General features: G+C 51.7%; 1 protein-coding gene, 1 non-coding gene and 1 pseudogene across 3 annotated transcripts; 1 reads left to right on the top strand and 2 right to left on the bottom strand.

Moving 5' to 3' along the window:
* Positions 1-43,663: 43,663 nt before the first annotated feature.
* Positions 43,664-122,934, bottom strand: WNT7A (Wnt family member 7A). Of its 2 annotated transcripts, none has more exons than XM_047850584.1 (4): positions 122,408-122,934; positions 101,359-101,585; positions 82,559-82,830; positions 43,664-46,079 (listed from the first exon to the last, which is right to left on the bottom strand). In XM_047850584.1, exons 2-4 carry the CDS (start codon positions 101,453-101,455, stop codon positions 45,600-45,602), a joined length of 849 nt encoding a protein of 282 aa, XP_047706540.1. In that variant the 5' UTR covers positions 101,456-101,585; positions 122,408-122,934; the 3' UTR covers positions 43,664-45,599. The 2 variants fall into 2 exon arrangements, with proteins under 2 accessions (XP_047706540.1, XP_047706539.1); XM_047850583.1 differs by lacking the exon at positions 122,408-122,934 and adding an exon at positions 106,633-106,909.
* Positions 118,582-118,685, bottom strand: LOC125161363 (U6 spliceosomal RNA). The gene has a single exon (XR_007150576.1). It is a non-coding gene; the product is annotated as a U6 spliceosomal RNA (small nuclear RNA).
* A 16,743-nt stretch (positions 122,935-139,677) lies between the features above and the next one.
* On the top strand, positions 139,678-140,200 carry LOC125160685 (actin-related protein 2/3 complex subunit 3-like; annotated as a pseudogene).
* Positions 140,201-142,601: the final 2,401 nt, after the last annotated feature.

The following is a 142,601-nucleotide window of genomic DNA, read 5'->3' as shown; positions in this document are numbered from 1 at the left end:
TGTGTCCTCAGTGACATCACTGAACCCGTGAACAAGCACAGCGTCCTTACCTTAGAACTTCTTGTTCAGGCAACACTAATATTTAAGGTAAAATTTCCCGGGGTGCCTGGGTGGCTCAGTCGACGAAGCGTCCGACTTTGGCTCAGTTCATGATCTCGAGGTCGAGTTGGAGCCCCGCGTTGGGCTCTCTGCTGTCAACGCGGAGCCTGCTTCAGATCCTCTGTCTCCCTCTCCCTCTGCCCCTCCCCTTCTTGTTCTCTCTCTCTCTGTCTCAAAAAGTAAATAAACTTAAAACAAAACTTCCTATTGCTTCCTGTTGGTTGTGTTGCTCATTCTCGGTGTGCCGAGCTATGACGTCCCCCAGGCCTCAAGCAGCTAGAGCAAGCTGAGTGGCTGCAGCTCCCCGGCTTATCGCCTCTGACCTCCAGCAGTGCCTTCTGTTTCCCACAGTAGCTGGCCCATTGCCGTCCTCTCTCTCGATACCATGGAGGGATGGGGTGGAAGTTGACAAGTGCTGCCTGAGGCCCCGAGAGCTGCATGTCTCACTACTGGCAACTGTACCCATCTTCTGTTCCAGTCATTTGGAACTCTTCACTGTTCCCCAGACTCCCCAGACCCTACCTAGCACCATGCTTTTGCATTTGCTGTTCTCTCTGCTCAAATGCTCATCTCTTTCTGGTAAACTCCTACTCACCCCTCAAAGCCCAGTTAGAGATCAAATGTTGCTTCCTTTATGAAAGTTCTCCAAGCCCCGGTGGCTCCACCATGTTTCCTTGTGTTTCCTTGTGCTCTGCTGCTCGCCCCCAATGGCTGATGGTCTCTCCTGCTAGGGACTGGGCCTTCCACAAGTCCAGGAAATGGGTTTTAATTTAGATGTGTGGTCCCCATTTCTAAAGCAAGGATTTGGAGGGCTCAGACCAGGGGCTAATGATTTTCATTGGTTAGCTAAATGAGTAAGGTGAGTGAGTGAGTGAGTGAACGAATGAGTGAATTTTCTCGGCTGCCAGGCTGCGGGCAGAGGCCAGACTGGCCTCTCCTCTGGGCAGGACGCAGTGGTTGTTCGGTGTTCGAAGGTGACTCTCCTCGAAGGTAGACCAGGTGGCCCTGCTGCTCACAGGGCAGGTGGAGGCCTGCCTGCTCCTGGCCCTCCTGCTTCCCCTAATCTCTGCTTCTCTTCCTCCATCTTGGGCAGGCAGCCTCCCAGGGGCCAGTCCCGCCCTCTTTCTGCCCCAGGCCTCTGCCAGCTGAGTTATCCTCTCTGCCATCTCCAGGACTCCCTGATCAGCAGCAACCCCCCCCCCCCTTTCTTCAGGTGTGCTTGGGGGCTGGGGTGGTACGCTGGAAAGTGAGACAGGTGACAGTCCTTGCTGCTCTGGGGAAAATTAATTAGCCTGGGTTTGCAAATCACTTTGAAGATTTAAAAAAAGAAAGAGAAAGAAAGACATGCACTAGTCCCTTATCGAGACGATTATTACCTTGAGGCTTACCTCTCCCCTTTGCTAGGGCAGGGTATGGCCCCATTCCACTCCATACCTGTTTTTCTAGAAAATCCAACTTCTGAAACCCAGGAGGTTTGGTGCACGGTGCAAGGAAAGAGCGCTTGGGCCCTTTCTAGGCAGGGCCCCCACTGCTGAAAACCAGTTCCCACTTGCTGCTGGGATCTGGGGCCTCCGATGCGGGTTAGGATGCTGAGCCCGGTGACCCCGGGCTGGGACCTAACCTCTCAGAGCCTCCGTGCTTCAGCAAAATGAGGATAGCGATGTTCCCCTCAGGAACCAGCAGACAACAGCTACCCGATAAACAGAGTTCCTGACTGTCTTGGGACACAGCAGACAGAGTCCACACAGCCCCCAGGTAGAGGCTGGGCCTGTTGTCTGGGCTTGGTTTCCCAGGGACCACCCAGCCAGCCTGCCCGCTACGGGGCAGACTCCAGCTCAGAACCGCAGAAACAGCTGACAGCTGCCAGGATGCCGGCTTCCTCCCCACAGTCAGAAAGGCCTCGCGGGGCCATGCAGGGCCAGAGGCAGGCAACGTAGTGGACCCTTGGCGTCACACCCCCAGACCGGAGTCGTCTCCTTGAGATGCCCTAGGATGTCCCCCACCCCCCCCGCCCTCTCCTGAAGTGGAAACTGAGGCTCAGAGAGGTCAGTCTCTGGTAAATGGACTCCGCACTGGGCTTCCTGGCTCTGCACCCCAGCTGGGCTGGGGGAGGGGGTGGCCGACAGGCAGGCAGGTGAGGTTTGGCAGAGGGAAGGTCTGGGAGCTTTTACGGGGCTTCAAAAGTTTGGCATGGTTCAGCTTGAGGTGGGCGACGCTTCCTTCTTGGGGACCCCTCCCCCTCTCAGGTCCTGGCATACCTGCCAGGCAACAGGTGGGCCTCAGAACCGGCTCATTTATGGCTCCAGGTGAGTGATCGTAGGGCCCCCCACTGAGGAGTTGGGGGAGGGGTCGTCGGGCTCCAGATGAAAGGCCAGAGGTGCCCCCCTCGTCTCTATCCCTCTCCAGCTGGGTCCCCTGTGCCTTGGGAGACGGACTACAAGTGCCCGGGAGGTGCCAGGCCTGCCAAGAGCCCCATAGGGGCCCCTGGAGAGAATGGTGGTTATTGGTGGGCTTGGTCTAGAGCTGGTGCCTCACCTCTGAGCCTTTTTCCTCTTCTATAAAATGGGGATAAGAATGCCCCCCTCAGGGGCGCCTGGGTGGCTCAGTCGGTTGGGTGTCCGGCTTCGGCTCAGGTCGTGATCTCGTAGTTTGTGAGTTCGAGCCCCGCGTTGGGCTCCGTGCTGACAGCTCAGAGCCTGGAGCCTGCTTTGGATTCTGTGTCTCCCCGTCTCTCTGTCCCTCCCCTGCTCATGCTCTGTCTCTCTCTGTCTCTCAATAATAAATAAACGTTAAAATATTAAAAAAAAAAAAAAGAATGCCCCCCCCCCAACAAGTATGCTGAGGGGAATAAATGAGATAGAGAAGTAGCTGAAGCAGGGGGCTCACAGGTGTTGGTTCACAGCAGCCGCGGGGCCACCTCGTGCAAGGCACAGGGGGTCAAGGGAGGCAGCGAGCTCGGGGACGCCATCTCCTGAGGGCGACGGGAGGTGTCTACCTGCTGACAGACTCCTAGCCAGTCTTTGCCCTTGAGGAACTTTGAGAGCAAGCTGGGAGGTTGAAACAGCGATGATGATGATGGGGATGATGATGGGGATGGCAGCAATGACTAGCATCTATTGTGCACTTACTGTCTGCCAGCCCCGGTTCTAAATGCTCTACACATTTTATCTCATCGAATGCCCTCCACCACACCATTCCCGGAGGTTGGTATTTTGTGGCCATTCTCAATTTTGGGAAGAGGAGCGGAAGCACAGAGGGGTCGGGGCATGACTGAGGACACAATGCACAGCCAGGAAGTGGCGACCAATGACCTGAACCCAGGCTGTCGAGCTGTAAAGCCAACGCTTTTGACCATGGAATCGTGCTGACTTTGTGAGAATGCTGAGGATCTTTATACTGTGAAGAAGTCTAGAATCAATGTCAGAAAGGAGAAGGAGAGACGAATCTGGAAGATGCCCCGTTGGTCTTCTGAAGCTACAGCCGTCTTCTGCTCACACACCGTCTGTGGCTCCCCAGTGCCTGCAGGAGTAACGTAGGGCCCTGGGTCCCCTAACCCCTGTGTCCTCCTCACCCTCCACCACCCGCGTCACCTGCTGGCCACTCCTTGGCCAGCTTTATCTTCTTGAACACCTTTCTCCCCCCACCCCCCACCATCCCACTCTCTGCCCTGCCCTTTCTCCCTCTGCTCAAGTCCAGCTCCAGGCCTCCAGCTCCCATGCTGCCCTGGCCCTGGATTGGAGGGAACAATCATCCGTGTCCTGCCCCAGGCTGGAGAGTTCCTGGGCCTGCCAGCCAGACACAGTTGCTCCAGAAAGTTCTAAGAAGTGCTGGGCTATATATAATACCGTGACTGTTGCCACATTTTTGTTTTTTTCTTTTTAACCCCCTGAGTATGTGTTGTAGAAAGTCTGAAGACAGAAAAGCAGGAGGCAAAAATACTGTTAGAATCCTGCACCGTCCCCAAGAGCTGGCCGCTGTTAATGCCTATGGGTCCTGCCAGCAGACTTTTCTCTTCGTGCATTATTGCAAAGCATTTATTTAAACTTCTGCAGGCAAGGGGAAGCGCCCCCTTTTCCTTTCCTAGTTCAGGCTCTGTTCCCCGGGGGGTCAGTAAGTTCCCCTGCATGTAGCCTGGATCCCTCTCACGGGGTTCACCGTAGGTCAAGCCATCCAAAGCGGTGGACCCCTAAGAGGCTGCCATCTTGGGTTGCAGAGGTGGGTGAGAAAAAGGGTCTTCACTGGAATCTGGTCAGAGGGGTCAGAGGTTCTGGGCACCCCATTAAACAAGGACTGGGGGGTCGCTAAGTAGCCCTGGCAACCCAGAAGTCCAGCTCCTTGGGGGGCAGGTGCCTCTGTCTGTCTTGTCCCCTCGTGTCTCTCCACGACCCACAGCAGTGCCTGGCCCAGAGCAGACGCTCAAGTTTGTGGAATGAATGCGGGAGAAAGTGCAGGTGGGGAACTGAGTGAGAAGGCCTTGTGCAGCCTCCAAGGCTTGAACATCAGAGGCTGGGCTGTCCCCAAGGGGTCAGGGGGAGGGAAAAGCCCTGGGGCCAAGATAGGGTGGAAGGCTTCCTGGCAGGGTCAGGAGGCCCCGCCCAGCCACCCGCCCACCACTGGGGGCACAGGAAGTGGAGGCTGCCATGTCAGAACCCTGAGGGCAGCCTTGCTTTAGAGCCATTTATCACCTGTAGCAATTCTAGGAATGTGGAGATAGAGGGGGCCAAAGAGGGAGGTACCTTGGGGGTGGGGGGCCTTCTCCCTGCCTTTCTCCAGGAAGCAGAGAACCCAGACCCTTGGCATCTGGGAAGGCGTGAGTCTCTCCTGAAAACTCACCCGCACAGAGCATTGGATAACGTTGGCTTTTAGGGAGCGCCCAGTGCCTGCCGGGCAGTGTGGTGACCCTCACAGCAGTAGGTGCTGTCCCAAGGTCACCCCACTGGGGACAGACAGAGCCAGGATTCATACCCTTCAGTCTGGGGCTAGAGTTAGCACACTGATGTAGAGTGCTCCTGTCAGCACCCAAGCCAGCCCGGGCTCTGCTGTCTGCCCAGCACCCTGCGTGGCTCCTACCTACTCGGAGGAAAAGCCAAAGTCCTCACGGTGGCCGTAGTGTCAGCTGAGCCAGTGCCTCTCTTGCCTGTCTCCTTCCACCCCCACCTCTGGCTCACTCTGCTCCAGCTGCAGGCTCATGTTCGCCTCAGGGCCTTTGCACTTGCCGTCCCCACAGCCTGGGATACTCTCCCTCTATTTAGAGTCTTGGCTCACTCCCTGGCCTCCAGGTCCCTGCTCAGAAATCACCTCCTCCAAGAAGCCTTTCCTGACCACCCTTGTATGGCCCATACCCTCTAGACCACTCTGGCTAGTACGGCAGCCACCAGCCACATGTGGCTCCTGGACACTCGACATGTCGCAAATCAAAATTGAGATGTGCTGTGAGTGTTGAATATGCACCAGATGTCCAATAGCTAGTATTTAAAAAAATATAAAATACCTCATTAATAATTTTTTGTATTGATTACATGTTTCCAAGATAAAATACTGGATAGATCGATTGGATCTATTGGATTAGATGAAATATGTTATTTATTGATTTTACCTGTTTCTTTTTACTTTTTTTCAAAGCGATGAGGAGAAAATATAGAATTACGTGGGTGGCCCCTTCACCCCAGTCTCTTTCTTCCCCCACTCACCCCATCTGCCCTGCTGCAGATTCGTTTGTCTCTGTGTGCATCACCTGGGTCTCCCCAGCAGGACAGGCACACCTGGGTCCCACCGGTGTTCCCAGCACACACAGCAGCAGCTGTCGAGTGAGCGAAGTGCCTGCCCTGTGTCCACCATTGCGCTAGGCTTTGTTCCTGAGCGTCTGAACTTGGACTAGGGGTGGGGAGTCGGGGGAGGAGTGTTGGGGTCCCCAGTGGTGGGGGAAAAGCATTACAGGATGAGTGAGGTTTGGATTCGGGTCGAAACACTGCCTCTGACTCACTTTGTCCCTCTATGTTTTACTGCCTGTCCTATAAGGATCTCACTCTCTGCTCAGAGGGTCTGACGGGTTCTTGGAGGTTGTTCTGTGAGCTCCAGCAGGTGGGAGAGGCTGGGGAAGCTGACCCACACCTGAGCTGGACAATGTCATTGAATGAACGCTGCTTTAGAGGGGGACCACCATGTTCACCATGGCCCTAAGGAGGCGGTGAAAACAGAGAAGCCGGGACTGGCTTGGGCAGGAGGTCCCAGTGCCTCCTGGGGAGGAGGCAGGGGCCAGAGGGCCCTGGGGATCACAGGCGGATGTGGCACGGTCTGTGTCCTTGATAGGGATCTCAGAGAATTCCAATGAAGTGAGGCAAAATGGCAGAGCTGGTCAGAGAGGGGCATGGGATTCCAGAGGCCAGGGTGGCCCCTGCCTGGGTTGATGGGGGAAGGATTCCCAGAGGAAGTGCCCTGTTCCCTGGGAGGGGAAGCCTGTGCAAGGGCGCAGAGGGGTGTGGGGCGGGCAGGGAGGTGGTGAAGCTGGGGTGATGAGCCCTAGCTGGTAGTGGGAGCTGGGCCAGGGGACTGGCAGAGCCCGCCGGCCCTGGGGGCTCTGTGGCCAGAGGACCTTGGGCATCCCTGCTGGAAGGATGCTGAGAAGTCTGTAAGCAGCCACCAGTCATGCCCAGTAACCCGGAGGCTGGTCCAGTTCACCTCCCTCACGAGGTCCCCACTCCTTCCAGGCAGCTTGTGGCTGATAAACCGTCTCCTCAGGCAGAGCTGACTTTGCCCCTCCTGTAACCATGCCTCCACCCCAGGTCTGGGCTCCATCCGCAAGGATAGAAATTCTCCTGCTCTGACTGTCCTAGAGTGCCCTGCAGAGCCTGGGGACGGTGACAGGGTCCCGGATGGAGGCGGCTCCTCTCCAGACAGTTCCACCCGAATCCTTTGTGTCTCCTCACAGCCCCATCTCCAGCCTGTCTCTATGCTGGGAGAGGCACGGGGAGGGTGAACCCCTGCCCTGCAGGGCCAGAGGGAGTGTGTATGCCCCTGATTCGTCTGCGACCTTGTGCATGTGACCCCTCTCTCAGCCTCAGTTTCCTCCTCCTCTGGAACCTGAGAATGGGTCACAGAGCTTGCCTCGCAGGGTAATGGTGAGGCCTGGCCCCGGTGGTGACTCATGGGGTTCCCCTCTTTCCCGGGGAGCCAGGTTCTGAGGCTGAGCTGCTAGGTGGGTAGACAGGCAGGCAGGCCTGGCCTGTGGCCGGGGGGGTGGTAGTGGGGGGGCGTCAGGGGTGGCTGGCTCTGGAATTATCACACCCCCAACGGGGGTGCGGAGTCGGGGGGGGGGGGCAGGCAGGGAGGTAAAAGGGGGCAGCTGAGGAGCTAGGAGTGATTTAACACCTGCACATAATTATCAAATGATCCGCCTTCTGGGAATTATTTTTATCTTAATCTTTTATTTGGTTCCAAATAAAATGAGAGAGGGACCTGCAAAGCCTAGGGAAAGGGCAACAGGGAGCTGCCGGGGTCCCCGGAGGTTACCGCCCCTCAGTGTTGTCCAGTCAGGGCACTTGGCACTGGGGCTTGCCTTGGCCATCGCGAGAGGATGTCCAGTGGCTCTGGGGCCTGCAGCTCACCTGGGGAAGGTGGGAGCCCTGTACTGCTGGGAGAATGTGTGTGTGTGTGTGTGTGTGTGTGTGTGTGTCTATATGTGTGTGTGTCTAAGTGTGTGTGAGAAGGAGAGACACACACAGTGGGGGTGACACAGTATGGGAAGGACTGGGTATGTGATGGAACCTAGGTTGGGGATATATCTGAGCAAGGTATGTGTCTGTGCGTATCTGAGCGTGTGTGCACAGGTGTGCACGTATCTGAGCGTGTGTGCGCAGTGTGCACGTATCTGAGCGTGTCTCAGAGAAACATAGGGGTGCTGAGGGTCTCTTGGGGTGCTGACAGCAGGATCATGGATGGGACATTCACAATGCAGATTCCTGGGCCCCATCCCTGGCAGACCCCATCCAGAGCCCTGGGGGGACAAAGTTCGCGAATCTTCATTTTTGGCAATCCTGATTTTTAACTTCCTAATAGAAGTGACCCAACAACTCATCTGGATCCTAAATTTTGAACCGCCTCATTTTAGCCCTGCAGAATCTTTGGTGGTTTGGGAACTTTACAGCAGTCAGATTCTTTGGGCTGTTTAATATCTTTAGAAGTCTGGAATATTCTGATCTTAGGGGGAAGGGAGAATGTTTAGAATTGTTACAACTTCTAGGTGTTTTCATTGTTAAGGAACCATTCAAAGCCTAGAATGTTCAGATGCCTTAGAGTAGGGCTTTGCACATGTCAAATACTCCTATACCTCTTGAAAACTTTTGCTCTCCCATCAAGCCTATTATATTTTTTTCTTTTGTATTCAGTCAGGTACCATTTCTCTTCTTTTTTTTTTTTTCCTTTTAAACTTATTTTGGAATAAGTTTAGACTTATAAAGAGAGTACAAAGATTTCCCGTGTAGCCTTCACCCAGCTTCCCCTGATACTGACCATTTTGAGCCATGAGTGCAATTGTTCAAACCAAGACATGAACACGGATAAAAATGCCACTAACCATTCTGAGGACCTTACGTGAATTTTGCTATTTTCACACCAGTGCCCCTTTTCTGATCCTGAATCCGATCGAGAGTCCCATATGGCCCGTAGGGGTGATGTCTCCTTCCTCTCCACCAATCTGGGACAGCTCCAGTCGTCCTGTCTCATTTATGTTTTGTCTTAACGCTTGGACACGATGCTGACCAGTTATTTTGTCAAATGGCCTTCAGTTTGGGATCTGTCTGGTGTTTGCTTTCTCGTGATTAGAGGGAGGTTGTGCATTTTGGGCCAGAGGGCCACAGAAGTGCTTCTCAGGGCATCATATCAGGGGATTCCACGGGGTGTCTTCCTACCATCTGCGTCCGCTGTCGTTTGTGTTTTTTTATTTTTTAATGTTTATTTATTCTTAAGAGAGGGAGACACACACAGAGTGTAAGTGGGGGAGGGGCAGAGAGCGAGAGGGAGACACAGAATCCGAAGCAGCTCCAGGCTCCCAGCTGTCAGCCCAGAGCCCGACACGGGGCTTAGAGTCACGAACCGTGAGATCATGACCTGAGCCGAAGTCAGGTGCTCAACCAACTGAGCCACCCAGGTGCCCCCATTTGTGTTTTTATCTAAACTGATCCCTCCCTTTTTAAAGTACTACCTGCTTTTATCCAACCACCAGAAACAATATCCCCCAGTTATGATGGGCTTGATGCTATACGTATTGAAATGGAAAATCACCTAAACTCATCTCAATGGCCTCCAGGGCTTTGTGTACCGCTTTAGATTGTGCAGGATCTTTGAAACTGTGCAACTGATCTTTGATTCGGTTTATTTTATTATTATCATCAAGGGAGTCATCAGAACCATCAGAACTCTTCGCCTGTCAAACCCCTGTCCCTTCGGTGTCCTGCAGAGGGATTTGCCACACTTCACGTGATATATAAACCTCCATATAGGAAAAGCAGAGAAGGGGCCCCTGGGTGGCTCAGTCAATTAAGCGTTTGACTCTTGATTTCGGCTTGGGTCATGATGTCACCATTTGTGAGTTCGAGCCCTTCATCGGGCTCTGCACAGACAGTGTGGCGCCTACTTGAGATTCTCTCTCTCTTTGTCTCTCTGCCCTCCTCTGCTCACACATGCATGCTTGCTCTTTCTCTGTCAAAAATAAATAAGCTAAAAAAAAAAAGGAAAGCAGAGAAGTCTGGGAAGTTATGGAGTCTGGCTCCCAAAAGTACAGCACAAAACGGGAGCCACCATGTCATCTCAGGCCACTGCACCTGCCCCTGCCATGTCCCAGCCACAGCCACTGCGGTCCCCATCCTGTAGGAATACCACTCCCTGGAGACTCTTCACCGCACCAGACGGGGAAGGGATCCCGGGAAACACCGTTCCCAGACTCTGTGGCCTGCCAAGCCCAGCAACGGGCAGCCCAACGCAGCCATGTTATGTCCAGTCGACATTCCACGGACGCAGCTTAACTGTATTAACTTTTGCATGAGATCATGACAACACTGTGTTTCTACCTAACCGGGTGCAACTGCCCTCCGACCCACTGAAGGCACGCTCTGCCTGTCCCCCAGGGAGGACGCAACATCTCTTATGTCGCCTGGTGTCTTCCAGCTGAGCCACATGCCTTTTCCATGTCTGTGACTCGCATGTGATGTTTGTGATGTTACCACCATCGGTGCACCTTATGGCTTGATGGGGCGGAGGTGGGAGAGGAGGAAGAGAAAAATAATGGGTTAATATATATGAGTATATTCGTATGGAAGCAGAGGAAAATACGCATAAATTCTAGTCTTCATTTCTCCAGTTAGTCACGTGGCAGTAGGTACATTAACAATTCCTTCTTCCCCTCCCAGTCTCATTTCCCCTTGGCCCTCCCCTGAGCTGCCTGGCCTGGTGGCTGCCTTCCCGGGGGGGCTGTGCCATTGGTGGTCCCACCTATACGGGCTGCTGTAGTTTTCTGTTCACCACAGGACACGGTGTACCCAGGGGTGTGGCCAGAGAACCCCTGATCTCTAGGGGCCTGCTGTCAACACCCCAGGAAGCCCTCCGAAACCTCTGCTTTAGGGATCCCGAGCTGCCGTCCCACCCGGCCCAAGGGCAGGGACCAGCCCGACCTGGAAGGGGTCGTGCGGGGGGCAGAAGATGGGGCGTTTTCTGGGGAGCGCTGACTGCAGCCCAGCAGACTCCGCCTGTACAAGGTTGGAACCCAGCTGCTCCAGGGGCTTGAGGAGGTGGGCTGGGCCTCATCCTCCCTCTGAACCCTGCCCGTGTGCCACCCAGGAAACTGGGCCGATTCCGGACCTGGAGTGTGTGGGGAGGGCTGCCTGGCGGGGCCCACAGGAGGTGCTGTGTCTTGGGGATGAAGAAGGCATGTGCCGTGGGGTCGGGAAGGAGCCAGGGCGCGAGCACAGGCTGCAGGCAGCACAGGGGCCCGGGCGTGCAGCAACAGGCCGTGGTGGAGACACAAAGCGCCCATTCACTGTCTCCCAGGGCAGTGGCGACTCTCAGGGGAATCCCTCAGCAGCCTGGGGGTTTGGGGAAGCCAGTTCCCGGGAGACAGCTTTGTGCCCATGCAGCATGACATCTCGGGTGGGGTGAGACTCCTTGAACCTCCCCTCCAAGGCTCTCACGCACAGAGCCTGCAGCCTAAGCCCCCTCCCCAAACTAGTGTCAGGCACTGCTCTCAACACTTTGCCTGTATTTAGTCACTGAATCTTCATAAGACCCTATGAGGTGGGAACTATTAGACACGGGGAAACTGAGGCCCAGAGAAGCCAGGATGCAAATCCGTGAAGTCAGGCTCTAAAATCCACAAGTCTGACCAACTTTCTGTGCTGCCTCTGTAAATGTGGATCTCATGGAGAAGTGAACGGTGGACCAATGGCCCAAACTCCAGTCCTGGGCTGGAATTCGCTCCCCCACAGCCCTCGTAGGCTTCCCTCTACTCCAGCTTACATTCCCCGCCACCACTGACACACACACCTTAGGCAGCCCATTCAGTCCCTACGTAGCTCTAACACTGAGGATGTGCTTTCTTGCAGGGAGCTAGAGTCTGACTCCCTGTGACTTCCCGTAAAATTCTGGCTCCTCCCCGGCTGGGGTCTCCAGCCCACATCCTCCTCTTTTCTGAACATACTCTGGATATTCCTGCTTCACCTTCAGGGTAGGACTCATTCCTTCCAGGGAGACTCTGAATAGTGCAGAACAGAATTGAATAATCACCTCCCTTGTGCTGGGTATAGACCTTAGTTGATATGACCTGAGGTAGGCACTTCCTTCTTTACAGGCACTGTCCCACTGATGATTTCAATTAGTTCTCAAGGAGGCCTTAAAATACTTTTCACTTGATATAGTTATGACTTCCAAGTTTGGAGAATTTTATTTTCGCCTCTTTTAAGCCCCATCATGCTCAAGGGCATTAGAAGGGCGTCTCTGGGGGGCCTGACTCTAAGGTCCTCACCATAGCAATAACCAACACCAACACCTGCTTTTCTGACTGGTATCTCATTAACACCCTGCAACCACTACATTGGGGGAAAAATAAGGCTCAGAGACATGGAGGGACTCCCCAAGGTCACATGGTCAGAGAGGGGCAGAGCTAATGGTAAATCTAACTCACGCTTTTTTAAAAAAAGTTTTAAAATGTTTATCTATTTTTGAGAGAGAGAGAGAGAGAGAGAGAGAGAGAATATGAGCAGGGGAGGGGCAGAGAGAGAGGGAGACAGAGTCCAAAGCAGGCTCCAGGCTCTGAGCTGTCAGCACAGAGCCCGATGCGGGGCTCAAACTCACTAACCATGAGATCATGATGTAAGCCTGAGTCAGGCGCTTAACAGACTGAGCCACTTGGACGCCCCTAACTCATGCTTTGTGACTATTTACTATGTGCCAGGCATTGGGCCAGTCTCTTTTAGAGCAGCCCTCTAAGGGAGACGCTGTTTTACCCCCTTTGCACAGGTGAGGAAACCCGGGCAAACAGTTTCTTAGTAAATCTGCATAAGCTGCACAGCCGGTGTGTGGCTAAGCTGGGGTTTAAACCCGAGCAGGCTGTTTGAGTTCATGCTCTTCACCCCAAAACTGCTGTGCCTCCTGAGGCCATAAGGCACAAGTTTTGGCTCCATTAATGGTGCTGGGCCAGGCTGGTCCCCTCTAAGACTTTCTTTTCTCGTTGTGATTTGGGGATAGCAGCATCTTCCCCGTGGGGCATGGGACAGCATCCACACAGTGCCGGGGTGACCTCTCAGCACAGAGCCGAGCACTCAGGGAAGGAGAGTTTGCGATGAAAGAAAAGAAAAGAAATGTTTAAAAAGCCTTTCTCGAGTTAGACTGCCTCTCAGGGTCCTTCCGGTTTATCCATAAATTCCTTCGACCAATGCTTTTCCAAACGCCTGCCCAAGTCTCCCAGGGCCTACGAGTCCCTGTGATCTGGAAACTGTGACTTCTCCCACCTCATCCCCTGGACTCAGGCCACACAGTCTGCCTGGCCGCTTCCTGGCCTTACCTGGCACACTTGTGCCCCAGGGTATTTGCACCGGCTGTTCTCTGTCCTGGAAAGCACTTCCCCCGGATGTCCCTTTGGCTCACCGCCTCATTTCCGAAGACTTTCATTTCTCAGGGAGACCTTCTCTGCCTACCATCTCCAAGATTTCAACACCCTCTTCCGGGCAGCGTGTTGCACCTGCCATCCTTAGTTTCCTTATTTCTCTTTAACCTTTATTGTGCTCTGAGACATCACAGATATTACTCATTTTTGTGGTTATTGTTATATGACTATCGGTTCCACCAGAATGGGGGTTTTTGTCTGATACATTCAGCACCTAGTGAGTGCCTTGCATGTGGAAGTTTCTCAATAAACGTGCATGGGATGAGGCACGCTATGTGCTTAGACTGGATGTGTGAGAAGCCATCTCTGTCCTCAAAGACCTTGTGGGTGACAGCAGATGCCCACACTGGTGACCCCCGTGTGGGAGGTGGCAGAACCTCTGGTTGAAGCCAGCCCAGGGCCCTGGAAAAGCCAAAGCGGGTCGTGGGCCCTAGGCTGGCAGGAGAAGGGCAGAGGAATTGGGGGAGGGGCGGAACTTAGAAATTTGACATTAATACCTCAGGACCTAATTCATAAAAACATCTAATTACAGGGTGCCAGTGTTTAATTGTCATTTAGGTAATGACTGCAACTGCATACAAATTATAGGGTGATCAACTCAAACGTGCTTACAGCTGCTGTAAATGCCATTTAATCTAACATGGAGCTCCCCAGCCAGAGTCTCCGGGGCTCAGGCAAAGGCAGGGTGCTGGGGACCTCCTCCATTCGGCTTGACGTGCCACAATGAGGTGAATCGCGTGAAGCTGGGCTACGAACGCCAGCTGGCATGAATCTCTGCCCGCCCTCCTACCCCGCCCAAGAACGGCGGCTTCCTCGTAAGCCCCGGTTTAAACTGCAGCAAAAGGGGAATTTAGGTTATTGACTCGGGAAAGCTTTGGGGGGTGGAAGGGGACGGTCAGCCTCCTGGTTGGCTGGGGGCAGGTGGGGAGCCCAGAGACAGGGCCATGGCTGGTTTGGCTTTCCCTCTACCAGTAGGGTTGGACCGAACTAGAGGTTGGAAACTGGTGCCCCCTGCTATGTTTTGTCTGGGCTGCACAGTGCTCTGGAAGGATGCATCCGAGAGCCTCAGACGGGGCATATACTCTCACATAACCATACTCCCCACCGCTCCCTATCACCTCCCTTGAAGCCCACTTTCTTTCACCTTCCCTTGCACCCTTACCGCCTGGGTGCTGTTGGCACTGAGCTGCCTGCCCCTTCCCAGAAGGGGTGTCCACGGGTGAGAGCAACACAGGCTTTGGAGCCGGACACCCAATGGTTGAAATCTGCCCTCTGTCCCTTGCCAGCTGAGTGGCCTTGGGCAAAGAAAAGGGTCTGAGCCTCTCCGCGTGCCAGAGAGACTATGCACATGTGCAGTATGCCTGGCTTGCAGGGTTGGGTCGACAGATTCTCCAGCTGCAGGGGGCAGCGAAGTGTACCGGTTAAGAGGGTGGGCTTTGGTGCCTACCGCCCAGCTTCCCGGCTCAGGCCCGGTACCTGTGATCTTCCCGAACTTGCATACATTACTTGACCACTTAGAGTCCGTGTTTCTCCATCTGCGAAATGGGGATAATTGTCACGAGTGCCACCTACGTCAGAGAGTTTATGCCACGAGTTCACTGATGTGCTGAGAATAACGCCTGGCACACAGCAGTAGGCACTCACGAAATGTTAGCCACGCGTGCGTGCTGAGGAACTGCGGATAGGGTGGAGGACAATATAGCCCCAGTTCCTGCACACCCCCACACGCGGGGGTACACGCACACACACATGCGTATACATGCACGCACGTGTGTGTGCACGTGTGTGTGCGTGTGCAGGAACTGGGGCTATATTGTCCTCTACTCTGTGCACACACACATGCCCTCCTCTTTCTCCTCTCCGTCTCCCTTGGGAACTCTCCCCTGCTGATCCGTCTGGGGAACTCTTACTCATCCTTCAAAACCCAGCTGGCGATATCTGTTGGGCGCTAGCTGCCCTTGTGGCATCCAGCTTAGGAGGCCCCTGGCTCGTCTCTGTCTCTGAGCGGGGGTGTTTGGGGGTGTTTTGGTGGCTGGCGTCATAACCACACTGGGCACGGCACTCAGAACAGCTTGCCAAGTGTTGGTTGAACTGACCCTGTTGGATCGGCAGGCAAGGAGGACCCTCAGAGAACTTCTATGCCAGGGCGGGTGCCTTTTAAAGAACCTGTTGGAAAAGGAAATACGTGTCATAAGGAAAACTATATACAACAGTAAAAAAAAAAGTACACGGGGCGAAAGTAAACCTTTCCTTCTCAACATCCTGAATTTTCTCGAGGTAGCCAATGTTAATAGTTTCTTGTGCTGCACTGCAGACTGTTTTCTGCCTCCACACACAGTATATATTTTCTCTCCAAATGGACCCCATGGTCTGCATCTCTTTCTTTCACTTGCCAGTGCTTCTTGAACATCCTTCTCTTTCAAATTTCACGGACCTTCCCCATTCATGGTACTGGCACCTGGTGTTCCAAGGTGTGACTGCCTCATGATTTATTTAGCTGGTCCCCATTTAGAGGCACTGGGGCTGTTCCTTTTTGTTTTTGTTTTTAATTTTTTAATGTTTATTTATTATTGAGAGACAGAGAGAGAGCACGAGCAGGGGAGAGGCAGAGAGACGGGGAGACACAGAATCCGAAGCAGGCTCCAGGCTCTGAGCCGTCAGCACAGAGCCCGACGCGGGGCTCAAACTCACAAACCGCGAGATCATGACCTGAGCCGAAGTCGGACGCTCAACCGACAGAGCCACCCAGGCGCCCCATCACTGGGGCTGTTTCTAACTTTTCTCCAGCCCACGCCAGCTCCACAAGCCTCTTTGTCATATACACCTTGGCATTTGCATTCTGCGAGTGGTGACGCGTTCGGGGGTGACGAGTTCTCCGACTAGGCCAGACCCCCACCCCTGGACCTTTTGGTTGCTTTCGGTCCTTTGGCATTTCACTCACCCTTTGGGTGCTGAGTACCCATTCTAGACTGCTTTAGAGATAGCCTTATCCCAGTGACGTCCTGCCACGGTTCAGGAGCTGCAAGGTTTTGATGGGAACCAGCACTGAGAGTGAGAGCACAGACGGACAGGCACATCCCTCTGGCCATTCCCCCACCCCTCATCACCACCAACCAACTGTGGCATTTCTGCTTTGCCCAGTTTTAGGTGGATTTTTTTTATCGTGGATGTGGAGTTTCTCAGCTACAAAACCATGTCCAAAGGCATTTATTTAGTCAGGGACCCCCGTCGCCCTCCATGTTTTAGATCCAAGGAAACTGAGGCCTGGGGAGAGGTGCTTTGTGGGTGTGAGGCCCTGCCTTGGCTGGGGCAGGGAGCAGCCGACACCCGCCTTCCCCAGGGGCCCCCGTCAGGGGCCTTCAGCCCTGTCCCTTGGCCTAATCCCGTTTTCTGCCCAGCTGAACAGTGGACAAGGCTTATTTTCACCCCATTTTAATGCAAAGGAGGCTGCCAGGCCTGGCTTGTTCTGAGTGTGGTGACAGTGGCCGTGAATGGGGACCCCAGTAACGGGGACAAAAATGTGACAGGGCCCTCCATCACGGCATTGTCCGACAATCGGGACATTATGGTTGCTCCTGGAACCCTCTCCGGGAAGGGGCAGGGGCCCCCGCCTAGTATGCTAAGCAGACAGAGGCCAGGCCCGCCTTGGGCCACCCGGCCTTGGCCTGGTCAGTAATTCCATTGTGTCAGGCGCTTGGACCTGAGCAATCGAGAGCATCCCCCAGCTGCCTTCTTCCCTCTACCTCCTGCCACCGAGGCCTGGACATCTGGGATGTGGGTGGAGGGGCTCCTAGACCCCGCCTTGGGGAGGCCGCTGGTCCCGCTGCCCTGCTGAGTGACCCCAGGACAGGCGCTTCCCTCTCTGGGCCTCAGCGGGTAACAATAGCAGCGACAATGACAATAGCCACACAACTGTGGACATTGCTGAGTGTTTTCTGGAAGCACCTGACACGCATTCTCTCCATGAATTCTCACAGTCACCTTGGGGTGGAGATTTTAGCACCCCTGGCGTGCAGTGGAGACACCCCCGGAGAAGGAACCTGGCCTGGAGGGCCGCGGCCTGCTTTGGCGGGTGGCCTTCAAGGCTGTGGAATGCCAGCGTGGCACGGTAGAAATACAGTGCAAGCCGCGTGTGTTACAATCTCAGACTTTCCGGTGGCCACGTTAAAAAATATAAAAAGAGGGGCGCCTGGGTGGCTCTGTTGGTTGGGTGTCCGACTTCGGCTCAGGTCATGATCTCACGGTTTGTGAGTTCGAGCCCCGTGTCGGCCTCTGGGCTGACAGCTCCAAGCCTAGAGCCTGCTTCTCATTCTGCGTCTCCCTCTCTTTCTGTCCTTCCCCTGCTCATGCTCTCTCTCTCTCTCTCTCTGTCAAAAATAAATAAACATTAAACATTTTTTTAATTAAAAAATATAAAAAGAAACAAGTGAAATGAATTTTAACAATATAATTTATGTAACTCTACCCAAAGTATTATCATTTCAGCATGTAATCTACATTTAAAATACTATTAAGAAGACATTTTACATTACTTTCCTTCTAAATAAGCCTTTGAAGTCGGGTGAATAGTGGACACTCACAGCACACCTCAGTCCAGACTTGGATTGAGCATTTCAAGTGCTCAGGGGCCACACGTGGCTGGTGGCCGTCGTGCTGGACAGCACAGCTCTAAAGGGGACCAGCCGATGCGCTCATACTCAGCCTGGGCTGCTCACCTGCTCTGAGACCTCAGGCAGAGGAATCTGTTTCCCCCACTGAAGCTCCCATGACAGCCCAGATGATGCAGAGAAACAAAGTGATCCTGGATCAGGGGCCTTGGATCATTCGGCAACCCTCCCCAAGGGTCTTTCTCCCAGACCCTGGCTGGGGCTGCCCCTCCTCTCAGCCACAGCAGAGCCCACGCAGCTTCTGTACATCACCTCTCTGGAGTGCTGGGGTGGAGGCTGCGGGGTATGGTAGGTGGGAGGTGAGCTGAGTCAGGGGGGAGTCCTAAGCCTGGTTTCCTTTGCCAAACCTCCACATGCTGAGCCCATTTTGCAGACATGGAGACAAAGGCCCACTTATGCAAAAACCTGGGGAAGCAGTGGCTGAGCTGCATGTTCACCTGCCTCTTGCAGGAGTTTAGCTAGGAGAGTCCTCCCCTCGCCAACTTCTTCAAAGATCTAGGAGACTCCTTCACTGACAGACGAAAATGCCGCTCCCCAGGGTGAAAGCCGTGGACAGGCAGCTGGGAAGAGCCTGTGGTCAGGAACTGGGGCTGCGTGAACTTAGCTCCCGCTGGCCCTGGGTGATGAGCAACTCGAGGTCAAGTGCTTGTCCTCTCCACTCGGTTTGCACACGGCCAAGTCCAGGGTGTCTCTCTGCCTCAAGGACAAGGAAGGTGGCCATGTGCAAGCTGTTCCAGGTCCGAGGTGGAAGGGCACAGGGAGTGGGCATGGACGCAGCTTCTTTCTCTCTCCCTACACCACTCTCCCCAGACCCCATTGATCAGAGGAGGCTCCTATCCTCAGAACCGCAGGCCCACCAGCTCTGCCAACCCCCGGCTCCTTTCCATTTATGACTGGACAACTTCCAGGGCCGGAGTTGGGACAGGCAGTAATGGACCACAGAGTGAGTGATGGAGCCCTGGGAGCAGACTGGGAGGAAATGGGGGCTGGGGTGGCAGAGGACAGGGCCGTCGGGCCTCTGTGCAGCTAAGGGATGGTGTGTTCCTGTCCCCCACTTCCCCCTGGCTCCTCCCCCACTTCCTATCCTCCTCTGAGCCTCCCTCCAGCCCTCCCTAGTTGGCACGGCAGCTCCATTTTCCAGAATTGGAGACTGAGGCTGGGGGAGGAGAAGGGGTTTGTCCAAAGTGACACAATAAGCGAACTCCAGAGTCCCAGGACCTTCTTCTCCTGGTCCAGAGGTGTGTGGGGCCCCTCCCGGCATCCTGTGCTGTGAGTCCTCCCATCTTTAGGGTCCAGCCTTGAGGCCCCCAAGTCTGCTTTCTCCCTGGCCTTGGGTTGCATCTGCCTGATTTAGGATGCTGGTTATTTCCCACCTTACGTGATATGTGACTTTGGCCAAGTCACTTCTCACTGAATCTCAATTTCCTCATCCATAAAAACGGGGAGGGGGATTTTTGCACCTGCTCACAGAGCAGTTGGAAATAATGCGAGAATAATTGTTAGGGCCTTGGCCCTTCAAGACATGCTTGTCTGAGCCTTGACACTGGGGCCTCCTATATCCTGGAGCCCAGATTCAGACTAGGGGTCCTGATGAGCCCTGGGCTAGCCCAGAGAAGGATGAACCTGTGTCCTCCCCCAACCTCCAGAGCCTCTGGGGCCCAGACCACAGAGTTGCCTCTGACTACAGAATTTTTGTGGGCTCTACTGTGCCTGAAGGGAGGAAAGGCCACTCCAGCCACAGTATGGGGGAGAGGCTCTTGGTGGGGGTACACAATGCTCCAGTGGTCCCAAGAGAGGCCCTGACAGAGAGCGCCAAGTCGGATCTCCAGGAATTATTTTGTTCCTCTTCATCACCAGGCTGTGAAGGGAGCCTCAGAGGGGAGGGGGGAAACTGATCCCAGGAGGGGCAGAGTGGCCTGCCCGGGGTCACAGGGTGGGTGAGCAGCTCAGGCAGAGTGTGGGCGCATCCCCCCGTCCTGATGCTTCTGGCCTCGCACCTGCCCGCAGCACACAGTGAGGGTGTGGGAACCACACACGCATTCTCAGAGCATTTACTGAGCATTTGCTGTGTACTGAGCACCAGGTTTTGGGGTAGACCCAGCAAAACAGTCTCAGTCCAGAGACACCCAGCCCAGTGGGGACCTCATCGACCAGGTGGAAAAGGCCAGAGGAAAGCTGCATCAGTGATAGAGGAATTGAACACCATGCAGGGGTAGAAAATCACTGAGCTTGGCAGGGGGCGGGGGGCGGGGGAGGGGCACCCGGAGGGGCTTAAGGAGACCCCTCTGAAGGGAGCCTAGAGCTGACTCAGGACAGCATAGTTGGGAGAAGGGCGTCCTGGGCAGGGAAAGCAGCAAGTGCCATGATCCCAAAGTGGTAAGAAGCTTTTGGGAACCTGTGTGGCTACGGTGCAGGGGTGAGGGGAAGGGCAGGAGCGGCTCTGGAGACTCAGTTGAGGCCAAGGTAAGGAGCCGGACTTCCTTCCCGCTGGGGCGGGGAGCCCTGGGCTGTTCTAGACAAGGTAGCCACATCTCTGATTGGTTGCTGGAAAGAGAAGCCAGGAGACTCTCTAGGAGGCTCTTGCAGCCACCTGGATGAGAGCTGATGGTGACAGGTCCGGGGGGACATTGGATGAGCAGGAGAGCAGTAGATGGACACCATGGCTGTTAAGGAGTGGGAGACGGTAGGCTCAAGGATCAGACATGGGAGGTGGTGAAGATGGAAGACAAGTGAGGAATGATGCTGAAGTTTGTGGTCTGAGCAGGAAGATCCAGGGGGAGAATCAGGAGTTCCACGTTGGGCTCATGGAGTTGCCCGTGAGACCTTCAGATGGACAGGACACAGGCAGTGGGATGCCTGATCTCACTAAGGTCGATATTTCATACCAGTGGATGAGGTCACCTGGAGACAGACACAGAGAAGGTAAGGAGGATGGGCCTACGGCCAACTTGAGCTTAGGTCCCATTAAGGAAGGTCTATACCTAGAAAGAAGGAGGTGACATTTGTGCTTTATGCTGTTCAGACTCTTCCTGGATCCTGTGCCTGGGACTGGTTGGGAGGAACCAACCAGGATCAGGAGGAGTCTGTAGACACCATTTGATAAGTGGGGCTGAGGACATTCTGCTCTCCATCTTGAGCCACTGCAGGCTGCCCCAGGCAGGGGGAGGAGGTGGGGCTATGGCTCCAGTGGCCAGAACCCAGAGAGGCAGGCTCCAGTGTGGCGTGAGGGAGAGTTTCCTCCCAGCTGGCCTCCACAGGCATGGGGCAGGCTGGCTAACAAGGAGGGGGTTCTGTGTTCGGGAAGCTATGTGAGTTAGGAATGGACAGCCTCTCATGGAGGGCGATGCAGATGGTCTCTGGTACCGGGTGGGGGCTGGACTCCAGGATCGACAGGGCCCCTCCTGCTCAGAGATGCGGCTTCCGACAGGGAACAATGTTCCCAGGGAGCAGCAGGAACCGCTGCTGATTACAAATTGCTCTGTGATTTTTCTCCTGTTACCAGGGCGACAGCAGGCTGAGCATCTTAAGCAGCGGCAGGATGCAGCCGGCTCTTTTAAAGCCGTACGTGGGTTCCCTTCAGGGTTCACTTTCTTTCTTCGCTGCCTCATCCTCTGCTTTCCCTTGCCCTCCTGTCTTCTTCACACTGTTCTCTCCCTCCCTCCCTGCCACCCACCCCGTACTTGGCATTAGGGAGCATACCTGTTCCTTATTCACCTTCTCAGTACTGGGCCTCCTCCTTCTAACTCATGGCAAAAGCTTCTTGCCCACAGCGTCTCTGCGCCCTGGTTTCGCCATGTGCAGAACAGGAAGGACACGAGCCTGGATGACCCTACCCGTCCCCACATATGCACATATGCACGTATCCAGCTCACCCTTGGATAGACAGTGCTGGTACTGCCTCCGGCAGGAAGTCTCTCGATTTCCCCAGCCTGAAGCGCATTTGCACGCATTCGGCAGCCTGCGCCTTCCAGGGCGGCAGCGGCCGTCAGTGACTACTGAGCCCTTGAAATGTGGCCGGCGCCGTGCAATGAAATATTTGAGATATATTGGCTTAAATAACATTAAAATTAATCACGTCAGCTTATTTTCACTTTTGAGAAAGATTTAAATGACCTCCGTGCCTCGCAGTATATTTCTGTTGGGGACGACGACGTGCAGCAAACATGTGTGAATGCAGAGCAGCACTGACGATCGCAGCCGCTGTGGACGGAGCTCGGTGACTCATTTCATCCCGACAAAACCCCCATGCCGTTCTGTTAGTATTCCTGTTTGGTGGGGAGAAACAAGAGGCTTGGGGAAGGGAGCCCCTTGTGTGAGGGCACACTGCTGGGGCGGTTGTGGAGACCCCAGGCTCCATCAGAGGCTCTAGAAAATCGAGCCGACGGTCGTGGTGTTTAAGGCAGAGACCAGGAGATGTCACGGCCGGGTGGGGCGGGTGGTTCCGCTTCTCATGGCTGGCATTCAGGTCGGTAGCAATGGCCAGGTGCCGTCCAATAGGGTGTCAGGTCGTGGTAAGCCCTGACGGGCTCATCACCAAGCCTTTACCCCCTTCTCAGTGCATCGTCCTGAAACTCCGGCGTCACCGCTTCATCCAGGTGGATCCGACACTCAGGTGCCACGGGCTGCACAGAGGTCACCCGGCCCCACACATGCACAGCCCCGGGGCAGCTTGTACAACTCACTTGGTGAGTGTGTTTGGTCCAAAGTTTCTGCAGCCATAGGACTGTAGAGGAGGGAGGGAGCAGAAGAGCCACAGCCCACCCCAGGCTGAGGCTGCCGCCCAGACTCAGTCTAAACGGCTCCCAAGATCTTGTTCTGAAGCACCCTGACTGCCCCAGTAGGCCGGCTCTTCTTCTTACCCTACCCCACACACCCCTTGCCCTTCTCTACTGTGATCGGCACCCGGAGGCTGACCTCTGAGGACCCCCTCATCCAGGCTCTGTTGCCCTTCTGTTTCTCCATCTTTCTCTGTCCAGGGTCACCGTGGCTGCCTTCCTCTGCTGTAGTTGTAGCTCCCGCACAAGGCCCCCTCCCGTGGCTCCAGCCCTTTTCTGGGGACCGCCCCCTGCCCTGGTCCTAAGCCCAGGGTGGTGATGGCACTCCACCGTGCCCAGCCCTGGCTGCTGCTCTGGCCTCCAGGGCCCCCTGAGTTCTGCTCACATCCCTGTAAGTAATGCCTCCATCCGGCGCTCTTCAGGCACCTGCTGAGGGGACATCTGTGTCCTGCCTGCACCTGCACGAATCTACCTGTGGCTCACTCATGGCCGGAGCTCGGCCAGACGCTAACTCTGGCTCCCAGTGATATGTAGCTATGGCAGTCCCTGCTCAGTGTCCCTGGCCCTGCAGCCACCCCCTTATACCCAGTTTGCTCCACTCTCTGCTTCCTCTCACGGTTGGCAGCTCCTGTGGGTCTCGGCCTCCTCGCTGGGTCCTGGCCTCACTCAAGGCCTACAGCTCATTATCGCTCAGTGACAGGGTCCCTGACCCAGCTCAGGGGCTTCTGGAGATAGGGCTCTGTGTCCAGTTCTTTCCCCATCTCCTTTATCCCAGGGCCTGGCACTCAGGAGACCCCAGTGCGTGTTGTTCAATGACTGAGTGAATGAAGTCATACAGAATATCCACAGTCTGGAAACAAAGATGGACACATGTATGTGTTATGTGTGTGTGTGAGACACATATATGTATAGGCACGCGTACACACACACGCATGTATCTAGTGCACATATACATTTTTGCAAGTGCATGCATATGCATGCATATGTGTGCATATATACACAAACACACACGTGTGATACATATATGTACAGGCACACACAACCTCACATACATGTACCTAGTGCATGTACACATATATGCATGAGTATGTACATGCACAAAACATACACACATATCCACATTCACATGCATACACACACATATACATATGTATGTGTGTGTGTATATATATATACACATATATATATAAAATGTTGTCAAGGACATCTTCAATTTGTAAAATGATTTAAAAATGCCATGTAAGTGTCAGACTCCCTGGCAACTCCATGCCCTCCAGATGCCAGCTGGACACCTGGAGGATAGGACACTCACAACAGCCTCCACAGCTTATCTGGTTCACTCTGTCCAGCAGAGCATCTAGCATATGAGGAAACGTTCAGTAAATCGATGGACAAGCGCTTGCTTGGCAGAGGCACGATATCCTTGGGACTCGGTGTCATTTCTGGGGCCGGTGCCAGGCCTGAGTGCTGGGCCTGGTCCCCAGGCAGCGTGGCGAGCTAGTGGACCGTGGGAAGTGTGTGCGTGGGCAGGTGCGTGCACTGTATGGGAGCCCAGGCTCTGGCATTCACCAGCTTTGTGGAGACGCAGGCTGGCTCTTCTGCATAAGCCCCTCCAGACCCATGCTCGGCCCTGCTCTGTGCCCCATGGGCTGCCTCTGGGGCCGCGTCCGTGGCCTCCCAGCCCGTTGGCTTCACCTGGCCTGATAGGGGGTCAGAGGCTAAGTGGGGTTCCCTGGACTCTCCTTCAGGGCGGCAGGTGGCTGTGGCTGCATCCCCCAATGACTGTGGCTCCTGTGGGTGGCCACTCCTCCAGCCGCAGCTGCCCGCAGCAGGTCCCAGGAGGGGCTGTTCTGTGCCCCAGGCCTCAGGAAGGAGCAGCCCCCCATCCGGCAGCCCCTGTGTGCCTCACTGTCCCTTGCTGGTTTCTGTCACGCTGCCCGCGCCTCTGTAACCAGCCCCTTCGTTAATTATTTGACTGTGCTCCCTGTTCCCTGCTAGGACCCTGCGTCGTCGTTTTCCAGGCAGGTCACTTCTTAGAGTTGAGTCTTGGCTTCTGTAAAACGGGAGTAGCCAGCATGCAGGGTGGTCGAACAGGTTACGTGAGAGAATCCCCCCGGGCAGCATGGCCAGCTCATTGCTATTGCACAGGAAATGGCTGTTACTTGAGCATGCTATAAGGGCAGGGGAGGGGAGCAAGGTAGAGTAGCACGGATTCTGCAGTCGGGTAGACGGTCTGGGTTCAAATCCCAGCTCTACCACATCACAGCTGTGTGACCTTGTGCAAATTCCTCAGCCTCTCTGTGCCTCCCCTGTAAAACGGGGCAGTAGTTAACCGTAACGTCGATCACATATTAACTCTGAATGCCCCAAACGGCAAGCGCTGTGACTGCCACTACCTAGCAGCCACAGAATCCCCACGTGTGCTGGCTAGAAGTTAAATGTTAGTGGTGGGAGCCCAGCGGGCACCTCTAGCGTTTACACCGGGGTAACTGGCAAACGCTACAGATGGGAGTCTCCTCCGATCCTGGCACGCAGTTCAATTTTGCCACATTCTCCTGGACTTCTTCCATGTTGACAGTTGGACCGATGTGGTCCAGCAGCCCTGGACAGCGTGTTCGCGTCCTCTCCTTACTGAGTGAGCAGTCTCGTATAACGGGGGCTCTGTGGCCCCTTCTTCACACCTGGCGCCCACCCCTGTGGCCTCACGGTCCCCACCCTTTCACTCTGGGTGGATCACTCCATCCTGCCTGCCGTAGGCATGCCGGGGCAGGGGTGTGGGGCGGGGGGAGCCTCCAGCCAGGCCGGCAGCTCCACGGGCCCCTCCCAGGGCCGGCGCGCCCCCCTCACCTGTCCTGGCTGTGTAACTGGAGCCCCAACCAGTGGAGCTGGTCCCGGCGGCCAGATCGCACAGGTATCGGCTGACCGCCTGTGTCCCGTTTTCCTTCACTCGGGGCGCAGGTAACAATGGCCGACAGTCCTCACAGGGGGCCCGGCCCCCCCCAGGGAGAGGCCCCGCTGTGCTATCGGGCCACACGATCTCCCCCCTTAAAAGGCCTGCCCTCCCTGCTGACATATCGCACAAACGGGGCCTTCACTCCCTGCCAGCGACCGTCTGCTGCCCTGGGAGTGTGGGCCGGAACCCGGGCCCCCGTGCCAGCCAGGCCCGCGCGGCTCACCCTCTCCCTCCATGTGAACCTGCCTCTCAATACACCTGACCATTCTTCTCCCCTCAGCCTGAATTACACCCCGTGAAAGCCCTTTGTTCCTCCGCCCTGGTCGAAACTGGGTCTGGCACGGTGAGGGGCTGTCCCGTTTCTGCCAGTGTAGCCATCTGCCCGTGGGCAGCCCCGCAGGCCCCCGACCGGCTCTCGGTGGGACCTCCAGGCTCGGGGAGCAGACTGGGGACGGTGGCCAGGGTGAGGGGGTCCCGCTTTTGTCTTGGGTAGCCCCGATATTGCCTCTTTCCTGCCTCAAAATGCTGGCCTCCTTTGCTCTCGAGGGTTCTCCGCGGGAGCACGCGGAGGCCTGGGCCAGTGGTCTCGTTCGGCCCTGCCTTCCTGGGTGAATCAGGGAAGCCCCGGGCCCTCGCTAAGCCCTCTCTTCCTTACCTGCAGGGTAAGGTCTCATGATGAGACCCACCTCCCTGTGCTGTTGCAAGGACTGTGTGTTCACAGCACGTAGTGGGTCTTTGGAACTGCTGGTGCTGGTGGCAGCTGACCTGTGAGAGCTCAGCAGGGTGGGGGGACGGGGAGAAGGGCCGCGCTCAGCTGCAGCCATCGGGGTGGGACCTTCACGATGGACCCCATGGAGAGGGGTGGGCAGGGTAGGCCGCAGAAGCCCAGTTTCAGGCCAGGCCTTGGGGTTCGTGAGAGAGAATTCAGCCTAAGTGAAGTCGCACTGGCCCGTCTTTGAAGGACTCAGTAGCCACGAGTGGCCACTGCACGCTGGGCCCAACACTCTCTGGGATGGTGCTACTGTAAAGCCTGGCGGGTGACTTCATTCCACGCACGCCTGCTGGGCACCTGCTGGGCACCAGGACCGGCCTGGGCCAGCCATAAACCTGCCGGTCTTGGGAGGCCTCTGGGCTTCCTCGGCTTGCCCTTCCCACACGTGCTCATTGGGTGCGTGCTGCCTGCTGGCGGGAGGGGCACCCAAGCTCTGCCCTGGGCCAGCTCGCAGCAGGCAGCGTGGGGCGAAGGCTTGGGTGCATATCACACCCAAACCCGGGTGTGAAAGGTCCCCTGACAGCTGTGCCAAAGGCCCTGGTGGTGGAGAAGTCCCCCCTGCTAGCGTGAGGGATGCTTCTGTTTCTCCACCTGGCAACGTGCCAGATGGTCTGAGCATGAACTGCCAGGTCTTTAAGTTCTGAGTTAAGCATCCATGACTTCCACTGCTAAGGTTTTGATAAGATGTGCTTTCATACGTCCAGGAATGGGGAGCTCATTACCTCAACTTTAGCAAGACTCAGCCTAACCTCGTTGTGACAGGTGGGATAATGGGCCCCCAGATATGTTCACATCCTAATCCCTGGAACCTGTCAGTATGTTACCTATATGGCAAAAAGGACTTTGAACTTGTGAGTGAATGAGGGATCTGGAGATGGGGAGATTATTCTGGATTATCCAGAAGAACCTAATGTAATCGTAATGGTCTTTCTTATATGAGTGAGGAGGCAGTGGTGGGTGGGGGGGGGGGGGAGGTGTGATAACAGAAGCAGAGATTGGGGTGATGTGGAATGAGGTGCTCCGAAGGCAGAGGGAGGGTCCGTGACCCAAGAAACACAGGTGGCCGTAGACACTGAAAAGTCAAGGAAAGGAATTGACCTCTCAGAGTTTCCAGAAAGAACGAGCCCTTGCCCACACCTCGACGTTAGCCCAGTGAAGCTCCTTTCAGATTTCTGACCTCCAGAACTGTTAGGAGAACGAATCTGTGTTGTGTTAAGCCACCAAGTTTGTGGTGATTTGTTACAGCAGCCACAGGAAACGAATAGACTGGCAGAGTGGTTAACAGCACGAGGTTTGGCGTTGGACTGAAATTGGTTTGAATCCCAGCTACTACCTTTCCTAAATGGTGGTGCCTCAGTTTACCTTAGCTGAAACGTGGGGCTCATAACCACACCCACCCAATAGTGTCACGAAGGGTCATCGTTCAGAAAAGTGCTGTGTGTTGGCATCACGATCATTACCTCGTGAAAGGCAGTATGTGGTTTGCTGAGAGTGTAGTGACCGGGCCCAGACCATCTGGACTGTAGAATGACTCCGTCCTGCCTCAGTTTGTTTATCTGTAAAATTGCAGTAGTAAGGGGGCTGTTCTGAAGATTGGTGCCTGCCTCCTGGGAAGCATGTAATCAACACTAATTATTATTCTTGATTTTATGGTATCCCCAGCCCCACTGCCCCATCCTGGGGACCGCCCTCCAGGCACGGGCCCCCAACAGCCAGGCCCCGGGGGCCAGAGCCGAGGATGTGGTCAGGTAGGCTGCATGGCAGTGCCCTGCCAACGGGACAGGCAGCCTGGGCCTGCGACTGGCCTGACCAGGCCTGGCTCTCTGTTGGTCCACGTTCTCTGTCCCCCGCGCCCCTCAAGCTGTCCAAACACGGGCCGGGCGCCCGAGGAGGACTCCCAAGGAACAGCCCTGGGAAAGGTTGGCCGTCCGCAGCATGCGGCTGGAGGAAGCGGCCCTTGTTTGCTTTCCTGCAGCTCCAGGAGCTTCCTTCCCTCTGCGTGTTTGCTTTGCTTTCCAGCAGCTGCCTGCTGTGGAGGGCTGGCCGCCCAGTGGACCCAGGTCCTAGAGTCCCGGACACTTCCAGACCCAGAGAAGCAGCTCGGAACAATAGCTCAGTCCCTGGCCTCAGCTCCCAGAATCCTCTCTCGGACTCCCTGCCCTAGAAACTAATTCAAGAGCAACCAAAGCCAGCACATGCTGAGCGCCCAGTGTGTGCCAGGCCCACATGTACCCATGTGTATCAGGTGCTCCTTGAACCCTCCCTGAGGCACCAGGGGCCTGTGCCTTGCTGTCCCCATCTACCGGCTGGGAAACCCAGGCGTGGAGCCGGTGGGCAGTGTGCCCAAGTCCTCCACACTCATGAGTTGGATTGGGTCTCCAGGAGCCCCGCTCCAAAGCCACACACCCCGTGCACTCCTGGGAGCTTTATCAAAGAATCAGAAGCTCAGAATCACAAGATGGGAGCATTTTAAAACAGAGTCATAGCATCCAGGAACCGGATGATGGAAATTCTCAACAGTAGTACAGGATCTTTTAAGAAAATCAGAGATCCTTATTCTCAGGCTCATTACATCTCATTGTCAGGAGACCCTAAACGTCTTACGCCCCTCCTCCTGCTCAGTCCCTCCTAGGATGCATCTTCTTGCACCGCCCCCCCCCCAGTGTGGGGTTCTCTTGCCCCCCCAGCCCACCCATCCTCCCACCGGCTTCCATCCCCTCCTCTCCCTCCTACTTGCCTGCATCAATTAGCACCCCTGCCTCTGAACATCTGGTGACAAACAGTGGCACTGATTACAAGGGCCTTGCGTTTCTTGTGTGGATTTCACAGGGGCGTCCCCGGGGAGGATGGGGGAGTTGCATCCTCAAGCTGGGTGTCGGTGGGAGGCTGCTCTGGCGACCCCAGCAGGCCCCTAGGAGAGGGAGATTGTGGTCATGAAGGAACCTCATACAATTCTCGGCCAGGAGCAGCCCCAGGACCTTTGTTTGGAAATCACATCTGCTAGTGGGAACGAATCGGGGTTGTCCAGGGCAACCCAGAACTTGATGGAGAAGCCTCCTCTGCAGCACCCCGGTGGGTGGTTGTTTCAAGTCCCTTGAATTCCTCCAGCAAAGGAAAGCTCATTAGCTCACGGGTTTTCCAGGGTTTCTGCAAGGTCATCCTGTGGGATGATCAGCCCTCGTTTTGGGGGAATCCCTTAAAATGTAAAAGCTGCCACTGTTTGACCCAGAATCCCACCTTCTAGGAGACAAGGAGACTTTGAGGCAAGACTCACACCGGTGCCGAAAGATACATGTTCAAGAATCTTTGTTACCATGTTGTTGATGACGTGGAAAAACCAATGGAATCCATGTCAATGTCCTTCAACAGGGAGTTGAGGAAATAAATTTGGGTGCTTTCATGCCGTTAAAAAAAAGAATAAGGCGGATCTACTCCTGTGGAATGTGAAGGTGGAGAAAATACCTTGAGGAACAGGCATGTTCCACAAGGGGACATATAAGTCCACATTTGTATTCACACAAAGTGTGGCCTGGCTCCCTCTGGGTAGCAGGATTTTGGAACACATTTTCACCTTTTACTATAGACACCTCTATATGTATATATTTAAAAAAATTTTTTTAACGTGTATTCATTTTTGAGAGAGACAGAGCGTGAACAGGGAGGGGCAGAGAGAGAGGGAGACACAGAATCCAAAGCAGGCTCCAGGCTCCGAGCTGTCAGCACAGAGCCTGACGTGGGGCTTGAACTTACAGACCGCGAGATCATGACCTGAGCCGAAGTCGGACGCTTAACGGACTGAGCCACCCAGGCGCCCCTGACACTTCTGTATATTTTTAAACCAGGGAGCGTGCATTACTTTCTGTTATTAAAAGATATAAAGGAAGATGTTCCTTAGCCTGAGGCAGTCTGCCTGGCGAGAGCACCAAGGGGAAGGGCTGGCTCACTGACTCCCATCTATCCGGTCGTTTGCTGCGACTGTGGGCCAGGCACTTGCCTCTAACTACCGACGTGGACACGGCTCCAGTCCTGCTGTCCTACTTGGTAATTACAGCTGGTCTGCTAGTGAAACCTGGGTATCTCGGTGGCTTAATGCCATCAAGGTGACTCCTTTGGTGTCAGAAGTCTGGAGTAGGCCAGTGGTGGGAGGCCGCACAGCAGGAGGCAGTCCCAGGCTCCTGCCACCTTATGGCTCCTTTGTCAAGGAGGCTGTGAGGGGAGAGAGGGTGGCAAAGCCCACCTGCTTCTTTCCCATCAGGGTCTGGGTATGATGCATATCCACTGCTGCTCCCGGATCACTGCGGGAGAAGCGGTCCTACCGAGCCATCTCCTAGAGGGCTGGGCCCCCTGGAAGTGGCTCTGCTCCTGCACAAATGCTCTGGGCCTCCCTGCCTTCACTACCAGCCTCCTTTCTTGTGCAGATGAAGCGCCTTGATGTAGAAGCAGGCAGTGGGGCTCAGAAGAGAAATTAAGTGGGCTCACCTGAATTAGAGCTGAGCTAATGCTTAATCTGCCCCAGGTGGATCTGGGGTTAAAGCTGCCCCAGGGACCGTGTCTGAGTGGTGCTGGGGAAGGCACATGGGGTCCGTTTGGGGGCTCCTGCCAGGGGCTGCTCTGTGCATTCATCAGCTTCCTTGCCTCTCAACACCGCCAAACAAAAACCTTCTGGGCAACTGCCGAGAAGGAACACAAAGCTGGGCTGGGGGTTACGGGGAAACAGGTAACAGGCGCTGGTGTTTTAGGCAGGGCCGTCAGGGGTGGCCTCCGTGAGGAGGTGACTTCTGAACAAGGACCTGACTGTGGGGAAGGAGCCGTGTGGTGTCCCTGAGGTTGGGGATGAACGTGGCTGTCCAGACCCGGCCAGGAAGTCCTGGCCTAAGCTAGTGAGCAAGCAAGGACATCAGGAGACGTAGGTGCAGGCGGGGGCCAGACCGTGTGGACCCTTGGGTTGGCCATGGTGTTTGAATCTTACTCCAGCTGTGCTGGGAAACTAATGGATGAATGCATGGCGTGGGTGAGTAACAGAGGTAAGAATGTGGCACAGAGAGGCCCTGTGCGGGGAGCTGAAGGAGTCCTGGGAGCCCATGGACGTGTGGCCAGTGCAGCCTTCCTAAGGACAAGATGCCTGGGGAGCAGGAGAGGTTGACCGGGTAGCAAGCTTACCAAAGCTTTCCCAGGTACTGGGCCAAAGGTGTAAGCAAGCCATTTACAGAAGAGAAGACAGAAAAGGCCAAGTAGCCCATGAGGAGATGAGCAAACTCATGAGGAGTAAGCAGAGAGGCACAAGGTACCACTTTGCATCCATTAGACTGGCAAGAATTGGAAAGCTGGGGACTGCCAAGTGCTGGAGTGGGTGGGGCACAGAGGACACCCGATGCCCTTCGTGGGAATGGCAAGGGTGGAGCCAGTCAAGGGAGCCACCTCCCAGGGCTCATGCAAAGGAAGTCACATCTATCCTAGCTGGGGCACAGCAATTCTGCTCCTGGATACTTACCCTCGACCTTCTCACACAAGTCCCTTAGGTGACGTTCGTGTGTAAGGATGTGCCCTACAGTGCTGTTCAAGGCAGTGGGCATTGTAGGCACCGGATGCCCACCACTAGAGAGTTGATGGCCATGTCCTGAGCACGATACTATTTTCTGGGCACTATGGGGTGCACTCGACCTCATTATTTGACTGCAGAAAGAGTCCTTATATCCCTGTGTTCTGCTGTGGAGGCTGAGGCTCAGAGTTAGGAGCTGAGGTCTGTGTGACTTTGTGTCCCCCAGAGTCAGCTGTCCTGGGTGGTTTCGCTCAGCTTCCTATTGAAGGGGCAGCTCCTGCACGGAGGGTGGCCACAGGGCTGGGCAGTACCGGGTCTCGTGGGACACGACCTGGCTACTGCAGGAGCCCGGGTAGGAGCCCGGAGCCTTGGCTCTGCTGCTTAGCAGCCCTGTGACTTCAGACAAGTCATCCTCAGGCTTTGCACCTGTGAAATGGACACATTTCATACACTGAGGCATCGGAGGCCTTCGTGAGGTTGCTCCAGTCCAGCTCCGGGCACAATGTTTGCTTCCGTTCTCCCCATTCCCCGGGTGCATAAGGGAAATCTCTCATCACCACGCCCAATGTAAATAAGGAAGGCTTCTCGGAGGGGGTGTATCTGATCATGGTAACTGGCTTTGTGACAGATCCAGGCAAACTGAGCTCTTCTTCCAGCTGTGTGGCCATCGCTTCATGCCTGTCCCTCTTGGGGCCTCCGTCTCCCCCATTGTGAAACTCGCTGGTCCCGGTGAGCAGGCACTCTGACCCAAGCACTGCTACTTGGTCAGGGCCCAGGAGCTCTGGGGGCTCTTTATGGAAGAGCCCAGTGTGGGGAAGAGGGCGGGCATGTGAATCTACACACCGATATGGGGTCATGGTGAGGGGTTCACAGCAGCCAGAGGCTGTGTGCAGGTGCCTGCTAGCCCCCCAGCCCTTCTCTGACCAGCAGACCCTCTTCCAAGAAACCATCTTAGCAAAGATCCTTGGAGTCCGGCCTCCCCTACCATCAGCCTGGACCCAAACATACCAGAGAGGCCAGGCATGGAGGTACAAACCCTCCTCATGAAGCAAGCTGGCATCGGGATGACAGTGGCTGGTACCTGAAGACTGACAGAGGCAGGAACAAGAACTACCTGAGGCTTCATGTTTTGGCCCCGCCCCCTCTCAGCAACCTGGGCTCACATCTCACCTCTCTGTAACTCCATGGGGACCACAGCAGTGCCTACTCATGGGGTTGTTGTGACCATACAATGGGGCAATCAAGGGGCATTAAGCACGCAACCCTGATAAAGCCACGGTCATTGTTACTCTTCTAAGTCCCACCCCTCCCGGTGCAAAGGGGACTGAGCCCCCAGGGTAGCCCTCGGGCTACAGAATCCCATTTGTCAGGACCCTCAGTCAGGAGAGGCTAAGTTATGCTGCTATAACAAAAGTCCCAAATCCCACTGGCTTAATACAACAAAAGCTTATTTCTCACTCCTGCAAAATGTCCCAAATGGGTCAGCTGTGGCTTTGTTCTGTGGCATAACAGAGTAGCAGCCACCGTGGGGAACACAGCCCATCGCTCTGGCACAGGGGAGAAGGGAGATGAGATGGGAGGCTACTGGCTCTTAAAGCGTCCGCCTGGAAGTGAAACTCATCACTGCCCTTCCATTCGGGCTGGCCGATGCAGGTCACAGGTGGACCCTAAGAGGGCAACGAGCACGACCCTACTATGTGCCCGGAGGATGGAGGGACAGAATCTTTGCAAGCAGTGCCAATGAATAGCATGCCATCCGACCTTTTTTTTTATTATTATTATTACTACGATTTTGGCCGTTATTATTTTAAGTATGGGGCTCAGAGGGAGCAAGGAGTCAGCCCCAGACCACAGAGAGCTGTCATTGGCAGAACAAAAGCCATTCCCTTATTCGACAAGGGTTTACTGAACAGCTACTATGTGCCAGACACTGTCTTCAGCAGTGGGGAAATTATACAAAAAGAGAGTCAAAAAGCTCTGTGTTCGATCTTTTATTTTATTTTATTTTGCAGGTGGTAGTGGGAACACAGACAAAGAAACAGTCAACATAATAAATAAGTGAATGATAGTGTAAGCAAGAAGGCAGAAACAAGAGCAAGGGCAGAAAGGTTGGGATCGTGGAAGGAAGAAGGCCCTTTCAGTCTTAAATAGGGTGGTCAGGCCTCGTTGAGAAGGTGTCACATGAACGACTGGAGGGAGATGAAGGGGTGAGCCATGGGGATGTCTGGGAAAGAGCATTCCAGACAGAAGCAGCAGCATGCACAAAGACCCATTTTGTTACTCAGTCAACAAGCACTTATTTATTAGGGCCTACTCAGGTTAGGCAGGTGCTGAAAACCTTGGCACACAGAGAAGAATGAAATAATCCCTAACTGTGAACTTCAGAATGCGATAGGGAAGAAAGGAAAAGCCTTGTCATTAATGAATTTACCGTTCATCCATCCACCCGTCTACCCACTAAGCATTTATGTAGTGCCCGCCCGCGGAGTGCCCTGCCCTCCTGGGGGCTCAGTGCAGGACCAGACGCTGTCTCTGTCTTGAGTTGCGCCCTGTCTGGCGGGGGGAGGCAGGCACAGACAGCTACTCTCCAGTGTGAGAGAGAAAAGCACAGTGGTCACAGGAGCCCAGGGAGGCCCAGAGAGCCGGGAGGTGAGGGCCACAGTCCTGAGGCCTGAGCAGGCAGCAACAGTGGGGGTGATCTTTGGGTAGGGGCCAGACATTGTGAATTTGAGCTTGTCGGGTGCAGATTTTTTTGCATGTTCCTGTGAATCTTCTCAAGCTTTATTCAGAGATGCCCTCACATCCCTTGGAAACGGTGTGCTTCTCATGGGTCTTGCTTTTGTGATCCAGTAGGTGGGTCTGGAGTAGTGCTCAGTCTGGAGCTAACCGTTCTCCAGTACCGAGGCAAGCAAGGCCTTCCAGAATGCTCCACCTGCTGTCCTGAGAATTGTGAGTAGGGGTCTGGTACTATTCCCAGGTACTTTCAGTCTGGTCACCAGGTGACCCTGTCTCTGTCCCTTTCAGGTGGCTCCTCCCCTGGCCTCAAGTACTGGCCTCATGTGCATGCACTGATCGTGTAGTTGGGTCCTGGGGATCCGGGCAACTCTGTCCTCTTGGTCTGGTCTGTGAAGTATGGCTGCCTCAGTCTCCATGGACCCCAGCAGACTCTAGGTGCTGTGGCTCCCTGTCCCCACCCCCCAGCCTGGAAACCCTCAAGGCAGCAAGCTGAGCAACCATAGGGCTTACTTCATTTGTGCCCTGCAATACAGGGACAGTACATTGTCCTCTGTGGCCTGAAACCCAGTGTTTCGAGAATTACTGTTTTGTGTCTTTTGTCTGTTTTTGTCGGTTTTAGGCAGGAAGGTAAATTGGTCCCTGTGACTCCATTTTGGCCAGAAGTGGACAACCCCAGTAATTCTATGCCCCCCTTGCCTGAATTAAACCAGGTTCTTCTCTCCTCTCTCTCCTTCCCTTCTTCCAGCTCAGGCTGATGTGTGCTCTGGGTCAGACCCTTCACTGTACCCTGAGGGATGCCACATGGCGGTCAGAGAGGGCCCAGAGCCTGGGGAGGAGAAGGAGGGGTTCGCATTGTAGCTCTGGCCAGCGTGTCCTCAGAGGAAACCTGGGAGCCCAGAGGAAGCTCGCTGTGACCTCTTGGGAAGGACTGCCATCCTCCCTGCCTTTCGCAGATGACAAAACTGAGGTCCAGAGAGGTGAAGCCTCTCCTAAGGTCACACAGCACAAGACGTCAGCGCAGGATTTGAACCCAGGCCTGGCAGACCATGATATTCATAGCTAACGTTTGTTCAGTACCTTTTCCGCGCTGGGCACCATTCTAAACACTTCCGTGGCTAGGCTGTACAATCCTTGGCACAGCCCCATCAAGCAGGAATGCCTACTTCAGTTTCCAACAGGGTTTCAGGGTAGTGGGGCTCTGGAATGGGGATTGAATCCCACTTCTAGCTTGTTTTCTTTTTCTTTTTTCTTTTTAAGAGAGAGAGAAAGCACAAGCAGGGGAGGAGCAGAGAGAGAGGGAGAGAGAGAGAGAGAGAGAGAGAGAGAGAGAATCCCAAGCAGGCTCCACGCTGTCAGCGTGGGGTTCCAACTCACAAACCATGAGATCGTGGCCTGAGCTGAAGTTGGACGCTCAACCGACCGGCCACCTAGGCATCCCCCAGGTCTAGCTTTTAAAGCATGTGTGGGGGCACCTGCATGGTTCAGTCAGTTCAGCATCCAACTTGTGCTCAGGTCATGATCTCACAGTTTGTGAGTTCGAGCCCCGTGTCGGGCTCTGTGCTGACAGCTCAGAGCCTGGAGCCTGCTTCGGATTCTGTGTCTCCCTCCCTCTCTCTCTCTGCCCCTCCCCTGCTCATGCTCTGACTCTCTCAATCTCTCTCTCAAAAATAAATGAACATTAAAAAAAAAACTTTTTTTAATGTTCATTTATTTTTGAGACAGAGAGAGACAGAGCATGAACGGGGGAGGGTCAGAGAGAGGGAGACACAGAATCCGAAACAGGCTCCAGGCTCCGAGCTGTCAGCACAGAGCCCAACACGGGGCTCGAACTCACGGACCGCAAGATCATGACCTGAGCCAACGTCGGACACCCAGCCCACTGAGCCACCCAGGCGCCCCTAAAACATTTTTTTAAAAAGTGTGTGCGATCTTGGATCCATTGCTTAAACTCTTTGCCTAAGTGTCCTTACCTAAACCAGATGTTATAAGTCAAATTGTGTCCCTCCCCCAAATTCATATGTTGGGGTCCTAATATCCAGTCCCTCAGAACATGACCTTATTTGAACATAGGGTCTTTAAAGAGGTGATCAAGTGGAAATGAGACCATTCAGATGGCCTTAATCCAGTATGACAAGTGTCCTTATAAAAAGGGGACATTTAGACCCAGAGAACATCGAGGCAAGACAATGTGGAGAGGCTCAGGGAGAAGGAGGCCATCTATGAGCCAAGGAGAGAGGCTGGGAACAGACTCTCCCTTACGGCCCTGAGTAGGAACCGACCCAGCACATGCCTTGATTGTGCACTTGAGCCTCCAGGAAGGACTGTCAGGGGACCAGCTTCTGTTGTTTAAGCCCGCCCAGTCTATGGGCCCATGTTCCAGCGGGCCCCGCAAACTCCTGTACGAAAGCTGATAAGAACACCCATCTCCTCCTGTGAGGATTACACGACAGAGTGTGTGCAACATGCTTGGAAAAGGGCCTGGCACACAAATGCTCAGTGATTGATGAGGAAGCTGAGGCCCAGAGAGGTGAAGCGACCTTCCTAGGGTCACACAGCTCACACCTACGCTCCTGATGATTCTGCTGTCCTGCCTGAACTCCAATCTGAGTTCTCTCCTGAGTGCGCTTTGCCGGAGCTCCCGGCCCCCTGTGCCTTCTTTGCCCGTAGCTGGTGCTTCACCGCATGAATCGATGATCCTTTCGGAGGTCAAAGGGGGGAAGAAATGAAACAACAGAGAAGAGGGCCAGGCTGGCAGAGAAAGCATTTACTCAAGGAAGTAATTACATATTAAGTGAAAAAGTCCTATGGGCGTGCTCACTGATCAGCACCGCCGAGTCCCTGATGGATGTGCAGCCCTGGACGCCTTCCAGTGGCAGGAGCCGTGTCAGAGTGTCTGCCGTAAGTCACGTCTCCACCGCCGTCCAGGTGTGCTGGCTAGCAGGTGGGGGCTGGCAGGTGGGCGGGAGGGTGTGCAGGGCAGAAGTAGACGTTCCTATGGAGAGGAGGGCCTGGTGTTTCAGGATGGAGCAGCTCGATGCCTAATTAAGCGCTAAATGACGGGCCCTGGGAGCCGAGCCTCAGTTTCCTAGTCTGTAGAATGGGTGCCACTGTGATCAGGGAGACCCAGAACCTGGGGGTTTTTAAGAACCTGTTGCTGAACCTGCTGGAGGCCAGAGAGGGTCGGGGTGAGGCTGCAGAGAATAGTCCTCTCTGGTCACCCGATGGGGGAGGGGTGCAGTTGGGTGTGGTGGGGAGGCAGAAGGAAGACAGGTGGCCTTTGGGGGATAGCAGAGGGGTGGGGTGAGCAGATTGTACAGCTCGGGGACAACCTCTCAAAGTCGTCCTGATGGGCTGTGGGGTGCGGGGCTGTGGTGTGGGGGTGTGTGAAGGGGGCAGTTAGCTGGGTATTGAGAAAACTCCCCCAAGGTGTGAATTTGAGGGGAAATGTTAGCAGATGAAAAGTGCCTACAATCATCGCAGCTCAGCACCCCCCCCATCTCTGCCCTGGGGAGAGGAACCATAATGCAGACCAGAGAGGGAAGGCATTGTCTCAGGATGTACAGCCACAAAGTGGCTGCGCCATGCTGCCTGGGGACAGCATCCCAGGACGTCCAGGAGGCAGGGGCCCTCAGCACCCAGGGGCCTGGGCACAGTTTGGGTCACCAGATATTTTATGTATTTATATTTATTTTAGCAAATAAAAATATAGGATGCTAGTTAACTTGAATTTCAAATAAACAATGAATTCTTAGTATACATATGCCCCATGTAATATTTGGTACATACTTGTTCTAAAGTTTCTGTCGTTGCTTATCTGAAGTTCAGAGTTAACGGGGCATCTTGTATTTCATCTGACAACCCCGGACACAGAGAGAGGCAGGATATGGCTGGGTTTGGGGAGGGAGCTTTCAAGTCGGACTCACTGGAAATTCAGCCTGGGTTTTCTCCTCCATCTTCAGGGTACCTGCCTCATGAGACTGACGTGAGGACTCCATGAGATCCTTTCAAAGCCCTTAGCGCGCAGCCTGGCATGCAGTCTAGACTCAATGTGTACTCCCTATCCTTATTATTTACTGAATTTGGCTGATCAATTGCCAGCCATGCATGTAAGGCAGCCATGCATGTAAGACCCTCAAACCTTGGGGTCTCAGGGCCCCTTAACATTTAAAGAAATTACTGCAGACACAGAGCTGTTGTGTGTGGTGTGTGTGTGCTTGATCTATCAATAGTTATGATAATAGAAATTAAAGCTTTGAAAAAAATGTAAATATTTATGTATTCCTCTTAAATGATAATTAGCCCACTACGTTTACATAAATAACAGATTGAAACATTAAAAAAAATTTTTAATGCTATTTATTTGAGAGAGAGAGGGAGAGAGAGAGAGAGACAGTGAGAGTGAGTGGGGGAGGGTCAGAGAGAGAGGGAGATACAGAATCCAAAGCAGGCTCCAGGTTCTGAGCTGTCAGCACAGAGCCTGATGCAAGGCTCGAACCCACAAACCGTGAGATCATGACCTGAGCTGAAGTCGGACACTTAACCGACTGAGCCACCTGGGCACCCCCATAAATGACATATTTTAAATGGAAATGGCTCTGTGTTTTAAAGCCCGTGGAAAAAGTGGCATCGTTTTACATTTTTGCCCATCTTTCCAATGTGTGGCTTCATCGAAGTCAGCCGGCCTCTCGCGTCTGTGGCTGCATCCGGTGCCCTATGCTGTCCCTTGTCATCTGGCCTCTGGGAAATTCCCCTGCACACCTAGGAGCCTGTGAGTGTGAAAAAGGCGAGTATCTTAGTATTACCATAAAAATAGTTGTGACCTTTTGATCTGCTAATCCCGACAGAGGTTCCCAGATCACGTGGATCACGTGTTGAGAAGCCCTGAAGCCCCTCGCAGCCCTGGCACACCCACTGGTGCGCTGGCAGTGGGGACGGGATCCAGGCTGGCTGTGCGGCCGCGCTGGCCTGGACTCCTCCGTGGTGGGTGTTCACAGCTGTGGCCTGCGCCGAGAGCCACAGGGAGCCCGCCTGGGATCTGCATGCACTTTAGGCGACGTTGCTGAGGTTCCGCCAGGGGAAGAACCTTCCTTGCCCTGTCCGTCCAGAGCGAGAGGGGGCAGAGCTGTGATCAAAGCCCAGCATCTTTTTTTTTTTTTTAATTTTTTTTTTCAACGTTTATTTATTTTTGGGACAGAGAGAGACAGAGCATGAACGGGCGAGGGGCAGAGAGAGAGGGAGACACAGAATCGGAAACAGGCTCCAGGCTCTGAGCCATCAGCCCAGAGCCCGACGCGGGGCTCAAACTCACGGACCGCGAGATCGTGACCTGGCTGAAGTCGGACGCTTAACCGACTGTGCCACCCAGGCGCCCCCAGAGCCCAGAATCTTGAGCTTGGTTAGAGCGGGGCTTTGCCGTGGGGCGCGCTGCTTATGTGAGGCCGGAGCAGAGCCTCAGAGAGTGCTGTCCTGGGCCTCAGGAGTCGTCTCTCTTCATACTGTGATCTCCTGCCTGGGTGTGCTCTCCTGAGGGAGACGGCCCTAGATGTCCTCCAGCCTGCATACCCTGATTCCCACCTGCACCTGCATGCAGCACTCACACACACACGCACACACGTGGCCAGGGACTATAGGCAAGAGGTGAGGGTCAAGCCAGGGCCTTCCAGGTAATAAAGGTTGCTCAGTCTGTGGGTGGCCTCTGGGTGTATATCTTATGAGTGTGACCCTGTACCCCTTGGGGTGGCCTGTATGTGTCTCAGGTCCTGTCAACGAGGTCTGTCTGGGGCTCTGGTCACGGAGGATGTGTGTCTGTACTTCCCCTTTGTTTTGTTTTTTTAATTTTGTATGAGTTTATTTTTGAGAGAAAGAGAGAGTGTGCATGAGGGGCAGGGAGAGAGGGGGAGAGAGAGACTCCCAAGCAGGCTCCATAGTGGCTGCGCAGAACCCGATACAGGGCTCGGACGCACATGCTATGAGATCATGACCCGAGCCGAAATTAAGAGCCGGACGCTCGACCATTTGAGCCACCCAGACGCCCCAGTGTCTCCCCTTGGTGAGTGTCTGGTCCCTCCCTTGGCCGTGTGCTGGTCCCTCTGGGTCTCTTGCTCAGTGTCTGTGTGCGACCGTGGGTCCGTGTGGACGCCACACAAGCGTGTGGCATGATCTCTGGGTCAGAGCAGCTCGCCATTGTGGGGGCTAAGCTGGAGGATGGCTGCAGAGTTTTCCTGTTGTCTCCAGCACATTCTTCTGGGGCTAGGAGTGTTGTTGTGGCAACCGGTGGCCACCTTGTCAATGGAGCAGATGTGTCTGTGACCACGTTAAGAGAGCTTGATCTGTCTTTGCGCTCCCATCTGGCCCCCGAGCAGGCAGGCAGCACTCAGGACAGGCCAACTCTTGTCCCCTATCTCCTTAGCTCTAGCAGCCCGCCTGAGCCCACTGCCCACCCCCCACCCACCCTCTGCCTGGGCCCCAGCAGGGGCCTGGTGAATCTGGGAACAGGCTTCAGGTCTTCAGTCATTCCGATTCACCAAATATTTATTAACCCCAACCGTGTGCTGGGCACTGGAAACCCAGTGGCACCAAAGACAGACGAAGTCCTACACACTCGGCAAACTTAATAAACATATTAATACCCAAACCTCACACTTCCTTGGCCCTTACAGTGTGCCAGGCACTGTTTTGCAATTTATATGTGTCAATTCATGTAAGGACTGCAATAATTCTGTTTTACAAAGGGGGAAATGCAGGCACAGAGAGGTTAAATTGCTTGCTCTAAACCACACGGCAAGAGAGGCAGGTTTGAATACAGGGCATCTGGCTCCATGCTCTTAACCACTATACTGCATAGCCTCTAATAAATAATTAGAGCCTCTAATAAATAAGTAATAATAAATTACCACTATCTGAAATATCATTTCAGATAGTGGTAAATACCACAAAGAAACAAAAATAGTGGATAAAGGGTGCTGGACCCCAGGGTCGTTGAGGTTATACCATTGACAAATTGGCATCTGAGTTGAGTCTTATTAGCCAAAGAGAGCCAGCCATGAAGAGGTCAGGGGAAACAGCATGTGTCAAGGCCCAGAGGCAGGACTGGAACACGGCATGTTGGAAGAACATTAGGCTGGAGCCTAATGAGGGAGGGGCTCTGTGCTATAACAGATGAACTTCCAAATCGAAGTGGCTTCCACAAAAAGACCTCTATTTCTTGCCTGTGGGTGCTCCTGACCAGCAGGGGGCTGTCCTCTGAGTGGCCATTCAGGGACCATCCAGGGCCCTACTTTCTGTGGTTCCACTGTCCATACCCTATGGCCCCTGGGTGGCTGTGTCAAGCTAGTGGAAGGAAAGGAGCATGGAAGGGAAGGAAGTGTTGATGGGCTGGGAATGGAGTACTTTGTCATCCAGAACCTAGCCCCCTCGGCCACTCCCAACTTCAGGGGAGACTGCAATTGCTCCAGCAATGTGACCCGGAAGAAGAAGACCCGGGCATGGCAGGAACGCAGCCGGACTCCTCCAGCGAATGGCCGCTGAGTGTGCCGACAGAGTGATCAGATTTGGGTATATTTTGACTTAGACACATGGGATTTGTTGACGGATGGGAGGTGGAGGAAGACAAGACCCAAGACTGCCTCTAAGACCAGGCAGCTGACAGAGGTGAAGAAACAGAAGTTCTGGGGTGGGGGAGAATGGGAAGATTTGGCGTTCCCTTGGACAGCTGCCAGGGTACTCCCTCCAGGCCTATCCCTTTAGGGCCCTTGGGAAGGCCCAGATCCTGCCCTGTGGAGCCTTGCGCTAGGTTTAAACAGAAGTCCAGAAGGCATGTGGGTGTGTGTGCACCTGCATGCGTGCATATGTATGTCTGAACAACAAATAGGAACTTTATCCCTCCCAACACCCACTCCGAACTACTTTGCTGCTGCTGAGATGCACTGTGTTGGTGAAAGGCCTTCCCCAGGAGACACAAGTGCTGGCCTCAGTCTTCTTTCCGCTAGACTTGCTGCGTGCTCTTGTGTAAAGCCCTGCCCCTCTCTGGGCCTCAGTTTCTCCATCTCTGAAACCAGAGGTTTGGAGCAAATCGGAGGCTGCATGCTGGTGGCAGAAAGGCAAGTTCAGCTTGCTGCCTGCACCACCCTCATGGTGTTTGTCAAAATACCCAAAAAGTGGGAGATTTTACTTAACGTTTTGCTTCAGTCTCTTAAGATTTTGGCCTTGTTAATGTCCGTTTTGTTGAAAAGCCACTTCGGGAATAAGCCAAAGAGGGGGAAAATACCTTTGCCCAGCAGAGTCAAATATTTATTGCCATAAGCTGTGTTTGAAGAACCTTATCATTATGGAAAGAAGAGTAATAATACTAATAACTAATAATATGTATCATTCATCTACTGCTCTGAAACTCCAATCATCAGCAGGAGGACCCTCACAGCAGCCCCGTGACGTAGGTATTATTTTCCTACTTTTACAGATGGAGAAACTGAGGCTCAGAGCTCACCTGAGCTGGAGGCCTCGGAGAGGGAGCAGGCCCCAGGGTCGGGGACCAACAGTGTGCCAAGGGGCCAGGTGACAGATTGGCAGCCGACCCGGCCACTCTTCTCGGCCTGGCTTCCCTCATGCCACGCGTACTCTTCATCTGGATAGTGAGGGACTTCTGGTATCTGGGGAGGCTGGTCAGAACCTTCCCCCTTCTCAGGCACCATGAGGCCAGGAACAGAGGGATGCAGGCTTGGAAACTCTCCTTGCTCATGGCAGACTCTGGTTTTCTAAGGCAGAAACTGTGACGTGGGATCTGCAAGAAACTGTTGTACATCTTCTCCTCCCTTACCTAGCCCCCCAGCCCCCCAGCCACGCACCCAGCCAGCCAGCCACCCGTCCGTCCACTCATTCCTTCACATCCCTTCCCACCCTGACCCCCAAGTAAAGAAGAAATAAATGGTCCAAGGGAAGAAATCAACCAACCATCCAGCCATTTTATTTGTCCATGCTGCGATCCGGGCCCAGTGCTGACATTGGGGAGTCCAACAGAGCCCAGACACCGAGGGGCTCCCAGCACATGGGGCCATCAGGCTGTGGTCTCAGAGGTATCTGAGTTTCACCAGTGTCTGTGGGCACAGAGCCCAGAGGAGCCATCTCGATGGCTCAACACAATTGCCAAAGGTCCCTGCACACCACACCTCACCCACAAGCGGAGACACCAGGGGACCAGCAGCTGCCCAGGCGCACGCCCGCATGCACACTTCACCCTGAATCTCTCAGGCACATGGAGAGAGAGACACACACAGCCGGGCATATGCGGGGGCACACAAGATGTACGCACATCGGGACCCCAGAGGGGCGTGAAGGTGCAAAGTCACACGACGACCCCAAGTCTCTCGAAGGTCTCACACACACACACACACACACACACGCGTGCACACGGAAATGCAAACGGACACATGTTAGGACACCCACAGCCTCTTGGAGGAGAGCTTTCCAGGTCGAGAGGCACTGGATGTAGGTGGAGCCGGAGCACAGAGGCCTCGTCTACACCTCTCTGCCAGTCTGCCCCAGGACCGTGACATCCATAGGAAGCCCTGCCGTCCTTGGGACCCCTCACCCCAGCTTTTCTGCCCCGTAACTGAGGACATGGCCTCACCTCTCGGGACACACGGCAATGGCAGGGACATCCTGGCGAGGAACAGCCTCCCTGAGCTGGTTTCTGCTGAGTGGCGATCAAGCCCTGTGATGGTCACCCAATGCCAAGGGCACGGGCCTGCCTGCCACATGGCTCATTACGAGGTCACTGCTCAGTGACCCTGCTCAAAAGGCCTGAGCTTCACAGGTGAGGCTGGGGATCTGATTCCTTTCCCAGGTAATACCGATGACACTTCAGTCCAGCCATCCAGGGGCCACTTTTGCCCACTTGGCCAACAGAACTCGAGAACCAGCTATGGGAGGGTCCCTGTGGGGACCAGGCCTCGCTCCTCCTTACCCCAAAGTGAGTACCGGAATTAAGAAGAAGCACAGGCCATGGAATGATACAGGCAGACTCGATATAAATAAAATATTCATATAAAAATAGTCTCTTAACAAAATATTCTCTCTTATCCAGTGGCTCACTTTCCAAAAGATGGAAACTGCTGGGAGTTTTATTATTATCTTTCCTCTCTCTCTGTATTCCAAACTGGATTTTTCTACTGGTGTCAGTTTGAGCTGGGAAGGACTCGAGGGTGGGAAACGTCTCCAAATCTGGACCAGCTTAAATTTCTGGATAAGTAGCAGCAAACAGCAAAAAAATATAAATGTGTGTGTATATATATCTATATATGTATAAAGGACATCTGCTCTTAAACATCTAGTGCTGCAAGGGGTTACCTGCAAAGTCAACTAGTAGAAATATCTGCATAAAGAATAATTATGTACAGTTCTACTCGGCTCCTTGCCCTAGTGACAAAATTATCCCGCAAGGAAAGCAAGCGGTCCACTTTGATTGCAGAAAACGGATCCCGAAGAGGTGGAAGGATTCTTTTTAATTAAATAAATTAATATTATTTTTTTTTATCAGAATAAATTGTTAAATATTGCTATGTTGAGGCCCAAGGGTCCAGAGCTCCTGGTGCAAAGAGGCTCTGCTCCTGCCAAGGAGGCCCCCCCCCCCCCCCCGGCGGTGTCTGGGGTCGGGTGCAGCAGCAGTGGGTGAGGAAGAGAACAGGCAAGGGCTCTGGAGAGATCTTTCCGACCGGCGCCCGCCGGAAACCCCGCGAGAGGTGTCCCTACAGCAGAAAAGACAAGCTCAGCATTCCTGCGGTTCCCCGTGCAGATCCGGGAGGAGATCCGCCAGGGTGACTGCAGCTTGGAAGCCGTCCGGTCCTCCCCGCAGTCTGACGTGCGGCTGGAGGCGCCCACCCGGCCGGAGGGCGGCGCGGCGGCGTGCGGGGCTCACTTGCACGTGTACACCTCGGTGCGCTCGCTGCAGGTGTTGCACTTGACGTAACAGCACCAGTGGAACTTGCAGTTGCACTGCCACACGCGGGCGTACTGGTGGGTGTTGTAGCCGCGGCCGCAGCACATGAGGTCGCAGCCGCTGGCCTGCGGGGCCGTCTTGTTGCAGGCGCGGCCCTGCGTGCCCACGCTTCCTGTCACCGGGTCCTCCTCGCAGTAGTTGGGCGACTTCTCGATGTACACCAGGTCGGTGTCCATGGGCTTGCGGTACGACAGCGGCTTCTTGATCTTCAGGAAGGTGGGCCGCTTGTTGCGGCTGGCACGCACGGGCTCCACGTGAACGGCCTCGTTGTACTTGTCCTTGAGCACGTAGCCCAGCTCCCGGAACTGCGGCAGCGTGGTCCAGCACGTCTTGGTGGTACAGGAGCCCGACACGCCGTGGCACTTACACTCCAGCTTCATGTTCTCCTCCAGGATCTGCAGGGGCGGGCGGGGAAGAGCACAGCGCACACGTCACTGCACGCCGGCAACGGGTGGCCCCCAGCCCTGCCCACCCCCCCGCCCTTCCGGCCCGGCCTGGGCTTCCTTCCTTGTAGGTGGGGGAAACTCACACCTGGTGTCAAGTCCCTCTCACCTCCGGGCTGTGGGCTGTGCTTCTACCTGGAACTCACCTCTTCTCCTGGCCTCCCAACTCCTATCTGGTCCTTAGGCTGGTGCTCAGATCAGGCCAGTCCAGAGCACACGGAGGTTCTCTTTGGCCGGCACAGGCTTAAAATCATTTTGAACCAACACTTGAAAACGGGGAGCTAGACTTCCAGGTGTTTTTTTGTTTTTTGTTTTTATTTTTGTTTTTGTTTTTGTTTTTTTGACAAATAGAAAGGGTATCTGGCGATTCTAGAGTGAGACTCAAATTATGTAATAACTGGTACAGCTGAGTGCTGATGTTTGCGCATGGAAGCTGGCTGAAAACGCCAGCATGGCAGTCCTGCTCTCCACGATCTCTGCCACACTGCCACATGGCAACAGCGCCTGGAGCTGTACCTCCAGCTTCCTCCTTCACGGGCTGGCAACCCCCAATTTGCCACAGTCCCCACCACTCCCTACTGCCTCCCTAACCTCAAGTATGTATTTTCAGAGGTCATCTGCTTTGACCACTTATGACATCTGCCAGGCACAGTGATTGGGAACCCTGGCTCTGATCTAACCTTCCCTGACCTCCAGGCTAAGATGATGTGCCTCTTCTTCTGAGTTGCCAATACCTTTGGGCTCCCATCGCCATGGCACTGAGAAGCAGCACTGTATAGGGAACAAAAAGCACAGATTCTGGAGCCTGGGTTTAAATCCCAGTTCTAACATGAACCTGCTGTGTGCCCTCGGGCAACTTACTTGAGTCTTCTGTGCTGCAGTTTCCCCATATGCAAAACAGGGATGATAACTGTAATTAATTATAATCACGCAACAAATTACCTGACAGCAACAAAAAGGAATGAACTTATACACACAAGAAAAACAGATCTCTAAGATGTGATGCTGAGCGAAAGAAATTGGATGCAAAAAAGAAACATACTGTATGATTCCACTGATACGAAGTTCAAGATCAGGCAAAACTAAAGGCTGGGTTTCACTTGGTCTTTATTTGCATACACGGGCAGTGGGCCACAGATGGCTTGTGAGCTGCATTTTCCTGACACCTGCTTTGGAATATCCCAGCAGGAAAAGAAGGCAACATTTACCCAACTCCCCATGGTACTAGATATTTAGGTTGTTTTCAGGCTGTGGATTTTTTTTAAAAATCTTTTCTTTCCCTCCCTTCTTTCTTCTTCTTCTTCTTCCTTTTTTTTTTTTTCTAAATTTAAATTCAAGTTAGTTTATATACAGTGTGGTCTTGGTTTCAGGAGTAGAACCCAGTGATTCATCACTTACATATAACACCCAGTGCTCTTCCCAACAAGTGCCTTCCTTAATGCCCATCACCCATTTAGTCCATCCCCCCAGTCTCCCCCCCCACCAACCCTCAGTTTGTTCTCTGTATTTAAGAGTCTCTTATGGTTTGCCTCCCTCTGTTTTTATTTTATTTTTTTCTTCCCTTCCCCTTTGTTCTTTCTTTTTTTTTTTAAACTGTATTATAGAAGGGAGTATCTTTGGAACTAAAGCTTCTCTTCCCTCCTTATCATCTTTTGCCTGATTTTATCCCAATACACATTTATGAAGCTCCTACTGTGTACCAGGCCCTGGGAGGGGCATGTGCTAGTGAGCACAGTTTCTGGGTCATAGTGTATATGAGCATTTTCATGGTCTTCATCTGGACTGCCAAATTAATTTTGCCTGTTGTATAGTGGGAAAAAAGTGCATTAGTGAGTAAATGACTAAATATTAATCACCTGTATACACACTGGGCCCATGCTTTTATACATGGCATTAGTTAACTCCATGAGGTTAGTATGATTCCATTTTACAGGAGTCAAAACTGAGGCTCACTATGTCCTAGAGCTGGTCTATGAGGCACTCAGAGGAAAGGGTCTTATTGCTGAGGGTTGTGCATCAGCTGCTTGGTGGCTGCTTACTTGCTTTGTGACCTTGGAATTGTCACACCCCCTCTCTGGGCCTCAGTTGCCTTTGCTGAAACATGGAATGAAAGCAATTCTATCTTTTCTGACAAAAGTCAGGGTGCTGGAACAGAATCAGACATTCAAAAAAAATAGTCATTAGTTCTGCCTCTGTGCCTGGGCCTGTGTGGGTGCTGGGGACACAGAGGTGACAAGATAAGGTCCCTGTCTCCAAGGAAGGGCTCCTGTTCAGGGTCCTCCCATTTCTAAGAGCTCTGCATCCAGGAGGAGGTGACCAGTGCTCGAGTCAATGGACTCAACAGGAAGGGAGGGCCACCCTGTTTCAACCACAGTATCGGCAATCGAATGAGCCAGCAACGCCACAAGCATCCAGAATGTTCAGGGACAGAGAATCCAGTTGGCCGAATGCTCTGATTCCAGGACACCTAGTGTGATAGAGCACCTACTGCATGCAGGCAGCCTCGTATGACCTGCACACACATACAGCTGGTACTGATGAGCAGCCCCCAAATAACACAAATAATATCCCTTTTGGTTGTCAGTGAGGAGATAGTTCCCAAGCGTCTGGCCCTCCTTCTGGCCTTGGCCTAAGAAGCGCGGGGAAAGAGCAAAGCTCAGGGGTGTGGCAATGTGCTTTGGGGGCCGGGTTAGGCAGCAGCTTCTGGCCCACTGAGTCAGACCAGACATGCTGGGGACACTCAGAGCGGATTCTGACAACACTGAGGCTGTAGGGCACCTGGAGCCCTCTTCATGGCTCGTGGGTGTGCACACACAGCATGCGTCTCATAAAGCTGAAGACACTCAGAAATTTCACTTCCAATGTATATACCTGAGAGAATCAAATGTTTGTGTGCACAGGAAACAGGTTCAAGGACGTTCATCGGCACAGCATTCATGGACACACGGAGAGTGCCCAGTGTGGATTCATGATCTCTCTCCACGCTGGGCACTCTCCATACGTCCATCCATGACGGAATGGGTAAGCTGAGGGGTGCAGTCAATGGGACATTACAGGATAGTGACAATGAACAGCCACAGCAAACCACACCAACAGAGGTCAAGGTCAGAAACACAGGGGAGAGGGAAAACAGCAATCATAAAAGACTTCCACAGAACGATTTCATCTATACCAAGTTCAAAAGTAGGCAAAACTGGATTGTATTGTTCAAGGGCACGTATAGAGGGGAAAATTATAATAAAAGGCAAAGAAGTGAGGATCACAAATATCAAGACAGTGGCTGTACCTGGAGTTGGGCATGAGGGTTTATGGTTGACAAGGGTCACCTGGGGCACTTCTGGGGTGCTGGCAATGTCTGTTCCTTGATATGGATGCTTTATAATTATTCTTTTAAACCAATGTAGATGTTCTCTGTGCTTTTTTGCACAAATGCTTTATCTCACAATTTATAAAAATGCAACGCGGGGCACCTGGGTGGCTCAGTCGGTTAAGCATCCGACTTGGGCTCAGGTCACGATCTCACGGTTCGTGGGTTCGAGCCCCGCGTCAGGCTCTGTGCTGACAGGTTGGACCCCGGAGCCTGCTTGGGATTCTGTGTCTCCCTCTCTCTCTGCCCCTCCTCACTTGCACTCTGTCTCTCTCTCTCAAAAATAAATAAACATAAAAAAAATGCAATGGGTACAATAGCTACTAAGCACAGGAAAGGATGCTCAACAGCATTAGGCATCAGGCAAATGCAAATCAAAATCACAGTGAGATACCCCTTCCCACCATCTAGGATGGCTGACAGAAGAAATACCGACATAGCAAGTGTTGGCAAGGGGGTGGAGAAATGGAAACCTTCACGTGACGCTGGTGGGAATGAGAAATGGAGCAGCCCTGTGGAAAACTCTCCAGTAGTTCCTCAAAATGTTAAACAGGGTTGTCACACGGCCCGGTGCTATGACCTCCCTTGAGTCTTACAGCCCCCCTACGGCCATATTCATGTGTTGAACTCCTAACCCCCAAGGAGTAAGTGGGGACTTTGGAGGTTCTTAAGTCATGAAGACTTCATGCCTTGTTAAAGGAGGCTCCAGAGAGACCCCTGGCCCCTTCTACCGTGTGAGGACACAGCGAGAAGGCACTGGCTTTGAGCCAGAAGGAGGGCCCTCACCAGAAGGCAACCGTGCTGGAGCCTTGAGCTTGGACTTGCAGCCTCCAGAACTATGAGAAATAAGTGTCTGTTTATCAGGTCTGTGGTATTTTGTGACAGCAGCCTTCACAGACCGAGTCCGCCCAGCAATTCCGCTCCTACGGATACACTCAGGAGAAATGAAAACATTTGCCCATACGACAACTTGTAAACCAAAGTGAACAGCAGCATTCTTCATAATTGCCAAAGTGTGGAAACGACCCGACTGTCCATCACCTGATGAATGGATAAACAAAATGTGGCGGATCCACACAATGGAACGTTATTCCGCCACGAAAAGGAATGAAGTGCTGACGCGTGCTACAACATGGATGGACCTTGAAAGCATTGTGCTCAGGGACAGAAGCCAGACACAAAAGACATAAATGTCATGACTGCGTTTATATGCATTGTCCAGAATAGGCAAGTCCGAGAGACAGAAGGTAGATTAGCGTGGTTTGGGAAGAGACTGGGGGAAAGGAGGCACAGGCTTCTTTCTGAGGTAACGAAAATATTCTAAAATTGTGATCATGGTTGAACATATCTGAGAATGTGTTAAAAACTGTTGGACCGTTTACTTTAAATGAGTGCGCTATATGGTATGTGAATTATACCTCAATAGAGCTGTGTTTTTTTTTAATAGAAATTTCTTTCTTTCTTTTTTTTTTTAGTTCATTTATTTATTTTGAGAGAGAGAGAGAGAAAGAGAGAGAGAGAGAGCACGCACATGCTGGGGAGGGGCAGAGAGAGAGAGAGAGAGAATCTGGGGCAGGCTTCCCGCCGTCGGTGTGGAGCCCGACGCGGGGCTCGAACTCACTAACTGTGGGATCACAACCTGAGCTGAGATCAAGAGTCAGACATTTAACAACTAAGCCACTGAGGCGCCCCAAGCTGTTTTTTTTTTAAAGTCCCTGGAAGGTTTTAGTGAAAAAGCAATAGGTTGTATTTGTGAGGTTGTGACACCCAATGTTTTCACTGTGGCGGATGCTGGGTCCTGAACGCCAGTGGCAAGGGTCAGGCTCCCGGGTCAGGTTGGGTGCAGCTGCCACTCCCGCACATCGCCTCCCTCTTCCTGTGAGGCCACAGCTGGCCTGGGGCCATGGCAGTATTTGTGTGGGCCCCTAATCAGATGATGTCCAGCCCGTTAACCCTGCAAACTCTGCATTTTGAGAGCCTTAGTGATTGCATTATATCCGCGCTAAGCCGGGCATAATCGCAGCCGCCCTTGCCAGAACTGGCCACCCAGACGGGCATCCGGATGGGCACCCAGCCCTCTGCCCGAGGCAGGGGACAACAGCAGAGGAAACAAGTGTGGGACAAAGCCACATTCTTTGCGGCCCCTGCCCCCACCCCTCGAGGCCAGGCTGGCTACGGGCTTCTCGGCTGTCCAGGGAGACTTCCAGGACTCCCTTTACACTTGAAGAGTCTGGACTGTGATGCAGTGACACGGAGTCAGAAGGTTTGCAGGCTCTAAGATGACACAACCCGGTGTACCCTCCCAGTGCCTGGCACGCAGCAGGTGCTCAGGAAATACCCAAAGGTAAACTCACCATCAGGGTGCGCTCAGACTGTTCCACGACCAGCAAGGGGCACCCTGAACGTTCAGGGTCCGGGAGGCCTTGCCTGGCCAGGCATCAACCCTGCGTCGCTGGGCCGAGGGGAAGTGGGGAGGACCCCGGGGGCAACCGTGATTCGGGGAGGGGCAATCACAGGGCTTGGAGCACCCGGTATGGACACGTGTCAACATTTTATGTCCCTGGTGGCACTGCTGGGTCCCAGCTTACAGAGCAGCCACATAAGACTGGTTGGGGCCTGCCATTTCACCAGCCTGTGATGCTGACATGCCTCAGTGCAAAAGGAAAGTGAAGGAGAAAATAAAGCTGCGAGGCCTGGAGTCTGGTGCCTCACAGTGTCTCCGGAGAATGTGGACTTCTCCCGCCTCCCGCCAGTGCCCTGGGGTCTGAACACTGCAAGGGGCCTCAGGTTAGTGGGGTGGGAGGGACTTTGGGGGCAACAAGAAGTTCCTGCTACAGGGTTCAAGTTTTACCTGACGAAGGGGCGGAGTTCCCTTCTCTTCCCCACCTGTCGCTGCTGCTCGGCTAGGAGATGGGACTTTATCGTGAGTGGACAGGGAAGCCAGTGGAGGCCAGGACCACGAGTCAGGATTTATAAAGCTCGCGTAGCCGTTGTAACAAATGTACCACACTCGCGCAGAGAGACTGTGCGTGCCGGGGCCGGGCGTGTGTGGGAGATGCCTGTACCTGCTGTTCAGTTTTGCTGTGAACCTAAAACTGGTCTGAGAAACAAAGTCTATTTTTAAGAAGAAGATCTCAGGGGCGCCTGGGTGGCTCAGTCGGCTGAGCGTCCGACTTCAGCTCAGGTCATGATCTCGAGGTCTGTGGGTTCGAGCCCCTCGTCGGGCTCTGTGCTGACAGCTCGGAGCCTGGAGCCTGCTTTGGATTCTGTGTCTCCCTCCCTCTCTGCCCCTCCCCTGCTTGCACTCTGTCTCTCTCTCTCTCCCCCAAAAATAAATAAAAATAAAAAAAAAAAATTAAGAAGAAGAAGATCTCAGAAGAGAAGCTGTATGCGGGGATGGTCTCTGGCGTGGAGATTGGGCCGTCTCTGATGCTAACTGGCTGGGTACCCTCGCTGGCCCTCAGTTTCCCCATTTTGAACTCAAGGGACTGAACTAGATGATCTCCAAGGCCGCTTCTGCCACAGTCTCTCTGTCTTCTGACTCTGTCTGTCTTGGCTCTGTATCCATACTGCTTTTAACCTATACAGAGTGTTTTCAGACCCTGATGACATCTGATTTTCCTGACACTCCCTGACAGATGGACATTAAACTCCCATTTCACAGGTAAAGAAAGGGAGGCTCAGAGAAGGGGAGGGACTTCAGCAGGTTCACAGAGTGTGTGTCCATATGTGTCTCCAGACCGCTCCCCACACTTCCATCTCTTGACCTTGCCCCAGGGGACGAAATGGCCCCTGACCGTTGCTATTGGTGATTGGTTGGTTGGGCCGGCTGCATATCGGTCATAGGACAGTTTGAATGCAGCTGTGACTTCTACCTGGGCCTGACCAGTGGAAGGCACTAGAGGGAGACTGGAGGGAAGGAGGAAAGTCCTGACAGGTTCCGCTCCTACTTGCTCCCTACAGGGCCTCACATTTTCCATCTCCCTAGAAAGAAACACCATACCCATTAGAAGTCATTCCCAATGTCTCCTTTCCCCTCAGTCCTAGGCAACTACGAAACAGCATCCTGTCTTTATGATTGGCCCCTTCTAGACATTTCATAGAAATGTCATTATACAACAGGTGGCCTTTTGTGTGTCTAGTTTCCTTCATTCAGCATGTTTTCAAGGTCCTTTTCATGGCTGAATAGTACTCCGTTGTCCGGATATGCCACACTCTGTCCCATTCATCAGTGGTTGTGTCCCCTTTATGATATATTTTAAGGTTTATTTATTTATTTTGCGAGAGAGAGAGAGAGAGAGAGCGTGCATGCACAAGTAGGGGAGGGGTAGAGAAAGAGGGAGAGAGAGAATCCCAAGCAGGCTCCGTGCTGTCAGCACAGAGCCCAATGCAAGGCCCGAACTCATAAACCATGAGATCGTGACCTGAGCCAAACCCAGGAGTTGGACACTTAACCAACTGAGCCACCCAGGTGCCCCAGCCCCCTTTTAAAACTGCCCTCAATGTCCTAGTCTGAGTGCACCCAGTATACTGGCCATGACCCAGAGGCCACACAGGCTGCACGTTGTTCCTCTGCGGCGAGCTGACAATGGGCCCCTACCTCTTGACTCCAGGTCCGTCCTTGCTCTCCCTCCTCGTCCACCCCTTGGCTCTGACCCCTGTTCCTTGTCTGGCTAATCTTTACTGCCACCCCAGAGGCTCAACCCAACATTTCCACCGCTGGATGTGTACCCTCTGGGGAGGCTCACGCATGTGCCAAATGACCGGGTGCATTATCTGAAATATCAAGAGGCCGAGAGAATCTAGAGATCCACCAAGGGGGACTGGTTGTAGAAATGATAACACTTCTAATAACTGGAATGTCCTGTAGCGGTTAAAGAGAATGAGGCAGGTCTGTACTTCCTAATGAAGGCTGATCCGTAAGATACATGGTTAAGAGAACACAGCGAGGCGTGGAAAAGTATGCAGAGCATGAGCTCACTTGTGGGAGAAAGAAAAGATCTGTGCATGTGTGTTAGTAAGAGCACAGAATATCTCTGGAAGGATACATGGGAAATTAGTAAGAGTGGCTACTTCCGGGGAGATCACCCAGTGCCGGGGGACTGGAGGGACACGAGCTTTACCTCTCATAGTATTGTAGCTTTCGAATATTCTATTACGTCAGAAAAAAAGTCACCTCATCCACAAAGCCCTCCTTGATTGCCAAGGCAGTCAGTGACTCCCTCATGGTTTCCATGGCTCTCCTGGGCTGTGGAGTATCTGTCACCTTGGCCCTGTGACGACTGTCTCCCTGTCAGCATCTCCCATCAAGCCAGCAGATCTTTTTGGTGGACGTGGGGATATACTATTCAGATGCCCCTTCAAGGGAAGTCTTGCTTCAAAGCTACAGCTAGTGATGTGCTAGTAGACTGGCCCTCAAAAAAAAACCAAAAACCAAAAACCCCAAACAAACAAACAAACAAACAAAAAACAAACAAAAAAACCCCCGTACAGCCTGTTTTGTAGTGTTTGCTAATTTCTTTGCGATAAATGTTCCTACTGCAGCTGATTTTAGGCTGCAAACGATTTGACAATTGGCTCACAAATCCCCGAATCTTTAACACTGGGTCTTGTGAGCCCACGGGAGCCGGCTCCGCGTCACGGGACGGGGGGTGAGATCCACGTACGGCCACCAGCTGTCAGATCCTTCAGGGCCTGTCCCAGCCGCAGAACCACAGTTTTCCCTGGGTAGGCTGCAGCCAGGGGCTGAGAGAGGCCAGAGTAAGAAGTCTGGCCACTTCGATGGGCGATACCTCCTCTGGAGTTCCCGCCACAGCTTTGTCCAGCCAGCGACGCAGCTCCACTCCAGCCCAGTCCTGCTCCTCCCCTTTCCCTTTGCTGATCCCTAATGAACAGCTTGGACCCAGAACTCCAGCTCAGCCTCTGCTTGTGGAGAACCCCACCTGTGCCATTCCTTGGAGGCTGGGGCCAGGACATTCACCTTCACCACCCCAGCCTCTGGCAGAGAAAGCCTGGTGTGGAGAAGGTACTGGCCAGCAGGAAGCAGAAAGAAGGACCTAGCATGTGTCTATTCGTATTCACTCACTCCATCATTGTGCATTGAGCACCTACTGTGTGCTACGGGGCCTTACCCCTGCGGCACAGGCCCTGGGAGGACCGTGATACAAGGTGATGCTCTTCCTGCCTTCTTCAGGTCTGCAGATCCGAGCCTGGAGCAGTTATAATAATCCACCTGCATCTGATTATAAATGTGTGAGTTCCACGAAGGAGTGGAACAGAACGCAAAGAAAACTTCTGACCCGAGAAGCTGCTCTTATGTGCACGTCGAGGAAGCTTCCCTCAAGAAGGCAAAGGCAGAGCTGGCAGCCAGATAACAGGAAGGATAAAATAGGATCAGCCAAACTTGCAGGATGGGGAAAGGGTATTTCAGACCTGGAAACAGTACATGCCAAGACCCGGGGGTGGGAGGGATGTGGCCTGCCCAGGAGGTGAATGGGAAGGGGCAGCAGCGCTGGCCACTCGGGGCAGGGAGGAACCCGGTTAGCTGCACGCCAAGGGGTGCCACCGAGGGCCTTTCACACAGGGGAGTGGTGAGGTCCGAATGACACCTTTAAAGATCATTCTGGATGGGGCAGAAATGAGGTTAGGGAAGGCCAGAGTGGCAGGATGGAAGGAAACTGTCCCCATCCAGAGATGCCAGTGGCTCTGACAAAACGGTGGTGGCGGAGGGGAGAGGGGGAGACACATCGGCAACACTTGGTGCTGGGTGATCCGTGGGGAGTTTGTGGGGGGCCCGGGGCAACTCACAGTCCTCTAATGGGGACGGAGACCATGCACTAAAACAAGGAACCCGAAGGAGGACCCAGCTAGAGAAAGAACATGCACTGAGTGCATAATGAGGAAATCCCAGGCCCAGGGAGTAGCCCAGAAGAGGGGCATCTGGGGAGCCTTCAGTGCCACTGAAATCTGGCCCCCGTCAGCATGGGTGCCCACAGGACATCATGAGACTGGAGTCCCAGTCAGGGTTCAGTCACTTCCACAAACTAGAACATGTGGTTGACACCAGCCAGAAGTGGGGTAAGTGCCTACAATTTGGGGTATTAAAAAAAAGATTACAAGAGTACAAGACATGAAACTCTGAGAAAGACTGAAAGCTTTAGATGACCACAAGTTCAACATGAGCTAATAAGCTACTAAAAAGCCAATGGCCTGAGGTCACATTAATGGAGGTCGGGTGCCCACAGTAAGGGAGGAGATTGCTATGTGATTTTCAGAACTGAACTGTGCCCTGGCAGATGGACAGAGACAGACAGAGATAGAGCATGTGTAGGGGAAGGGGCTGGAGACCCCAAACCGAAGGAGCTAGAGCTTCTTAGCCTAGAGAAGGCAGTTTATGATGTCCCTGGTCACTGTCTCACCGGCTGTGCAGGCCTGTCCTGGGGCAGGGTGAGTGGGAGGGACTGTGTGTCCATCCAGAGGGTAGAACTGCAAAGCCAGGTGGAGGGGAGCCACAGGACAGCAGATGCCTGCTCCCCCCACCAAGCTGACCAGAACTGGATGGGGGCTCCAGCCCTCCCCACCAAGCTGACCAGAACTGGATGGGGGCTGCTGGGGAGGTAATGAGCTCCCTGTCCTGGAGAAAGTGGCAGCAGCAGCTGGGGTCTGCAGTGGGGATTCCTGCACAGGGTAGGGTGGGGCTGCTCTCAAACTGCTTCTCTGGCCCCAAACCTGTCTGGAGAGGAGGAAGGATTTTCTGCACCGCTGGAGGGAGAAAAATCAATCTCTTTCCGACAGGTCCCCCAGGAAGTGCCAACAATGTACCAGGTGCTGCCCGGAGCCCAGAATTACCCAGGGCAGGATTCTTAGGCCTGGGAGGGGCCTTGGGAGAAACTTGGCTCCAGAAAATTCCTTGATTCATAGCACCGAATAGATACTATCAAAGTTGGCCTCCTGTTGCAGACTCTTAGGGCTGCCCAGAGGATCTGGGGGTGAACTTCCTGGAGGAGGAAGGGGTTCTGAGGGGAGGGAGGTCAGACAGTGACCTCTGGTTCCCACACGGTCCATGCCACATGGCGCTCCTGCGACTGGAAGCTTCTGAGCGTCCTGACTCTCCAAAGCGTCCTGAGGGGCATCTAATTTTTAAAACCCAAAAGCCATTTCCCAGCACTGAATTCCACCACTCCCTTTCACAAACCCTCCAACACTGAGGCCACCGGGAGGAACGGGAAGCCCTACACAGTCTGGGAGGAAATCCTACCTCGTGGAGCTCCGTCGCTCCTGCCATGCCCTCCCCCGAGTGTGCAGCTCCCTCATCCCCCCATGGCCTAACCCAACCAACCCTTCAAGGGCCTCCAAAAATGGCCCTCTTTCTCAGAGTCCTGCCCTGCCCACTGTATGCTGGCAGGACTCTGCCAGCATGGCCTTCTCCCCGTCCCAATGCCCTTCTCCTTGTGCCGTGTTTCACAGCAAGCCTGGCATGGCCTTCAGAGCTCTGCAAATCCTGGCTCCTCAGTGAGGCTTGCCCAGACTAGAGTAATCCTGTCAGTGATGGCTCCCAGCTCCCACCAGTCATGGCTCCCAGCTCCCACCGCTCATCCCTCCCAGTTCCCACCAATCATGGCTCCCAGATCCTACTGCTCATCACTCCCAGATTCCACTAGTCATTACTCCTTGTTCCCATATCCCACTGATCATTGCTCATGGTTCCCACCGCTCATCACTCCCCATTCCCACTAGTCATTCCTAAGGACAGGCTCATAACCCAGGCCATCAGAACAAGTCCTGGGGATTCCGTGTGAGGAAAAGACAAGAACTGTTAGTTATTTCCCACCATACGTGAAGAAGAAATTCAGGGGCAGGGCTATGGATAGGCATCTTGCAGTCAGTCATGTGAGTCTGAGAATGGAGTTAACTAAGAAAGCAGAACTGAGAAAAAAGAGAGGGTGATGGGTGTGTGCAACTGATTCCTAGAATATCTCTGCATCTGCATCCTGGATCAAGCTGGACCTGAATTCATTCCCCCAGGACCATTCGGTTCCATGAACTGATGAATTTCCTTTGTTTCAAAGCTGACTTGAGTTGGGTTTCTGTCCCTCACATCCTAAAATATCCTAAGTGATACACAGCTCCCTTTATCTGTAGGAGAGGTGCCCTTCGTAAAGCTAATAGCCAGTCCATGAGTTTTAAGTCACAGCATGGAGCAGATCTGGGAGGGGGTGGGGGAAGGACTGTGGGTTTTTTTTAAGGGCCTTGAAGAGGCCAGGGCCTCGAGGGCTGGAGACTGAGGTCTGCTGCTTCCACCCCTTTAATCCCCTCCACTGTTGGCCAGCCTGGTTCCTCTGCAGGAGGGGTCAGTTCTGGGCCATTTGCACCCCAGGTAAGGAGCAGTGACTCAAGCAATCAGAATTGGTCCTTACATGACAGCATGTTGTGATGAAAGGCAGCCTAAAGCTACCTAGGTAGCCCAAGAACCCTGGTTCAAATGCGACCTCTAGTTGCCACATGCCAGCGATGACAGAAATGACCAAAGGAAGCAGGGCACACTCCCTGTCTCGCTCTCCATTTCCTCATCACAACCAGCCTGCCTCTGACCACAGAGGTGGAAAACCCGAGACACCACTTGCTAAAAAGAGAGACCTGAGAGAGTAACTTTTCGTTTCCTATCTTCGGATGCTGTGGTGTGACAGTGAGATTCCTGGAGCTTAGGCAGCCATCTTGTGACCAAAAGTCAAGAGAACCAGAGGCTGACAAGATGACAATGGCAGACCAGAAGGATGGAAATAACCTGGGCCCTGGAAGAGAGCCTCTGAAAAAACAAACAAACAAACAAACAAACAACAAAAACAAACAATAACAAAAGACCACCTATATCCAGACTTCATTTCGTAAGAAACAGCCACCTCCTATCACTGAAACCACTTCTAGTAGGATGTTTTGTTACTTGTAACCAAATGCATCCTCAGTGATTCACTTCTTGTAAAGTAGGAGCAAGCTGTTCCTCAGAAGGAACAGTGCGGATTGAATGGGAGAAGGGCGATGGGGACTTGGTGCAGAGCACCTCACCTAGCAGCCCTGGCCTGTACGAGTTTCCAGTTTCCTTTACGCATGCTGAGATGCATGGGCACAGCCCTCCAAGGGCAGGGGCAGAGGAGCAGCATTGTGGGCTGTAGGAGCAATCGGCTGGAGGTCCTCTACACTGCTGTGTGGCTGCAGGCCAGTCCTTCTCCTTCTCTGGGCCTCAGTTTCCCCCACCTGTAATGAAGGAGCTAGAGAGGGATCTCCAAGAGAGAAGACAGGGACGCAGAGGGGCAAGGAGGGCAGGGACGTGAGAAGAGCAGCTGGCCGCGTCCTCCCAGGCGTTCCCGGGGTGTGTGTTAATTTCAGCGTGGTACAGCAGCCACGCGGACACGGAGGTCATTGCGCGTGTCGAGCGAACCCTGCTGAGGAGGTTCTGGGTCTTCATCCTCCCTCCCGCCTCCTCCCACAGCCAGGCCAACTCACCCCAAAACCCATCCTGTTGTGAACACCCCGACCACAGCTCCCGAGGCTTGTCGGTGCAGCTGCCACATGGCACAGGAGCCCAGGGCATCTTCATGAAGTCCCCGAGAAGGCCACATCTTCTCCCCGCGTGGCGCCCGTTCCCGGTGCCTGCGGTGTCCCCTCCCATCAGTGTCATCGCCGGTGCTTGCTCCCACCCTGAGATCCTGACCACCCTCTCCCTAGTAGGACACCTGGTCCCAGAACCTTCTCTGGACAAATGCCGAGTGAGCTGGGCCACCAGGAAAAGCTGGCCACTGGTCAAGGAGAGGCCCAGAAAGCAGGTGGTGGGTCTGCTGGGCATGGAGGCCTCGTCTCCCTAGGGCTGGCGCGTGGTTTCCACCGAAGGGAGGTGACCTGGGCTAGGACATGGTCACCGAGTCCTGCTGGCTTCTCCCAGGCCTCCATGCCCTCGCTGCCCGCAGCCGCATGTGACCCAAAGCACCTGCACCAACCGAGCTGAACCCTTGTCCCTCATCCTCTGTGTGTGATCATTGTGTCCCTGACTGTGCATGTGCCACTTTCTGTGCTCAGTGCCTCACAGACACATCCCAAGGAGCCTGACAAGATCAGGGCCCTGCTGGAGTCAGGCCTGTTCCCTTGCTCACCTCCCACGAGAGCCTGGTTGTGCCGGGCAGTCTGTTTGCCCCCTTCTCCAGCCCAGAGGCTCACCTGTGTACCCCACACCCACAGACCTCCTGTCCCCCAGCCTCATGACAGATCTGGCCAGTGGGAGACCCCACAGAGGACGGAAGCGCAGGAAGAAAGAGAGGCTGGGACACTTCTTCCCCCGATTCCCTCTCTGTGGGGCCATTTGGTGGCTGTCACCGCATTCCCCTACCTATAACCGTGGCTCCTGCCATCTGGTCCCTCTCCTCCAGCTATACTTTCTCCAGTGACACGGTTCTCTTCACTGCCCCTTCAGGCCTCCGGGCAGTAAGAGCTCCTGGGGTTACCAACACCGGGTCGGCAACAGGCCTCACGGGATTCACCTGATGCTGCCCACACCCCTGTAAGTAATCCCTTCGGCAGACTCTCTTCCGGGACCCCAACTGTGCCATCTACAAGACCCTGGCTGGGCCACCTGGTGAGTCCCACTACCTCTGTGCGCCTTGGTTTTGCCCCCTCAGTCAAGGGAACACACTGGCCGGCGGGAGGGCCAACACCGAATGACCAAAGGCACGGTGCCGGGCCCGGAGGAGCCTGTCAGGAAACACAGCTGCTGCTCCTAGGACTTATTTATTTCCGATGCTGTGTGAAATCTTTATGTTGGGCTCGGATAAGAGCGGGGACACTTTCTCAGGAAAGGGCTCCGTGCTGGCCTCGCACCTAAGCTTCACCTGCTCCTCCCACCAGAGCGGGAGCAACTCTTTGAATCTGCACAGCAACCATCTCAGGCAGGATTATCCTCATCCCCGTTCTGCGGCCGAGGAAGGAGAGTACGGCTGAACAGAAGGAAGGCCGAGGGCCAGGAAGGCCTTGTTCCCTCAGGCTGTGGTCCCCAGGGCTAGTCTGTGTGGCGGACCCTGTGGTGCCCACCCAGGTCCCCCTCCAGGACTCACGCTCACCGCCTGGCTACCCGGGCCATGTCCGCTGATGCTCGAAGGCCAGTTCGTCCTGGGAGCCGCTCTCCCATCATGGGAGCCACCTCACACAAGGTCATGACCCTCCTCGGGGCAACCCCAGCCAGTGATCGGTTGGTACTGGCTGCAAAGGCCCGGTCTCCCTGCCTCCGCTGGGGACAACTCTAAAGGGCCATTCCAGCCCAGAGCGTCTCACGGGACCAGCCGAAGGCTCCACTGTGGCCGCATCGCGCCTCCTTCCGGGCGTATCTCCCCGGAGCCCTTCCTGGAAATGCCCTGCATGTGAATTTCCACGTCGGAGGCCCTTTCCAGGGGCCCCGACCGAAGACTGTGTGGAACTCAGTGGGCCGCTGGCTGTGGACCGTGCCCCCAGGAGACCACAGGCTGGAGCACCACCCTGGGAGGAGGGGCTGCAGGCTGACAGCCCAGAGTCCACACCACTTGCCCCTGCTTCTGCTGCTCCTCCTTATCTTTCCCTGCTCCTCCTCCTCCTCCTGCTCCTCCTCTTCCTGTTCTTCCTCCTCCTCTTGCTCCTCCTCCTCCTCCTGCTCCTCCTCCTTGTCTTCCTGCTCCTCCTCCTCCTGTTCTTCCTCCTCCTCTTGTTCCTCCTCCTCCTGCTCATCTTCCTCCTGTTCTTCCTCCTCCTCTTGCTCCTCCTCTCCCTGTTCTTCCTCCTCCTCCTCTTGCTCCTGGTCCTCCTGTTCTTCCTCCTCCTCCTGTTCTTCCTCCTTCTGTTCCTCCTCCTTCTCCTGCTCCTCCTCCTCCTGTTCCTCCTCCTCCTCTTGCTCCTCCTCCTCCTGTTCTTTCTCCTCCTCTTGTTCCTCCTCATCCTGCTCCTCCTCCTCCTGTTCTTCCTCCTCCTCTTGCTCCTCCTCTCCCTGTTCTTCCTCCTCCTCCTCTTGCTCCTCGTCCTCCTATTCTTCCTCCTTCTGTTCCTCCTCCTTCTCCTGCTCCTCCTCCTCCTGCTCCTGCTCCTCCTCCTCCTCTTGCTCTTCCTCCTCCTGTTCTTCCTCCTCCTGCTCCTCCTCCTCCTCCTGCTCCTCCTCCTCCTGTCTTCCTCCTCCTGTTCCTCCTCCTGCTCCTCCTCCTCCTGTTCTTCCTCCTCCTCTTGCTCCTCCTCCCTGTTCTTCCTCCTCCTCCTCTTGCTCCTCCTCATCCTGATCCTCCTCCTCCTGCTCCTCCTCCTCTTCCTCTTGCTCCTCCTCCTCCTGTTCTTCCTCCTCCTACAGCTCCTCCTCCTCTCCCTGCTACTCCTCTGTTCTTCCTCCTCCTGCTCCTCCCCTTCTAGCTGGTCCTCCCCCTCCAGCTGCTCCTCTCCCTCCTGCTGCCCCTCCTCCTCTGCTCCTCATCCTCCTTCCCTTCCCCCACCCCCCGCCCGCCCCGCGTGTCAATCCATCATGAGCAGAAAGCTGCATATCACCCAGCTGCAGCTGTATTCCTCTGGGCAACTCAGATGAAAGAGAGGAAAAGGCAGCTTTTTTTCAGTAAACATTTGGAGTATTTTCTTCTCAGCCACATTCTTTAAGTCATATTGGATGCACTGACCTCAAGCAAATATCCCTGTCTGCCTCAGGTGGGAATGGCAGGGGGAAAGTCACACCCCACAGGACAGAGGTAGTGGAGAGAAGCCGGGTTAGCCCTGACGGCGAGGCAGGCCCGGCGTCCAGCCCGGGCCTCAGGAAAAGGAGTGTCAACCCAAAGCGGAGAGAGAAGTTTCCTGGTCTAGACTGGGACCTTCTGAAACTCAGCGCTGGCCAGGTTACAACTGCTCAGAGGCCACCCTGGCTCCCTGTCGTTGGGGTTCGAGCCCAGTCTGCCCGGCTCTCGAGGCCTCCACGGACTGGCCCCTGCCCAACCCTGGGGACTCGTAGGGAACCACGTCTCAGGGACAGACCCCCCCCCCACCCCTAGACCTGTCTCCTTCTAGGTTCCCACTCCCCCCAGTATACCTGTACACCCCTGCACACAGGCACACACACCCGGACACACCCCTTGTGCCACCTACACATGCACCCTCCATGTATGCATGGCCCCAGCGGCCCCCACCCCGTTCACACCCTCATGGTCCTCACCACACAGTCGCACGGGTGCTCGGGCTCGCCTGCTGCCCCACTCCCAGTCACACACACGTGTGCACACTCTCACACACCACCACACGCCAGTCAGCCCTGCATGGCACATACTCAGATAGTCCCTCACCCACCCCAACACACCGCATAACCTCCTGTGCTCGAATACATACATACACACATAGAGCCCCCCCATGCTCACACATCATACACACATACACTCCTCACAGGCTTGCACATATCACACACACACACACACACACACACACACACACACACACATGCTTGGAGGTGAGCGAGCCCAGCTGGGAGCAGCAGACGGGCTTTACTGTGCTTCCTGCCAGGGGCCCTAGGCCAGGCCTCAGCTTTGCTCACCTATCAGCTGATTCTAGCACAACCCTTTCAAAGGGTTGTTGAGGGCATGGAAGGTAGAAACCCCGTTTTCGAGGTGGAATGGACAGGCCCAAGGGGGCCAGTGGTGGCTCCAGGAGCCGCCTCCTAGCCCCAGCCCATCTCTCCCAGACACACTCTGTCTGCTTCTTTCTCATGAGCGGACTCACTGGGGGGAGCTGGGATGACTAAGGGGCAGGGGCTGCCTCCGACAGGGTCAGCCCTAGAGACAGGGTCTGGGTGGGGAATGTGGACCATGGCCTGGATGGTAGTCAGGTGACCCCACTATAGCATGAGGGGCAGGGAGGCCGGCAGGAGCGAGGTGGAGCCACTGAACCCACACGTTCCCCCCGACTTCTGGAGCATTCATTCATTCATTCATTCATTCTTTTACTATTCATCTTTCCACCACATGTTCATTTAACCCCTGCCCTAGGCTGGGCCCTGAGGTTGATGGCCAGGTGGGCAGGAAGAGGCAAGCCCCCTGCTCTCTGGAAGCTTATGCTCTGCGGGGAAGGTGACCATGCACCCAAGTGTCACGCAGGCTGAGGCCAGCCTCTCCCAGCGGTGGCTCTGAAGGGAAGCACACACCTACCCCTCCTGTGGTCATACCCCCAGCAGTTTGCCTCCTGCAACCCAACTGGAAGACGTTTTGAGCCAATGGAGGAATCTGAATCAGATGGGGTATCATAGAGCATTGACGAATTCTTCGTGTTGTTCCAGGTAATAACAGTACCATTATTATGTTTTTAAAAAATCCTTATTGATTAGTGGAGTAACATGATGTCTGCCCTAAGCGGTTCTGGTTTAGAGGAACTGGGGTGGAGACTAAAACAATGTTGATGGCTCTTGAACAAATGTTGGGGTTGTTGTAGTTCGGCGTTGGGTACATGGGGCTCACTATACAGTTCTGTCTCCATCTACCCCTATCATCCCCTGCTACCTCTGACCTCACCTCGGATGTCTTGTCCGCTGCGCTCAAGTTACAATAGGTTCCTTTCTGTTTTTCCCACACACCAGGCGTGCTCCTGCCTCAGGGCCTTTACACTTGCTATCCCTCTGCCTGGAACACTCTTCCCCACCCTCCGTAGGGCTCCGTCCCTCACTTGACCCTTGCTCAAATCTCTCCTTTCCAAGAACACTTTTCCTGACCCCTGCCCTGATTCATTTTGCTCCCTTGTGTCAGTAACTGACATAGCACGCATTTTCTTTGTTCGGTTGCTCTTGTCTCCCACTAGAATGTACATCGCTCAAGGATAGGGACTTGTCTGTCTGCTCCCTGCTGGGTCCCCAGCACCTAGACTGGTGCCAGGACCATAGTTGGTGCCGGAAAATACTCACTAAATGAACGACTGAGAGCAGTAACAGAGGAAACTGACTGGAGTGAGGTGAGGAAATGTCCTCCTGAGTCAAGACCAGGATGTCGAGAAGGACGTGGCCGGAGAAAAAGGAGGCAAGGACAGACCAGGCAGAGAAAAGAGCATGGGCAAAGGCCCCGGAGCACAGGGGAGCAGGAAGCAGTCAAGATATGAGGAGAGGGCCAGCCTGGCCTTCGCATGGGACACAGAGGGACTTGGCATTTGGGAAGCCCCCTCGGGTAGTCGCATGGATGACAGACCGGGTGGCTGAGCAGGTGCGGGAAGCAATAAGACGGGGGCTCAGCCAGGCAGAACTGCAGATGAACAGTAAGGAAGCTCACAGAAGCTGGAAGAGAGCTTGGCCATTTTCCAGAGGAAGGCCCCTATGAACCTGCTTTGGTGGTGAATCAGCCACACCCTGCCAGCCCTATGGGGATCAGAGCCCCAGCGCCCAGGGCACGGCCGGCCCGTGCTGCCCAGCAGGCCGGTGCCTATGTCCAGACCCTCCTCTCTTGACCCAGAGACCTGTGCGCCTTCAAGGACAATGCTGAAGATGAAACTTCAAAGGCCTGTGGTATTTGACCACAAGGACAGTGCAACAGTCAGACCAGAAACACGCATCCACACAAGACTTGGAGGAGAATGTTCACGGCAGCACTATTCGCGGGAGCCCAAACATGAAACGACCCACGCGCCCACCTGCTGAAGAGCAGATAAACAGAATGTGGCATATTCGTATGATGGAGTATTACGCAGCCATAAAAAGGGATGAAATACTGACACAGGCTCAACACGGACGGACCTTGAAACCATTAAGCTGAGTGAAATAAGCCAGACGTGAATGGTCACATATTGTACAATTCCGTTTATATGGATGTCTAGAACTGGCAAATCCAGAGAGAGAAAGCAGATTAATGGTTGCCCGGGGCTGGGGGAATTAGGAGTGGGGAGCAACTGCTAATAGGCACGTGCTTTCTTTCGGCGGGGATGAAAACATTCTAAAATTTTTACGGGGCTGGTTGCACGGCCCTGAAAATCCCTTCTGTAAACACTTAATGTCAGGTCTTTCTGAACCACACGAAGCCCACGCTGCCTCAGGACCTTTGCAGCTACTATTCCCTCTGCCTGTGACACCCTTCCTCTGGTCCCTCAGCTACAGTTCTGCTCCTCAAAGCAACTCTCCATGGTGGCCCATGCATTCTCCCCCGGCTGTCATATCTCCACTTACATCTTCTAAGACTCAGGGCCCCTGGAGATAACTCATTTTCCTCCCCCCTCCCTGCCTAAATGTCAGCTCCAAAAAATCACTGCCCTTATCTCTTGTTCAGGAGGCATCTAGAAGAGGCTTGCCTCATGGGAGGTGCTCAGCCAGCATTTGGATGCAATCAAGGAGTGAGTTAGTGAACAAATGAATGAATTCATCGCGGCTCAGGAGCCTAGCTGGCCATTTCCTTCCCGGTGGGATCTTGTAAAGAGGCCCTGACTTAGTCCACAGAGGAAGGCTGACACCCCACGGAGGGGCCTAATGACAGGGGACATAAGGGATGGATGCTCCAGTGCATGGAGGGAAGACTCAAGAATGAGGTCATCCTCTGTGCCCCTGGCCACCCCCAGATGAACTTCCCTGATCCCAACAAGGCCCCGCCTGGGCGACCAGGTACTAATGAAGCCCTTTGAACCCCCATCCCAGGACAAAAGTTCTCTTTGTGTCGGTGTCTGGGCACAGGAGCTGGTATCCAGGAGGGTGGGCCGGTCTGGCCTCAGGTTCCTTGTTGCCCCACATGTCCCAGAGGACATGGGCGCAGGCACACGTCCCCTGAGATATGCGTTTTCCTGCCCCCGATGGAGTCAGGTTTTTTCCAGCCAGGCAACTGGGAAAAACACCCTGGGTTATCTCTATGCTAGGCCAGTTTCCAGAGAGGTGGGGTGGGGCCTCGCCCCGCAGCGGAGGGGGGCCATGATGGAGGAATAACTGATTTCTTACTGCTCTGAAGCTACAGGGAACTGCTTCAGGAGCTGAGACCCAAGGGCTCGGAGGCACCTGGGCTTTTGTCCCAGCCCAGCCACCAAGAGCTGTGTCGCTTCTGTGCCCCACTCCCCCGGCCATCTCTGAGGCTCTGTCGGTGCCACGTGGGCTGGCCCTGCGAATTTGGTGGAGTGCGAGTGGGCCTGGAAGGTCCTCAGAAGCCAGATCACACCAAGGGAACTGGAGCATCTTAGAGCAGAGAGAGGAGTTTTCAGTGTCCCCGCTGGGAGTCCTAGCTCTGGCACCTCCTGGCTGGGTGATCACAGGAATATCACTTCACCTCTCTGAGCCTGATTCTTCAGCTAGAAAACTGGGGGTTGAGAACAACAACAGAAACCGGCTCAGGGTTGCTAACCGAGGAAGAGTATGTGACGTGCCTGCCTCACAGGAGGGAGCTAGAGGACAGGGCTTCAAGGGGGCCTGGTCGGTGCTTCCAGATTTTTGCAGGACTCTTTTCTGCAGAGGATGCCAATGAGCTGGAGGACCTGGGGAGCAAAGGTGGCTCTTCCTAGTTGTTTTAGGGCGCAACTCCCAACTGAGCCTGCAGGATGGGAGTGGACTTTGCAGAGGGAGTGGGCTCTCCGGCACCAGAGGTGTGCAAGCCAGATTTAGATCTGCACCGTCCAAAATGGGAGCTGCCGGCCACACGAGCACTCAGACTGTGGCCAGTCTGCATGGAGATGAGCTTTAAGTGTAAAGCAAATACCAGATCTCAAAGACTTGTTACAGAAAAAAAAAAATAACATAAAACATCTCAGTATTTTCATGTTGATTACATATTGAAATGATAACATTTTGGGTGTTTTAGATTAAATAAAATATATTATTAAGTTTAGTATCCCCTTTTTAACTTTTTTGATGTGGCTACTAGGAAATTTAAATTACCTACACAGCTTGTGTTAATTTCTATCGGACAGCTGGTCAATTCCTTGTTGCCCAAAGCATGGCCCCAGGACCAACAGCATGGCCTCGTGGGGGCTCGTTGGAAGTACGGATTCCGGAATCTGCTTTTCCACACACTCGCTAGGTGATCTGTGTGCACGTGTAAATTTGAGATGCCTTGTGGACGCCTCGACTGGAGGTCTGGGGGATCCCCGTTTCCGGCATGGAGTGGGAGCCAATGGCCCGAAGTCCAGCCTGCATTACACGAAATCCTAACGGATGCCATTGTCCCAGAGTCATACACTTGGTCCGTGCCGTCCTTCAAACCCTGCTCTCTCACACCAGGAAGCAAACATACTTTCAAGAAAAAAGGGCAGCTTCGCGAGGGACCAGTCTCTCTTAGAAATGCACACAGAATACACCATTGGTTGGCACCTTGTAACTTTTTAAAGGCTGGGAAATAATCTCAGAAAATAACTGGAAAACAGAGCTGTGTGTTAAAACAACAACAAAAAAAACAAAAACAAAAAAAAACAAAAACCAATGTGACCAACTCCCCCTAAATTCCTCCTTCTTTTTCTCTCTGAAAACTTGGCCCACAGGCATTAAATGGCACTAAATATAGAAATGGTAAGCAAGTAAATCACTCAGAGGTGCCACGGGTTGCCCAGGGCCTGTTTTACGGTTGAGTTGTAAACCATTGAGAGCTGGGAGCTGTAATTAAAATGCTGACAGCCTCCCAACTGTGAGCAGGCCGGGAGGGAGCAGGGCTGGGAACCCACAAGAGGGGAACAGGGAGGGTGGTGCATTTCCAAAGGCACATCGGCCCAGGTTCAAAATCCACCATTGGCTTTCCAGGACACAACCAAACCCACAGGGGTCGGGAGGTGATGTGCCCTCCCCGCTCCCAGCCCCACTCCCAAACACACCCATGTGACTTCACCTCCTACCTTCCCCTCTCTCCCTCAGTGAGAAACACACTGGCCTCTGGGCCTCAGGCTCTTGTGCCTGTGGTTCCCTCTGTCTCTAATGCTATTCCCCACAGGGCCCCCTTCCTCACTTCCTGCTCAGAACTCACCTTCTCAGAGAGACTCCTCCTGACTACCCAATATAAAACGCCCCCCACCCCTGCCCCTGTCATCCCCTCTTCTCACTGTGCTTTCCTTTTTTAATCATGGCTTTATTGCTCTCTCACAGTAGATTCTCTCTGTGTTTGATTATTTGTTTGTCCTCTGTTTTCCCTCTGGAATGTGAGCTCCATAAAGGCAAGCACCCTCTAATCCCAGAACCTAAAACAGTACCAGACACATAAATAGGTGCTTAATAAACATTTGCTGAATTAATGAATGCATGGATTTCCATCCCTTTCTTTCAGCTGGTCTGCTGATCTCACTGGGAAAATGTCCAGCTTGCCAGCAATGAGCTCAGCTTTTCACCCATCCATTCAAGCAGCCATCCTTCCAAATAACTATCCATTCATCCATCCATCCATTCATCCACCTGTCCACCCATATAACCATTCATCCAACGATCCTTCCAAATACTATCCATCCATCCATCCATCCTTCCAAATACCTGTCCATCCATCCATCCATCCATCCATCCATCTTCTAACATCTATCCATTCAAGTATCCATCTATCCATCCACATAACCATCCAACCATCTGTCCAACCATTCAGCCATCCACCACCCACCCATCCAAACCAACCCCCAGATGGTTAGACCTCATATCCTGGGGTCCCACAGTCCCCTACACTGTCTTTTACCAAATCCAGCTTATGCCATCATGAATATATGCAGTCATTCACCATTTCCTTCTGTTATTACAATGTAAGGATCTCAAAAGCAGAAATATTATCTCTGATTTCCAGTGCCTAACACTTAGTAGGTGTTAGTGGATGTTTACTGGATGAATATTTTTTTTCCTTTCCCCTTATTTACTTGCTCTTCACTCCCTATAAGACTGTGAGCTCTCTGATGGAAAGGACCATGTTTTCTGTCATCTGTGGGTCTCTAAAATCTTGTGCTTGACACAAAGAAGACAGTCTATAAATACATAACGACTGAGTGAGTGCAGAAAAAAGGAATATAGCAAAAGTATGGACTCTGGAGCCAGACTGCCTGGATTCAGATCCTGGATCTCCCTTCATTAGCCGTGTGACCTTGGGTGAGTCAATGAACTTCTATGTGCTTCAGGGTTCTCATTCATAAAAGGCAGCTGACAACAGTACTTATCTCACCAGGTTGAGATTTTTATGAGTTAATAGATAGGAAGTACTTAGAATAGTGCCCAGAGTAAGACAAAGGCTACATAGGAGTTAGAATGAAATCCCAATGTAAAGCTGGTCCATAGGAACCAATATTGAAGGCACAGACTTGAGTTTAAAAGGCGGGAAGGAAGCGTCTGTCTGAGCCTGCACTGTTCCCATAGGAGGGCTCCTACAGCAAACACTTTTAACTTTTCCCAGCCACACTGGGATCATTTGGCAAACTACCAATATTATGTCAGGTGGTCATAAGTACTATGTAGAAAAAGAAAACATGGAAGGGGACAGGAAGTGGTGAGGCAGACGGGGCAGCAGTTGCAAATAGAGTGGTCAGGAAAGGCCTCCTTAGGAAGGTAGTACATGAGCCAAGACTTGAGGAGGTGAAGGGGTGAATGTCTGGAGGGTGAGCATTCCAGGCAGAGGAAACAGCAAGTACAAAGGTCCTGAGGTAGGGATAGACCCAGTGTGTTTAAGGAACAGGTGGAACAGAGAGAGCGAAGAGGAAGTAGAAGGAGATGAGGTCAAAGGGTCATGGGGGCCCAGGTCATGAAGAGCCATGTCGGGCATGGTGAAAACTTGATGTTTACTCTGAGTGAGTTGGGAGCCACTACAAAGTCATGCGCAGAGGAGACATGGTTTCACTTATGCTGGATAAGACCACAGGGGCCAAGGTGGGAGAAGCGAAACAAGTTAGGAGGCTGTTGTACTATTTCAGGGAAGAGATGATGGCAGCGTGGACCAGAGGATTAGGGGTATGGGCTGTTAGAAGGGGGAAGATTCCGGAAAGATGTCACAGGTAGAATCAACAAATTGGATGTGGGGTGTGAAGGAAAGTGTCAAGGACCAAGTCAAGCTTTTTGGCCTGGACAACTGGAAGGATGGAGCTGGGGGTTGGGAGGAATGAAGCAGGAGCCCGTTGGCAGGAGCGAGATGAGCAGGGAGGTTTGGGACAGGTGGAGCTTTCCAGCAGATATCCTGGAGCGGAGAGTGGCAGGCAGCTGGATGTGTGAGGCTTGCCTTTGGGTGGGAAATCTGGGCAGGAGACGGGACTGGACAACCTGCAGGTCCCGGAATGTGGCATGTACTTGGGTACCTGTGGCGTGGGGCCAGAAAGGGCAAGGGCAGGGCCCTCTTTGGAGGTGGCTGCTCAGACATGACTGACAGACCCAGACAGACCTCCTCTGTCTCAGAGCTGGGAGGACCAGTGTGGCATTGCAAGGGCTTGGTCTCCTGTCCAGTAAAGTGACAATCCCAATGACCTCTCACACATCTGCTCCCCAGTCCTTCCAGCATGCTACCTGTCTGCTATGTGGGGAAAAAGGGAGCTTTAAATGGAGCTAGAAAGACCCTTAGGAATAGAATATAGGGATTAAAACCTAATCGTAGCTTTAAAATGACTAGCATTGCTACTAATAATAACAATATTCACAATAGTAGCTACTGTTTTCTGAGCACTCATCAAGCAAGAGAGCACAGAACCCAGCACTCTTGAGCATTGTCCCGTTCAGTCTACACAGCGGCTCTGGGGAGTACAAATCATCACTTTTCTCCCAGTGAGGAAACTGAGGCTCAGAGGGGGAAAACTGCCCAAGGTCACGCCATATACAAGTTGCAAAGTTGGGGTTTTTATTGTAGCTCTTTCCCCGGCTGTGTCATTCGCAGCTCCCAGAGTGGAACAAAAGTCCAACATCCCTTCATGAGTCAAGAGCACAGTGTGGCCAGGGGCCCTCTGACCTGACTCCCCGCACCCTGCCAGGAGCCTCAAAGCCCAGGGGAGAATAGCTCCCACAGAGCAACCCTCCCAGCAAACTGCGTGGCACCCAGCCAGAGCCTCAATCGCCTCACCTGCAAAATGGGCACAGTTTCACCACTCCCTTGGAAGAGCGTTTCAAGCCTTGGCCATCAAAGTGTCAAAGAAAGGTTTTGCAAATTATAAAGTGTTTTACCAATGTTCTTGTTAGAATTATTACTTTGTAATACAACCAATCCTCTAGGCTCCCCCTCCCTCAAATACATACATGTACACACACATATTATGTATATATAAACACATATGTGTGTATATATCCATATACGGTACACACACACAACTATATATATACATTACTGCAGGATGAGAAGAGGCTGCATAGAGCACAGGCTACAAAGGCAGATGGCCGGGAGGGAATCCTGACTCGGATGCTTTCTACCTCAGCAACCTCAGTGTACCACTTAACTGATCTGTGCCTCAGTTTTCCACATCTGTGAAATGGGAGTGACAACACAGGCCCTTCCCTGTGAGATCATTTACGGAGAGCACCTGGAATGGGCGGGCACGTGTTACGTCAGGCCTTGAGAGGGGTGCACAGAGCAGCTGAATGCTGGGCTCATACTGCCTGCACCCTCCTGGCCCAGAGCGTGGTCCCACCCCCAACATCCAGGGAGACCCTGAGATGAGGTAACTCATTCTGCTACCTCTGGGACTTCCCAGGAGCCTGAGATGCTGCTCAAGTCATTGCCTGGACCTCAGCTGCCCTACTGTGGAATGGAGTTAACAAGGATCCCCCCCCCCCCCCCCCGCCCATCTCCCAAGGTTGTTAGGCCAGTGAAACAGATTAACTCCCTTAGACAGAGTGCTGGGACATAGCAAGCACTGGCCGCTGTGAGCAATGTTGGTTATTTGCAACTCTACGGCATGCTGCAAGGTCATGATTTAAAGAAGCCCATTTCTCAGGCAAGGAGCCCTTTTTCAGGACACACAGGCACCTGGGTTTCTCCTCAAAGGACATGCAAGCTTTCAGAATTAGGGAAAGTGACCCGCCTGCTCCCCCATCTTGCTGGGCCCCACCCCACTCCTCCCTCCTCCCCTCTAAGACCACTCCTGCCCCTCCCCTCCCTGTCTCCCCCACCAGCACTTGGCTCCCCCTCCCTTCATCCCAGCAGATTTGATAACACCCAGGAACCCCAGTCCCCCTCCTGAGGACAAAGGCAGCGATTGTCCCTGGTGGGCGCCTTCTGACTAGGTCTCACCACGGTGAAATTGAGCCCCCTCGGCTTCACCCCACTTGGGAGGCCCCTCAGGGCCCCCTCCCCACCTCACTTCGGTTTCAAATGAGCCCCCTGGCTGAAGGGCCAGCAGCCACACTGAGAATTCCTTCCAAGAGAAATCAGATGGCCACTATTTGAGAACCCCTTGGGCTGGCTAGGGGCCAGGAGGTGAACAGATTCGCTCCCACTGCTGCCAAGACCTTCCCGAGTCCCCTTAATAACAACACCAATGTCTGCGCCCACTGCTCCCCCAAGCTGATGGGTGCTGTCCAACAGACCTCCCTGAAAAGATGAAACCGTCTGAGACGGCAGCCATGAGACACATGTGGCCCCCCAGCACTTGAAATGTGGACCGAGGAACTGAACGTTTACTTTTATTTGTTTGTAATTAATTGAAAGTTAAATAGCCACAGAGAGGGGCCCCTGGGTGGCTCTGTTCCTTAAGCGGCTGACTCTTGATTTCCGTTCAGGTCATGATCTCACGTGGTTCACGAGTTCGAGCCCTGTGTCGGGCTCCGTGCTTTTGGACTTATACCGCCAAATTGTACATTTCAAAATGATTAGGATGGTAAGTGTGATGTTATGTATATTTTACTACAATTATAAATAAATACATTTTTTTAAATAACAAAGAAGCCTTTGTTGATTTCAAAACAACTAGCTCATTTAAAAAACAAATCACAGACTTTGGGACTGGGGGTCAGTAAGTTCTTAGCCCATTACCAAAAGCACTATCCACAAAAGGAAAAACTGATAAATTGGACCTGATCAAAGTTAAAAGCTTATTGCTCTGAAAAGACCCTGTGACAAGGACAGATAGACAAGCCAGACACTGAGAAAAAAACGATTTGCAAAACATGTGTCTGACAAAAGACTAGCATCTAGGATGTATAAAGAAACCTCCAAACTCAACAGTACAAACATAAACAGCCTAATTAGAAAATGGGCACAAGAGGGGCGCCTGGGTGGCTCAGTCGGTTGAGCATCTGACTTCAACTCAGCTCGTGATCTCACGGTTCGTGGGTTCGAGCCCCAAACAGGGCTCTGTGCTGACAACTCGGAGCCTGGAGCCTGCTTTGGATTCTGTGTCTCCCTCTCTCTCTGCCCCTCCCCTGCTCCCCCCTCAAAAATAAGCAAATATTAAAAAAAATTTTTTTGACTCAAAAATAAAAATAAACGGGCACAAGACATGAAAACATTCCACTGAAGAAGATATATGGATGGCAAACAAACACACGGAAAGATGTGCAGCATCATTAGCTATTAGGGAAACGCTCATTAAGGCCACAGTGTGTCGGTGGCCTTACCACTATCACGCCTACCAAAATGGCAGCAGTAAACACCAGCGGCAATGCCAAATGCTGGTGAGGACGCGGGGTAACTGGATCCCTGTACATCGCCGGTGGGGATGCACTTTCTTACAAAGCTAACCAGACAACTACCATCCACCCCAGTGTTCGCACTCTGGGGCATTTATCTCAGAGAAATGTTCCATGCCATGACTGTATCGATGCCAGCATCCTGCTTGTGATATCGTACCATAGTTTTGCAAGCTGCTAGGGAAAACCGGGGAAAGGTACGCGGTATCTTTCTGTGTTGGGGCAACTGCACGTGTATCTATAATATGTCGGCATTGGGGCGCCTGGGTGGCGCAGTCGGTTAAGTGTCCGACTTCAGCCAGGTCACGATCTCGCGGTCCAGGAGTTCGAGCCCTGCGTCAGGCTCTGGGCTGATGGCTCAGAGCCTGGAGCCTGTTTCTGATTCTGTGTCTCCCTCTCTCTCTGCCCCTCCCCCGTTCATGCTCTGTCTCTCTCTGTCCCAAAAATAAATAAACGTTGAAAAAAAAAAATTTATAATATGTCGGCATAAAAAACTTGTACTTAAAAGTACAAGAAACATGGTAAAAGTTGAATTTGAGTTAAACAGCAATAGTTTCTTGTTATAAGTATGTCCCACATAATATTTGGGACATACTCATAACAAGAAACTATTTGTTATCTCAAATTCAAATTTAACTGGGAGTCTTGTATTTTATCTGGCAATCTTACTCCTGGGAAATTCCCCAAGGTAAGAGCAGATACTTGTCATTTCATTCATTCACTCAGCAAAGATCTCTTGAGGACTTAATATGTGCCAGGCACTGTCCTAGGCACAGAGAACCCACCTGTGCACTTACCTCATCCCTACCCTGCGGTGCTGGCATTGAAGTGGAAGAAGACAGGCAATAAAGACATAATGAGCTATGTAAATAAGATAATTTCATATGGGGGTAAGTGTTCCATAGAAAATAAAGCAGAGTAGTATCCAGAGAGAGCTGAAGTAGATGTAGGGGAGGAAAGTCAGGGAGGGACTCCCTGAGAAGGGGACATCTAAGCAGAGGCCTGAAGGAATAGAAGGAGCTAGTTATGCAAAGATTGAGGGAAGAGCATTCTAGACAGAGGAAAGAGCATGTACAAAGGCCCTGAGGCAAGAACAAGGCTGGCAAATTCCAGGAATGCATGGCCTCAGACAAAATTGGTATCCACTGGTCCTAAGAACCCTGTGTCCTCCCCTTCCCCACATGTCAGATCTGGAAGACCTTTCTGAGACCATGGAAGAGACCGAAGCTCTGGAGGCCAAGATTGGCCCAAAGCTGCCACTGGCCCATGTGCCTCAATTCTGAATAGAAGCCTTTCCATTTGGGAAGGTGAGAACCCATAGCTGCTCCTGAATCTGGGGCAGAAATGGAGGGCATGGTGGCCCCAGGAGGACTCAGCCTTGCCTGGGCAGCCGGCTTCAGACCAGGTAGGGCTTGGCTCCTCCTCTGGCCCTCAACGTGCCACCGCTGAGCACTCTATCTGCTCAAATATGCAAGTGGCCCTCTGCAGGGTGGAGAAGAGCATAGCTGAGTAAGCCTTATCTGGGCCCCGCCCAGCTGCCAGGGGCCAGGTCTCTGGTGTCCCTTGACTCACAGGCCTGCCTGCAGCCAGGGCAGGGTGGGAATCCAGCTCCCAGGAGCACCCAGACCAGACGGGGCAGGGCAGGAAGGGACAAGACCGACCCCCCCCCCCCCCACACACACACACACACCACCACTCCCGTGAGCGAGAGGCTGGGCAGGGACTGGAAGGTGACTTCTCACTCCAGTGGCATTCCATCCCCCTGAGCTCACCTCCCTCGGAGCAAGCAGCACATTCCAGCAGGGCCAGCCCCATCCCAGCTGGGCCCCCATCCCTGGGGGCTGCCTCTCTGGGGCTCAGTTACCACACTCCCAGGAAGGGATCTCTGAGGGCCCCTCCCTCCCTCCAGGCCCCAGAGCTGCAGCACACTTCCCTCTCTGTGCACAGCAAGACCTCACCAGCCTGCCCCGCCAGGTGCAATGTGTTTGTGGAGGCTCCAAGAGGCCGGTCTCCTATCCCCCTGGCTGGGGTTCCAGAGCTGGCACCTGGCAGAGGCTGGGCTTTTCTGAACCCCACAGGGGCATTCTACACGTGCAGCGGAATGTCTCTGGAAGGGCCCCCGCACCTGGCTCTCCTTCCACCTCCAGGACTGCTCTTTGGCTCCCCATAGTCCTCCTGCCCCATGCCCACTTCCCAAAGGCAAATGCCCAGCTCGCCTGCTTTCCCACTCGAATCCTCCCTCTGGGCAGTCCTACCAAAGGCCAGGGCTTCTGTTACTGCCTCCTGCTGGTGGCTGCCAGGAAGTGGCTCCAGACAAGATCTCTCTCCAGAATTAAGATCTAGGCATCCAGGATACCCCTGGGCACCCCCACTTGCAGGCCACAGGGTCTCCCAGTCCCAAAAGCACCCAAAGGTACCCTGATCATTTCCCCTGACACTGGTCTCCCCCTGCCCCAGGTCCTGATCCCAGTGAGAAGAGGCGTCCACCCATCCATCCCAAACACAACCCAAGGTGGGTCTTGTCTATTCTGCTTCCTGAACAGCTGTCCCTCCCCACTCTCCCGAGGCCCCTGCTGAGTTTGGGCACATGCTGCTGCCGTGCCCCCTTTACTCTGTTGTACACTATGTCCCAGAGAGGACCAGAAACCTGCCTACACACTTCTCCACCAAAGCCTCTTCAGGAACCTCCTGCAGAAGGGGAAAGTCTCACTCCTTGAACTGGCATTCAAGGCCCTGCATTTGGTCCTCACCCCTGTGCAGCCTCATCGCCTATTACCCCTCTCTCCCTGGACACACAGAACACCTCACCGGCCACCTGCACTGCCTGAACTATCCTCCTTCTTCCCACCTGCCTTGTCCACCTGGAGGACTCCTACTTAACCTTCAAAGCCCTGCTAAGGAGTCCCTTCTTCCTCCCAGAGGTCTCCGGACTTCTCCAAGAAGAAGCCACCCCTTCTTCTTTCTGCATTGCATTTCTCCTGTGGAGGGTAGCCCGGAATCCTATTTTTTGTTCCTCTTATCTGACACTCTCACAAGACTGAGCATCTTGAGGGCGAGAATTGTGGTTAGTTCATCTCCCCAAAAGGCTGGGAAGAAATCATGCAAAACCACAAAAATCCCGCCATCCAAAGATGTCAGCCCAGCGCTTCTGACGCCTCTCTCCCTCCCAACCAAAGATCCTATGATTCCAAACTCCACACGTGAGCATGTGAACCTCACGTTCTACAATCCCAACCTGAGCGGTCTGTGATTTCATTCCAAAAATATCATGCCCCTGATTTTACAATAGGGAGAGACTATAATTCTAAAATCACCTTCCCAAAAGAGCTGTTGGCACCCCCATTTCTATCTTCTCCCCTGACCATTCTGATTCGAGGACCGCACAACTTCATGAGACAGTGCGGGGGGAGCCCTGCCGGCCTGCAGCGGTGCCCCTGCCTCCCCAGGCCCAAGGCCCACATCTGCAGGTGAGCGACTGGCTTTGCCCGGGCTCAGACCCGAACTGGAGACCCGTAAGGGCAGGACGCCCCATGGCGTTTATTCTCCCTCATCTGCCAGGTGAGGTGGTGGGCTGCCCTGGGTCCCCCATCACGGGGCCTGCCACCCCACCTCTGCCCCTTAGGACACATAACCCTTCCCTGACTTCCTCCTCCTTTTGCTTCTCACCAGCTGCCAACAAGCCCAGAGCCTGTGGTCGGGTTGAGTCTTGTCTTCTCACAGCAGGGGCAAGGGAGCCAGCGATAAACACATCTGTGATCCTTTCCAAGATGCTCCGTCAGGAGTGGCTGCGGGCTGGCCCCTTTTCTGCTGTCAGCTCCCTACCTCTGCTGTGTGTGGGGCCCACGGAAGCCTACTGTGGGGGAGGTCCTGCGGTGGGACCCCATGTCTTTGAATAACAAATAGCACCCTGCAGGATCCCGCGGGCATCTCCCCACTGGGGCCCTCACCAGGCCCTGACCAGCACCTGAGGGTCCAGAACAAATTGAGGATCAGGGCCCCATTTAACAGATGGGGAAACGGAGGCTTCAAACAGAGATGGGACCCTGAGCTGATATACACTGAGCCTTACTAACCCCAGCTAAGTGGCTGTCCTTGCTCCTGACCACTTAGATATGTGCCTGGACCCTTGGCGGGCCCTGTAGCGGGGAGTGACAGTCTGGCCACCGCAGGGCTAGGCTGGAAAGCTGCCTTCCCTCTGTGCTCTGCCTGAATAGTATGGCCACTGCCCTGGGTGGCCTCCCTTTGCACCCTACAAAGGGGTGCTCAGGTCTATTCCCGTGTACAACGGGAAGTCCTGAATTCTACTTCCGGGCTCTGGAAAATACATGGCGTCAGGGTCAATGGCTGTTCCAGGAAGGGTATCCTCAAGGATCCTCCCAAACTAGAGTGGAGTTGGTAGGTATGGGGAGTATCCCCTCAGCTGGGTTTCCCTGAGCCGTGAGAGTTGTTCCTGCTCAGAAACATCAAGTTGGACCCAGCCTGCACTCTTCCCAGACCCTGTTCCTGATGCTGCCCAAAGCTGTACTCTGCATCCCTGGTCAGTTTCTATGATTTTCGTACCTCCTCCGCTCCAGAACCATCAGTGACCATGAGGTGCTCAACCATTCACTCTGTACGTATGCAGGTCTCTGTATGCCAGGCTCTGGTGTGTGGCTGTGAATGAGACACACAGGGTCTCTGTCCTCATCAAGCTTATGGTCTAGGGAGGGGAGCAAGCTCCAGAACAAGGCAGCATCTGAGAAAAGGCTAAGAAGGAATTGAAAGGGAAGCTTCTCTGAGGAGGGGACATCTGAGCTGAAAGGTGACCAGTAAGAAGAAGGCAGCCCCAGGAAGATCTGAGGGGAGAATGCAAGGCCCTTCTCACTCCTTAACGTGGCAGGTGACCTTGCAGGTAACAGCGGCTGTTACCCCTTCAGGGACCCATGACCCCCGAACTGACCCCAAGTCCCCACCTCTGGCCTTTGGCCACCCCCTCCATACAGCAGACCTGGGTTACCTTCATCTCTCTTCTTTGCTTAGTCAAACCTCACTCATTTGGGGGGCCCATCTCCTCCAGGAAGCCCACCAAGGTTGGTTTTCTGATCTCTGACAGTTCCCAGCATCTGCTTCCCCCAAGAGCTGCCTGGAACGGCAACCATGGCCCTCACACCTGCTGCAGTGACATGACTTCTAAAACCCTCTCCCATGTGATATACACAGGTCCTTTCTTACCCCAGGCTAGGACTTCTCTCCTTCAGTTCTCACAGGGGCCCAACCTGGTAGGCACAGGTGAAGAAACTGAGGCCGGGAGAGGGAAGCCACTTGCCATCCTTCTGTCCACCCCCAGGGAGTGACAGCTTCCAGGGCGGGAGGGAGCCTGTGATCTGCGACCCCAGCCATAAGGAGTGATCTGAGACCACAGGAATACAGAGGAATGGGCAGCTGGGAACCCTGGAGGGGTGTGCTGGCTATAGGTAGGCACTCCCAGCCACAGGACTGGATAGGCAGGGCCTTACACTTTACCCCAGGACATCATCCTGGGGCAGGCCAGGTGAGCAGCTCGGCCTGTGTGACTCACCCTGGCAGCCTGGGAGGCTCTGACACACAGGATGTGGCAAGAGGCTGGAGAGGAGAAGGAAGAGAGTGGGAGGCCTGCTTTCAGGCCCGGCTGGCCTGTGTCACTCCTCTGCACACCAGGGGGGCTCGCTCCCCTCTAAGGTGTGCATGCGTGACCCCCGCCACTTGCCAGACAGACTCCCTCTCCCACGACACATGCTCACACGACTTGTAATTATGCCCAGCCTGTTCTGAGGACCACCTAGGTGCCAGGCCCTGGGGTGAGTGCTCCCCTGCCCCGTCTCTTTCCCTCTCCACCTCAGCCCCGAGGACACTCCTGCCAGCTCTGCTTCCTTCTCGTGAAGGAAGGAGCGACAGAGCCAGAACGCGAACCCAGGCAGCCTGCTGCCAGCCCGTGCTGCGACCACCACACCGTGGCAGCGCGTGGCCAGCTCGAGAGCTAGGAGCACTGGGTTCGAATTCTGACCTTGCTCATTAGCTGTGGGAACCTCGGCTTGTTACCTAACCTGGGAAATGGGGATCATGATAAGACCATTCATAGGAATGCCTTGAGGATGAAGTGAGCGGATGCCTCCAGAGCTAGAAGACCACCTGACCGACAAACAGGCTCTGGCAGAACAAGATTGGTGCCCCTTAACCATCTGTCGCCTGAATGGGCAGCTTGCGGCCCACACTTTGCCAAGAGATGTACATGTTGGAGCCTCTGGTCATCTTCCTTTTCACCTTTTTCTGTATTTTTTAAGAGCTACCGGTGACTACCAGTTCTAAACACCCAGACTTAAAACGAAGGGACTGCACAGAAAAATCTGAGTGTAAAATCGGAAGGTCCAGCCACAGTGGGCCGCATTCCCACAGAGCCACACCAGGCAAGAACCACGCTGGGCTCCTTGGTTCGCCATAGCCCTGTGCACGGTTTCCCTCGTTGTTGTCACTCCTGTTCCTGCCCGGCTCCTGTGGCCTCCTGTAGTGCCCGCACAGGTCCTGTCACTGCGGTGGTCTATCCCCCACCCAGGTGGCACGGAGCCCTCACTCCCAATCTGCCCTGGCTCACAGAGGCTTCTCTATCGAGCTCCAAGCGGCCCCCAGAGACTTTCCTCTCCCAGCACCTCCTGGGCCTGGGGGCTCCAGCGTGGGCTCCCAGCACCGTGGCCTTCACAGGCACTTACAGAGACCACTCCCAACCTCAGGCTTCTGTCTGGGACAGCACCCAAGCCAGGCAGCACTGACTTGAGAGCCCCGAGACGCCTGGTCAAGCTGCTTGTGCTTGAATACTTCTTGGGACGGGGGGCTCACTTTCTTGGTAACTCAATCTGTTTCTCAACGGCCGTGGCTTGTCCTCACACCGGTAGGACCTGCCTCTCTGTGACACCCCCCACCCATGGGCCCTCACTCTCTACTCTGGGCCTGAAGACCCATGTGCCCCCTTGCCTTGGGACAGCCAGCTCCTCATGGGAAGAGATGTCCAGCCCCCTTTCGATCCCAGCACCTCCACTAGAAACATTCCGAAACATCCCTGACTCTCTTCTAAGCTGAGCCCAGAATCCAGGAGGATCTCAGGAGGCAATAAAGACAGAACAGTCACCCATATCTTGACTAAGGTGAGCAAGGACATTTCAGCGGCCCCGGCAGCTGCTCCACAGGGATGATTCTTACTGAACTCACCTCACCTCCTCCCCACAATCAGAGATCTGTATAGCTGATTTTGTGGGCCCAAGGATAAGACATCACATCCGTCCCTCGTTCCATCTTGCCGAGTTCCATCCAGTTTGTTTTACCAGAGACTCGGTTATTCAATCTCTCCAGTAACTGACACGCTTCACGCCATACCCAGATCCTGACCAGCAGCAAATCGATGACAGAGTCCAGCCGAATGAGGCTGAGGGCAGAGCCCTGGGGCTCACCACCAGACACCCAACACCAGCTGTTAGGAATAAGCTGTTTCACAGCACATCTGCCAGAGCCGCCCGGCTCCCCTCCCTGGCTGCCTACCTTTCGGCCCGCCTCGTTATTGTGTAAGTTCATGAGAGTCCGGGCATTCTGCTTGATCTCCCGGGCATCCACAAAGACCTTGGCGAAGCCGATGCCGTAGCGGATGTCGGCAGAACAGCCACCCCACTTCCAGCCCTCGTCCCGGTGGTACTGGCCTTGCTTCTCCTTGTCGCAGCCACAGTCACTCAGGTTGCCTTGGGTACAGGCAGCTGTGATGGCGTGGGCCACACCGGCGGCAATGATGGCGTACGTGAAGGCAGCCTCCCGGCTCCCTGCAGGGAGAAGAGTGGAGAGACTGGGGTCAAGTCCGGGGCACCCTGGGAGAAGGCCAGCCTGGATAAGAAGGGGAGCCAAGCTCACTGTAATGCTCTGCAGAGACGGACTGAGTGCCTACCGTTCCTCACCGCCCGAGAAAGCTCCGTCTGGGGCCGATGACAATGCCCGACACCCGCCAGCATGCACACACCCATTCAATCCTGTCACTGAATGCCCTTGGGGTGTCAGCTGGGCGGCGCAGGGGTTGTCCGGCTTCTGGAGGGTTGGATGAGGGGACCTCTCTGTCGATTCCCACCCACTCCCCGCCACACTTGATGTGGCCGTGTAAACTGTGTGCACACTAATGGCAACACACTACAAAGCGGCATTTCTTAAAACACCTCCAGTGTGCACAGGCCCTGGAGCCAGAGGCCTGGGCTCAGATCCCAGGACCGTCAATCCCTGGCTCTGGGACTTTCAGCCAATGACGACTCCTCCCCGTGTCTCAGTCTCCTCAGCTGTAAAATGGGGACATGGCCATCGTGCCTTTCTCAGAGCAATGACAGAGAACGTTAAGAGTTTGTCCGTGTCAAGCTCTCGACTCCGTGCCCGGCTCATGGCACCTGCCTGACACAGCAGGTCTTGCGTTTGTGGTCCCTATTATCATGGCTGTGTGTCGCCTATAAGGCCCATCCCCTCCTCTTCCCCATGGTCCTCTCACTAGACTGTGAGCCTCTCCAGAGAAGGCTGGGACCTGGCCCCTTCGTGTCTGTGTCCTCAGGCATCATCAGTCTGATAGACACGGCAAGGTGTAGGGAAGGGATGGGGACTGCGCACAGTCAGGGTGGAAAGGGGCAGGAAGGAGCCTGGACAGGAAGGTTCAGGGGAGGGAGGGCGTTGGGGGGGCACCTTTCCCACAGGTCTTCCCAGCTGCATGGAGATGGCGTAAATCCTGTAAGGATTTACAAAGGCTCTGCAGGATGGTGCTAGGGCTTTAAGTGGGAGTAAAAGGGTCCTGAGTAGCTGGGGCACAGCAGCGCTGCCACCCTGCCCCTTAACCTCTCTGAGCCTCAGTCTTTCCATCTGTAAAATGGGTCCGAGAGCAGCGTCTGCTGTATGGAATGAAGATGAACCCAGGCACTCTCTGGGAAGCCCCAGTGAGCCCTCAGCAAGTCCACTCTCACAGTGGGGTGGCATGGTTCAGGGAGGGCTCCCTGGAGGAAGAGGCCCCACACCCAGAGCAGACAGATGAGGCAGGGCTGACCAGTCATGAAGGGGCAGGGAGAGGGTTCCAGGGTGCTGTGATGCACGTGACCTCAGCAGTGGGTGAGGCAACCTCCAAGCTGCTTCGGGCCTCAGGTCACACTGATGCACACTCAGGTAGATGCCTCCCCCATCCACCCCTCATCCACCTCCTGGCCTCGCCCACCCGGGCTGCTGAGACACAAAGAGCCTGCCTCCCACCCCATCCCCAGCCACTGCTCTCCCACTGTCTGACTGACATCAGCCTGCCCACCCGTCAGATGGCTTCGCTCTACCAGGGCGCTTTGCTCCGCCATGCCGTGCCAGCCTTCGCTCTACCAGGGCGCTTTGCTCCGCCATGCCATGCCAGCCCGTCCGTGGCACCCCTGTTCACACAGCGTCTCCAATCCCAGCCCCACCACTTCCGGTCTGTGACTCAGGCAAGCTCCTTGTCCTCTCTGAGCCTCAGTCTCCCTGCTTGTGAAATGCAGATGATGCCAGTGCCTACCTGACAGGAGCTGCTCGGAAGGAAAAGGAGTGGGGGTGACCTGCTTAGCCCAGTGCCTGGCTCACCAAACACCCCTAAACTAGGCACTCTCTCCTTTTCACTGTACCTCAAGCTCGAACCTGGAAAAAGGCATTATTTCAGCACCTACCAGGTTCCTGACCCTGCACACCTTATTGATCACATTAGTATTAGAAACCGTGTGTGTGTTAACACGTGCCCTGCAGAGCGCTGAGCACAAGGGAGCATCGACAGGGGACAGCCCCAGCGTGGACAGGGGACAGCCACAGTGTGGGCACATGCACAGGCTGGACCTCGGGCAGGCTGGATTCCTGACAATGCTTTCGTTCTGTGAAATTAAGAAATGCTGCGTAAGATCGTCCGCTGCGCGGCCGGGCTCACAGGAAGGCAAGGGAACCCGTAGGGGCCGTGTGTTGAGGACAGAACTGATCACCAGCAGGGCGAGTAGGCATGGGATGTGGCCATCTTGTGTTGCTGGGCTCTGCAGAAAAGGGAGCTCATGAATTAAGGCCTCAAGGCCTGGTGATCAGGCCCTGGGTCCCAGAGGGGTAGGACATTGGAAAGGAGCTACTACTTGATGGACAGAATTGCAGAGAGGGCACGCTGGGAAAGTCGCTGCTCACGCACACACACCCAGCAAAGCAGGACAATAAACACGCTACCTTAGGCAGCACAGGAGGTGGGAAGGTAAGGGGTGAGGACATGAGAATCCTGGAAACTGGGAGCCTTGTCCCTGCCTTCGAGATATGGCTCAGACTTGTCCTTCTGCATGCTCAGGGGTTCCCAAGGGGGAAGACTGGCCCCAGGCCGGTCATTCCCTAAGACCCCTCGAGAAGCAAAGATAAAGCTGCCAGGCACCAGCTCACAGCAGAGTACGAAACACATGAGGAAATAATATACTAGATTCAGCCAACAGTGAGATTAGACCCTCAGTGACACCAAAGGAAAGAGTAATGAGATGGAGAGCATAAAGAGAACAGGATGGGGGTCATTCCCATTCCACCACTTCCCAGCTGTGTGACCTCAGGTGAGTCACCTAACCTCTCTGTGCTCCAGTTCCTCCACTATAAAATAGGGACGGCAACCACGCACTTTCTTAGGGTAGCTGAGAGGATTAGAAACACTAACAAAGATAAAACATTTAGCACAGAGCCTGGTATGAGAAAGGGGCCCCAGATACTAGATTTATTACAATTTCTATTCATACGGTAGTAACAGTTATTTTTTAATTTATTTTTTTTTAAATTTACATCCAAGTTAGTTAGCATATAGTGCAACAATGATTTCAGATTCCTTAATGCCCCTTACCCAAGTAACAGTTCTTTATGAGAGGTTGAGGAGGTAAAGAGTAGGAGGCAACGTTGATCTTCATTTATGGTTGAAGAAAACGAGGCCAAGAGAAAGGTCTGGCTTGCCCTGGGGCCACCCAACGGGTGGGCAACAGAGCTGAGCTGCTGACTTGGCCTCCAGACACCCCATATAGATCAAGTCTGTCCCCAGGGATTAAATGGCTGGAGGTGCAGCAGCAGCTGAAAGGAGACTGTGTCCCCTTTATCAGACCAAGAATGGAGTATGCAAATTGAGGAGGGGGCGGGGAGCCAGGCCGGTCATCTGAGACTTGCCCTTCTCCCAGACTCCTCCCTGGAGGCGGGGCCAGGGGCAGGGTGGGGAGGGGTGGGACCAGCGTCCTTTGTGGTAATTTTGTGTGCAGTGCAGGTGACCTGCCCCTGGTCCCTCTGAGCCCCCTGAGCAGCGCACACCAATGCAGGTGGTGAGGGGCAGACAACGAACTAAACACGGCTTCTGTTCCCAGGTACACTTAGGTTGGGGAAGCATAGTTGAACCCCCACACAGTTAACTCTCCTAAGTTCAAGGTGGACCCCACCCCCCCTCCCCACTCCACAGTGAAGTCCCATCATGGGCCACGGCCTGCCCCTCCCCGCCAAGCTGGCTCTTACCTCAGCACCCACTGCCCCTGAAAAGTGAAAATTGTGGCTTAAGAGTTCCCAGGGACCCAAGTACTGGCTGTTCAAGCCCAATGCCTCGGGGTGCTAAAGGGTCACTGTGAGCCCTGCCACTGACCTTGATGTGGGCCTTGCCCACCTACATTAGACTGGCACTGCCTGATCCCCCCTCCCTTTCTCCCCCACCCCCCACCTGACCACTGAGGAAACTGGCCTGTGCATCAGGCTACCTGCGTATCTAACGTGCTTTAAGCCTCTGTTGTTTCTTCTGTGAAATGGGCATAATGACAGCATCTAGGCATCATGGGCTACTGAGCAGACTGAACCACAGAACGAGGGGAAGGGGCTGAGTACAGAGCCAGGCATGTAGTAAGTGTTCAGTAAATGCCAAGCATCGTTGTTGTTTTTGTTATTATTACCCCCAGGTCCCATTTTGCCTCACTGTGCTCCATAATGCCCCGAAGGATAAGACAGCCTCACACAGAGGCAAGTGGGTGGGGTTGAGCCAGCCATGTCTGCCTGCCCAGCCAAACTGCAGGTTCACAAGGCGACAGTGACCACATCTGTCTTGCTTCCATTGTTTACAACCCCCCCCCCCCCATAATGCGTGAGGGATGAATGAAGGAGCAGGTCTGTTTCCAATTTCAACCCCGCCAGGAGCTGGATGACCTTGCACGAGTCACTTAACCTCTCTTCGTCTCCATTTCCATACCTGTTCGTGTCACCTACTCTGTAGGAAGAAATAGGTCTCACCTGGCACAAAGCTGGTGCTTAAATAAACTGCAGTGAGTATTGCAGAGATTATAATTGATAAAATTACAGGCACACTGTTGGGAGATACAGAAAGAAAGCTCCCCTCCCCCCCCATTTAGTTTTTTTACATAGCCCTCCTGCCATTTTAGATTGATTTGCTTATTGTCTGTTCCTCACACACCTACCACTCCCATTCCCCCCCCCCCCCGCCACTGGAATATAATTTCCTTGAAGGTAAGCACTCTGTCATGTTCCCCATTGGGTCCCCAGGGCCTGACACATAGTAGGTACTCGGTAAATTTCATTGCATGAATGAATGAATGAATGAATGAATGAAAGCTTCAAACGGTGGCCAACAACTTTTATTTAGGGCTTATTTGCCAGGCTCCCGGCTAGGCAATTTGGGAAAGTCTGCTCACCTATTCCTTAGGAAAACAACCCCGACTGAAAAGTTCAGAGAAGGTCTGACAGGAGGGTGGGGAGCAGTGGTGAACTCAGCCCATTCAGCCTACTTCCTCCAAGATACCAGCACAGAGTTAGCCAGAAGCTGGGGTTTTTGAGGGGGGTTTTGGGTTCAGGGAGAAGGCCTGAAAGTAACATTTGTTGAGCACCTACTATGTGCTAGGCCCATACTTGGCTCTCTGTGTTGTGTTTCCCAACTGCCCTATCGGTAGACGTCACTGTCCGCAATTTTACAGATGAGGAAACCGACGCTCTGAGAGGTAAAAGTGATTCACTGAGGCCACCCACCTACAAACTGGCCACAACTGGGATTCTAGACCCAAGTGTCCTTTCTCAGCCCCACCCACCTCTCTTCCTGGTTCCTCATTGCATCTGGAAGCCCACGGTTAAGAGAGATTCTTTTGGCTTAAGGCATGGATGCTTATCAAAATGCCTTTATTTCTGTCAAGAGATGCCATTAGGTTATCAGTTAAAACCTATCAACAAATAATTTATAAGACCCATTCAAGTGAGATGGCTTGCTAAGCTAAGAGCCGGTTTTGATGGCAGGGAGAAGGTAGAAAAGGATTCCAGAATCTTAAAATCTCAGACTCTCAAGGTGAGAGGCCATGTTACACTGCATCCATCCGTGGGCTCTTCCTGCACCCATCCCACATGAGTAACACCTTGATTTATCAGTGAGGAAACTGAGGCTCAGAAGAATGACTTGCCCAGACAGAGCCAGGATGCAAACTTCGAGGTCACATGCTATCTCCAACCACTCCGGGGCAATGCCCTACACCCTGGCCATTCTCAGGGCTCCCAGGACAGCCCGTGTCTCAGCTGCTTGGGTGATTTCCTGAAGGTCACCTTGTTTGTCTCTTATGAGGCATCTGCAAGAGTGCATTTAGGGTGTCTGTTTATGACATCCTATGCCCAATGGCATAGTTCATCATAAGCATGGCAAAGTCATAAAATGCTTATTATTTGAGAGGCTCTTTCCTAAGCACTCAATATAGATCAACTCAATCCTGGCAACTGCCCTATGAGATATGGACCATTACTATCTCCATTTTACATATGGGGAAACTGAGGCCTGGAGAGGTGACGCAACCTGCCAGGACTTAAACTTGGCTCAGCTCCAGAGTCGGACCCACTCTCCTGCCTCCAGGTCATGACACCCACTCAGTCCTCCTGACCCCGACCCAGGCACTTTTCCAGATCTTCCACATGGAGTCACTGAGCAGCACATGCTGGGCTTGGCCACTGCTGACCACGCACCCTCCAAGAACAGACCCACCCCCCTCTGCCTGGAGAGTCTACCTGTCTCTCCTACCCCTGAGCTGAGGAAGAACCTCCATCAAATCTCCTGGACCAAGCCATGTGCCCTGTGCCATCACTCCACAGATATTTCTTAAGCACCTGTCATGTGCTGGGGCCTGGGGATACCGACAGGAGAGACTCAGACATGGCCTTGCCTTCATAGGGGAACAGACAGCACGATCACATCATTCAGTGGCAGCTGAGGACTCTGAAGAACATAAAACAGGGCAGTGTTGCTAGCCGGGTACACCGGGGGTCGTGCCTTTAGAGCTCAGAGGAGCCAGCTATGCAGCTCTCTCTGTGAGGAGCCCGCGTGATGACCCTGACACAGAAGAGCCATTGGCAGAAGCAGGAGAGCCAGGGGCACAGGGGAGCCGAAGCTCTCAAGGGCGGTGGCAGGTTCTGCTGGCTCCACCATCCTGCCCTGCACAGAGGCATCCTCAGAATCAGAGAACAGACTCCCAGAGCCGCAGACGTAAATTCCTCCTGGAATGATAGGTTCATGGAGTCCAGGAGACTTGCCCAAGGTCACCAGTGACTCAGCGAGACTAGGGGGACTAGGACGAGGCTCTTCTCCTGGCTCCCAGCATGGGGTCCCCACTCTCACCTCCACCACATCCTCCTTAACTCTCAGGGCACCCACATCTCCCGGTAAACTTTCCATCCAGAAGCCCAGGTAACTGGCTTTAGCTCAGAACTTGGATACGATGGAGCTTATCCGTCCTTCCTCCTCTCTACTCCTTATTCGGCTGGGGGGACCCTGAGCAAGGGCTCTGCCTCCCCGAATCTCAACTTTCCCATCTGTGAAATGAGAACCACCAGGAGGACACTGCCAAGTTGCCATGAAGAGTAGTGCACCCTCTGTGTAAAGAGCCCAGGCCCTAGGAGGTGCTCAGGAAAGTGTTATCACTGAGGTGAACATGGGGAGCCCGAATGGTGCCCTCCACACAGCCCAGCTCCATAACGATCCCGGTGGGTACAGAGGAAATAAACTGATGACCAAGCCTGCCCGAAAGATTCCATTCCACCGCCCTGTGCAGCCACCGTAAATGGTTTGCACCGGAATATTATCTGGGTGTATTTACGGTATCTTACTGGAAACCACAAAGTGCATTGTATTTTTTTTCTTTTGCTATTTAAAGCCAATGGGTCAGAGAGTGAGCAATCTGCAGTGACACGGGCTGAAATATATGATGATTTGGAAAATATACAGATGGAAAAAGGTTGCTTTTGCCAGTCCCGTGGCATGGCAACTCACAGCCCTTCTGGGCTCAGAATGCCACACCTGGCTGTCTCCATCCAGAGGAACTAGAGAGCTTCTCAGTGAACAACTGGAAGAACTCGGGGTGCTGGGAGTACATGTCTGGGCTGAGCCTGGCTAAGATAATAGGCCCTTAGAGCTGGAAACTGGGGGAGGGGCATGTGCAGGCCCCCAGTCTCCACCCTTCTCTCCTGCCTCAGTTTCACCTCAGGGTCTCTCTTCTCACTGGGCAAAGCCAGCGCATCCTGCTGACCGTCCACGAAGGGTCAACATCTGCCCCTTCCTGCCTCCATGCCTTTGCGCGTGCTGTTCCATCAGCCTGGAAATGGTCTTCTTCCCATCTGCCTGGTGAGAGGCAGGTGTTTTCAAAGCAGGGCCCTGGAGGCGATAAATCTGGTTTCACATTCTGGTTCCACTTCCCAGTGGCAGGACCTTAGATGAGTTCATTGACCTCTCAAGGCCTCAGTGTCCTCCTTTGTAAACTGGGAATATAGTCATCTTCTTAAGGTCGCTTGGATGGTTAAAAAACCAAAGCACATGACAGAATCTATCCACACCTAGTAAGGGATCAATAACCAGTAGCTCTTACAAGATGCACTGTTGGTTCACCAGCTCCAGTGCCCCCTCTCCGAGGGACCTTCCTGATATGCCCCTCTTTCTGCTTGTGGCTCAGCACCTTAGCTCTCCTTACTTGGTGTTGAATTGAATTCTGTCTCTTCCCACTAGATTGTGGGGAGCTGGATTATTTATCTGCGTAGCCTCCATAGTTGAATGAGTGAATGACAGTGTGTGTAAAAGCGTGTAAGCATGTGAGTGTGTGTGTGTGTGTCTGTCCACCATATGAAAGCTGGAAAGAGAACATTATAACAAAAGACTCATCTCAAAGAATAGTGTCAGGAGAGCTAAAACCCAGGATGAACTGAGGCTTGCAAAAAAAAAAAATGCAAAGGAGACAAAAAGTCCTTTGTTAGCTGCATTCTAAGCAAGAATAGGGAAAGAATAGGTCTTTCGCTCAGGCAAGATGGCGCATTGTTAAGAAATGGCAGAGAGAAAGTGGAGCTGGCCCGCCCCTTGCTTCTGTCTCTCTCACTCACTGGAAAGGCCTTCGAATCCATCCTTCCAAGCAGTCATTAGCTCACCAGACGTGTGCTTTGGCTGTTTTCACAGCCTGAAATGGGTAAAAAGATGGAGCCATTTGTGTGAGGCACGGATTCCCAGATGAGGGAACCTAGGCCCAGCGGGTCACCCTGCTCTAAAGAGTGCCACAGGAGCAAAAGCCTAGAAATGCATTAAAGTCATCCGGTGTGCAGACACAGGAGGGTGGTACTCCCCTCCCAGGGCTTGGATCCTAGGTCATCTGTGCCCATCCCTGGAAAAATTCCGGCGGGGGAGTACCAAACAGGAGGTCGTGAGTATCTGGAAAAGAATGCAGCCATCCCGCATGTCGGGAAATCACCATTTCTTTGTTGACAATAATGCTGGGGACAGAGCAAATTTCTATATGTGCTAAGAATGTGATTATCTTCCCACATCCTGTCTCTCCCCTGACACAAGGGAAAGAAATTCTTCTGACAGCTCCCCTCCCAGGCAAAGCACTGGCGGACTGATTCATGCCCACCTCTCTCTCCAGCCTCTTTCTGCCCTCCCTCCCCCACACCCTAGAGTCCAGGGTGTCCGGATCACACTCCGGACCCCCTGGCTCTGGGCTGGGTCACACCTGCAAGCCTCTCCTGACGGCTTCTCCCCTGCTACAGCCTTTCCCCCTCTAGTGTGGACCAGCCCATCACAGATGACCCCTGCAGGCAGCCTTCTGTGCTACAGTCTACCTGCCTGGTGCCCTCTCCTCGCCTATGAGATCCCAGAGCACATTTTCTGCTCTGATGTTGCTGTCTGTCCCCACCAAACTGTGAGCACACTGAAGGCAGAGCCATTTCATCAGTCTACCACACAGAAGATTCTAGTAAATATCTGTGGGACCGATAAATGAATGAATGGCGGACACACGGTGGGGCAGGGGAAGCTTGTGGTGTGGGATCCCATGAGCATTTAAATTCTACAAATTCAACCAAAAGCACCTAGGGGAAAAATAAATAAAAACACTGTATGCGTGGGAACGTAAATTGGTGTAGCCACTATGGAAAAGAGTATGGAGGTTCCTCAAAAAATTAAAAATAGAATGATCATATGATCCAGCAATCCCACTTCTGGATACATATCCAAAGGAAACAAAATCACTCTCTTGGAAAGATACCTGCACCCTGTGTTCACTGCAGCATTCCTTACAATAGCCAAGATGTGGAAACAACTTCAGGGTCCATCAATGGATGAATGGACAAAGAAAACGTCATATATGTGTGTGTGTGTGTGTGTGTGTGTGTGTGTGTGTGTGTGTGTATTTTATGATATATACATAAAATGTGATATATAAATGGGATATACATATATATGCATATACGTGCACGCACACACACACACACACATATATATATATATATATATATGAGTGGTGTTTCTTGTGGGGTGGGGGGCAGGGGCTGCCTCTGCAGAGCATTCTACCAGATGGTCAGTGAGTCCAAGGTCAGAGATGAGTGGGTCCTTCAGGAAAAGCCTGCTCAAGCTGCTCTCTTGTCTGTAAGACTTTTCAGGGCCTTTAATACGCTGGTGGGCATTCTGGCTCCCCCAAGTAGGGAGCTCCCCAGTTTGTCATCCAGGGAGCCCTCCTATGTTTCTCCAGAGACACTGGTGGAGGAAGGGAGCGGGTGGACAGTATCATTCTGCTGAACAAATCCTGGAAACGCGTCTTTTTGAATCATGCCATGGGGAAGGGGTCTTCCCTAGGCCTTGACCTAATTAGCATGTTTACCCCATTTGAAGCCAATGCAAAGGTGGAAGGGAGAGCCAACAGAATGCCAGGCTAAAACGGATTAAAATGAAATGTGCGGGAATGAATGTTCAGCCTCGTATTGAGGTCAGAATGAAAAGCATCCACTCACACAACAGAGGGAACAGAGTGCTTCCTGTGTGCAAGGTACCACCGATCTGGGAGTCAGAAGGTAAATAAGACCTGGGCCTTGTCCTCAAGGGCTCAGAGCAGCTGCTGGCACATAGGATAGAGAGGAGCTCCGGGGTCATGTGTTTCTTCATGTGTGCTCTGAGCACCTACTGTGTGCCAGGCCCTGGGTGGGGCATCCCAGGAGAAGATGCTTGACAGGCCTGGGTTCCATGGACACCCCCACAGTCAGGGAGAAGATTGATATTGGACACATCTTTGCAAAAGTAAGCAATGTCCCTTCTGAAGGTGGTAAGTGCTGTAAAGACATCAGAACAGATTGACCAATCTCAGGCTGGACAGTCCAGGAAGGCCTCCTGGAAGAGGTGGCATTTGGGTTGAGACCTGCATGATGCTGGAGCAAGCAGGTTACCTGCCATCTCTTGGCAGCTGCTCCCTTTCACCCTTCTCCTCTGCCTCCTGCTCCAGAGGGAGCTGAGGGCAGGTGTCTGCACCAGTACCCAGGGAGGTCCCCACATCCTCTGGTGCCCGTCTGTGGTCACCATGCCCTCCATCTACCAGGCGCCATGTCAGAGGCCTCCATCTGCTTCCTCACAGAGCTGCCTTCTGGCCCAAGAGAGAGATGATAGCAACATCACAACTATGATTTCCGGAGCACATCCTATGTGCCAGGCGCAGTTCTGAATGCTTCATGGAGACTAAATGATCTCAGCCCATGGGACACAACCTATGGAGCAGACACTATTATCACTGCCGTGTGGTCAAGGTCCACAGCTAGTAAATGGGGAAGCCAGGAAAAGAACCAAGCGGGCAGTCTAGGGGCTGAACTGTTATACAGTGCTGCACAAATGAGCAAATAGGGAATATGCCCTGGAGTAGTGAAGTGATACGAAAAATCTGGCAAGGTAAGGGGCAGATAGGGACAGGTGGCCGACGCTACCCATGGGTGTCCTCAATGGAAGGACAAAAGAGCATCCCAGCAGAGGGGACAAGGCAGGGCAAAGGCGTTGAGGTGAGAAGGGCTTTGGTATGCTTGAGGGTGGAAAGAAAGGCAGAGGGGCTGGAGATGGAGGGGAGAGGGGGTCTGGGTGCAGGTCACAGGGGTCTGTAAAGAACCAGGGGGCCTGTTGGTATTTTATTCCTGGAGGAACAGTAAACCACTACAGGGTTTTGCACATTGGGGGGGGGGGGGTGGCTGCCATGATCAGAGCAATGCTGGGAAGATGCTATGCCGGATGGCTGTGCAGCTGGGGAGGCGGGGGTACGTGAGGAGGCTGATGTAGCTGTCTGGGCAACAAGTCTCTAAAGATGGAGGTTTTGAACCAGGAGGTGGTGGTGGAGCTGGTGAGAGGTGGACAGACTGGCAGACACAATTCACAGGTAGAGTCAAAATGGCAAGCTTAGATTAGCAATTGCACCGATAGCCTCTCCCTATTCTTCTCTGCATCTCCTCACTCTGTTGCACCAAGAAAAAAACCCAGTGCATGCATCCCCAATTCATTGAGCTCATCTTTGTCTGAGATGGGCATGTGAGCCTCCTGGGAGGGACAAAGGGATACCTTCTGATGGCCCTAATTTACAGGTGCCAGGATTTTAAATCCTGCACAACGTTGCCACGCGACTCCCTCATTCTGCAGATGGGAAGACTGAGATAGGAGAGGTGAGGTACTCTCTCAGAGTCCTCAGCAAGGTAGTGGTGGGGCTGGAATGGAAACCTGGCCATGTGACTTTGATCCCAGTGCTCACTTGGTTGCCACATGGCCCAGCAAGACAAGGTTCTCAAATACGTGGCATCTTCAAGAATCTCAAATCTGGCAGACTCACACAAGGAGAAGAATATCCCAGCATCAGAGAACTCACTACCCATCTCAGCTCTGCCACAAAACAGCCATGTGACTTTGGTCAGCCTCCGCCTCACTCAGAGCCTGAGATGAAGGTAGACAGACCTCCTGTCGGGGGGCAGATGAGGCCATACATGAGGAAGGGCTATCGCGGTGCCTGGCCCTCACGGATCCTCAATGAAAAGACAAAAGAGTGAACCCCACATGAGCCACCATAGCCTGGGGTGCTATCTGATCCAGCCTCACTCCCCTGCACCATGACTCAGTACTACTACCACGACAGTCAAACCTGAGGCAAGAACACACAACTGGATGGAAAAATGGGTAAAAAGCATGAACAGGCAACTCACAGAAGAGTAAACATGTAGAGCCAGTAAATATAGGAAGAGGGTTCACCCGAATTACTTCTCAGGAGAATGCAAATCAAGACGACAGTGAGAAAGCATTTTATACCCAATCCCTAGGCAAAAATGAAGTCTGGATAATTCCAAGTGTTGCAGAGGCTGTGGATCAACACTGCTGGCTGGCAGGAGTGGCACCTGGCACAATCACTGTGGAAATCAGGTTGACATTCATACCTGTGACTAGCAATTCATTCCTCTGTATACACCCAAGAGAAACACATGCACATGGGCCCCGGGAGATGTGAACAGGGAGGCGTGTGGTGGCAATGTGACAATAAATGCTTAGAGGCAACCCAGATGTCTCACAACCAAAAGCACGGGAGCATAGATTAGAGTCTATTACCCCAGCTAAAACGAATCAGCAACAGCTAAAAGAACAACGTGGATGGGTTTTATTACTAGTGAGTGAAAAAAATAAATTCCAAAAGATTGCGCATAGGATGATGTCTTTTCTTTACAAAATTAAATAGAACTAAAACCAAATAATTTACTTCTGGGGACTATATCAATATGATAAAACAGACACAAACAAGCAAGGAATGGGAAACCCACGGTTCAGGATAGAGAACGTATGGCTTGGTGAGGAGAGCAGGGGGGTGGGGAGAGCAGGGGGCGCACAGGGATGCTCACAGGGGTGGATGTAAATTACCCATTCTTGTTCTAGATGTTGTGTTGGGTGCTGGATTCAAGGGGGGTTCACTGTATTATTTCAGAAAAGGAAAAGGCTGAAGGGGGAGAGGTGAATGCCTTCTTAAGCCCCCAAGGGCCACACTGGGTAGCAATTGATAAAACCAATGTGGAACCACTATTGTGGCTTCCAATATTGTAGATTCCAATAATCCCTGGCATTCAAGACCCCTGAATAGCTGGCCTGCAATCTCATCCGAGACTTCTGACCCCCTGCATCTTGAGGCTGCAGGGCCTTGTCCAAGATCCTCTTAGCAATCCAATGTCCACATCTTTGCCCCACGGTTCTCTCCGCCAGGGATCGCATTCACTGGTGAAATTCTTCCTACCCTTGAAGACCCAGAGCAAGGGCCATCTTCACTGTCCAGTCCACTTGTCTCACCTTCACTGTCCAGTCTCACCTCTGAGCACCCACCACACCATCTGTGCCTTTCCCTAAAGCACGAACCATTCCACAATCTGCTTGCTCGTTGTTATGGGCTGATTTATGTCCTCCCCAAAAGTAATATGTTGCAGCTCTAACCGCCAGTATTTCAGAATATGGCAAGGGGCAAGATGTATTTGGAGGTATGACCGTTAAATAAGTGATTAAGTTAAAATGAGACCATCATGGTGGGTCTTAATCCAATCTGACAGGTGTCCTTGTAGGCAGAGAAGATTAGGACATAGAGACATCAAGGGCCCGCGCACGGGGGAAAGATCATGTGAGGACACAGTAAGACGACAGCCATCTGCAAGCCAAGGAGAGAGGCCTCGGAAGAAATCAAACCTGCTGACACCTTGATCTTAGACTTCCAGGCTGCAGAACTGTGAGAAAGGAGCATCTGTGTCTAAGCTGCCCAGCCTGTGGTTCTTTGTTACAGCAGCCCCAGCTGGCTGATGGACCCGTGAGCGGTGCCTCTCCCCCAAGAGACGGTCTAGGTGGGGCTCCCACGTCTGGCCAACAAAATCACTGCCATCCTCGGCCACTATGATTGGTTTGGGATGGACACATGACCAAAAGTCAAGCCCTGTTAGCTGATCCAGTCAGGGTGAACCCTAGGACTTTTGTAGGTGCAGCCAGAGAAAGGCTAAGGCTCCTCCTTGCAGTTCTAGAACCTGGAAGCTACGGTGCTGGCACTTGAACAGCTATCTTGCCTCCCCAGGAAGCAGCTGTGGGGTTGGTAGAGGCCAACACCATCTCTGGTTCAAGCCTTTCAAAAATTAGCACCATCCCTGACTTTCCAGTGACTTAGGCAGACATAAATTCCCCTTTTCACCTTGAGGTGGCTTGAACTGGGGTTCAGTTTCTAGCATCCCAGTGGCCTTTGTCTGGTTCACATCCCTGGCCCTCTCCTGAGATCTATACAGTAAAATCTGGAACATTCAGAAGGGGAGACAGAGCCATGAAACGCAGAGCTGGGGACCAGAGTGGAGGCTGAGGAGGCAGTGGAAGGCGAGCCTTTTGGTCCCGGTCTCAGCATGGGATGGATAACTATGCCAGGGGGTGGCTGCCCACCCCAACATCAACGTTCCTCTTCCTCCTCAGTCACAGATCCTTAGCTGGTCTCATAGCTACTCTGAATAAAAGACTACAGTTCCCAGCTTCCCATGCAGCTAGGTGTGGTTATGTGACTGAGTTCTGGCCAATGAGATGTAAGCAGAAGAAGTATGAAGGGGGTAGGCCAGGAGGCTTCTGGAAAGTCTCTTCAAAGACAACGTTTCCTGCCATCCTGAGTGCAGTCTTGATGGCCAGAGCTCCCAAAATCAAAGACTACACTCTTGATGCCTCACCTACAAGCAACCTGTTGGCTGGCCATTGCCAGGAAGAGGCAACCCCATGAGGGTAAGAGCACTGATGAAGAGCCCAGCAAGATGAAATCTGAGGCTTGCTGCTTGGTGTCTTTAAGCAGGATATGTTTATACGTGAGGAAACCAAGGCTCAGAGGGGACGTGACTTCTCAGACCCAAGGGAGGGTCTCATCTTGGCCTCCTTTTCCTCTCCTCCACTGCCACCACCTTACAACTTCCCGGCCAGGGTAATGCCTTTCTAAGTGGCCCTTGAGTCATTGGCCTCCCTCCATCCTCTGCAACTCACTTCCAAAGCAGATCCCCACAGCTATCACTCAGGCCAGAGCCACTGTCACCTCTTGTCTGGAAGACTAGACCAGACTCCTAACTCCCAGTGGCACCTCCACGGTTCATTCTGTTCCCAACAGCTACAGCAATGCTGCTAAATTCAAAGTAGGATCCTGTCATTCTCTTGACCTCCATTCACTGGAGGAAGTCCCAAACCCCTGATGTGGCCTGAGAGATGTCACACTGTCCAGGTTCTGGCTCCTTCTCTGACCTCTGAGACTTCCTCTTCCCCCTTGTTGCTGTACTCCAGCTATACCAGACCCCTCACTGTTCCTCAAACTGCCAAACACATTCCTGCCTCAGGGCCTTTGCACATGCCATTCACGTTGCCTAGCATGCTATTACCCAGAACTGCCATAGCTCAACTCCCTCATGAATCTAGAGGCCTTCTTTGACCAAACAGGCTGGAACAGCAGCCTCCAGCCATAGTGGGCACTCAATAAATAATTTGGTCAGTGTATGAGCTAATGAATGACATAATAAATGAATGAATTTTATAGCCACCCGTTAATGAATCTTCCAGGATTGCTATTAGGCTGGATCATATGATGTTGCCATTTTTGCAAGCCAAAAATCATTGAATAGTGGCTATTTCATACAGTATGACCTTACTTTGGCAGCGATGCCATTGTTCAAAATTCTCCAATTGCTCCCACCGCCTAGAAATCCAAACTTCTGAGATGGATGCCACACACCTCCTGGCCCTGGCTCCCACTCCCCTTCCAAGCCTGTGAACCTGTTGCCCTAGCATTGCTATACTATCATGGGGTTTTCTTGGGCTCCTCTTATTGTTTGAATTCCTTGAGACCACCCAACGTGCAATGAATTCCCTCAATTGTACAATTCTAGCCAGCGGGGGGCTGCTGGACAGTAGGGGCTCCGTGTACCACAGCCCTCCAATGCACCCCAGCAGGCACTACTATAATGGCAGGCTAAGGGCTGGCTATTCCAAGGCTACAGGCTGTGCTGGCATAAACCCAGTCCCAGGAGACCATGTCCTTCACTTTTGTTGGTCTTGGACAAGTCCCTTCTGAGCCTGTTTCCTCATCTGTAGCATCTCATATGTCAGCGAAACGCGAGTTTAAAATAATGCCGGAGCCCAGGCTTGGTTCCCAGGAACAGGGGGCTGGAGATGTGAGCAGGAGACGGCAGAAAACCCACAGATGCCAACAAGACGGGGATTTCAGCGACCTGAATTGGAGTCCCAATTTCGTGTGAGCAGGGGGCAGCCCACACTCTCTCTGGGCCTTAGTTCTCCACCTGAAAAGTCAGCCCTGAGGTAGGGAAGAGGGAGAAGGAAGGGCAAGTGTTGCAAGGCAAAAGTCTAACCATGAAGATGTCAGAAGGGCACACAGGTGGAGAGAGGCTCTGCAAGAGGGGGCGGACATGCCCCCCTGCCAACCTCACCATGATGCTGAGCTCTTTCCCTCTCAGGTGTGAGTAAGCAAGGGCCTACAGAAGATTGTGACACAAGACCTGCTTAGGACCAAGATGATACTGTTCTTCCTTCCAAGAAGGAGGAAGGAAACATCCAGTGGTGGATGTGACAGGGGAGCCCCAACCCTCATGGAGCCGGCGATCTCAGTGGGTGAGGAATGATTCAGACGGTGCCGAGTGCTTGGCCGATGGGCTGCAGCTTCATAGTGAGAGGGGACTTTAGACACCGGTGATCAAGGGAGGCCCCGGGTGGCCCAGATGCGGGAGGGAGAGATGCACAGAGAAAAGGGGCCCCGCTGCTGCCTGTGAGAAAGCATCTGAGGCAGAAGGAATGCGTGGTGCTGGGGCTCCAGCACAGGACCCAGCGTGGTATGTTTGGGAAACAGAACAAGGCTGGGTGGGCAAGGGGGGAGAGGGCAGATGGGGGCAGATGGGGGCGTTTTGAAACGAGAGGAAGCCTCCATGGAGTGTTGAGCAGAGAAATGATGTGATCTGATTTTCATTTACAGAGGAGGACCCTGCCTGCAGGAAGGTCTGCAGGATAGTCAGGGGCAACAGGATGATGTGGGTGCCCGGGAGCCCAGCTTCGTGACCTGAGAGGGAGGATGTCAGGACACAGAAAAATGGCTGGATTTGGGATGGATCTCATCAGTGTCCACTGAATTTGCTGGTGTTGGGGCTGAGGGAGAGAGAGAAAACTCAGGGGTGCCTTTAGAGCAGCCCGGCAGGCCGGCTGAACCACTCCAGCCCAAAGACACTTGAGGCTGACTTATTTTCAGGGAAGTTCACAGCTTAGCAGCGAGCCTGCAGAATTCCTGGCCCCCAAGCAAGACACACACCATGACATTTTCCACAAGTGCTATGACCAAACCCCTTTCCACCAGGGTTTTGTCACAGTTGCTTTGAAAACCAAATGTGTGGCCTGATGCTTTGTGCGTGTCTGTGTGTATATGTGTGCAGGTGCACATGCATGCCCATGTGTGCATGTCCAAGCAACCCACAATCCCCACAAATCGCAGGTTACCAATGCAAATGCCCACAGTGGCCTGGTGGGTCACATAAGGGGACTGGGTGGTAATAGGGAGTGGTAGGGACCGTGGCAGTGACTGGCCTGCCCCGGCTCCACTTGAAGAAGCTGCATTCTCAGTCTGACCCCATTATAACTATGTACACACATGTATAAGTCATCAGATCTGCTGATTTTTTAAAAGAAGACAGAAATTCATATTTCTAGGCGAAACAGTTTTTTTTTTTTTTTAATTGGTCTTCAATTTAACGAAACAGCAGAGTGCTATATCAGTCAGTTAGCATTCAGGCCACTGGTTGGTGTTTTTCAACTTTGCCATAAATGATTGGGGGGATCTGGATTCAAATTAGGAAGCCAACCCTCACGAGGAGATCTGAATTCAAGTCATGATCCCATATTAGGGAGCATTCCCACACGGGGCAGGTGAGAGGGTCCTAGAGGGCTCCCGGGGGGTATTGTGGTCTCCCACAGCCTGTGAGACCTTGCCTGAGGTGTCTGGGTGAGCACATACCCACTTTGAGCTCCTTCCCGAAGACGGTGCGCTCTCCCAGTGCAGAGCAGTTCCAGCGGCCATTGCGGAACTGAAACTGACACTCGTCCAGGCCCATTTGTGAGCCTTCTCCTATGACGATGATGGCGTCGGGACGGCTCTGGCAGATCGCCCGCTGTCTGGGAGCCAGGCCTGGGATCTTGTTACAGATGATGCTCGCGCCCAGAGCTACCACCGAGGAGAAGCCACTGGAACAGGGGACATAGAGAGAAGGAGTGTTAGGCCAGCAAGGTGGAGGGCAAGGCTTGCAAGCCCTCCCAGCGTGTCTGGCCCTGGCCACCGCCTCCCACTGCTCCCAGCAAGGGTCCCAACTTTTTGACACTGCACCCCCAACCCACATTTATTCATTTTTTTATTCCCTATCGGCACTTTTGTAATATATATATATACAATATCAGTGAGGCTTGATTTCCTTTTAAGATATACACACACAAAGACGATGTATGTCACAAACATAATGTGCACAAAAGAAGTTGCCATTGTATTTATGGTTGGGTTCAATTGAGATGAAATTTAAAATCATGCAAAATACAACCTAATATTGTCTAGGAATCATCTCTATGTGATAAAACTGCAAAGTCAAGCCAGGGAATGGTAACTGTAAAGTTTCAGGCAGCAGTTGGCACTGAAAGGTTGTCCATACACAGACATTCATTTAAAAAACGGGGCGCCTGGGTGGCTCCGTCAATTAAGCATCCAACTTCAGCTCAGGTCATGATTTCATGGTCCATGGGTTCAAGCCCCGTGTCAGGCTCTGTGCTGACAGCTCGGAGCCTGGAGCCTGCTTTGGATTCTGTCTCTCCCTCTCTCTCTGCCCCTTCCCTTCCTTCTCTCTCTCTCAAAAATAAATAAACATTAAAAAAAATTTTTTTAATTAAAAAAACCCCACCCAACTGCTTGTACATGTTATATATACTCTCTGGTATGTATGTATGTGTTCTATTACAAACAAAATCTTTAAAAAGTAATTGTAAATAAAAGTCTTATTTACATAGAACTTCATGCCAACAGAGCATGTGTATCCCATTCTAGGCATGACCCACCTAGAGGATGCCTATGACGGAACCGTCTACAGTTCCTATGTTCCTCACTCATTCTCTACACAGATACATCTTGGACCCCTATCAAGTGCCAGGCACCATGCTGGGACAGAGGCAACAGCCTGCCCTCCAGGAGCTATGGAAGGGGACTACACCCATTTCACAAATGAATAAAACAGACCATTGCAGACAGTGGTGGGCACTATGAGGAAAGTAAATGAGGACACTGTGATGGCATTTTGGGGGTGGCTAGGAGAGAAGAGAGAGGGCCCACTTTAGCTGGGGTGGTCAAGGGGAGCCTCCCTGGAGAGGTGCAGAGCAGCAGGGCCTGAATGGCCAGGAGCCAGCCATGGAAGAGTAATCTGGGCAGAGGGAACGGCAAACACAAAGTTCTGGGAGGGGAGCAAGCTTGTTGGGATGGCTAATGAACAGAAAGAACCCACAGAGGCTGTTGCCTCAGGCTCAGGGAAGGGGAGGGTCTGGGGAGAGGATCTGGTAGAGAGTAGAATTTTCTCAGGTGCATCAGGATGCACTGAAAGGCTGAAAGCGGGGAAACCCACAGGATCCCCTCCCTCCAGCCCCACGGGGGCGGGGGTGGCGAGGAATGCGGGATGCCAGGGCAGGAGAAGGGAGAACAGACGGACGGACGGGTAAGAGGGGTGGTGGCTTAGCCTTGGCAGCAGTGGGGGAGGCTGCAGATGGGGCTGACCAAACTTGCTGATGGACTGATTGAAGGCAGAGCTGAGGGGAGGGATGGGGTAGGGTCTGAGGGAAAGACAGGCGTCAGTGTGACTCTTGGGTGTCTGGCCTGAGAGTGGGGCCATTTCCTAATATCAAGATAACCCCAGACAGGCTCCAGTGGTAACCCTGCGATGGTGCAGGTAGCCCTCCCTTTACACAAAGATGGTCCGCACCCTGGAGCTTTTAAAGAGAAGACCTCACCCCTGATGCCTCACTCTGGTTATAATAATAAGAGCTTCCATTTATTGAAGGTCACTGCCAGCCCTGGGCGAAGTGCCTCACACTTTCCATCCTGGGGCTCAGCTACAGGAAGTTGTTCTGGAATTGGAATTTCTTAAAGCGAGGCTCTGTGTACCAGTGGCCCAGGAGATGAGGTGATCCCAGTCCTTTCCGAGCACATAACAGACCACTCCTGCCCTCTTTCCCTTCATTCCTTCCTCACACCAGCCCTCTTCCTGCCTCAGGCTCTTCCTCCCTCAGGTCCTTACCCGTCCCCTTCCCTGGACTCTCTCTGGTCCCCTGAGATGTCCATCATTCTTGCCATCATTCATGTGACTTCAAGGGACACCTTCCTTGACCACCACAGCTAAGGGAACCTGCCTCCACATCCCGCCCCTTATAACTTTCTATCACAGTCTCTGTTTTGTTTACTTAATTCTCTTTATGACTTACGGTCTTCTGAAATGTTTTAATATGTGTTTGGTTTTGCGTGCCCACTTTGTTCCCACTTGTCTTATTAGACTATGAGCTCTTCGGGGGGGCATGGAGGCCGTCTGCTGGTTCACTAAATGGCTACTGAATGAATGAATTATGGAGCTTCAAAAATATCACTCAGAATAAGTACCTGTGTTCAACACAGCAGGTGCCCCCCAAATACGTGCTGAATGAAGGAGTGAACTTTGGCAACATCCCTACCATATGCCAAGGCAGTGTGGCCGGTGCTGCTGCAAACATTAGATACCTGGGACCTTCCTAAACAGCCCTGGCCGCCAGGAATCACCATATCCATTTCGCGTATCTGAAAACTGAGGCTCACAGAGATTGAGATCTGGGGGCCAGTGGCTCACAGATCTGAAATAGGAGACTCAGTAGAGCTCTCATTCATTCACCCGAGGCACTAAGAGAGAGTCTAAGACACCTAGAGCCAGACTATTTGAGATGTTTGAGGAAGAGGTGGCAAGTGGAGACGTTTTGGCCCCAAGTCGGGAGGAACCTGTGACCCCCAGAGAATTCCTACACCAGCAGAGTGTAATGATATATTAGGGTCAAAAATTCATAGGAACAATAATCTAGCAGCTAAGAGGTCAGGCCTAGGGTGCCATCCAAGCTTCCTTCACCTACTAGCTCTGTGGCCTTGGGCAAGTTACACCCCCTCTCTGTACTTCCGCTTCTCCATCACTAAAATGAGGATATTGATAATTAGTCCTCATCTGTCAGAGTGGCTGTGAAAATTAAAACATAGAAAGTGCCAGCACATAGTATGTACTCAGTAAGTATGCTGCTCTCGTGGTTTTGATTATTATTGGATTTGCTGTCACAAGGGGATAGTGCTTGAGACACTTGCCCTAGCATCAGTCCTGAGCAGGGAGGAACCAGTCACATCCTGGGAGCTGGAAGGCTTCTGAAGGACCTTGGGACTTTACTCCTCATATCCATTTTACAGATGGATAACCCGAGGCTCAGGGAGCAGTGGGGCCAGGCCAAATCCACCCTGCTACTTCTTCTCCTGACCTGGACCTCTCCCTGCCCCAAAGGGCGACGTCGGTGCTGAAGGCCAGCGCCCTCCTCGCTCCCTCCCTCCCTCCAGGGCAGCTGGGCCCCCTCGGGGCCAGTGAGGTCTCCAGGCAGGCGGGAGGTCCGGCGGGCGGGGCAGCTAGGGGAGGTTATTTTCTGTTGTTTTCCCTTTCTCTCTCCCTTCCCTGGTCCCTCCGCCCCGTTTCTAATTAAAAAGAAGATAAAGCCTCACGCGGCCAGCGCCAATCAGCCCGACCGGCTTCCTGGATGCTGGATGCGCGCGGGGCGGCGGGGCGCGGGCCAAGATGAAGATTAAAGCAGGGAGAAAAAGAAAAGCCACCCAGACGCGGATGAATCAATAACACTTAAAACACACCCGCAGGCAGACAGAGCGCGAGCCCCGCAGCCGCCTCTCCGCCTGCGGTCGCCTCTCGGTCCGCGGTAGCGGCTGGCGGCCGCCTCGTCCGCTCTGTGCGCACCTGCTCGCACCGGCGGCTGTTCAACTTGCGAAATGCCCGCTCGCTCCGGAGACGCGGGGTGGGGAGAGGGGAGGAGTGGTTGTGGCAAAACACAAAGGCTCTGCCACACACACCCCCTCTCCGCAACCCCCGCAGTCTGCCCCCTCCCCAAGCCGAGCGGTCGGGGTCGGGGGGTGGGGGTGGGGGGGCGGTGGTCACCACTGGAGGTGGGAAAGCAGGTTGTGTGAAACCTGGCCCTTCCTTTAGCGTCAGAACCTCTACCAATCCCTGCTTTAAAGCCCCCCACTCCCGCCCCTCCGTGCTTCACACGCATTATCTCCGAAGTACAAAGGGTGACTGGCCCTGCTATTGCAGCTCCGAGACGCGTCCCGAGCCACCCCCTCCCACTTTCCAGCCAGAGCGCCGCCCCAGGCCCCACCTCCACAGAAATGCTGGAGTGAGAGGGCTGCTCCGCAGGCGCGCCAGCGGACTCGGGTGCCCAGTTTTAGGGGGCGGGGTGGCCCGCGTCTCTCTGGCCCTGGCTCTGCGAGCTTGTCTCTCTGGGTGTCTAGGGCCATCTCTCGTCCTACCTTTGTGTGTGTTCGTGGGGATGGGAGGAGCTGTCCCCTTGGCCTAGGAAAGGGCTCCGGTAGTACGAGGGTCCTCGGAAATCGGGTGGTTGTCAGGACTCTGAGCAGCGGCTTGTGCTTTTGTCATCGAAGGTCCCTCCCTTTAGGTACCTGTTCCCTGTTGCACGGACTAGCCCCACCTGCCACCCCGGGACTGCCCTGACTCCAGGAGTGGCTGTGCCCGCGCCTCTGTGTACAGAGTTCTTCTCGGGCTCCCGGTGCTGAGTTCCTTGGGAGCGGCTGTCGTTCCGGCTCCCGGCTCCGGAGCTCCTGAAGGACCTGCTGTTCCTATGCCTGGGTCAGAAGTGTACCTAGGAGGGGCTGACCCTTTGCAGCAGCTATAGCTCTCTTCAGAGTCCCCCAGGCCGGACCGTCCCTGCTGGTTGTCTCTGGTTCTTGGGGCTTCCAGACTCAGACATCCTCAGGATGGCCGAACCTCTGCCCGAGTCTCTAGAGCTGTGCGCGCCCCTGGGGCGCCCGCCTGCGGGGGGCCTTTGTGCGCCCACGGCTCCCACACCGCGCCCACCCAGCCTCCCCGAGGGGTCGAAGAAGTTGGTGGCCGGCGGCCGACCCCCTCCCCAGGCCACACCAACTTTGCCGGGACAGCGTGCAGGAGATGCGAGCGGCCCTTACCCGATCCGGAGGTAGACCATGCCCAGGCTGAGAAAGAGGTGGCCCAGGCAGCGCCGCGCTTTCCGGTTCATAGTCCCCGCTGGCCGCCGGGGCCGCGGGCCGGGCAGTGCTGATCCCGCGGGCCGGCCCCGGCGGGGCTATCAACATAGCCCGCCCGGGAGGCGCGGGCCGAGGCGTCCCCGGGGCCGTCTGTCCGTGCGCCCGTCCGCGCGCTCGGCGCCTGATCCTCGCCGGGAGCGCGGGAGCCACGGAGCGGGAGGAGGGAGGGAGGAGCGAGCGCAGCGCGGGGCGACGCCGGGCTGCGCGCGAGCGGCCGGTGCAAGTGTGTGAGGCGCGGGGAGTGCGGGGGCGCTGCTGCCGCCCGCCCCCGCCCCTCCCTCCCTCCCTCCCTCCTTTCTCCTGTCCCTCCCCCACCCCCTCCCCCGCCCGCCTCCCCGGAGCGCCCGCCCCGCACCCCAGAGCCCGCGGGACAGGGCCGCCAGCTCCAAGCGCGCGCTCACGCCTTGCCCCACGCGCTCCCGCGGCGCCCCCTCCCGGCTCCGGGGCGCCGAGCCGGGCAGGGGGCGGTGGAAGTCAGTTCGACTCCCACGCGTCGCTACTTCGCAAGTTGCAGGTCGAGCTGGCGCCCTGGGACTGCCCCTCGGGTTGAGAGGATCGAGGCGCGACCGAAAACCCCCGCACCCTGGCTCGCCTCCTCGTCCTCCCCGCCCGGTGGAACGCTCAGAGCTGGGGGGCGGGGTGTTAGGTGGCACCCCGGTTCCCCCTTTCCCCAGGCTTCCGAGCCCAGCTTCAGGGGAGGGCGCCCCCTTCCGCGGAGCGGGGATAACTGATTCAGCATATTCCTCCCCGACCCCTGTCTATTAGAGAGGGTGCGGCAGGTGGGTGCCCAGGTAGGGCAGCTTCTTCTGGAATGCCGCTCCTAGCGGACTGTCGGAGTCGGGCGGAGGCCAGGATGCCCGGCACGAGACCCGGGCCTGGGCCTCCGGAGCCGCCCGAGGGCGCCAGGCTCCGCTGGCCGCTCAGCACGCGCTCGCGGCGACACCTGGCGGGCGCGGTGGGCGCTGTTACGGGGTGCTCGGAGCCTTCCAGCTGAACAGAAATGCTGATCCCTTCCTATGATGTACACCCCAGAGTCCAGTTGAGCTAGGGGCTGGTGGACTCACGTTTCAGCTGAAGAAATTGAAGCTTGGAGACGCGAAGGTATTTTCCCAAAGTCAGTAGCTAGTGAGTGGGAGAGGCAGATTGGAAACACCGCCCCCCACCCCCCAGTCTAACCACCACCACGCCAGACCTGCCTACCGTTCAGAATTGCTTTTCTAAATCTTCCCTGAAAACCGCTGTTCATGCATTCATTCACATTCCGCAAATGTCTATGCCAGGCATCATGGCAGGCCCGTGGATACGAGGAACACGAAGGACAAGGGACCTTCTTTCTTGGAGCTAGTGAGGGAGACAGACCAGAGAGAGGTAAACACATAATTTCAGACATCACAGCTTCCTGTGATGTGAAGATAATATAAAACAGAATGATGAGGGAGACAACACTGGGTGCCTAGGGATTATTTGAGATCTGAGCAGGTGGTGTTTGAGTTGAGAGCTGAAGGAGGCAGGATCTGGGGTCCCAGCACTTCAAGAAGGAGGACAGCAGCACAGAAGGTTGGAGGTGGGCATGAGCACCAGGAGGGGAAGTGGGGCTCTGTTCAAGAAAGAGAAAGGTGGCCAGTGGGATGGAGGGAAGAGATGGGGGTACACAGATCCCACAGAGCTGTGTAGGCATGTCAAGGAGCTTAGATTTTAAGGGGAAGTTCAGTGGGAAGACATTGGAGGGATATGAAGAAGGATGACTCATCTGATTTGTGTGTTCAAAAGCTCCCCTTGGCTGCCCCGTGGAAAATCCACTAGTGGGGGAAGGGTAGGGCTGGGCAAAGTGAAGCCAGGCAGACCGGAGAGAAGACTACCCCATGGTCCAGGTATGAGACACTGGTGGTTTTAAAACACGACCACACAATTATTCCATGTGCCTCCCATTGAGAGGTGGGCTGTCTGTGCTCTCCCTGCTTAAATCTGGGTGGCTGTATGTGTGGCAGAAGTGATGCCACAAGACTTGCCACAGGCTAGGTCATAAGAGGCAGTGTAGCTTCTGCTTGTTGGCTGGAACACTCCTGCCGGAGCCCTGAGCCACCATGGAAGGGGTCTGGAGGCTGCTGTGATGTGAGGAAGCTCAGGCATCAATAGAGGCCACATGTGGGTGTTCTAGTCCACAGTCCCAGCTGTGTTCAGTGTCGGAGTCCTCCCAGCCCAGGTGCCAGACATGTGGATGATTCCAACCTGCAGCCACCAAGTCATCCCTGCCTTTGAGTCTTTCCGGCTGAGGCACCATGGACAGGGGCTTCTGTGGCCATCCCTGATGTGCCCTGTCTAAATCCCCAAGCCCCATAATTTGGGAGTAGAATAAAATGATTGTTTTATGCCATTCTTTGGGGTAGGGTGCAGTTACAGCAATTGTAACTGAAACAACTAAGGTGGAAGGGGGGTGTGCAGGGAGAATGGAGGATGCTGGGCCTGGGCCACAAGAAGGTCTGACAGGACTTGGAAGGGCCTGGCCGAGAGAGGGGCAGGGAAGGGACAAAGTGAAGAGAGGGATGAACAGTGAGCCCCTAGGATGGCTGGAGTCCTGGATGGATGAAGGCAGTCATGAGTGATAGTGGGGGAGGGGGATTGGAGTAGCTAAGGGCTCGGGAGGAAAGTCACACAGTCTGTCCTGGCCATGTTTTTCCTCCTGTACTCCTCCTCCTCCTCTCCTACCCTCAGATGCAGTCAGTGATGAGCTCTGAGCAGTCTTCCTCCAAAGCATCACCTAAATGTGTCCTTTCTTTTCTATATGCATTGTCATTCTCTTAGACAAAAGATTCACTCGTGTCACAAGTGTTGGGGGACACTCATGATCAGGATGTTGGGGTAAGTGCTGCGGACATAGCAGTGGATCAAATGAATCCAGTGTCTGCCCTCCTGGAGCAACTCTTCTGAGGGCTGATTTGATTATCAGTCACACTGGTGGCACTTACTATGTACCAAGCACTGTCACCAAGAACTGTAGCACATTGACTCATTTAATCCTCTTATAATACTATGAGGTAGGTACTATTCTTATTTGTTAATATTTTTGTTATAATCATAATTATAATCATTTTATAGTATGGGTAAAATGAGTCATGGAGGGATGAAATAAAATCCCAAACTCCACAGCTACCACGTGGCAGAATTGGGATTTGAATTTACGGAGTTTTGACTTCAGCATCTGCTCTTAATCCTTCAATTATGCCTCCCATCTAATGGAAAAGAGAGACATGGGCCACTGCAATAGGAAAAAAAAAGGTATTAGGCATCAAGATGGGGAATGCAAGGACTGTGGGAACACAGAGAAGAGGGCTCCAAATGGGTGGGTCAGGGAAGGCTTCCTGGAGGAAGTGTTCCTAAACTGGGATCCAGAAAGAATGAGTTGGGGTTCACCGGGCAGAGTTTTTGAAGCCAGAGGAAGCAGGGCTCACTAAGGTCTGGTGAATGAATGGAGCATCAGAGGGAATGGGGGTAGAGAGGGAGTCTGGGGACACAGGGTATATTAATAAGTTTGGGCTTTATCATAAAGGGAAGCAGGGGTGTCATACGGTCAGGTTTATGCTTCAGAAGGTTCATGGCAGCTGTTATGCGGTATTGAGAGAAGGGGGCAGGGCATGGGGACAGGAGATGTCACAGACATGCAGGGCAGAAGAGGTCCAGCCCACACAAGGGTGGTGGCAGATGGTAAGGAGACAAGCGGATGGATTTGAGAGCTGGTCTGAAGGCAGAATAGACAGAATGATGCATCTCCAAGGACAAGATTCTGCCCTGGAGGCACTGTGGCTGGTGAGGACAACACAGAGATGGGACAGGGAGGAACAGGTGATGACCTTGGTTTTGGAGGTGCTGAGTTTGATGTGCCTGTAGGTCACTGAAGGGGCAGTTGAGTGAGTGTTCTGGGCACTCAGGAGGGAGCGTGTGGACTTTTGAGGGTGATGGTCTCCAGAGTTGGAAGTGGGCAGTCCTTCAAACCAAGGCATGGGTGAGACGTCAGAGCGGCCAAGAAGGCTGAGTGAGGACAGCCCAGCACAGAGCCCCAGTTCAGCAGGATTTAAAGAACCAACTGGGCGGGGGCGTAGGGAGAAAAGCAGCCAGAAGCAAGTGAAGAAGACTGCCGGAGTGGGCAGGAAATTACTCAAAGAGCTAGAGAAGGAGCAAGTAGTTTTCAGGATCAGAGCTTGCAGGAGAAGCAAGGACTTAAAAGGGTCCAAACTCAACTCGAACATCCAAAGATCTTTACAGTCTGGCTGAAAATCACCTTTCCAGCCCCTACTTTTCCCAAATCCCGTGACCGTATCACAAAAAATTAGCAGGTTGCCACTAATGTTTACAAAATGGAAACAGACCAGAAAATAATAGGGCACTGTACATAATAAGGCTCCGATTGTGTGTGTGTGTGTGTGTGTGTGTGTGTGTGTATCGTAGGTTGTAATAAAAAAAAAGTTGAGATTGTTACTCCATCCTGTTATCCCCTTTCATATGTCTGGAATGCCTTTCCCCCTCCTTTTCCAACCTGGCTGATTCCTCTCATCCTTCAAGGCCCTCCCAAAGTGAACTCATCTGAAGAGCCTTCCCTGGTTAACTTTGCCTCTGTCCTAGGCACTTACTCTCTTTCTCATTCATTCATCCATCCATCCACCAAACATTCACTGAAGATTAAAGTGTGCCAGGCCCCATGCTGGGTATGGGATACAGCAGTAAACACATTTTTTCTCTTTGTGCTCCATGGCCCCTAAGCTGATCCTGGCAGAGTCCTTCCTCCCAGAAGGATGGCTGGGCTCACGTGCCTCCCTTTTCCATTAGAACCTGAGATCTTAGCAGACAGGACCCTCTCTCCTGCATCTCTGTATCCCCAGCATTGATTGAGGACCATGGCTTGATAAAAAAGACCACAGACTTTGGGATCGAGAAGGCCTGGGTCTGAATACCAGCTCTGCCACTTAATACCTGCAAAATCCAGGGCAGTTTCTTAAAAAATGTATTCTAAGAGTTGTTGGGCTTTCACTGAGGCTAAAAATCTTTCATTTGACTGACAGCTTCCCCAGAGGGAACTGTATCTGATTCATTGCAAGACCCCAGACCAGCTGTGACTAACTGCTTCATGACTCAGTGAGACCTACTGCAGAAAGTTCTTCTTTGACAGAGCTTTGCTAACCAAGAGGTTTTCTCCCCATTTGGCGCTTTCTGCTTGGATCAAGGGAAAAGGGTGTCTCTACAGCACATGCTGCACCTTTTTTAGCCTGCCAAGCATGCCTGGGGCAGGGGCACAGAGGGCCTTGGCATTTGGCTCCCCCTGCTGGATGCAGAAGGAGAGGCTGCTTGGGTCCCCAGGACCGCATTATTAGGAACATGCATGGAGCACTGCTAGTTCTGGACTGGTTCAAATCTGGCTCCACTCTGTTATCTCCATGACCTTAGGCAAGTTACTTAAATTCTCCTTGCTTCAGTTCCCTCATCTGTAAACTGGGGATTATAACAGTTTCTGCCTTGTAGGGTTGTTGTGAGGTTTGAGACGCTACACGTCAAGTGCTTATGATGCTGCCTGGAACACAGCGAGTACCACGTGTGCAACTGTAACATTAAACTAATGGAAAGGCCACAACCACTGCTTGGTGCCACCACCGATCCAGATAGGATGTCCACGTTTAAAACAGTCTCCATCATCGGATTCCCAGGGTTGGGATAGTAGAGTCTTCCCATTCATATTTGTTTCTTTCGTTTCTTTGTGCTTCTAAGAAAACCTCAGCAACAGAAACCAGAGAAAAAGCCTGGAGCTGTTGGGAGCAACTGGGAGCAGCAGCGATTCCCGTGAAGCAGGCCCCCAGTGATCGGCATCTGGGAAAGGCTGTTGGAAAAGTGTGTGGGTTTTTTAGCATGAGGGAATACTGGGACCATGGGGCATGAGGCAGCTCTTCTATGGAAGCCAAGAGAATGAGGTTCTCCCCTCGGTTTTGTCACTACCCTGTGTGGCTTTGAGAAAGTCCCTGAAATGTCACTCCTCACCTTCCCAGACCCAATCTAAAGTAGCCTCACCTTCAGCCGCCTGCCCTCCCTTCACCTATCTCCTCCCTTCACAGCACTGGCCACTTCATGGACCCTGCTTTTATTCTCACTGTTTCTTTCTTGTCTGTCTCCTCATGCTGGGGAGGGAGGGGTTTCCACGAGGTTAGGGGCCAGTGTAGGGTCCTGTTCACCATCATAGTGCAGTCTTTTTTTAATGTTTATTTACATTTGAGAGAGAGACAGAGAGTGCGCGAGCAGGGGAGGAGCAGAGAGAGAGACAGAGACAGAATCTGAAGCAGGCTCCAGGCTCCGAGCTGTCAGCACAGAGCCCAATGCGGGGCTCGAATTCACGAACCATGAGAACATGACCTGAGCCAAGTCAGATGCTCAACCGACTGAGCCACGCAGGTGCCCCCACAGTGCACTCCTAATAAGGAGTGTGAGAGAAAGTGGCTTGGTGGGGCCTCTCAGCTAGTGCGGCCAGAGCAGACCTCTCCGCTGAGAACCAAATGACATGCTTTGAGATGCAGTCCCCTCCTCCAGAAGCCATCCCTGGCACATTCCTCCACCAGGACCATTATTCTTCATGGGCCCCACGCTGGCCCTCATCACAGCAGCCAGCTTGCTGTATCACCTTCGCCTGTGTGCTGGTGTGCCCCCCTCACCTGGAGCGAGCACTTCCAGAAGAGGGTGCACAGAGGCCGCGCTCCAGCGAAGCTCCCGGGACCCAGGGCCGACCAGCCCCTGTGGAGCCCCGGGTCGGGGAGAGAGGTGGAGGAGCCAGCAAGAAGGTTGCAGAAGCCTGCAGACTTCATTCTGTAGATGTGGGAAACCGCCCACGTCCCCTGTGTCTGAGCAGGGCGGTGACCCAGTGTGGGTGTTCGAGAGCGAGGCGGGCCTCTGTTGGCTTGTAGCTGCCCGGTGTCCAGCCCCCTCGTGACTGTCACCCCGGCTCCACTTGGGGGGGCTCCCGCTGTGCGTCAGGCTGGTGAGTGTGCTGCAGCCTTTCCCACGGAAGCTCCGCCTCCTCCACCTGCTTGGGGCTGCCCACCTCCAGGCCCGCTCTCCCGGGATGGGGGCAAGTGGGATGAGAAGGGGGGCGCTCACAGGCCACATTCCCATGGCCAGGAAGCAGCCCCAACACAGAGACCGCCCACCTGGTACAGTAAGGACAGGGTCCCTCCCTCTGAGCTATGACGGCATTCACCATTTACTGAGCACCCGCCATGTGCCAGGCTCCATTTCTTTGTCCCCTGGAAACACTCTTCTCCCAGGTAGTTTTATCAGTGGTCCCTTACTTCATGCGAGCAGCCCCTGCCCATTCATCCTGTCCCTTCTCAGCACTCCACACACATCCTACCCTGGCTTTATTTAGCTTCCTAGCATTTCTTGCCACTCTCCAATTTTACAGGATGTATTTCTTTGCTGACTCATTTCTACCTGTTTTCCTGGCTGCCCTGTTAGCCCTACAAGGGAGGTATTTGTCACTTCGCTGCTGCATTTCCGAGAAAGATGGCTGGCAAATAATCGGCCCTCGATGGATGATTGTTGGGTAAGTGAATAATCGAATGGGTGTCATTTACCCCTCGTAACCACCTCATTCTCCAGAAGAGAAAACTGAGATGTTGAGAGGTTCAGTCGGTTGTCCAGCAACTCGCTGAGTGTCTGGCACCCAGTGAGTGCTTAATAAAAGTTAACCATCAATTTCCTTTCTGTCTCCACGTCTCCCCACCCTGCTAACAACGGGGGCCTCTACTCTGGTTTCATCTCCATCCCAGCCCTCCCACTGCTACGCACTAAGTCCATTCACCCCAGGTCAGTGATTCAGTGCTTAACACAGGGGGGCCAGGATGAATAGGGCTGAAGCACCCCGACTGGGAGGAGCTGGAACATGGGCATGCAGGCTGGAAAAGCAGCACCTCACTCCTCCTGCTGCCAGAGTCCCGTTAGCTGCTCGGCTGGGCGCCAAACCCAAAGGCCAGTTTGCAAATTTGAGGCAGAGCCCGAAGAGTGCAAAGAGACTGTCCGTCCCATAGATGGTGAGACTGAATCCAAAAGAAGGTACTAGAGGCTCCCAAGACATGGCCGGTTAGGGGAAGAGTCAGATGTGAAAGGCCGCTGAGGCTGCTGGGGCAGACCCAGCCTTGAGCCTCGGCTCAGCCACTTGCTTTGTGATCTTAGGAAAATAATTAGCCTCTCTCAGCCTCAGTTACCTCCTCTGTAAAACGGGGAGGATAATGGTGCTACCTCTGAGTCACATGAGATCATGTACGTAAAGCATTTATCAGAGTATCTGGCATATATCATGCACTCAACATATGACAGGTATTTGATGATGACGATGATGACGATAACAATGGTCATGACATATATTGGAACCTGGCCTTTAGGACCAGAAGGAATCTTAAAGGTCATCTGTGCCAGTGTTTCTCAAACTTCTTCATCCATCAGAATGACTTGGTTACAAATACAGATGCCCAGGTCCCCTCCAGATCAAGCAGGGCCTCCTAGCAGAGGTAGGAGTCGTTCTTCTGCTTCTAAGGAGCTCCCCAGCTACCGACCATGTCTGGCTTCATCGGAGCAGAGTCTGTTGAGGATCCAAATATTAGTGCAGTGCACAGACCCATGGGCTGGGAGGCAGAAGTCAGATTGAGTCGGCCTCTGATGGACTTACTCCGGAACCCTGGGCAAGCCCTCTGCCCTCTCTGAGATCCATCCTTCCCGTCTGTACCTTCAGCAGTTTGGGCAAGTCAAGTGCCTCATCTAGAAGCAAGCATAAGACCCGAGGCCTGGCTTGCCATTATACGTCTAGAGCCTGGTGGTTTTGCTGGTGAGACTCCGGGTCCACACAGGGAGCATGTGGAGAGGGAAGACGGTCGCCATCTGAGCTCCCTGCTTTGGAGAGGCCAGTTGGCAGGCTCCCATTTCAAATCCCATCTCAGTGTGTGACCTTGAGTGAGCAGCTTAGCTCTGAGGCTCTGTTTTCTCATCCTGAAGGTAGAGATGTTCCTCCTCACGGTCTAAGGTCTCTGAGAGGTCACTTTGGCAATGCATCTGGAGCTAGTGGGCCTTCTTAGATACACGAGTGCTCCAGCCACACGGGGCCTGGCTGATCACTGGCCAGCTGACCACAGGCTCCTGGTCACCTTGGGAGGACGGTGCTTATCACAATTCCACCCCCAAGGTCTTCCTCAGGATAATTTGTCCCGGGTGATTCATCTCGTGGGCTGGGCCCTTCCTCTCAGGCCTGAAATATCTCCCTCCCTTCACCATTCCTGGGTCAGGCCTGTGACCCCTGCCATGTGACTTCCTCTGGGGACTGGCCCTGGGCTCCTGCCTGCCTGCCAGCCCTCCAGTCCCCGGCTAGTGACCCGTTCTGGGCCTGACATATCAGGCAGGGCTCAGCTAGGGCAGAGGAAGCCCATAGCTTGTTGTGCTGGGGAAAAAGTGCATTCCCCACATCCGGCCCTCACCCTGGCCCAGCCACACCTCTGCCTTCAGCAGGCTGGGCTTCCGCCGCACATCCTGGCCTAACCTGACCTGTTTATCACCCAGCTCCCACGTGGTGCCCTGCCCCTCAGGCACACACATTCCCAGTGAGGATTCTGGGCTGGCTGGAGCAGAGGGGTTGGCCGGTGTGCCTCACAACTTTATGGAAGTCACCCTTTTCTGGAGCCAAAGACAGCTCTTTGGAGAAGGTGAGGAGATGTGGACCCACATCCCAGCTCCACTGTGAACTTGCTGTGTAACTTTGGGCAAGTAAATCTACCTCTCCGGATCTTAGTTTACCTAATTTTAAGTAGAGAGAAAAATACCTCCATCTCCAGTTGTTGTGCGCTTTAAATAAGATAATACAGTCTTACTGATGTCTGTGCTTCACCTCCAACCAATTAAATCGGAATCTGAGGGATAGGTCCCAGGCATTGGATGCAGCCAGTGATGGAAACCGCTAGTGTGGAATAATTGTTAAGAGCCAAAGCTTTGGAGGAGACCAACATGAGTTTGGATTCTGGCCATGTTATATAAGTATGGACCCTTGAATAGATTATTAGCCTCTCAGAACCTCTGTTTACCTGCCCATAAGATCGGGATGACAGTACTTACTTCCCAGTGCTGTTATGAGAACTAAAAGGAGTAACACATATTATGCGCTTTGCACATGTGAGCACCCCAAGCGACCCATGTGAGGACAAGCACCTTGTCACTTCACCACTGTACCCACTACAGCTGGCTCTGTGCCAGAGTCACATCTGGCATTTCAAACAAATATATGAACGTGAGTGTTATCACCATAGGTTAAAAAGCGATGAAGAAATATCACTTATCATGACCTGCCAGAATGAATAAAATTAAAAACAAGGAAACAACACATGTTAGCGAGGATGTGGAGAAAGGGGAACCATCTTGCACTGTTGGTGGGCATGCAAACTGGTGCAGCCGCTCTGAAGTACGTGTGGAGATTCCTTAAAAAGTTAAAAATAGAACTACCCTATGATCCAGCAATTGCACTACTGGCTATTTACCCAAAGGCTACAAAAAGACAGATTTGAAGGGTCACATGCACCCCAGTGTTTATAGTAGCATCATCAACAATAGCCAAACTAGGGAGGGAACCCAAAAGTCCATTGGCTGATGAACGGATAAAGATGTGGTATATATATGTATATGTATTTATTAATTTTAAATAGAGAGAAATATATATATATATAATGGAATAGATAGATATATACATGTCTATCTATCTAGATACATAATGGAATATTACTCAGCCATCAAAAGGAATGACATCTTGCCATTGGCAACCACATGGATGGACCTAGAATGTATGATGCTAAGTGAAATAAGTCAGTCAGGGAAAGACAAATACCATATGATTTCACTCATATGTGGAATTTAAGAAAGAAAACAAATGAACCTGGGGGGAAGAGAAGAGAGGCAACCATAAAACACTCTTCAGGACAGAGAACAAACTGAGGGCTGATGGAGGGGAGGTGGGAGGGGCATGGGCTAGATGGGTGATGAGTGTTAAGAAGGGCACTTATTGGGGCGCCTGGGTGGCGCAGTCGGTTAAGCGTCCGACTTCAGCCAGGTCATGATCTCGTGGTCGGCGAGTTCGAGCCCCGCGTCAGGCTCTGGGCTGATGGCTCAGAGCCTGGAGCCTGTTTCCGATTCTGTGTCTCCCTCTCTCTCTGCCCCTCCCCCGTTCATGCTCTGTCTCTCTCTGTCCCAAAAAAATAAATAAACGTTGAAAAAAAAATTAAAAAAAAAAAAAAAAAAGAAGGGCACTTATTGTGATGAGCACTGGGTGTTCTATGGAAGTGATGGATCACTGAATTCTCCTGAAACTGATATAATACCTTATGTTACCTGGAATTTCGATAAAAACTGGAACAAAAAATAAATAAAAATAAAACAAAATAAGAAACATCAGTTATCAGGAGACAAAGCTTCTGTCTTTTGACAGACTTAAAAACGTACAGATCCCAGCATCTGTTGCTGCTAGGAGTGGCCATGGCTCTGTGGCGGCCACTGAGATGTAGATGGAAGTCACAGGTTCTTTGTCCCTTGCGTTTTCCCCTCTTTGTGGTCCTCGGGCTGCCATCTCGAGAACGGCAGAATGAAAAACTAGAAGGATCCTGGGACTCACCGGCCTGGGTGAGCCGCCCTTGCAGCCCAGAAGGCAACTCTGGGCTTTCATTTTTCCCCCAAGTGAAAAGAAGATAGACTTCTTGTTGTTTAGGCTTCTGGCTGGGGAATTTCTGTTTCTGATAGAAGGAAAACAGATGCTTTGGACCACCTCATTGTTCTACTGTTTTTCTTTTCTTTTCTTTCAATGTGGAACACTTCGCGAATTTGTGTGTCACCCTTGCGCAAGGGCCATGCTAATTTCTATGCTGTTCCAACCTTAGTATATGTGCCCCCAAAGCGAGCACACTCATTTTTCTACTTTCTGTCCATAGTCATCAGACTCCAGATAAAGCTATGCTAAGAGGACCCACTAAGAGGGCTGAGGACTTCCTGGCACCACAGAAATCCCAGTCCTGAATGTGATCCCTTGGAGTAGAGCTAGCCATGGGTTCCTATCCACGCTCCTCTGGCCTCCTCAGAAGGTTCAGAAAGAGGGCGTGCCTCCCCCATGCCCCCTAAAACTAAAACTCATGGCTCCCATTGCTCTCCTGAGCACTGTCTCTGAAGTCAGGCGAATATAGATGAGAATCTTGACTGTTGCACTGTTTTGCCACGGGCAAAGTGTCTTCGAACAAGCCTGAGGTCACATTTGTCAGTGGGACTATGTCAACCAAGAGATACAGTTAGACAGGGAACTTGGAGGGAAAAGACAAAGTAACAGGACCAGAGGTAAGCAGTGCTTCCAAATAAACTCAGAACTAGGTCTAAACATCCAAGGGAAGGGAGGTGGCAGAGTAAATGTGATTATCACAGACCTTGGCATTATAAAAACAATAGCCCAGCAGCAGAATGTTGGGCGTGGGCAGGGAAGAGTGTGAGGGCCTTACTTTTCTCATCCTTCACGGCAGGGAAAAATAGAGCGGAGTGAAATGTGTAATTTAAAAAAAAAATACATGACCCCCAACTTCTTAATATTCTTCATAATCTTGGGGGGTCTTGTAGGAAATAATATCTGATACGGTAACAAACCAACGAGTAAAGTTAGAACTGCTTTTATTTCCATTAAATGCTTTTTCTTTCGTTAAATTAAAAATCAGTAAGCTCCATATGTTATTTTAAAATTTAGCATACAGAATAAGAAATAGGTGTACTGTGAAGAAGCATCATGAGCAAATGGAAAAGAGATGGATGATTGACTCAAAAAGATTTTTGGAAAACTACTTAGTGAAGAATAACTAAGCATTTAACTTACACCATAGTAAGGGGCTTATTAAAGATTTTAGTGTAAACAATAAAACTCTAAAACACTAGGTGAAAACAGATGTGTCTTTTAACTGGCATGAAGGTAAAAAGATATCTTTTCTAAGATAAGATAAAGGCAATGAAAGAGATCACAAAGGAAAAAAATGATGTAATGAAGTTAAAATTTCTGTACATTATAAAAAGCAAACACAAAACTATACACAAAATATTCAAGTACATATTCACTTAGGTAAAAATAATTTTGACTAGAGGTAGCTACCCTTGATACATAATAAAAGGCTCTAGGGGCGCCTGGGTGGTGCAGTCGGTTAAGCGTCCGACTTCAGCCAGGTCACGATCTCGCGGTCCGGGAGTTCGAGCCCCGCGTCAGGCTCTGGGCTGATGGCTCAGAGCCTGGAGCCTGTTTCCGATTCTGTGTTTCCCTCTCTCTCTGCCCCTCCCCCGTTCATGCTCTGTCTCTCTCTGTCCCAAAAATAAATTAAAAAAAACGTTGAGAAAAAAAAAAAAAAATTTAAAAAAAAAGGCTCTAAAAATCACGATTCCTCTAATAAAGAAGAACATGGACAGCCAATTCTTGATTGAAAAAACATTAATTAGAACAAATATATAAAAAATCACCAAACTCAATCCTAGAGAAATAGGCAATAGAGCCACAATAAAATACTATTTATAATCTGTACACTTGACCAAATATACTTTAAATGTGAATTTTCAATACTCACTGAAACAAGTATTCATGAGGGGCAGCTGGGTGGCTCAGTCCATTAAGCATCTGACTCTTGAATTTGGCTCAGGTCATGATTCCAGGGTCATTGGATCAAGCCCTGCATCGGGCTCCCTGCTGAGCATGGAGCCTGATTAAGATATTCTCTCTCTCTCTCTCTCTCTGCCCCTCTCCCCCACCCCACGTGCTCCCACCCTCGCTCTCTCTCTCTAAAATAAAAACAAAACAAAACAAAAAAACAGGCACTCATGCATTATTTGTGAGGTTATAAATTAATACTAATTTTAGGAAAGCAAACTGAAAATCATCTCAAAAATAGTCACAGTCCTTAAATGAGTAATCCTACTTCTAAAGATATAATCAGAGATAGGTTCACAAATATATGCATATGCAAAGATGTTTACTGCAATGTTATTTATAACAGTGAGAATTAGCAATAATCAAAATGTCCAACTTTAGGTAAATAAGAGAATAAGTTATGATTTATAATTCATGAACTTGGTAGAATATTATGCAGCCATTATAATGTTGCTTCCAAAGCATATTTAAAGACTTGGAGGGGCACCTGGGTGGCCTAGTCATTTAAGCGTCTGACTTCAGCTCAGGTCAAGATCTATCAGTTCATGAGTTTGAGCCACGCGTGGGCTCTGTGCTGACAGCTCGGAGCCTGAAGTCTACTTTGGATTCTGTGCGTTCCTCTCTCTCTGCCCCTCTCCCACTCATGCTCTGTCTGTCTCTCTCTCAAAAATAAGTAAACATTAAAAAAAAAAAAGATTTGGAAATTTTTCATTATTTAACATTATCTCGTTATTCATGATAACATTATTTCATTATTTCATAATTAGTTAAATAAAAACTCAGGACTCAAGTTTATATTTGTAGTTGTTAAAATAAACATTACAAATGGAAATCAACAAAAAAATTAGCATACAGAGTGTGATCCCACTTTATAAAATTCTTTCGTTTCCCTCTTTCCTTTCTTCTACCCTCCCTACCTTCCTTCCACCCAAACTTTCTCCTTCCTTCTCTCCTTCTTCCCTCCTGCAATATATATGCCTAGAAGGATATCTGGAATGATGTTGCCTAATATTATTCCTGCATATCTGGGGTACTTGAATATATGTGAGCCCCCCTCCCATTTTGGCAGTATTTTGCTGTATAGTGTGGATTCTTTACAAAGCATTTCCTATTTTTATAAGACAATAAAATTAATAAGACAAAAAATAATTTATTTAAAAAATAATTATTTAAAAAATAATTTATAAGACAAAAATAATTATTTAAAAAATAATTTACAAGACAAAAAAATTAATCATACCTACTTCTGTAGGGTTCTCATGAGCATTGACTAAGATAACCAGGCAAGCACGCAGCACAGTGTGGGAAGCAGCTTTCTGAGACCGCCCCAAGATTCCTGCCTTGTGCTGGACATGCCCTGTACACGCAGCTCCTACCTAGAAGGTCCCCTTCCCTTCAGTAACTTTCTACTCATCCTTCAAAACCTACTCCAATGTGAAACAGGTCCTGACACCTATGCCCCATTAATCAGACTCCTTCTCCAGACACACAGACTCTGAGCAGGGACAGCTCAGACAGCAGAAAAGGTTAGAGACAGCCTTCAAAAAGCAGCAGTGTCCAGGAGTGACTGCTCAGAAGTTTGGGGCACCTAAACCACCTGGGACAGCCCCGCTCCTGCTTTACCGACCCTTGTCTTCAAGCACCCCCCATTCCACTATCTCGCCGGTATCCTTCCAACAACTGTTTTTATGCAAATTAGTAAATTCAGCTTCTGCAGCCTACAACTCAAGCCGCCAACTGTTGCCGTTTTCCCGGCACCGAGTTCAAAGCTACTAAATGTTTCTGCAATGAATCTATCTCAGTCACACACACAGTTGTTATAAGAGGCTATCCTTGCCCCAGGCCAACTTTCTAAAGGATGGGAAACGGGACTGACACCTGTGCAGCCTCCTTCTGAGCCGTCTTGGGCTGGAGGGCAGGGCGAGCGCAGACGGTTCTTGTTCGCTAAGGAGCTATGCCTACCTTAAGGAGAGGAAACGGGTTCAGCGCGTCTAAGCGATGGGCTCAAACCACTGGGGCAAAGCAGAGAGCCAGGTCTTCTAAAACACGCCCAGTTTGGTCTTGAATGCTCCCGGAGGATGCTGGGCCGGAGATCATCCTGCGTCCACACTCACTCAGCACATACATGGCTTTTCACACGTGCTCACAGGCTCCTGAATCCTCCAAGTAGCCTCAGGAGAGCGGAATTTTCAACAGCTTCCTGGTGCAGATGGAGAGACGGAGACTCAGAGAGGGGAGGTGCCCCAAGTTCATCCAGTTGTGACATGGGAGGCCCTGGACGCGACGCCAAGTCCGCCAAACTCAGAACCGTCCCTCAGTCCGCGAGGCCACCGCGATGACGTAAACCCTGGGAGACCCTTTCGGGGTCACCTGGGACCAATTCCCCCAGAGCGGACCACCGGTAAGTGAGGAGTTGGCAGGTGCACGGGCGTGCGGGGGAGCTTCGTAGGCGACTGAAGAAGGGAACGAGGTGTGCCCGGTGGAGCCGAGCTGTGCGCGACACAACCCGAGGTGGGCCTGGCCCGACCCAGCAGGCGGCATGACTAGCCACAGCGAAGGTGAGAAATTACGAGATTCCACTGGCTCAGAGGCTAAGCACGTGTGAGCCGAGCGAAGCCTCGAGCGGGGCCGAAAGGGGCCGAACGGGGGCCGAGCGGAGCCGAGAGAGGCCGAGTGGAGCCGACTGGTGCCCGGAGCGAGTCGGGTGGAGCCGAGTGGTGCCAGGAGGAGGCGAGCGTCAGCGCAGAGAGTCACGTGGAGCCGAGCGGGTGACAGGAACGAAGCCGAGTGGGTCGCGGCTAGCGGAGGCGATGGGAGCGTGCAGAGGTGAGGCTGCCCCGGAAATCCTGTAGCACATCGTCCCTGGACCCCTCCTTTCCAGGACCCATGGGAAAGCCGTGCACTCCGGTTTCCCGAGCCTGCGAAGTAGCTTCAGAGAGACTCTCTTCTTTGGTGGCCTCAGTTTCCCCCCTTGTACAATTAGGGTAATGGAGGGAGGCAGAAGACGCAGCCTTTCTTAAGCCCTCCCCCTCAGGGGATGATGCGGAGTTTTTATATTTTCTAGGGGGATTGAATGTTCCCTCTCTCGTTGGGGTTCGTCCTGGGGAATGTCACTTGAAAGACCGTTTTTCTGGAACCATAATTAAGCCTCATTTTCCGGGTGTGCGGTAGATGCCATAACCTGGAGGTCCAGAGGGTACATGTGTGACACCACTGACACACGGTTAAGCCTTGCCTGGTCCCAAAGTCCAACATATTTACATGAAACAGGAGCTCTCTGGGGCCTGAGCAGTGAAGGAGTCACAGATGGGGAGAGGGTCTTTGCTCTTAGCAGGGCAACCTCGCTCAGCCTCCTTGTTTTCACCTGTAAGGTTAGGAGACTGATGCCTGCTGGTCAGGCTTGTGAGATGCCTTATTCTCACAAAGGTGCCTGGGGGGATGGATGGGGTAGGGGATCTGCACTTTGACAGTATTATCATGGCGTCTTTCTATTGTGAAATGGGCCCCTTTCATTTTTTAAGAAGAACTCTTAAGGTTCTAGGCAGTGTGGATAGAGATGTGAGCAAGTCAGCCGATAATCCCTGCTCGTGTTCCGGTAGAAGGCAGCTATTCCTATGATCTGGCCCAAGAATTCCGATAGTAAGCATAGGCTTGGACATGCTGACCCCATAAGCACCTGATGCCTTCTTGAAGCCCATGCCTGTATGCCTGCACCTGAAGTGTTCTAAAACACACATCTGATCACCTCACTGAGGTGCTAACAGCCCTTCAGTGCCTGTGAAACACAGGCTTCCTTCAGGAGCTGGCCCCAGCCTGTTTCTCCATTGGCATCTCCCTTCCGTCCCTAAATTTTCAGGAACACCTGGCTACTCACCCCTCCCAGAGTCTATGAACTCCTTCATACCTCTGCTGTATGTTTTTTTTTCTTTTTCTTGTTTAGAAATGCTGATCTCGATACTGACACACGATGGCGCTGAAACTGTATTCAAAGCTTTCTCCAGTAGCCCCTGAGTACTGGCTACCTGTAAACTGGCTTGGTTGTTGGAACTTTTAGAAAGACCCTCGACAACTTGTTTTATAAACTTAGGTTAGGTGTTTCTAGTACAACTCTCGATGAATTTTATGTATCTCATTAATGTTCCAGATAGAAACAGGGACGCTTACCTACCCAGTGTTTTGGTACCATCATCTATCCTTGGACAACAAGCCCCATAGTGGTACTCAGAAGCTAGTTCGGAGTCCGAATTCACTCATAGCTTCTTTGTACAACCTTTGGTGCCTGGATGCTTCAGGGACCTTGGCCAAGGTTGGGAACATCCCCTTCCCTTCGTCAGGCTGTTTTTTCATAAACCAGGAAAAAGAATTCCATCAGAAGGATTTTTTCCCCCGCAAAGTCCCATTTATCTTCCACCCAAGTAATATTAGGTAAAAATCAGATAGTGTTACTTGCCTTGGTTTCTTGGTGAAATATCTAACATTTCAGATGTGTGAAATTGTAGGCCCCTCCCCATCGTAGGAGGGGCCACAAAATGGATTTTTGCTTGATGTCATGAAGCAGTCACGACCTGGTCTCTGCTGCCAGATAGTGAGGGGATAGTCCATCCTTTTATAGATGAGTTTCCACCAAAGACAGTCTAATAGAATGAAAGGAAATATTAGAATTATTAAAAGCTATTATTTTGCCTTGTTCAGATTTCTGTTTCTGGTCATGTTGCACAATGTGTATAATGAACTTTAGTTGTATTTGTCAAGCCTGTGTTTTGCACAGGGCAAATGGCCAACAGTCTCATTAATTTGTCCCCAAGATCTTTTTTTAATTTTTTTAAATTTTTATTTATTTATTTATTTTTTTTTTGAGAGAGAGAGAGAGAGAGAGAGAGGAAGACTGCAAGTGGAGGAGGGGCAGAGAGAGAGAGGGAGAGACAGAATTGGAAGCAGGCTCCAGGCTCTGAGCTGTCAGCACAGAGCCTGACGAGGGGCTCGTACCCACAAACTGTAAGATCATGACCTGAGCCAAACTCGGACGCTCAACCAACTGAGCCACCCAGGCACCCCATTTTCCAAGATCTTTTGACCTGAGTAGACTCCCTGGAATTGAGTAGTGCCTCTTTGGAGAGTTTTGTCCTCCTCCACCTCTCAGCCTTATTTCTTCATCTGTGAAATCGTGCTCATAATCCCTATTCCACGGAGTTGTGAGAATTCATTCAGTGAGATCCGACAAGTGAAAAGGCTTTGAAAGCTGTGGTGTTGGGGGCAGGATAATGAAGGCTGCTGTCAGACTCCACAGCATATTTGGGAAGTGAGAAAAAGCCATCCCTTTCTCCGGGTAGAGTCAAACAAGTGCCACGGTGCATTGCTTGGTGGATTGAGTTGATTGGATTTCAGCCCCATTTGCCCTTGTGGCCAGACACCCAAGGATGCAATCTACACAGTGGTGGTGGCAGCCCTGTGGATCAAGTCCAAATTCACACAGGGGTGCCTGCCCAGAGTGCCTCTCCCATGCACACACCCTGAGTTTATAACAGAGTGAGGCCATCGGTGTCTTGACAGTAAAGGATCATTTCACCTCTTATGCTTTGCACATGTGGGTCCTGCCGACTTGCATGCTCCTTCCCTTACTCTTGCTGTCTCATTGAGCTTGTGCTCAGCCATGAAGACCCACCTTAGGCGTGTCTTCTTTAGGTGCTCCTGATTTGATCACTTCTACTTTTGTGGCCTTTCTCCTTGATCTGAGCACACATTCTGTCCTCGCCCTGATGCAATTATCCTTTCTGTTCTGCCTCCCTGCTAGCTTTGGACACTGATGAAGAGACAGACCCAGAGAGTCGGCTCCCTTGTGTCCCAGACAAGTCCCATCTTCAGCATGTGAGCTTGTAATACAGCACAGTTCTTTGCACAGAGTGGCCACTCTGATGAGAAAGCTGCCCAGGGCCAGGGAACATGACTCATTTACCTCGTCCTGTCCAGTTTGTGACAGTCCAGGGCCCAAGGGATTGGTGCTGGTGTCTGTTGACTGATTCATTGACTGTATCTCATCCTTTCCTGCCCTAGCCCTGAGCCAAGGCATGGAGCCCAGGGAACCATGGAGCTGAGTAAGGGAAAGGCAGTTCGGGAATAGAGTTTTCCAGGAGAAAGAGGAGGGGAATTCAGGGATTGTCTTTTTAAATTTTTATTTTTTTTATTTTTAGAGAGAGACAGAACATGCAAGTGGGGGGGGGAGGGGCTAAGAAACGGGGGGGGGGGAGCGGAGAGAGAGAGAGAGAGAGAGGAAGAGAGAATCCTAAGCAGGCTCTACACTCAGCATAGAGCCCAACACGGGGCTCAATCCCACAACCCTGGGGTCATGACCTGAGCCAAAATCAAGAGTGAGATGCTCAACCAACTGAGCCACCCAGGTGCCCCCAGGGATTGTCTTTTAAATTTGTTATCAACACCTAAAATGTATACATTCATTATCCTTGTGAAAATAAAAACATTGTAGATTAGGCTGAGGTTCACCTTGTCTGATGCACCCAGTTCAAGCGCTGTCCCAGAGGTAGCTACTGGTCCACGTGGATCGGTCTCTACATGTGCTTTTTATATGTGTCCGTCCATTAGGGTACATGCCGGCTGCAGTGCCCAGAAAGCTCCCAAATGTCAGTTGCTTAACATAAAAAATTTTATTCCTCACACTGCATGGTGTGATGTGCTCGGGAGGCAACTCTGGGCAGCAACCCCAGAAGGTGGTTTGGGGTCTGGGCTGGAACAGCTTGTCGCTCTGCCAACTCCTCGACCGCTGCTTCCGGCCTGTGAGAGGAAGACTGAGGGGGACATTTGAAGCTGGGGGCAGCATATGCTACCTGTTTCCTTCTTCCAGCAGCATGAACCCAGTCATGTGGTCTGAAGTAAGTTCAGGGAGACTGGGAAGTGAGGATTTGTGAGCACCTGGCAGATCTTGCCACAATAGACATGGGTATCAGTAGAATGTATATTGTGTCATGGCATGTGACTAGATGATAGACTAAAAGCGCTTGGATTTGGGGTAGACGGTAAAACCTTGGATTTCGAGTAACTTGTTCTGGGAGTGTTCTGTAAGACGAGCAAACATTTCTAATACATTTTATTTTTTTATCTTTATTTTTATTTTTTTAATGTTTTTACTTATTTTTGAGACAGAGAGAGACAGAGCATGAGCAGGGGAGGGGCAGAGAGAGAGGGAGACACAGAATCCCAAGCGGGCTTCAGGCTCTGAGCTGTCAGCACAGAGCCCGATGCGGGGCTCAAACTCACGGACTGTGAGATCATGACCTGAGCCGAAGTCGGATGCTCAACCGACTGAACCACCTAGGCACCCCAAATTTTTAAATTGGTAAACGAGCAATGTCTTGTAATGTGAGTAGTAGTACGTGATGCTGAATGTCATGTGATCACAACTGAGCCAGTGGTTCTTCTCTCTCTCTCTCTCTCTCTCTCTCTCTCTCTCTCTCTCTCCCTCTCTCCCTCCCTCCCTCTCTCTCCCTGCAGGATTGTGGGTGATCATCTCCCATGCTCAGATGCTCAGTCTCACACCATGATGTTTGGTAGAAATCCGTGATTTTTCAGAACATTGGAGGGTGCCCACAACTGGCACTCCTGTATTTTTTGTCACTTCAAAGCACCTATGGACAGTCCTTTGCTTTTCCATACAAGAGTAAGCTTAGGAATGCTTTGCTTCATTCTAGGTCAGGCTGCCTGCAGACATAGACCCTTTCCTCTGCTGCCTTGTTGCCAGTTACATTAAATACAGCATCTGACAGGAGTTTATTAATACGGTGCTGTAGTCAACATTCATGCAAGCGTATACAATGGCCCCCATGCAGAAAAAAAGATTCCATTGAGTCAATAGATTGCAGTGACTCCATTAGTGATAATGAAAGTTGTCCTACACAATAACCCTCCTCTCTCTTGTCTCCCTCACACCACTCAGGAAGTTTTTCAAAGGTAAGTGCAGGTTAATTTATTTTTCTTTACATTTTATAGTTTCTTTATTATTTTGTATTATATTACAGTATTATCATCATTTAAAAATGTTTAAGTTTATTTTGAGAGAGAGCAAGCGTGAGTGGGGGAAGGGCAGAGAGAGAGAATCCCAAGCAGCCTCCATACCGTCAGCGCAGTGCCCACCACAGGGCTTGATCTCACAAACCACAAGATCATGACCTGAGCCGAAACCAAGAGTTGGATGCTCAACCAACTCAGCCACCTAGGCGCCCCTGTAGTCATTTTTATATGAATATTTTTGGGTTGTGGGACAAGTCATCTGAGTTTCCGTTATTTCTTATAGGGAAATTCACTTTGATATACAAGTGCTTTGGATTACAAGCCCGTTTCAGAACGAATTATGCTCGCAAACCAAGGTTTTACCGTATATTATTTTGGCTCTAAAGAAGGCAGGGTTTGCTGATGGATAAGTATGACAGATACAGGAGAAAAGCATCTAAAGATGATTCCTGAGCTTTTGGCTTAGATAACTGTAGAGAGCAAGATTGTGGAGAGCAAGCAGGTCCCTTGCTGATAATTGTAGAGAGCAAGCAGGTCCCTGAGTCAAGCAATGACACAAGCAGCCAAGCGTACCGCAGCTACCAGATATCCCTGAGACCAGCGCCAGCTGATGACACCCCAGAACTGAGAACAGGCAGAAGCAGCGGAGGTCTGCAGGGGCCCAACACTGATGAAATCCCTTTAAAGGGGGAGGATTTTGGCAGCAAGCTGTCGGACTCCTCAGACACTGACCCCTGCCTGACCGCTTCAGAAAGGTAGCTGATGCCGAAGGCTCCGCCTGACTGATCTCCAAACAGAACTGGGATCCCTCGCTGCTTGAACATAATAAGCAGTAAGTGCCGAGAGCTGACCCGGACCGGACCGAGGCCTCATCTCGGCTGTGAGCCCACACACTGACTTCGCGTTTGGTTCCTTAGCTTCCTACCCCCCGTGTGTTAGCTCGTTTGTTGTGTGACTTGTCTGGTGTTCTCCTTTGTGTGCCATGTAAGGAGCCAAGTGAATCACGTGGTGCAATGTCACTGGGTTGGGAATCCTGAACCTGCTTTAGAATTATGTTAGCCCTGCTTGATGACTGACTTAAACTGGCCTCGTGGAAAGACACGACTTGTGTGTCTTCTGAGCGTACGCCTTCATAGCATGCTCGTGACAACAACACAGAAGGCTCATGTCACCTGCTCCTGGACAAAGAGGAAAAGAGACTTGGGGCAGGAAAAACAGAGACAGTTTTTTTCCCCAGGGCAGGAGGACTTCCATGTTTGCATTGTTAGCGTGAGATACTCTTAGATATCCATGGGGAGAGCCCTCCAGGTAGGAAGAAGACAGGAGGTCATGGGAGTTGGATAATATTTAATGCCATGAGACTGCAGGTGCAGACAGAAGCATAGAGACCTCACTCTGAGTCCTGGGCACACCAACTTTAGGGAGAGAGGAAAGTGCGTGAAGGAGACAGAAAGGGCATTCAGTCTGGCAGATGGCAAACCAGGTAAATGTAATGACAGGGATTTCAGAGAAGAGGTGATTTCAAGAAGGATGACACCACCTTGTGCTCAAAATGAGACACTGTTTACTGAGGCAGTGAACAGAGACACCAAGGGGGACGATGAGATTTGGGAGAATGGGAGTGAAGGAATTAGAGGCAACAATCAGGGGTGTCTGGGTGGCTCAGGTGGTTAGGCGTCCCACTTTGTCTCAGGTCATGATCTCATGGCTCATGGGTTCGAGCCCTGTGTCAGGTTCTGTGCTGACAGCTCAAGCCTGGAGCCTCTTTTGGATTCTGTGTCTCCCTCCCTCTCCTTTTGCCCCTCCCAGCCTCAAACATTAATAAACATTATTTAAAAAGTTTAGAGGCAGGGCGCCTGGGTGGCTCAGTTGGTTAAGCGTCCGACTTCAGCTCAGGTCGCCATCTCGCGGTCCGTGAGTTCGAGCCCCGCGTCGGGCTCTGGGCTGATGGCTCAGAGCCTGGAGCCTGCTTCCGATTCTGTGTCTCCCTCTCTCTCTGCCCCTCCCCCATTCGTGCTCTGTCTCTCTCTGTCTCAAAAATAAATAAACGTTAAAAAAAAATTTTTTTTAAGTTTAGAGGCAGCAACTATAGGTAGTATTTCTCTAAGGAAAACAGGATAAAAGGATACCTGCCCAGGATGTTAACATTGCTAATATTGGGGCCGTGGGATTCGGCTGAATTTGTAAAGTCCATAATATTTTTTTTCTCATTGTGGCCACTGAAATACTGGCTATTTGACCACATCGGTCAGCTGGTAATTGGTTGGAGAGAGATTTTCTTAAAAGCATGGAGCTAATATGTCTCGGAGTTGACTGAGCGGCACTGTGTGTGTTGGGGCATTGGCTTCAACACTGCAAGTCACTTTATAATCCTGTCTTAGTCTTTGCTCCCTGCTTGCACAAAGCATCATGACCGGCCACAGGCGAGAGAACTCAGCCTCGTCACGCCTTTCCTGGCATACCTGTATCCCTGAGTGTGAACAATACCCTGTATGTGCTCGTGATTTTTAGATTCCCCTGGAATTCGGATCCCCCCATTGACCCTTGTTCTCCAGATTTTCTCCAGATTATACTTTTTAGAAGGTTTTGGTTAGCTTGATTTTTACCTCCTCCTGTTATCACCACCTCACGTGGCTGAACTGCTGCTGATTGTTTTTGACCCAGGGCCCTGTTACAAAGACTTCTCACTGTGGGTAATCCTGAGGAAGATAAAATAAAGAGAAAGCTTTCGAGTGGGGTTATCTCAGGAACTTCCAGACAGATGAAATAAAGATAATTCTCTTGGAATGGGGCTTTGAATGTGTTCCATCCCGTTCTTTCCCCTCCATTGGCTGCTGGGCTGTGGATTTTCACCATGACTGCTGGCTCTTGACTTTCAAAAATACCCACAGACAAGGAGAAGAGGGTCTGAATAGAGCAATTTAAATGCCCCAGAGTGTGCTGTGCTTAACCCACATCCAGCCGCCTTTCTTGAATAAATGCTCTCTTATTACAAGCTTTTGGTTAATTTCAAGAGTCTGAAAGGGTTGATTTGGACTATTTTTTGCTGATGTCCTCGTTGCTTTTATGAAGCAGGAATTGGAGGTACTTAACTCTGCCATTCTCCCTGACATCTCTCTAAGCTCCTTAGTTTCTAGTAGCTCTCCAGTTTTCTGCTAACTTCTTGTGTGTGCTTTATGGGTTTGCTGCATCATAGAAGATCGTATCTGAAATAATTCAAATGTTCTCTTCCCCGCTTTGTCCATTTTTGTACCAATTGGCTTAGGATGGATACTTTTTCAGACAGGGAAGGGACTGTTTGCACTTGAGAGTTTTAGTACTGGAAAAGTAGACCTGAAACCAGAGTATCAAACAGACAACAGGGCTCTTCTGACAAAGCATATGCCGAGGTAGATTACAAGAGTATTCACAAAGAAGAGTTATTTGTACCATTTATGGAAAAGGAGATTTCAAGCCAGTTGTATTCATTTTCAAGAAAGCACTGGACTGCGCAGGAAGGACATGAATATGGTCAAAGTGGAAATCCAATTGTATCTGAGCTCAGAGCTTATTCCTCTAAGAAAAATATCCCGTAATTGTTTGAGGGCATTTCAAACGTAGTTTAGGCGAAGATGAGAGAAACTGCTGGCATGAGTGAATTCTTACGGACACAGCGAATGTGGGAAATTATTCTGTGCTATTGCACAAGCCATGCAGGAGTAAAACTTCTAAAATGTAATCAGTATGGGAAAACCTTCAGTCATAACAAACCTCATAAGATCTCAAGGGATTAATAAAGTGGAGAGATTCCCGTAAGTGTGATAAAAGTAGGAAGGCCTTCACTAGGGAAAAGAGCAAACAAGTCATACTATAAAGAAACCCTCTGATTTTAATGAAAGTGAGAAGCTATAGATCCAGGAGTTAAAACTCCTTAGCCACCAAAGTTCTGCAGAGATGATAATCCTTATAAAAGCAATGAATTTGGTAAAGCATTCTTCAAGAAGTCACACTCTATTCCACATCAGAAGAAAACCCCTGGTAGATTTCTAGAGTTGCTCTAACAAGACCACAAACAGAGTGACTTAAATAGTAATATATTTTCAACATCTATATAAGTCTGGCATCTGTTGATTGTGTTTATCCCTTCCAATTGGTCACATTTTCCTGTTTGTATATTGAGTCCTTTTGAATTATATTTAGACATTGTGAGTATTATGCTGTGTTCTCAGGCCTGGTATATGCCTTTTGAGATGTTGTTTTGCTGAAGAAGGCAATCAACCTGGTTTGGGTCCATCAACCTATATGTCTAGTTCAGATTCTGTGTACTAGATCACATTGCTCTGTTATTCTGTATGTGTGCCATACGTGGTCAGGGGTTTGGCTGGGACACTGCCGGGCCTACACGGAACTAGGACCCCTTTTCTGGTTCTCTCCTCTGGAGTTCTCTCCCACACTCTCTGGTCCTCAAAGGTCCTTTTTCTGTATCCATGGGCCAGATGGATGTGGTTTCTGTTACTACTGCCGGGCCAATTCAGGAGAAAAAAAATGCATGGGAGCCAAGAAATGGGAAACTTGCTCCCCTGCATAAAATCTGGTTCATTTTTAGAGTATTTTGGATCTTTGTTCATGTTTTAAGTCTTATATTTATGTCTTTAATATTTTCATACTTATATTACATATGTGGTTATTACAATATCTGGATTGTTGGTTATTACAGTATCTGGACACTTAATTTCACCAGAAATTAGGTTTCTGAATGTTCTGAAAATTTAGATTTTTCGCTCATATGTAGCTTATCTTATTCTTGGGACTATTTTATGAATGACTTATTATTTGCTTCCTTCTTGTTCTTGAGAAATAACTAGAGAATGTATAGATTCCGAATCACTCACATTCGTAGAATTTGAAGTCCAAACTAATACGAAGGAAAACTTTCATTACATCATATCCATATGAAAATTATAAAAATAATGTGGAAGAAATTTAAATTGAAATTTGATGGAAGAGTTCCAATTCTGCTATTGAAACCTGTTGTTTTTGCTAACGACAGCTAAATCTTGGGGGAACCGTAAGAGGCAACTGTCCGAGGCCTCTGAAAAGTCAACAAAAGCAGGCCAATTGTGGCGCGAGCCAAAACCAGAAGATGCATCCTACATGAGGATGAGTTTCCCATTTCTTTTCTCTAGTGAATAGTAGAAACCATGTTGTTCTGGCCAGAGGAAACAGAGGAAGGGGACTTCTGAGGGTCAGAAGGAAACTGACACAGGCTACAATATGGATGAACCTTGAGGACGTTGTGCCCAGTGAAACGAGCGTATCACAAAAGGACGAATCCTGAACGATTCCACTTACATGAGGTCCCTAGAGTGAAATTCAGAGATGGAAAATAGGATGGTGGCCGCCAGGGGCTGGGGGAGGGGCAACGGCGAGTTGTGTTCCATGGGGACAGAGTTCAACTATGCAAGATGAGAAAAGTTCTAGAGGTGGACAGTGGTGATGGCTGCACAGCACTGTGCGTGGGCTTAGTGCCTCTTCAACACGGTTAAGATGTTAAATTTTATGTTTTATGTATTTTATCCCACTTTTGAAGAGGTAAAAAATTGCTTTGCCTTTATGTCTGTTTCACCTGATATTAGAATAACCGCCCGGGACTTCCTCTCCTTACTCTTTACATGGTATGTCTCTCACTTCCTGTTTTAAAGTATTCCTATTTTGGAATACATATAATATGGACTTGTCTTTTTTCTTTTTTTCTTTTCTGAATATAATTTATTGTCACGGACTTCTTTTTCTTAAATCACTCTCCATCTTTGCCTTTGGATTGTTTATATTAGTAACATTTCATATAATTATGGATACAGTCGGATTGAGAGCTGTCATTTTCTTATGTATTGTCTGTTTGTCTCTCCTGTTTTTTATTCTTCTCTTCTCCTGCTTTCTTTTGAATCAGTTTAATAATATCACTATTCTAACTTATCACACGGCATTTTGGCAATATGTCTTTGAACATTTTTATTTCTTGCTGCCCTGAGAATTATAATATACGTATCTGACTTTTTAGAATCTACTTAGAATTAATAAAGTACCACTTTATGTAAATTCTCAGAACTGGGACGCCGTGTGGGTTCATCATGACCCCACTGCTGTCTTATGTGGTACACATACGCGGAGTGAAACAGCCACTAACCTATGTTATAAATTTTGCTTTAAACAGCCCTTGTATATTTTAATGAAAATCTAGGAAGAAATAAGAGGTCGTATTTTCTACTTATCTTGCTATTTACCATTTCTGGGCTTTACTTTAATTCCTGAAGTACTGACTTTCCCTCTGGATCATTTCCCTTCAGGATGAACTACGTTAGCCTTTCTCATTGAGCAGATTGGCCGGCACATACTTCTTTGAGTTTTACTTCAATTGAGAATTAATTCATTTTACTCTTATTCCTGAAGGAAAATTTTTTCTGGATATAGAACAGGTTTGGGAGGGTTTTTTTTGGGGGGGGGGTTGGCACCACTTAAAGATATTTTTCCACTGTTTTTTGACATTTGTTATTTCTGATGAGAAATCCATGGTCATCCAAATCATTGTTTCCCAATATGGAATGTATCTTTTATCTCTTACTGTTTTCAAGAGACTTTCTTACTGGGGCATCTGATAGGCTCAGTCGCTAGCGCATGTTCCGTTGACCTGTATGTCTGTTTTTGTGCCAGTACCATACTGTCTTGATGATTAGAGCTTTGTAATATAGCTTGAAGTCCAGGATTGTGATGCCTCCTGCTTTGGTTTTCTTTTTCAGGATTGCTTTGGGTATTTGGCATCTTTTCTGGTTCCATACACATTTTAGGGTTGTTTGTTCTAGCTCTGTGAAGAGTGCTGGTGTTATTTTGTTAGGGATTGCGTTGAACACGTAGATTGCCTTGGGTAGTATTGACATGTTAACAGTATTCTTCCAATCCATGAGCATGGAATATTTTTCCTTTGTGCGTGTCTTCTTCAATTTCTTTCATAAGTTTTCCATAGTTTTCAATGTATAGATATTTCACCTCTTTGGTTTGGTTTATTCCTAGGTATTTTATGGGGTTTGGTGCAATTGTAAATGGGACTGATTCCTTGATTTCTCTTTCTGATGCTTCATTATTAGTGTATGGAAATGCAACCAATTTCTGTGCATTGATTTTATATCCTGTGACTCTGCTGAATTTATGGATCAGTTCTAGCAGTTTTTTGGTGCAATATTTTGGGTTTTCCATATAGAGTATCATGTTGTCTGTGAAGAGTGGAAGTTTGACTTCCTCCTTGCCAGTTTGGATGACTTTTATTCCTTTGTATTGTCTGATGGCTGAGGCTAAGACTTCTAATACTGTGTTGAGTAACAGTGGTGAGAGTGGACATCCGTGTTCTGTTCCTGACATTGGGGGGAAAGCTCTCAGGTTTTCCCCATTGAGGATGATATTAAAGTTGGGTCTTTTGCATATGGCTTTTAACGATCTGGAGGCATGATCCTTCTATCCCTACTTTATTGAGGGTTTTTATCAATAAAGGGCACTGTATTTTGTCAAATGCTTTCTCTGCATCTATGGAGAGGATTGTGTGGTTCTTATTCTTTCTTTTATTGATGTGATGTATCACATTGATTGATTTGCGGATATTGAACCAGTCCTGCATCCCAGATATAAATCCCACTTGATCATGGGAATAATTCTTTTAATGTATTGTTGGATCTGGTTGGCTAGTACCTTATTGAGAATTTTTTCATCCATGTTCATTACGGAAATTGGTCTGTAGTTCTCCTCTTTAGTGGGGTCTTTGTCTGGTTTTGGAATCAAGACAATGCTGGCCTCATAGAATGAGTTTGGAAGTTTTCCTTCTGTTTCTATTTTTTGGAACAGCTTCAGAAGAATAGGTGTTAACTCTTCTTTAAATGTTTAGTAGAATTCCCCTGGAAAGCCATCCGGCCCTGGACTCTTGTTTGTTGGGAGATTTTTGATAACTGAATCAATTTCTTTACTCATTATGAGTCTATTCAGATTTTCTATTTCTTCCTGTTTCAGTTTTGGTAGTTTATATGGTTCTAGGAATTTGTCCATTTCTTCCAGATTGCCCAATTTATTGGCTTATAATTGCTCATAATATTCTCTTATTATTGTTTGTATTTCTGCAGTGGTGGTAGTAATCTCTCCTCTTTCATTCTTGATTTTATTTATTTGGGCCCTTTCCTTTTTCTTTTTGATCAGACTTGCTAGGGGGTTATCCATTTTGTTAATTCTTTCAAAGAATCAGCTCTTAGATTCATTGATCTGTTTTACTGGTTTTTGGGTTTTGTTTTTTTTGGGGGGGAGGATTCTATATTGTTCATTTCTGCTCTGATTTTTATTATTTCTCTTCTTCTGCTGGCTTTGGGGTTTCTTTGCTGCTCTGTTTCTAGTTCCTTTAGGTGTGAGGTTAGATCCTGTATTTGGTATTTTTCTTGCTTATTGAGAGATTCCTGGATTACAATGTGTTTTCCTCTTAGGACTGCCTTTGCTGCATCCCAAATGGTTTGGACTGTCATGTTTTCATTTTCATTTACTTCCATATATTTTAAAATTTCCTGGTTGACCCATTAATTCTTCAGTAGGATGTTAGTTTCCCTGTATTTGCAGACTTTCCAAATTTTTTCTTGTGGTTGAATTCAAGTTTCATAGGGTTGTGATCTGAAAATATACATGGTATGATCTCAGTCCTTTTATATTTGTTGAAGGCTGTTTTGTGACCCAGTATGTGATCTGTTTTGAAGAATATTCCATGTGCATTTGAGAAGAACGTGTATTCTGCTTTTGGATGAAAAGACCTGAATATATCTGTTAAGTCCATCTGATCCAATGTGTCATTCAGAGCCGTTAGTTCCTTACTGATTTTCTGACGAGATGATCTGTCCATTATTGTAAGTGGAGCGTTGAAGTCTCCTACAATTACAGTATTGTTATGTATAGATTTATTTATGTTTGTGATTAATTGATTCATATATTTGTGTTCCTTCATGTTAGGAGCATAAACATTTACAATTGTTATCTCTTCTTGATGGATAGACACTTTAATTATGATATAATGCCCTTTTTCATCTCTTGTTACAGTCTTTGTTTTAAAATCTAGTTTGTCTGATATAAGTATGGCTATTCCAGCTTTCTTTTGACTTCCAGTAGCATGATAGATGGCTCTCCATCCCTTCACTTTCAATCTGCAGGTGTTCTCAGGTCTAAAATTAGTCTTTTGTAGGCAACATATAGATTGCTTTTGATTGGGGCATTTAGTCCATTCACGTTCAGAGTGATTATTGAAAGATACGGATTTAGTGTCATTGTGTTATCTGTAGGTTTCATGCTTGTGGTGATGTCTCTGGTCCTTTGTAGTCTTTGCTGCTTTCCACTCCCAGAATCCCCCTTGGGATCTCCCACAGGGCTGGTTCAGTAGTCATGCATTCCTTTAGGTTTTTTTTTTGTCTGGGAAACTTTTAATCTGCCCTTCTATTTTGAATGACAGTCTTGCTGGATAAAAGGATTCTTGGCTGCATATTCTTCCTATTCAGCGTATTGAATATTTCCTGCCACTCTCTTCTGGCCTGCCAAGTTTCAGTGGACAGGTCTGCTACTACCCTTATGTGTTTACCTTTGTAGGTTATGGCCCATTTGTCCCTAGCTGCTTTCAGAATTCTCTCTTTATCTTTGTATTTCAACCTCCAACTCTTGATTTTGGCTCAGGTCATGATCTCAGCATCATCGTGAGCTACTTGTCAGGCACAGTGCTGAGTGTGGAGCCTGCTTGGGATTCTTTCTCTCCCTCTTTCTCTGCCCCTCCCCCCCTCATGTACACTCTCTCTCTCAAAAATAAATAAATAGACTTTTAAAAAAGAAAATATAGAATTTTATAAATAGGTAACATTATAAAAGTGATCAAGTAGCAAGTTTCAATCATATGCATTGGGGTGAAGGACTCCCATTATTTTCAGTGTTATTAAGGGAACTACAGTCCTACAAATAGAAATGATTAAGGAAGGAAAGGCAGGAGTGTGTAGTTGCTATGAACTAATATTCAAGAAATCATGGTTGAGGTGGTCATTGCTTTAAAACCACTGGATCCTGGCGGCACCTGGGTGACTCGGTTAAACGGCCAACTCTTGATCTCCGCTTAGGTCATGATCTCACAATTGTGAGATCAAGCCCCAACTCGGAACTCTATGTGCAGCATGGAGCCTGCTTGAGATTCTCTCTCTCCCTCTCCCTCTGCTCCTCCTCCACTCATGTGTGTGCTCTCTCGCACTCTCTCAAAAAGAAAAAAAAAGAAAGAAAGAAAAGAAGAAGAAGAATCATGAGAAGAGTAATTACTTCTCCAAATTAAATAAACATTAAAATCCCAGAGGCACTACATCACAAATACAGAGTTGTCAAATCTCAGGAATTCAAATGGTCCTACATGAGAATTGGTTTCCCTGATCAACCAAACAGTGGTGAAATAAGAGCAGTATGTCTTTTTTGCTAAACTGATTTCACTTTTATTTATCACCAAAATCTTTGTATTTCAGTAACAAGAAAGGAGATCAGTTCACATTTACCTCTTCATAATAAATGCATGAGAAGTTAAAGTTTGAAAAAATAACTTAAAACCCAAACATAGCGATCAGAGTCGTAAATTTTCTTCCTAATGAAATGTGTTCTGGCATATCCATAAATGAAAGGGGTAGAGGAATTTTTTAAATGAACATGAACTAAATTGTAGAGAAAAGATAAATGGACCCAAATAGTCTTTCTCACAAATTTCTGGGAGATGGTGTTCTTAAACAAGCAGAAGAGACATCTATCATCATCACTTTGTTTTCTTTATTTTTAATTAGTTGCAACCTTACTTCCAGTGTCCTGTGATTTGAAATTTCCTAACTGTTAGGGCACAAGCTTAAGTGCTGATGCCATTAATTTGAAATCTGTGAAATTAAAACTGGGGCAACAAAGGTTTTCGTGAGAAAATACTGGTGGATATCGTATAGTACTATGAGGTTAAACTTGCTTTGTAAAACAATTTTTTGAACAAAGAACCTTATTTCCCAATAAAGAATCTGAGTTTTCTTAATTACACAAATTATAGAAGACACTTATTAAATAATAGTTCTAGTTGACTCATGGAGAGACGTCAACTGAGTAATTAAGAACCAGACCTGATGCCCAACCTCCTCCTGTAGGTTGAAGCCCAGGCGGTTTCCCAGATGCCTGCTTACCACTCTTCTCTCGTGGACCCTGACACCAAACTCACTGGAAGCATGGCACTGTTGCCTATCAGAAGTCAGTTCAAAGGACCTGCCCCTGGAGAGACAAAAGATACAGATACTGTAGATGAAACCATTTATTACTTCAAGGCCAATGTCTTCTTCCAAAGCTATGAGATTAAGAATGAAGCTGATAGAACCTTGATATATATATAACTGTCTGCATTTCTGAGTGTCTAAAGAAACTCCAAAAGTGCAATTCCAAAATCCAAAGTGAGAAAGAAATATATATGCTGGGATTCACTAATTTTCCCACTGTTGGAGAGCCTGGTTTTCCACTTAATGCAATTTATGCCAAACCTGCAAACAAACAGGATGATGAGGTGATGAGGGCCTGTTACGGCAGCTGAAACAAGAGACTTGACTGAGACTTTGTGAGAAAGTTTTGGACCCTCAGCACGTGGTGGATTTGCTTGTGAAGAGACAGTTCATGAACGAGAGTCTTTTAGGACCTGGACAATAAAAGGAGCCTGAGCAGACACTTTTCCACAGCCATGGGCAGCATTTTACAGCAAGATGAACACATTTCTTTGCCTTTATTTGATAAAGTTTTTTACAGAAGAGAGAAGAGAGTGTGTCTTCGCTTGAAGAGCTCTTTATCAAGAATTTGGGTGGGGGAGGGAAGAATGGATTGTCGAAGAGTAATTGGAAATTTTCTGCAGTATTGAATTGGTGCTTAATAAGAACAAGTAATAATAAAGAAATTTCTGACATTCCAAAAAAATAAAGACCAGACCTGAAATGTGCCCTTTCAAGATGAGTATGAATATGAATTAGTAAGGTTTTAGTTTAAAATGAGTCGATAATATAATAATATGTACCTTCTGAACTGATAAAGGAAATAAATGAAAGCCATTTTATTCCAAGAAATGAATGGTCGCAGTGCACAGCAGAGAAAATAGTCCTCTGAGCTGTGGGAGATGGTTAGAGCTGGATGGCTCATCAGAGGCTACCAGAAACTTCCCTATTACATCCAATTTGCCCGCTTCCACCACCTGCCTAGGATCCTACCCGGGCACCGATTCAAAGTCTGGGGAAGTTTTTCACACTTATCTGGGTGGATGCATAGGGTGACCTGTGCACACCGGAAGAATCTGCACAGTTTAAATATTTTTGTAATATTTTTTTACTGTTTATTTATTTTAGAGACAGAGAGACAGAGCACAAGCGGGGTCAGGGCAGAGAGAGAGGGAGACAGAATCTGAAACAAGCTCCAGGCTCTGAGCTGTCAGCGCAGAGCCCAATGTGGGGCTCGAACTCACAATCCGTGAGATCATGACTTGAGCCGAAGTTGGACACTCAACCGACTGAGCCACCCAGGCGCCCCAAGAATCTGCACAGTTTAAAGGCAAGGATGTCATTAGCTCATCTTTCTACAGGCCTGTCATCTCAGTGTCTATAGAAAGGTGACAGGGACAGGATGGGGGAGGGCAGAACCATGGGGTCCCCAGTGGAAACATTTTACCTGTCTCTTAACTCTACTTGATTCTCTCCTAGGAAGAGCTGAGCTCAAAACTTTCCCAATCACTTCCCTTGCCACATCTGCGTGGAGAGATCAGAAGAGAACACAATCATGGTAGAACTTACTAAGTTTTCTCATTTCAATCCTAAAATCAAGTTAGTACAGTCTCACGTCAGACTTTGTAATACCACTACTTTGGTAAGAGATTCCTTGCACCTCCCGTGAGTTCAGAGTGGCTGTGAGCATCCTGTCTCTACAGTGTGATGGACACCCTCGTCCCTAGGTCGATTCTCAGATGAAACTCATGGTTTCTAGGTAGCATTGCTCATGCATCCCATGATTTCCATGCTTCATACAAGTCCTCAACTTAAATTAGGTATAAAAATATCCCTCATGGCAACAGGTGAAGGCAGCAAAACCCATTTGGAGCCGATTGGTTTTCATTTTCCAAGAATCCCTGCAGTGGCCCCACAATGGGTTATAAACATGCATCCCCTGCATATTGGTGACCCCAGATTTTTGGGGGGATGGAACAGGTGCCTGCAAAGAGCTGGGAACCTTCTGCATTCTGTGACTGAGGTACTGAGAAATCCAGGTTCTGATCCCTCTGAGACCACTGGTGAGAAACACATCATGATGGAACAGTGTGGTGCTGACCAGAGGGTTTTCTGGCAGTAAAGCCATTGCAGACTTTCATAAGGACATCCCTGTAAAAGCAGAATCCTTACACAATATGATCTTGAGTGATTCTCACATTTTCCCCCCAATTAAATTCATTAGAAAGGGAATCAGAAAGAAGACAAAAGTTTCTGTACATTCAAAGAAGTTTAAAGAGAGGAAAATATGCTCTGGGCTGGGGGGGGGTGGAATATATTCCTATCCAGACTAAATGTAGACCATTGCTATTTAGTAAATCAAGGTTTCATTTAAAAAGTGCCCTAAACGTTAACAGGTCTTTCATGGATGTGGACTAATCCAGACCATGTAGGATCCATCCTCAGGTCTGCATTTGCTGCCCTGATCAGAAATATGGAAACTTGGGGCGCCTGGGTGGCTGTCAGTTGAATGGCCAACTCTTGATGTCAGTTCAGATCATGATCCCAGGTTCGTGGGATTGAGCCCCACAGCAGGCTATGCACTGAGTGTAGAGCCTGCTTAAGATTTTTTTCCCTCTCTCTCTCTCCCTCTACCCCTCTCCCCATCTCATGCACTCTCTCACTCTCTCTCTCTCAAAAAAAAAATTTTGTTAATGAAATAGGGAAGTGTTCTCTGTGACTGCTAAGCAGACATTCCAAGCAAGAGTGGAAAGCTGGGGGGGGGGGGGGGCGGGGAGGGGTGGTGATCACAGATGCCAACGGCCGAGGTCTCTCCTCCAGTAGTGTCAGGTGAGCATCAGCTAGCA

This window comes from Prionailurus viverrinus, chromosome A2, assembly GCF_022837055.1.
Source record: "Prionailurus viverrinus isolate Anna chromosome A2, UM_Priviv_1.0, whole genome shotgun sequence".
NCBI lineage: Eukaryota > Metazoa > Chordata > Mammalia > Carnivora > Felidae > Prionailurus > Prionailurus viverrinus.
Note: the sequence above shows the minus strand (reverse complement) of the source record. Positions and strands in the feature narration are given on the sequence as shown.

Coding starts and splice junctions, on each gene's coding strand:
- WNT7A (XM_047850583.1), bottom strand. CDS start 106,703: ATGAACCGGAAAGCGCGGCGCTGCCTGGGCCACCTCTTTCTCAGCCTG. Junction 101,586..106,632: donor ATGGTCTACCTCCGGATCGG/GTAAGGGCCGCT, acceptor CCCCTGTTCCAG/TGGCTTCTCCTCGGTGGTAG. Junction 46,080..82,558: donor ATAACGAGGCGGGCCGAAAG/GTAGGCAGCCAG, acceptor CCGCCCCTGCAG/ATCCTGGAGGAGAACATGAA.